Source organism: Taudactylus pleione, unplaced genomic scaffold (assembly GCF_031769625.1).
Source record: "Taudactylus pleione unplaced genomic scaffold, aTauple2 ptg000155l, whole genome shotgun sequence".
In the NCBI taxonomy this organism is placed as follows: domain Eukaryota; kingdom Metazoa; phylum Chordata; class Amphibia; order Anura; family Myobatrachidae; genus Taudactylus; species Taudactylus pleione.
Genome location: NW_028284557.1, coordinates 9,791,053 through 9,935,231, shown reverse-complemented (window position 1 = coordinate 9,935,231; position 144,179 = coordinate 9,791,053). Strand labels below are relative to the sequence as shown.

General features: G+C 40.5%; 4 protein-coding genes across 8 annotated transcripts; all 4 read left to right on the top strand.

The window, feature by feature from the left end:
* The first annotated feature begins 12,753 nt into the window (after positions 1 to 12,753).
* Positions 12,754 to 16,122, top strand: LOC148521791 (keratin, type I cytoskeletal 12-like). 4 transcript variants are annotated; one of them, XM_088474658.1, is made up of 8 exons: positions 12,754 to 13,212; positions 13,456 to 13,538; positions 13,638 to 13,794; positions 13,984 to 14,142; positions 14,230 to 14,355; positions 14,713 to 14,930; positions 15,076 to 15,097; positions 15,920 to 16,122. In XM_088474658.1, the coding sequence occupies exons 1-8, from the start codon at positions 12,754 to 12,756 to the stop codon at positions 16,013 to 16,015; spliced, it is 1,320 nt and encodes a 439-aa protein (XP_088330784.1). In that variant the 3' UTR covers positions 16,016 to 16,122. The 4 variants fall into 4 exon arrangements, with proteins under 4 accessions (XP_088330784.1, XP_088330783.1, XP_088330786.1 ...); XM_088474657.1 differs by having other exon boundaries at positions 15,076 to 15,107; positions 15,918 to 16,122; XM_088474660.1 differs by lacking the exon at positions 15,076 to 15,097 and adding an exon at positions 15,812 to 15,827 and having other exon boundaries at positions 14,713 to 14,948.
* Positions 16,123 to 22,712: 6,590 nt separating this feature from the next.
* LOC148521790 (keratin, type I cytoskeletal 17-like) lies at positions 22,713 to 39,666 on the top strand. The gene is made up of 8 exons (XM_088474661.1): positions 22,713 to 23,090; positions 23,910 to 23,992; positions 24,779 to 24,935; positions 26,570 to 26,728; positions 26,817 to 26,942; positions 27,981 to 28,195; positions 30,135 to 30,166; positions 39,438 to 39,666. The coding sequence occupies exons 1-8, from the start codon at positions 22,749 to 22,751 to the stop codon at positions 39,539 to 39,541; spliced, it is 1,218 nt and encodes a 405-aa protein (XP_088330787.1). The 5' UTR covers positions 22,713 to 22,748; the 3' UTR covers positions 39,542 to 39,666.
* Positions 39,667 to 47,720: 8,054 nt separating this feature from the next.
* On the top strand, positions 47,721 to 55,985 carry LOC148521789 (keratin, type I cytoskeletal 17-like). Its single transcript, XM_088474663.1, has 8 exons — positions 47,721 to 48,109; positions 51,265 to 51,347; positions 52,122 to 52,278; positions 52,384 to 52,542; positions 52,653 to 52,778; positions 54,007 to 54,221; positions 54,314 to 54,348; positions 55,753 to 55,985. Exons 1-8 carry the CDS (start codon positions 47,777 to 47,779, stop codon positions 55,854 to 55,856), a joined length of 1,212 nt encoding a protein of 403 aa, XP_088330789.1. The 5' UTR covers positions 47,721 to 47,776; the 3' UTR covers positions 55,857 to 55,985.
* Positions 55,986 to 77,073: 21,088 nt separating this feature from the next.
* On the top strand, positions 77,074 to 129,693 carry KRT222 (keratin 222). Of its 2 annotated transcripts, XM_088474745.1 has the most exons (10): positions 77,074 to 77,187; positions 87,652 to 87,875; positions 94,666 to 94,748; positions 100,933 to 101,089; positions 109,836 to 110,006; positions 114,179 to 114,310; positions 122,921 to 123,141; positions 124,307 to 124,377; positions 126,876 to 126,981; positions 129,181 to 129,693. In XM_088474745.1, exons 2-10 carry the CDS (start codon positions 87,663 to 87,665, stop codon positions 129,392 to 129,394), a joined length of 1,368 nt encoding a protein of 455 aa, XP_088330871.1. In that variant the 5' UTR covers positions 77,074 to 77,187; positions 87,652 to 87,662; the 3' UTR covers positions 129,395 to 129,693. The 2 variants fall into 2 exon arrangements, with proteins under 2 accessions (XP_088330871.1, XP_088330869.1); XM_088474743.1 differs by lacking the exon at positions 77,074 to 77,187 and having other exon boundaries at positions 87,645 to 87,875.
* The last annotated feature ends 14,486 nt before the right edge of the window (positions 129,694 to 144,179 follow it).

Sequence of the window (144,179 nt, the reverse complement as noted above, 5' to 3'; positions counted from 1 at the left end):
TCCACACACTTTTCTCACCCACAGAGGAACAGAGGCGTCGTCAAGAGGTGGAGGATTGTGTTGGCCAGATGCGGCAACATGTAATTGGCCTTCTTGTGGCCCTTGACCGGCTGTCTGGCATCCTTCGCCAGTAGTTTTTTTTTTTATTATTCGTTTTGTAAATAAATTTTGTAGTTCTAATATACGTTCTGGCTCATTCTTTTTTTCTAAAACACAAATAGTTTTCCCTGACATAAGTAGACTGTTCCTGCACGGATTTCCATTTTTTAAAAGTTAGATTGTATTTTGTATTTGTATGTTAAACAGCCACAAGAAACACATAACAGTAACAATGTCATTTCCCTTTTTGGGTGTAGTGTCAATTAGATATTTCGCCATTTTACAGGTTCCTAGTTGGTGTGCAAGCTGCTTAGGCCAATCTTCAAAATCCAAAGGTTTGGACAGGCTTCCTTTTGGTGTGGGTTGGGAACCTGCAAACATATTTCAGTTTACATCAACTGGTGTCAGTACTGGATTACCCCTTAGTCAATTGTAAGGTGTGTTAACCTGGTTCCACTTGCTGTTAACGTCCAAAAAAAGGAAGACCATTTCACTCTCCAAACATTTATTCACAACTTAAATGAGAAATCAAAGTGGTCAGTCCCAAAACCAAAAAACAGTGATAATCTCAAATACAACACATACAAATAAAATATTTAATTTAAAAAAACAATCAAGAACTGGTTGACGAAGGACCATGCCAACATGATTCCACAAACATGGCGTTGCGATATGGGTTCCAGAATATATGGACAAAATCACCAGATCCAGGTTTGGTAAGGGTAGCAGGAAGTAGTGAGCGTTGGAGTGGCAAAGATTATGTGAACAAACAGAAGATGGTGAAAAAATAAAAATAAATTAGATGTTCGCAAACAAACACAAACACATTAGGTATAAACACTGTAGTTTGGGTCAAACTTACCTAAAAAATCTGGCCACCACATCATCGCGTATGGCCCCCCCACATACTGACCTCCGACCAACCTCGGGGGGGCCATCCTCAGGTAAGGCATCCTCTGGCTGCATTGGGACACCACTCCTTATGGCGATGTTGTGAAATATCCCACACAGGACCACAATTTTCGACACCATATCCGGCAAATACATGAGCTCGCCACCAGAGCGGTGGAGGCATCTGAATCGGCCTTTTAAAAGGCCGATACAGCGCTCCACCACTTGCCTGGTGGCTGTAAGTGCGGAATTATACTCACTTTGTGGGCCTGGTGTGGGAGCCAAATAAGGAGTGAGCAGCCAGGACATGCAAGGGTATCCACTGTCTCCTGTGAAAAATAAGAGACAACATCAGGAACACTGTGTATCAAGCTTAACATTGTTATGTACTAAAGGTCTCCACTTACCCAGAAGCCACGCATCACCAGCTTGTAGGTTGGTTAATTTCTGCCATATCCCTGATTGCCGGATGACGAAGGAGTCATGTGCACTTCCTGGTAACTTAGCATTCAGGGACAGGATCTGGAGGGAGGCATCACATACCACCATTACATTCAGGGAGTGATAGTGTTTCCTGTTTCTAAATATTGCCTCCAGCCGTGCTGGAGGCTGAAGTGGTATGTGAGTACCATCCACAACCCCGATGATGTGTGGGAAGCCAGCTATTTGGTAAAAATTGGCCTTGGCCACACTAAGGGCACCCATATCCAAAGGAATTTGAATAAAATGATGGAGGTGCTTGAAAAGTGCCTCCATCACTGCCCTCAGGATCCGGGAAAAGGAGGATTGGGAGATGCCCGCCACTATTCCCACCGTTGTTTGAAACGATCCTGAGGCACAGAAATGTAACACCGCCATAAATTGCGTCAGTGGTGGTATTGCTGTTGGACTGTCAATTTGCCGCTCAAGATCACTTTCTATTAATGAGAGAGTGTCTATGATGATTTTGGGAGGTAGACGGTAGCGTCTTAAAACCTCATCATCGGGCATTCCAAAAAGGGTGACACGTGTTCGAAATATCTGGGGCCTTGCATGCCTACGATGCCTACGCCTGGGATGAGATTGAGGTTGGTCGGCTTCCGGGAGCATGGCCAGAACAATCCTCCCCAGATCAACCTGAAATTCCAAAATTTTAAAGTAAGGCTTTTGACCCACCCCAAAACTATATTAAAACAACTTAGCTTGATGATAGCATCCATTGCTGCTTACATGCCGGGGTATTGTCATGATACGTCCAAACTGAAAATAAACAACAAAATTACTTGACACATTTCACTCTGTGCATTTTTGTGGATACATTTTGTGCTAGACCAAAGTTCAAATATGCCAAACACCCATTTAGCAAAACCGCAAAGCGACATTTAACACAGTACATCAAAACGGGTCGAAATGTTGGCTCAAAAAGCGAAAGCTAAACCATCAAAAAGTTAGAATGATTATTAAGCTGTTTAAAATGTGCTAATTAGTTCGCTAATACAAGTCACAAGAGTAACTACTAAAAATGCGCTAATTAGTTCGCTAATACAAGTCACAAGAGTAACTACTAAAAATGCGCTAATTAGTTCGCTAATACAAGTCACAAGAGTAACTACTAAAAATGCGCTAATTAGTTCGCTAATACAAGTCACAAGAGTAACTACTAAAAATGCGCTAATTAGTTCGCTAATACAAGTCACAAGAGTAACTACTAAAAATGCGCTAATTAGTTCGCTAATACAAGTCACAAGAGTAACTACTAAAAATGCGCTAATTAGTTCGCTAATACAAGATAAAAAATGGACTTACCAAGAGCAAATATCTAAGATGCAAAATCAAAAGGTCTTTGGGGTCGAAAATAAACAAAATCTAAAATAGAATAAATTAGGTATCCAAAAATTACAAAATATACGAAACACAATGAAACAACAATTGAACAAAAGTTAGACTTCACAAAACTTACCAAATCAACAAACGAGGTCCCAAAAATATAAACCAACAAAGATAACGGGAAAAAAAATGCAAATCTAACCAACAAACGATTCTCCAACCTCCAACTCCTTTCTACACAATCAATGCACTCCAGCCAAGATAACCTCCAACAATCCAAAAACGCCACCTCGACTTGAGACACACCAAGCCATAAATAGTGTTTCGTTTCCCGCACAAATTAAGGAGGGATCATAGGGCCGCACAATCAATGATGCGGCCGCAAAATAAGGACGCATGTATAAATACGTCACGAAAACACATTCAAATTCTGGTGTATTTCTTGTTTGGACCGCAGACATGGCGACAGACCAGGGAAAAAATGCCCAAGAGTCAGGCGGTAAGTCTTTCATGCATTTTCTATCAACGATTAATTTGAACCATAAGATGAGGCAAGTTGTGATTTTGTGAATTCTGTAAATTTACACAAATAGGTGAGGAGGATGACATGGAAGAGGCTGCTGGGCCCAGTATTCCGGCCAAAGCGGCCAAAAAAAAAAGGCAGCCACATTTCACAAGAAAGGAGATGGAGGTTTTGATCCAGAAGTGTGTGGACATCCTGCCACAGGCAGACAGGAATATGAGTCTAAGCCAGAAGTGGAGAATGTGGGAAGAGGTAGCCGTTGCTGTCAATACGGTGGGTGATTATGTCCGTCTAGCCCGGGATGTCAAACGGCGGTAAGTAAACCCTTGCCCCCCCTAAAAACAAACCCCATTTTAAACCAAAGGATAATGGCTTCCATTTTTCCCCACAGATGGGGCGACTTCAAATATCGCCTAAAGCAAAAACTCGCGGACAGGGCTAGGCATGCAAGGGGGACAGGTGGGGGTCCCACCCCTGTGTCATTGGAGTTGACGGATTTAGAAGAGCTGGCACAGGGGTGTGTGCAGCCTGTGGAGGTGTTTGGCGTGTCCAACATGGATACGGACATGCCAGACTTTGCGGCTCCTCATGTTGGCCCAGGTAAGTATTGTGATGTCACCAACTCTGAAATGCTATTGTGCCAATATGTAGATTCTAATGTGACTCTTTTCTCATTTTTCCAACAGAGACACAGGCGGATGAGTCTGCTCCAGAGGGAAGCCTTGGCCGCAGAATTTCTGCTGGCTCTGCAGGGGAGGAACCAGTACATCCGGCTGAGGACCCTGCAGAAGCCAGTCCAGGGCGTGCCCCCTCGCAGGCAGTGGGCCTCCTCACAGAACTCAATTTCAAATTGGATTTCCATACGGAGATTCTGCAGAGGATGGACGCCAGTCTGCTACGGGTGGCTGAGGCCCTGGAGCAAAATGCTGCGGCCAACGTGACCATTGGTCAGGCCCTGGCGGAAAATACCAGGGCCAACATCCGCATCGCCGATGCCCTGGAGCAGCTCGTTCGCCAGCACATGGTGGAGCCGACCTCCCTTCCTGCCGGAACATCAGGATCCTCCACCTCTGGCACAACATCAGCCAATCCTCCAAATGTGCCTAGCCCTGTGCCTAGTCCAGAGGCCACAACATCTGCCTCTGGACAGGCCAGCCCGATGGCATCCCGGACCTGGTCTGGCGCCCACCCTCCCCCATCCAAACGGGCGAAAAAACGGTGACAGCAATGGCGACTTTTCCCACACTCCTTCTGTGCTTGGCTCATATTCCTTTCTGGTCAAAACTTCCCTCTCCTTTCTTGTGAAATGTTTTTAAGTTATTTTTGTACGTTTATGTTATCAGTTATTGATTTTTTTTTTTTATAAAAAGTATCTTTGGCAGAAAAACTAAAAAAAAATATTATGCCAATTGGTTTGTGTTTAAACAATAAATTTATGAAAAAAATCTGACATTGTATTGTGACATTATTGGACAAATGGGTTACATTTAATCCTGGCCCTAAAGGCAAAAAAGGACACCAAAAACCATTTCATTTGTCTAAAAAAAAGGCCTCTTGAAGGAACGTTTAAAAAAACACATAACGATGCAAATTGCACATTAAAAAAAAAAAGGGGGAGCTAATTAAAACATGATGACATTATTGTCACAATAGGCCATAAACAACAAATTGAGGCCAAAAAAAACCCAAAAAAATGTACGCCAATTGATTGTGTAATCCTGACATTAGCAGGTATGATTTCCACCTGCGTACGGTTTTGTGCTATCCCAATAAACTGCTTTCCAAACACATACCAAGCCGGTTTTCAATACAACACTAATTGCTTTTGTGACCACCCGCGATTAATCGCTGCAACATCGTTGAGTCCCGGGACGGAGGAGAAGGCCATCGCCAATGTGGTCGAGTAATCCAGACCCTAAACTGTGCGAGCATTTTGAAGGGAAAGAGGATGTTCCAGTGACGTATGTGACGGTCCGAACACATTTTACGCTCGCATCTGCTAATGTATGTACGCCCCAAAAACGCCTCGCCACGCCTGCGTTTTTCCATCTCCACCCCCGTCAACACCCAAAAACGCCCTGTTCTGTCAATCACATTTGACATGTCACTTCCTGTACGCTATTTTAGGAACGACAGATAAAAAGCTCGCAATCTGCCGTACGCACATGCGCAGTGTAACACCGACGCATGCGTGGTTAGTCAACATCGGAACGCAACGAGCGTACTGCTGTTTGCGAGTGGCTCTGAATGAGGGCCAATGTCTATGCTGTTTTTCAAAGACTCACTTAGAGATATACCGTGCACTGAAATCACTTCTCCATATACTGTACCAGTGTGAAGATCAAAATACATTTGTCAGAATTATTAATAGTTTCACCCATTGCTGCTGACCATGAGTAAATTTAAGAGAGTCATAGTACTGCTTAACCACTTAACTGACAAATTCTTTTTCCAAAAACCGCTCCAAAATTGTCGGTTTCTTTTATGATTGAATTAGGTCACAAACATAATTTTAAACTTATCCATCACTATTTTATATGAAAAAAATATTTTTTTAAAACACAGTATACCATAAAAATAGCAATTTTTATATTATACTGTAGTGATGGCCATTGACGGCTGTACCATCGATGGTTCAACCATCGTTAGAAGCCATGAATTGTTTTGCGAACGGTTGAGGAGATCTGTGTACACCACAACAGCCGATGTTTCCTAAACATCAATTGAGGGTTGCCATCGATGGTGCAACATTGATGGCCACCAGCAATGGCAAACCACTTGTTTTCAGTCAGACCATCGATGGTTTGCAAACCATCGATGGTCAGTTGCCATCCCTAATCAGAGGCTCGGCGATATCCATCGATCGATATATATATATAGAACATTATATATATATATATATATATATATATCTGCTCCTGCTTACACATTATATATATATATATATATATACACATATAGACACATATACACATATATATATATATATATATATATATATATACACACACACACACATGTATATACATATATATATATATATATACGTACATATATATATATATATATATATATTTATACATACATATCTATATATATATATATATATATATATATATATTTTATAATTGTTCAATAATATATTGCCCGATCACTGTGGCCAGCAGTAATGGGGCACATGGGGACGGGGAGGCGGAGCTGAGGCCGGAACAGTGGGCGGGGGCGCCGGGGGAACATGGCAGCAGCCGCGGCTACCAGAGGCGCTGCTGCTGCTCCTACAGTGATTTTACTGATCACTGTGTTCCGGAGCCGCAGCGGGATTGTGTCCCGCTAGCGGCCTGGAGACATAGCAGCAGCGGCGGCGGCTACCAGAGCCGCTGCTGCTGCTGCTCCTACACAGTGATCACCTAGTGATCACTGTAGTGCCGGAGCCGCAGCGGGAGGGTCTCCCGTTGATGGCCCGGATACAGAGCAGCAGCAGCGGCTACCAGAGCCGCTGCTGCTGCTGCTCCTACACAGTGATCACCTAGTGATCACTGTAGTGCCGGAGCCGCAGCGGGAGGGTCTCCCGCTGGCGGCCCAGATACAGAGCAGTAGCGGCGGCTACCAGAGCCGCTGCTGCTCCTCCACACAGTGATCACCTAGTGATCACTGTAGTGACGGAGCCGCAGCAGGAGGGTCTCCCGCTGGCGGCCCAGATACAGAGCAGTAGCGGCGGCTACCAGAGTCGCGGCTGCTGGGGTCGGCTGCCCGATCACTGCTGATCGGGACACACTGGCAAGGCAGCCATGCTTGAAGATTAGCTTCCCACAGCCGCCTAGTGGGCATTTCTGACTGGTCGTATTATATACGACCATGTCAGGGAAAGCCCAGCCTGGTGCGGTCATATCTGATATGACCATGCCAGGCAAGTGGTTAAGGTCCCCATGCACCGTGCGAGGCGATAGGGGATCAGTCGTCCGACATATCAGGCGGTCCGCACGCACGGGCCCTGATTCAGAGCCGGACGCTCTGACAGAGCGCTCGCTATTCTTTTTTTAGAATGGTCTCCTGGCCACTCGCATAGCTGCGGGTGACCACCTACAGCTATAGTGAGCGGCCAGGAAGATGGTCGTGATGGTCAAGACCACCGCGACCATCGGGCTTGCAACAAGACCCTTGTGGTAGGGTCTCATTGCCGCAAGCCCCAGAGAGATTTCGGCTCTAACAGAGCCGAAATCTCTCCCACTGACCACTAGTGATGTCAGTGGAGCCGCCCCCAAACGGAGGCGTTCACATGGGAACGCCTCCGTTTGGGCAGCCACTCCCCCGGCCCGCCCACCAAAGGGGACGAACTGTCACTCAACATCGACAGCTCGCCCCCTTTGTTGTGAGACCCGGAGTGACGGAGTGCACGTCGCTATCCGGGTCTCGCACATGCGCACGACGAAGCCGGCTCCGTTGTGTGCATGCGCACTGGCCCACCATCGACCTGGTTGCGAGTGCACAGCGCTTACGACCGGGTCTGAATCAGGCCCACGGTGCAGTCGGGTGGCCGCCCGCCCGATATGCCGGCTCCCCCCTGTCTCACCCGCATAGCAATCCATGGGATCGCACATCGCATCCCCTGATCTCATGGTCCTGCAGACAGATCAGGGGGTGCGATGTACGACCCTGCGGGAGCGCGCTCGGCCCGATATCAGGGCCATACACGGTGCGATATAGCAAGCAAATCGCACCAATCAGTCGGATCGCCTGCTATATCGCCCCATGTATGGGGGCTTTAGAGACCAATGATGTATGCTATGTGTAGTCCATATTATAAAGTAAAGGCTCATACACACTATACAATGTAGTAGTAAGCCCCCATAGTGCCCCAGTAGTAAGCCCGATGTAGAGCCCCCCAGTAATGCCCCTGTAATGCCCCCAGTAGTAAGCCTCCTGTAATGCCCCCACTAGTAAACCCCCTGTAGTGCCCCCAGTAGTAAGCCCCCTGTAAAGTCCCCAGTAGTAAGCCCCCTGTAGGGCCCCCAGTAGTAAGCCCCCATAGTGCCCCAAGTAGTAAGCCCCCTGTAGTGAGCACCACCCCAGTAATGCCCCCTTTAGTAAGCCCCTGCAGTGAGCACCCTCCCAGTAATGCCCCCTGTAGTAAGCCGCTGTAATGAGCACCCCCCAGTAATGCCCCCTGTAATAAACCCCTGTAGTGAGCACCCCCCCAGTAATGCCCCCTGTAGTAAGCCCCTGTAGTGAGCACCCCCCCAGTAATGCCCCCTGTAGTAAGCCCCTGTAGTGAGCACCCCCGCAATAATGCCCCCTGTAGTAAGTCCCTGTAGTGAGCACCCCCCCAGTAATGCCCCCTGTAGTAAGCCCCTGTAGTGAGCACTCCCCCCCAGTAATGCCCCCTGTACTAAGTCCCTGTAGTGAGCACCCCCCAGTAATGCCCCCAGTAGTAAGCCCCTGTAGTGAGCACCCCCCAGTAATGCCCACTGTAGTAAGCCCCTGAAGTGAGCACCCCCCAGTAATGCCCCCTGTAGTAAGCCCCTGTAGTGAGCACCCCCCAGTAATGCCCCCTGTAATAAGCCCCTGTAGTGAGCAACCCCCCCAGTAATGCCCCCTGTAGTAAGCCCCTGTAGTGAGCACCTCTCCCAGTAATGCCCCCTGTAGTAAGCCCCTGAAGTGAGCACCCCCCCAGTAATGCCCCCAGTAATACCTGTAGTGAGCACCCCCCCGGGCAGCCCCCAGTAGTAAACCCCCATAGTGCCCCCAGTAGTAAGCCCCCTGTAGTGAGCACCACCCCAGTAATGCCCCCTTTAGTAAGTTCCTGTAGTGAGCACCCTCCCAGTAATGCCGCCTGTAGTAAGCCCCTGTAGTGAGCACCTCCCCCAGTAATGCCCCCTGTAGTAAGCCCCTGTAGTGAGCACCCCCCCAGTAATACCCCCTGTAGTAAGCCCCTGTAGTGAGCAGTAATGCCCCCTGTAGTAAGCCCCTGTAGTGAGCACCCCCCCAGTAATGCCCCCTGTAGTAAGCCCCTGTAGTGAGCACCCCCGCAATACTGCCCCTTGTAGTAAGTCCCTGTAGTGAGCACCCCCCCAGTAATACCCCCTGTAGTAAGCCCCTGTAGTGAGCAGTAATGCCCCCTGTAGTAAGCCCCTGTAGTGAGCACCCCCCCAGTAATGCCCCCTGTAGTAAGCCCCTGTAGTGAGCACCCCCGCAATACTGCCCCTTGTAGTAAGTCCCTGTAGTGAGCACCCCCCCAGTAATGCCCCCTGTAGTAAGCCCCTGTAGTGAGAACCCCCCCAGTAATACCCCCTGTAGTAAGCCCCTGTAGTGAGCACCCCCCCAGTAATACCCCCTGTAGTAAGCCCCTGTAGTGAGCACCCCCCCAGTAATGCCCCCTGTAGTAAGCCCTTGTAGTGAGCACCCCCCCCAGTAAAGCCCCATGTAGTGAGCACCCCCTCAGTAATGCCCCCTGTAGTAAGCCCCTGTAGTGAGCACCCCCCCAGTAATGCCCCCTGTAGTAAGCCCCTGTAGTGAGCACCCCCCCAGTAATGCCCCCTGTAGTAAGCCCCTGTAGTGAGCACCCCCCCCCAGTAAAGCCCCCTGTAGTGAGCACCCCCTCAGTAATGCCCCCTGTAGTAAGCCCCTGTAGTGAGCACCCCCCAGTAATGCCCCCTGTAGTAAGCCCCTGTAGTGAGCACCCCCCCAGTAATACCCCCTGTAGTAAGCCCCTGTAGTGAGCACCCCCCCTGTAATGCCCCCTGTAGTAAGCCCCTGTAGTGAGCACCCTCCCAGTAATTCCCCCTGTAGTAAGCCCCTGTAGTGAGCACCCCCCCCAGTAATGCCCCCTGTAGTAAGCCCCTGTAGTGAGCACCCCACCAGTAATACCCCCTGTAGTAAGCCCCTGTAGTGAGCACCCCCCCAGTAATGCCCCCTGTAGTAAGCCCCTGTAGTGAGCACCCCCCCCAGTAAAGCCCCCTGTAGTGAGCACCCCCTCAGTAATGCCCCCTTTAGTAAGCCCCTGTAGTGAGCACCCCCCCAGTAATACCCCCTGTAGTAAGCCCCTGTAGTGAGCACCCCCCCAGTAATGCCCCCTGTAGTAAGCCCCTGTAGTGAGCACCCCCCCAGTAAAGCCCCCTGTAGTGAGCACCCCCTCAGTAATGCCCCCTGTAGTAAGCCCCTGTAGTGAGCACCCCACCAGTAATGCTCTAGTAAGCCCCTGTAGTTAGCACCCCCCCAGTAATGCCTCCTGTAGTAAGCCCCTGTAGTGAGCACTCCCCCCCAGTAATACCCCCTGTAGTAAGCCCCTGTAGTGAGCACCCCCCCAGTAATACCCCCTGTAGTAAGCCCCTGTAGTGAGCACCCCCCCTGTAATGCCCCCTGTAGTAAGCCCCTGTAGTGAGCACCCTCCCAGTAATTCCCCCTGTAGTAAGCCCCTGTAGTGAGCACCCCCCCAGTAATGCCCCCTGTAGTAAGCCCCTGTAGTGAGCACCCCACCAGTAATACCCCCTGTAGTAAGCCCCTGTAGTGAGCACCCCCCCAGTAATGCCCCCTGTAGTAAGCCCCTGTAGTGAGCACCCCCCCCAGTAAAGCCCCCTGTAGTGAGCACCCCCCAGTAATGCCCCCTGTAGTAAGCCCCTGTAGTGAGCAACCCCCCAGTAATGCCCCCTGTAGTAAGCCCCTGTAGTGAGCACCTCTCCCAGTAATGCCCCCTGTAGTAAGCCCCTGTAGTGAGCACCCCCTTGTAATGCCCCCTGAAGTAAGCCCCTGTAGTGAGCACCCCCCCAGTAATGCCCCCAGTAGTAAGCCCCTGTAGTGAGCACCCCTCCAGTAATGCCCCCTGTAGTAAGCCCCTGTAGTGAGCACCCCCCAGTAATGCCCCCTGTAGTAAGCCCCTGTAGTGAGCAACCCCCCCAGTAATGCCCCCTGTAGTAAGCCCCTGTAGTGAGCACCTCTCCCAGTAATGCCGCCTGTAGTAAGCCCCTGTAGTGAGCACCCCCTTGTAATGCCCCCTGTAGTAAGCCCCTGTAGTGAGCACCCCCCCCCCCGGGCAGCGTGCACACACACACAAAAAAAAATAGATAACAGTTACCTTTATCCCCGCTCCAGTGCTGCTGCCTTCCGTCCCCGGCGCCCGGTCCTCGGAACTATGGGAGTGACGTCATGATGTCATTCCCATAATGCACTGCGGGACCCAGAGCTCAGGAGTGAGCTCCGGCTGCCGCTTGCACCGGGGGAGGGGGAGAGAAGCCAGGTGCCTACTGGTAACACACTTAGCGGGTGCCCAGCAAATGGAAGGTGCAGGGGGTGCGATCGCACCCCTTCACCCCCCCATAGTTATGCCACTGGAGGTGGAGCACCGATCACCGGTGCTCCTTTGCCATGTAGCTCCTCAGCAGTGGCTGGCCCGGATGACAATGGAGCCAGGTGCCCCCTTCAGGAGTGGCGCCCAGCGGCAAATGAATCCATTGTCTCCGGGAGTTCCACCGCTGCAGTGAAGTCATCCTGCCACAATCTCTGAACAGGCAATTCTTGATGATATTGTCAGATAGGCCTGCATGTACGGACGACAAAAGACATTGTTAACGATCCACTGGAGTGTGCATTGTTGGTCGTTCATTGCATACACACTGAATGATATATCATTGAACGATATTGTTATCGTCCATATCGTTCATAAAGATCGTCTAGTGTGTATGCGGCTTTGGTTGTGATTTAGAGGTTGATGTATCAAGCAGTGAAAAAGTGTCCATAGCAACCAATCAGCTCTTACTGTACCTATAATTTTTTAGTGCCTAATAAATGCTACCTGAAAGCTGTTTTGTTTATATGGGCAACTTCTCTACTAGTCCAATTGTCCATTCTGTTCACTGCTTGATACACCAACCTCATAATGTCATTCTATTATTGAAGACTATGTTTATCTATATATATAATACCATTTTCTTAAATTATTGCAAATATCTCACAGCTCCTTCTCATTTCCAATACTTTCACAATGGTTTACATAAGCCAAAGTTATTATTCTTTTAAATAGTCTGTCATAGAGATTACTGAGCTATTGCTCAATCATAGAATACTATAAACATGTAAATTTCAGCTGTAAAAAGGAATCTGGGAGACGGGCGGGGGAAAGGTTTCAGAACATAAATTACATGTCTAGATTTATATGGTTAAAGGAAATAAAATAATACTTATCTATGCTCCACCCACATATCATTTAATTGTAACAAGCACCCGAAGGGATTTCCCAAATTAGGCCAAGTGGACATGTTGTGTACATTTTAATTAACATTTCATCAAGCCATAAAGAGCCAAAAATGGGTTTGGAAATTTGGATGAAACGGAAACACCCTACTTATTATTGTATATATAAGCTAATGTGTTTATTCGTAAAGTAAGCTTGTTATCTCATTCACAGTTACTACAGGAGGGCTTACTCAGCAACTATCAAGAATATGTCTCACCAAAAGAGCTCTGCATCTTCAAGAATGTCTGTTGGAGGTGGTGGCTATGGGACAGCCATTTGCTCATTTCTTGGAACCTCTGGAGGATCATGTGGTGCAGGAGCTTTTGGTAGTAGCCAAAATGGAGGTGCTGCCTATGGCTTTGGTGGGGCAGGGGCTTTTGGAGGTAGTCTGAATGGTGCTGGTGGTTTTGGTGGGGCAGGTTTTGGTGGTAACCTGGGTGGAGGCAACTTTGGTGGAGATGGCCTTCTCTCTGTAGGTGAAAAGGAAACCATGCAGAATCTTAATGATCGTCTTGCTTCATACCTCGGCAAAGTACGAGCATTGGAAGAAGCCAATTCTGATCTTGAATGCAAAATCAAGAATTGGTATGAAAAACACAGCAATGATAACAAGCAAGAACGCAACTACAGTAAATATTACCAAATCATTGATGACCTCAAGAAACAGGTATTGATTCTATACTTCACCTATTGTATCCATCTAATGTTTGGATAGTCTGAATATAAAGAAACTATATTCATGTGATTTATGTTTTCATAATTACTATCTGAGTTACAAAAAACATTTGTTACTATGTTATATATTACTTCTTTATTTTCTTTTTTTTATATACAATAATGTAAGAGAGAAAAGCTAAACCTATTAACACATAAAAAGCTGGTTTATTTGAAAGGCTTTTTATTCTTACAGATTCAAACCGCTACTGTGGACAATTCAAGGGTCATCCTACAAATTGACAATGCCCGTCTGGCAGCTGATGACTTCAAACTAAAGTAAGCATCTAACCACCAACCACAATTCCAAAACAAGTTCATCATCTTTGTTGTGTATAAGCCACACAGTACTTAGAAAATGATGTCACTTCCATGTAGGTACGAGAATGAGCTGTACCTTCGTCAAAATGTGGAGGCTGATATTAATGGTCTACGCAAAGTGTTAGATGACCTCAGCATGACCAAGTGTGATCTTGAGTCACAGATTGAAAGCTTGAATGAGGAACTTATCTATCTCAAGAAGAACCATGAGCAGGTAACACACAAGAACCTAAATCCTGCAACCTATCTTAACCATTTCTGTTTTATACCAACTTCTTTGTATATAATCCTTAATATTAATAACACTTGCATTCTCAGACATCAATATTTATTTTGTATTACCAACCCCCCACCCTAATTACTCTTTCATAAAGATTTAACAAGTGCCTTTCTTTGTTTACAGGAAATGAAGAGTTATCAAGGGGCAACAGGACAAGTAACTGTGGAGATGAATGCTGCTCCAGGGATTGACATTACCAAACTTCTAAATGACATGAGAGCTGACTACGAAAAATTAGCAGAGAAAAATCGGAGGGATGCTGAAGCCCAGTTTAATGAAGCGGTAAAAAGAAAAAGTATACTGTTGTTACTATTATAGAGTACATACTGTAGAGTCTATATAGTTTCATTTTTGATGGCTTTGTTTTAGAGCAAGGCCCTCAAGCAGGAAATCTCATCTGGAGCTGAGCAGGTTCAATCCAGCAAAAGTGACATCACCGATTTGAAACGTTGTCTACAATCCCTGGAGATTGAACTACAAGCTGCTTTGGCCATGGTATGAAGGCATCACCAGTATACAAAAAAACAAAATATTGGCTTCTTAGTACTTATGTATTATTACTGTTACCTACTATTCTTACTATATGCTACTAATTTTTAGTATATATAATATATTTATTATTTTATTGTTCATTTAACATTTTTCTTTTTATTTATTTTTTATTCAGTATTTATAAAATAGGTCAGTATAGTATCACTAAGTAATATATGCTATCACGATGTGTTTACAGTAACTGTACATTTTATTGTGTCTGGAAATGACAATGAACAGTAGCGTGTTATGAGTAACTGGACCTAGTGTTGGACAGACAGACATATGCTTTGAAAATTATTTCATAACTATCTTCTATAGAAAAAATCACTGGAGAGCTCATTAGCTGAGACAGAAGGCAACTACTGTGCACAACTTGGGCAAATCCAAGCAAATATCGGTTCCTTGGAGGAACAAATGTGTGAGGTTAGGAGTGACATGGAAAGGCAAAGCTTGGAGTACGATATGCTTCTAGACATCAAGACCAGACTGGAGAAGGAAATTGAGACCTATCGACGCCTGCTAGATGGTGAAAGCAGGTACAGGATGTGCATTTTGTATAAGATTTTTTCTTGACATTTGTAATGAAGATACACCTATAATTGTCACCTCACAGATATTGCACCCTAGCCAATATATAACCCTTGTTTAAAGCTAATTGTAACAAGAATGTCTTTTTTTTAGCGTAATAAAAGAGACTCCTCAAGTTACACGAGGTAAGAACATTCTATACATTATATATATTCTAGATGTGTTTTGTAAAAGACAGTTATTAGCCACTGTTGACAAAGCACTTGATCTAATGCTCATCATAGGCAAACCTCCATTTCTATGACATGTTACCCTTAAAAGATCAGAATTCCAGAATGAAAAGAGTGCAAATATACCAACAACCAAACACTGCTATTACAGATAACGAGGAGAAGTATGAAAACCTTATTATAAAGACTGAAATTTTGGAATATATTACAAAGATTTGATTCTTGATTTTGCCTAAATTCTGCGAGTGTAACTGCTTGATATCTATGGTCTCCAGGTTACCAGAAATATAAATTTTCAATCAATATATTGCTATTAAAATATTATGACGAAAGATTAGTGTTAAAGAGAATCACTTACTCTCAACCGTCAACAATATATAAGTGAGCACCTGTTATGAACAAATACATCTTAAGGGTAAATTTACTATAGTGAGAGTTTTTAGAAGTGAGTTTTAAAAGCAACCAATCAGATTCTACTTAACATGTAACTAGCACCTTCTAGAAGACAATAGCTAGAATCTGATTGGTTGCTATGGGCAACACCACTTTTAAAACTCACTTCTAAAAACTCTCACTTTAGTAAATGTACCCCTTATTGTCTGATTTGGAGAAGTGAGAAGAATGTGCTGGCAGTCTACACAGATACATATTGTCTGCAGGATCTTCAGTAAATCTGTATATTTAAATTACTTCATCTGTATAATATTTAATATATAGGAATTGTCATTATTCTCCATTATTTAAAAGGTTGCTTTCTATTTTCAGAGTCAACTAAGAGCCGAAAGATTAAAACCATTGTTGAGGAAATGGTGGATGGAAGAGTGGTATCACAACATGTCAACGAGACTGAGGAGAAGATATGATCAGAACCATTAAGCCCTCCTGTAATATACTTACAAGCTACTACTTTCAAAAAACTATTTGATGTCTCCATGACAACCATATTCTAAATTTATATTTTTCCTCTTATCTACGGTGATGGTATAAAAGTTTCCTTTATTCAATAAAACTTTGTTGTGATGCACAAATTATGTATATTTGTATAATCAGATAGTAACAAACAAATGGGAGGTTCTAACAATAAATAAATGTAAAGTCCATAATCCAAAGAGCTCACAATCCAATTAGGCAGTTGGAAAAATACTCAACATACAGCAGGTAAAAGTGCTAAATATTTGAATCAGGTGGCGGTACCATAACTTTAGGTTAGGAGGACTGGACGTCACAGCATCACTAGTAATCTAGAATGTAGGTTAATTGTCTAGTTAACTAGCTACACAAGACAGTATACAGACAGAGCTGTTTTTGGAGTCCCAGCATTTTTTGATGTAAAGTCACAGATTGCCTTCAACAGAAGATAACTAAATATTCATAGAAGCATATAGATATGCACAGACTCCGCTACAGTGTATTTAAATCTGGCAATGAATTCCGTTTAGGATAATGAAGGTTATCTGCGCTAAATCAGTGTATTAAGCAGCTCAAAATGTAGCAAATTGACTTATAGGGGAGAAATCGAGCACTAATATATATAGTGTATATAAACAATGTGCAGTATTATTGGTGACAAAAGTAGATAAAAGAATAAAAGGACAATGGTAGGAGTGAATCTAATATTAATTAATAAAAAATGAGTAACAAGAATAAAATAAATAAAATGGATATTAGGAATAAAAAATAAATACAATTAGCAATTTAGTGACATTTCTGTCACATAATTCATGTTATATAATTCATCTCAAATACAAATATTTAGCTAATAAATTAATATACTTAGAGAAAAAAATAATTAAAAAAACATGAAAAGAGTGTGGTGCTACCGCCTTCTCCTAGTCCCAGGCATCTGTGCCCTATGCATAAATATGGGCCTACACATATGGTAAAGATCAAAACTGCAAAGGCTCCTAATGTTAATGTGACACATGTGTGAAACTCAAATAAGCTCTGTTTTGGACAGACTTCCATTTAAGGCATAGATTTGGTTGGACTTCCGCAAAAAGCTTAAATTTGTGCAGACTTCCATAAAAAGCTCAGATTAGGACAGCATTCCACAAAAGCTCAGTTTTGGGCATACCTGAGATTAAGTATCTCAGGTATTATGGAGATGGCCAGGTTCTGGCATCATCATGCTCAGTTGATGACCTTGACCAAATCTTATGCTTAAGGTATTACCGGGCTAATAATGCAGTTTTCTATTAGAAATAAGTAAAAGATTTATTAAAACTTTGTTGTAAAATTTAGAAAATCCACTGACTGATTCCGAAAAGCAGTCATTAAAAAAACACTAGGTATAGGAAGAGCCTGCTTCTCTAGAGCTATCTCTTCATCATGTGTGTTCCTCAGCTGTTTAAATTTTCACTTTTAAGTTCATATAAGTTACAATTGATTATAAAGACTATTGATAATATATTTTTGAACAAAAAAGAGATGTTTATAAGACAAAAAATGTATGTTTCAAAATGAATGTCATACCTACTGAACTATTTATGTGAATAGGCAGGGCTGGATTAAAGTATGTGGGGGACTCAAGGCATCTAAGTTGTGGGGGCTCTACCAATAAAATTAGCAAAAATATATGCTGGAGCCATTATCACAAAGTATAATATGTAAATACAGTTCACACAGTGACCCCACACTGGTGATGTAGCTGTTGGGGCAGCATGTGGTGGTCACAGGCCAACCACCCCAGTTGCCCTGTTGTTAAACCAGCTCTGTGCATAGGATAGACAACATTGTTAAAATTAGAATAAAGTATATAAAATAATTTAAACCAAAACTAGTGCAGTATTTATTTGACAGAAAAATAGGTTTATGTTTCAGTGTCATAATTAGTTTACAACAATTTGAAACCTCAACCTCTACAATTTGCATCTGCATGGAAATTTCTTTATATAGTTGTGCTCATCTAAATTGTTTCACTGGTCCTGATACTGTACATATCTAGGAACAAAGATGTTATTCTGAAATGAACACAAAACATTGCATAGAAACCCCCTTCAACCTTGGTACAATCACCTGCTGATTAGACAGGTTTATCAAACTGGTGCTAACTGGCCTAAAAAAGAGAAAACATAGGAAAAAAGCCTGCATTCCGAACAGCATTTGATAGTGGTATTCAAAAATGGCAATCAAAGCATTCTTGTAGACATAGATGATATTGTCTGAGACTAGCATAAGTGATATGTCTCAACTTAGTTTAATATGAGGCACACCCATAACTCATTCCGCACAGTGTAATATCTTTAAATTAGAGGATTTTGAAAGGATTACAAAATGAGTGTCAGCCCATTTCCCATCTCATAAGGAAAGATAAATGATGACAGGGATGATCGCAATTGCCATAATTCTTAATAATTATGTTTTTGACATTCTATCTTTGGAAAACTGCTCTGCTGGGTGGAACATCTTGATGATTTTACCATCTAACAATAAAAGTCTTCTCAATATGAGTGTTGGACTAATCTGCCCTGTGAGGCCATAACACAGTACACAAGCTATGTAACAGATATCAGTTGCCACACCCTGGCATACTGTACAACTGCGGAACTGTCACCTTGGGTGGTGAGGCAAGTGCCAGTATTTTATTTTACTATATCATATATTATAACACCTGGCCCTATGTTGCTCAACTAGTCTTCTTGATGATGTTAAGCATATTTAATGACATTTTGTCATATATTTAATAACATTAATTAAAGGTACATTTAATAACATACTTAATACCATTTTCAGGCTAAAAAAGACTGACTGAACTCAAATACAAGAATTCTGCAGACACAAGTATATGTCAAATACAATCACATACAGTACATTCCTAAAAAAAATTACATATATACTATATTTGTAACATATATTTCAACACTATTATAGGTGAAACTCAATTTGCTGTGATAGCTGAAAGTGCAGGCTCTTCACTACTACCAACACTGCAGAGATTTTTCATCAATGTCCTGTAGAGAAAATCTGCAATGTTGGGTTATCGTATTAAGCGATAATATGTGAATCGACACATCGTGACCACACTTTGCCGCTAACGGAATATGGTCTGTAGAGATTAATTTTCAAAGGTCTATTAAAGCTCTTATTGGGCTCAATATAATATTGCTAACTCATAGCAATACATTTTTATAGATCAACTTGCAGCAAACAAATGTAATTAGGCTAATAAAAGCATATATCTGATTGGCTGCTATGGGTTAAATAATATTAGATTGTCTACTTGCACTGCACTACTAATAAAAAAAACAAAAAAACAAGTTGCCTTATATACAAATCTACAAAAAACTCGAGATACTTGACATTGTATTTACATATGACTGAGTTTTCTATATTCTATGTTCTTTCATTTTGTTTTAAGAAAAATGTTATGCATAAAAATATAGATGGAACTAAAGAAAATATAACAATATAACGTTAGATGCAAAATACAAGATAACAAAAAGTGGTACTGAAACAATAGCAGGAGACTCTCCGAGCAAGTCTATACAGGTAGAGGAAATTAAGAAGCTAAAAGTGGAAAAAAAATGTACTATCTTCCAGCTGTCCAAAGTCTATACATGCTATAAAAAATTGTGTAGTCTTTCACTGTCTTCTATTGATCATGTGATCATGAGAAGTGGTGAAGGGAATAAGTCAGCTTCAAGAATCGCAAGGAAGGTTGTTTTGGAAGCATTTACCTATATGATTGCAAGAAAACACTTGTAGGCATCAACTGTGGCCCAAAATATTTCCATTATTGGGCAATATCACAACAGATGGTAAGTACAGTACCATCAGTAACATACCCACTCTAACAAGCACGTGACGAAAAGAAACCATTTGTCAGTTTATAGTTGTTCTCTAATGCTACAGCTAAACTCTGTTTGTGTAAGAGTATTTTTAGATCTACAGTATCTTTCATGGTGATGTGAATAGTTGCCTTAATAGAACCTCCCTAGGAAGATCCATCACCACTTGGAGCATAGAGAAAAAGTCTTGCTAGGAAGAAAAGATCATTGGACCTGGCCCAGGAGGATTTGCTACTGAAGGAGCTTCTGCTGGAATTATCACCAGAGATGGAGAGTCTGGAGGTTGCTGGTTCATTTTGGAATGAAGCCACAGGTTTTGGAGTCTGGAGCTGTAAACTAGTGACAGCAGATTCAAGCTTGTCCAATGAGAGGTCAAAGCAAAAATCCAATAAGAGCTCACCACAGACCTTTTGAATATAGTAATCTAATAATTTGTTCTTTTGAATTTGGGAACATTTGATTCTCCAATAAATTACTATAACCATGGATGCCGCATTGTATCTTCTAGATGAAAAATGATTATCACTTTACTGAAGAATGGGCCTGATTCAGACATGTACGCAAACCTGATGGTTTTATTGCAGTATGTTTTTTCTAGATATATCAGTTTGTACTTATGATATGTCAGGTTATACTATTATTATTGCATATTCCTTGTACGATGTTGGGGACACTTTGTGAACCTTAAAAAGTCTTAATAATGTGAATACATATATAGATTCTGTAATACATATTTCAGTGTTGGAATGTTAGCACACATTTGAAATCATACAGCACATCAATACATAATTTTCTCACTTCATCTATCATGCTTCACGATTTGATGACAAGACAAAGTACAAATAAAAACATCAGACAGGTTTTGTGCAGTCAGTCTGCACTGTGATTGCCAAGCTTTGATGATAGACACCCAGAACTTTTCTAGATTCAGGAAATTCTGTCTATGTACACAGGGAGTTCACACACATATACATTACACCTCCTCTGGCTGTTCCTAATTAATAGTCTATAATAATGGTGTGGACGATTTATGTTAGAGTTCTAATGGTGATATTGTGCAACTACAACATAATTGTTACACATGATCTACATTAATATCATCAAGAAATGCGTATCACGATGCAGCAGCATATTCTAGACGCCATTCATCATCATCTTGTTGACTGTGACCTTGTGTCAAAATGTTACACAGCCCTTTCCCATTCAGCACAGGGCTGAATCTCTATGGAAAAACAGCCTCTGTTGACAACAATGGGGTTTCTTCAAACTCTTCTGCCTTCTGGCTGTTAGGACAATAATAAATAATGTTCAAGGTCATAGAGCTCCTCACTGGGCAATAGTATACAGACTATCTTTTGCTGCAATACTTTGGGGGTGTCTCTTTTGCCTGTGGTCTAATAAAGCTACCCCCATGGACCTGTGTCTTTTTAGGTCTCTATTGCCTGTGGTCAGCCAAAGATACACTCATGGACCTGGGTCCTTTCCCACTCCCCTATGAATGGTGAGTCACTAAAATCTTCAGGACAATGTTGTTGGCAGTAGTCATTGCTGCCTAACATTGTTGGTGTCAAGTGAAATACAAATGTTGCACTGCACTTTATGAAGCTTAGTAATAATAATCTGCTGTTCCTTAATCAATGCAAAAGGGCTTTGGTACTTACTATGACTTGGGGACCTCTTTTGAACATATACTATAGAGAAGTATGAAGTCTGTAGAGGGAAGAATCCAACTCACAGACCAAAATGTCAGCAGGCCATTCGACCCATGTGTAAGATCCTTTGACTTTTTTTTACATATTTAAGGCTGTAGAGCAGAGCTAGAAAATACAGACACACCAATGATGTGCAGGAAAAGTTAGAAGCTGGATAAACCTCTTTAAAATATCAATTCGCCTGTGGAGCCAACATTTTTAATAGTATTGTGACCCACACTGTCTTTCTTCCACTTACCAGAATTTTGGGAGATACTTGTTACTCTGTTGTGTTGAGGTCTTTGATTAATATCAGAGGAGGTGAGCTGCAGCTGTATGATTACGGGGGCAGAAAGCAAAGCTAACATAGCTTCTTTTCTCATGCTCAAAAGAACACAGGGAGGTGGTCTCAGTGGAGGAACCCATACAATGCAAACAAGGGTAAGTAAAAGAAATGTTGTGGGTAGTTTAGGATCCAAAGGTGGAAAAAGTTTTAAATACCAGTATAGAAAATGTATGGCCAGTATTCATGGCATAAATGACTTTCCATCCATTTTTGCTATATTTATCATTTGCAGATAATTGACCTATACAGAAATGAAGAAACAACTAGTAAAATAAACACTTTTTTGACATATAGGATGAAACTAACAACTTCAAAAAGACTCTGGTAATTCCTAAAATATTGGCTAGACAGTCCTTTAGAAAGGTTGTATATAAAACTGCACCTAACAATTATTGTCATGACTGTCTGTTTGTTATCATTGTCACAGACAAAGAAGTTGTAGAAAACATGACACACTTCAAAGTTATTAAAAACCAGCAGATTTATTTCTTAACACCAAGAATCTGAGTATTAACAATTAAAAAGGCAGACAGCCTGAGGGGTTTTCTTAAAAAAACAAGAAAGCAAAACAAAATGAGGATATTTTTCTTACATATAATTTAAATTAATCCAGCCAGGATTTATAGGCTGTTTTATAGTAAAATTTCAGAAAAGAGGATACTACACCCACTCCACTGACAGGTATAAATATTTCTATTCTATCTAAGTTGTGCTGTGTGATTTGTTAAAAGATCATTGAAGGCTGAAGAAGTTGGATCTGCCATAATACACAATGTCTTGTACCTGGAAAAGTGGATCTATCAGATCATCAGTGAGTGGCAGTGTCAGTAGCCATAGAGTTAGCAGTATGGCTGTAGATCTGGCTAAAGGATCTGAGCACTTTGCAGTCGGGAGTCTCAATCTAAATGATGGTCTTTTGCATGGTGGCGAAAAGGAGACCATGCAAAATCTAAACATCCGACTGGCTTCTTACCTGGACAAAGTGAAGGCCCTGGAAAATGCCAATGCTGACCTTGAATCAAAAATTAAGGAATGGTACATTAAGCACCAGCAGAAAACAATCCCGGGAGACTACACTAGATACTTCTGCATTATTGAAGACCTCAAGAGCAGGGTAAACGAAGGGACTAATTCTATGCATTTCTGAATGAATATATCAAAATAATTGCTTACCTGTGTTCTAAGTTCTGAACATAGAGAGATGGATAACTGATTATTGGTTAGTCTCTAAAGACAAGGTTTCAAACTTTTAGGTCATCCGCCTCATCCTTTTTTTGGCACAATTATTGTATAACATCAACTAATTTTATACTCATAAAAGTAGTTAAGTTTTTAACAGCTATAATTTAATTCAAAGAGTATAACAGAGACAGGTTAAGGTAAAAAAAAAACAATACGAATTATAAATGAAACAAGGAATGCTTAATTTTAAATATTCAAACTTAATATGAACTCCAAGTGAAAAAAAAATGTGACTCTGATTTAAGTAAAGAATTTGTACAGGAAAATACAATTGTTACAGCAGCTAGTTAGCTAATTGGTATTAATGAAAACAAATATTTTCTAGATTCAAAATGCAGTGGAAATTAACTGGACACTGAGAAGTCTAGTTTATAAGAAACAGGCGTGATCCAAGTTTCAGAAAGACGACTGTTAAAAATGACATACTGCAGTCTGACATATTGTTTGTGTGCCAATTGTAACAATAAAAATGTTTCTTCTAATAGCTATGTTTTCATTTTGTGAGCACATCAATGGTGTTTTATAGTGGCACAACAATGATGAGATGTGATACGTAAATAATAAAAAGAAAAAAAAATGAACAGTTCAGAAATGTTCTAAAAAAGTCTGCTTTATTTTTATTGTAGTCTTTCTTATAGATTTTTACTCAATTCCAGTATTCTGATTTTGTGGATTTTCTTGTCATTCCCAGATCCTATCTGAAAGTACAGACAATGCCAGACTCGTCCTGCAGATTGACAATGCCAAATTGGCGGCAGAAGACTTCAGACTTAAGTGAGTTAAGACACAATCTACTTGGAGAGTAAATATAACACATATAGAGACTGTAGTACAATATGAAGTTTAATCATTACAATTCTAAATTCAACTAAATAAAGAAACAAAGCAAATTTCTTAAGTGACATAATCAACACATTTTTATCACACAATAATAATTAGTAAATAAATATAATTTTCATCAGTTAATAAACTAATGTTCATCGTCAAACATTCACAGTTGCACTCCTATCGCAGTATCCATGTTTTACACTACATAGTACATACAGTGCTGTAGCTGTAAACCAACATGGTGGTGAAGGGGTGGTGGTGGGGGAGTGCACCCATGATAAAACATGATAAGGAGTGAGGCCGGGGGTAATGGCACTCAAGTGGCATTGAGTGACATTGCTGCCCGTCATAAAGTTTGATAGGTGCAGAAATAGCGGATAGCAGCGGGGAGAGCACCTCTCCAGCCCAGCGCCTCCCTACTTTGCTTACCCTGCTGAGCGCATTGCGCTGGTTCTGCCCATGGATACATATTCTGATAAGGCAGATCAGTTTTTACACAAGGTTTTTGAAAGAGCAACAACAGCCATGTATTTTTTTTCTATAACTGCTGATTTTGAGCATAAGTCATAAAACATCTGGTGTTATTCCAGAAATTGGTGGTACCCAGCATAAGGATTTTAATTAGGCAAAATATGTTTTATTGTTAAATGGGGTTACCTTTCATTTTTCTAAATGTGATATGAACTATCTACACATCTGCAAGAATGTGTTTCATAAGAAATTCCATTTTAGGTATGAGAATGAGGCCTGTCTTCATCAGAGCGTTGAATCAGACATCTGTGGCCTACGTAGGTTACTAGATGAACTGACCTTCACAAAGTCCAACCTTGCATCTCAGTTGGAAAGTCTAAAGGAAGAGATTGACTGCCTGAAGAGGAACCATGAAGAGGTAATTTATTACTTTACCAGTACAACATCTTACAGTAGTGTGCAATCAGCATGTTGACAAGGACTATATAGACAGTCATTATGTCGACACCAGAATGGTGAATTTTTGCATGTCCTCATGGTTAGAATTCAATATTCTACATGGCGACACCTGCAGATGTTAACATGGTATAAAAGGCGAAATATGACATGTCTATATAGTTATAATGGTGACAATACAAATCTTAGGGTTAACGTTAGTAACAATGTTGAGAATAGGTCTTGACATTGTGAACGTCAACTTTACGTCAAAATCAACATGTTGCAAGTCGATATCGTACATGTCTATGAATGTCGACATATCATACAGAACCCCTTACAGTAACATGTATATTTCAGCTTTTGACTACATTGCTACAGGATATAACTCTTCAACCAATATAATGTATACACAGCCATTTCAATAAAGGGAATCTAAAGGGCATGTGTTCTTGGCCCTTAAAGCAGGGAATGTACAATTAGATTTTCTAGTAATAAGGCCTGAATAGAAAACTCTAAAGGCATCTTAGATCCTGGTGTCCTGAAAAATAAGAAACCTGTTGTTTAAAAAGAAAAAAATGAGTCTCTTTTTCCAAGTGAGTTGTTTTACCACCAACATCCTAAAGTATGCTGGGTCTATATTAAAAAAATAATAAGTAAGCCAAAACACATAATAATCTTAATGTTAACCATTACCCAGTTTTATAATTAGCCCATGTGTCAAATTCTAAATCTGATTTTACCGCAAAATTTATACTTACAAGCTGATGTCCAAACTCTAAACCAACTCGATCTGTAAAATTAAAACGTAGGAGGTCCTATTGGAACACTCACGGCGCACATTCCAAAAAAGACAGCAGCTCTAAAACCTTATCTAGTCTTGCCCAATACAAGAAAGAATTTACATAAAATAGAATGATAATGTCATAAGAGCGCTAATCAACCACAATATACTTAAGCTGAAAGGTAGTCCTTAAATTGCTTGTCACTTTTTTTCTTTTTTTCCGGAGGATCCTCTTCAAACATTCAGTATATAAAACGAAAAAAGAGGACAAGAAAAAACATGTGTAGAATAGTTTTCTGAAAACTATTCTACACATGTTTTTTCGTTTTATATACTGAATGTTTGAAGAGGATCCTCCGGAAAAAAAGTGACAAGCAATTTAAGGACTACCTTTCAGCTTAAGTATATTATGGTTGATTGGCGCTCTTATGACTTTATCTACATTCTATTTTATGTAAAATGAAAAAGATCAGATCTTTTTCAGAACACTTGGCTTTACTTTTAATGGTATATTTTTGGAATACAGTTGCAAATAACCACTCATGTTTTAGGAAAGGCCATGGGTAATATGATATTTTCCCTGTGCCCACTGATAGAGTATCTTTTATAATATGTAAAAATTAAATATATACCTCACTTTAAAAAGATTAATACATACATTTACCCCATGTTTAAGTATATTTTAAGTTTCATTTCATTCACTGACTTTTTAAGGAGAGTACTGTAGTTTTGTTCTTAGTAAGAATGATCCAAAATTTTATATTTTTGTTTATCTAGTTGATCTTCAGCTGCCTTATAATAGTTACATGGATGGTTTCTTGTTCTTTTCTCAGGAAATGAAGGCTTTGAGAGGACAGAAAGGAGATATTAATGTGGAAATGGACGCAGCCCCAGGTATTGATCTTAGCACACTTCTCAGTGACATGCGATCACAATATGAAGAAATTGCCGAACAGAACAGACAGAGGGCTGAAGAATGGTTTAAACAAAAGGTAATACTGTGTGTTCAAAATGTTAAAGTGATTTTTCAGGGGACCTTATGCGCTGGCTTTTTTTATCATGATTTCCATATGTTTGTAGAGTACAGAACTACACCAAGAGATTTCCCACAGCAGCGAAATGGTCGAGTCTCACAAAAGTCAGCTGACAGAACTTAGGCGCACACTGCAAGAACTAGAAATTGAGCTTCAAGCCCAACTTGCCATGGTAAATTAAAGCATTTTATTCTCCCGTGGTTAATTTGAAATGGAATTATGTGGAATTGCTGCAGAAACTTACTTAAGAAGCATAACACATGTGGAGTGGACTCTATTGCACTGCTCAGCATGCAACAAATGTATTATACCCCTTTCAGACATACAACCCGGAAAATTTCCTGCACAGACCCGGGAATTTCTCTTGAGCAAATTCCCAGGTATTTGGTAGAGACCCCCCTTTCACACTACAGTGTCTACCCGGGAAATTCCCAGGTAGACCCCTTTCAGACAAGAGCAGGGTTTTTCTACTTACCTTCCTCTCCTCTTCCGTCTGCTCCCCCTAGCCTATTCCCTCTCTGGCTGATGATGATGATGTCATCATTCAGCTGCTGGAAGCCGGCCAATCATAATGCAGAATTTTTTTTTTTTAATTATTATTTTTTTTCATTTCTTTTAATTCCCTGGTGGTCCACCAGGAGTGCGGACGGCCCGCTGTGGCAGAGACCCGCCGGCGGGTGTCCCCACCGTCCGGCTGGGGTTCTCTGTGTACACAGCCGGCCGGCGCTGGGGGTGGGGAGTAGCAGCGCTGAGCATCTTATAGGACGCTCTGCGCTGCCAACTCAAAGCAGTAGCGCTGAGCGTCCTATAGGACGCTCTGCGCTGTCACCTCCATGTAAAAGCTGCTTGGTGCTGCCCGGGTAGCACCATTCAGACAGAAGCAGGGTAATTTCCTGGGACTTAAGTCCCGGGAAAAACCCTGGTCGATTGAAGGGGTGGCTACCCGGGAACGTGTTCCCGGGTAGGTATCTTTCAGACAGACGTGGCTATCCGGGAATTTGGCTGAGGCAGGCCAAATTCCCGGGAATCTCGAGAGAAGGAGCAAAGCATCATGTACAGTGCAAAACAGTCTGCACCATTTTTGTTTATATTTAGAAAAAGTGAATAATAGAAAAATAAAAGACAATTATTATTCATTATTAGTTGTGGCTGTAACCTTATCAATGAAAGCACCTATGTTAACTGGGTTTGTCTTGCTCAAAAAAAACAGAAATCCTCCCTGGAGTGCTCTCTGGCAGAGACGGAGCATTGCTACAGTACTCAGTTGGCACAACTACAGGGCTATGTAGGGAATGTGGAACAACAGTTGAGTCAGGTCCGCAGTGATCTTGAACGTCAGAATGCAGAGTACAAACTTCTTCTGGATATCAAGACCCGTCTGGAAATGGAGATCGAGACTTACTGCAGACTACTTGCCGGAGAGGCGTAAGTTTTACAATACACATGGTATAGGCAATTAAGTACTAATTTAGTGGATGGTACTTCAGATAATCATATAATCATTTAGATTCCCTACATGATTTTGAAGCAAAAATTAGATACTAGTCAGTATTGTACTACTAAAACAATAGATACAGGTATAAAACAGGAATTTAGCATTGCATACAACAGTGTATCCTAAACTCATTCCTCAGGGAGCACTAACAGTGCATGGTTTCCATTTTTAACTAGCAGGTGCACAGGTGTGTACATTACTGGTTGACACATCTTAATAGATCCACAGGTGAAGATAATTATTTCACTTGTGATTCTGTGGGGGCGATTCAAATGTTGCGTGAGCGGCGATAATTAATGAGCACCCAGTTTTGCAATTCAGTTGTTCTGGGTGTGCATTAATTATAGTACTCTTCATGCCCTATTAGACCAGGTTTAGCCGTGTAAAATGGCTAAACCCATCTAAAGTTGTGGTGAGGGCACCTTAACTATGAGTTTCTTGCACATTTTTGCTCGCACCCTCCCGAGGGTGCGAGCAGAAATGTCGGCGCCAGTGGCTATCGCGCTCCGATGGAGCAACAATTGAATTGCTCCATCGGGTGCCTTCAAAAAATAGCCGTCAGTTAAATAATTGAATCGCCCCCTGTGAGGATACCTGTAAACATGCACTGTTCATGCTTCCCAAGGAATGGGTTTTGAAAACACTGACATAGAAGAATATGGACATAATATCTATTATTTATCATTAAAAAAAACATATCTCCAAGATTGATAGTTTTAGACATGCTATAGGTCCAGATTGGAGGTGTAGCCATGACCAAATGGATGTGTGATCAGTTAGACTAGGGTGTGGCTGTGTCTTATTGGGAGCGTGACTTATTTTATGTAAATTTTTCATTTTTGGAATGTTAGAGGGTATGAAAGAAGGCTAGTAGGAGAAGTTTGCAAGTAGTCAATTAATTCCAGGTGTATTGGAGCTTTCAGCACCTCTGTCAGTCTACATACTTCAGATGCAATAAGAAATGTACTCATCAATTCCACGCTTCAGAAATAAAAAGCAAAAAAATCACCAAACTTTATTTAGTTAAAAGATTAACTCCCAAAATTACTTTTATTTTCTATTCATCAGGAGTTTCACATTTTCTTTATTAATTTTTATTATAAATGTGTCTCTTTCCTGCCAGCTAGGAAACAAATTTAAATATTTGAAAAAATATGATGACCTCTGTGTCTATAACATTTGACAGAGGAATTAGAGTGCGTTTAGAAACAGTTTTTTTCTAGTTTAAAAATATGTACCTAGATACATTTTATTTGATATATAAAGACATCAATGAGGCATTGGTGTTAGGTTAATTTTGAAAATCTGTTAGACAGCAAATTTCATTTTATGTTGCAAAATTAATGGTAAACTCAGTACACTCTCCTGCTGGCACTAGAACATAGCGCAACACATTTCCAAATCCCTATTTCTGTGTTTATTTCTATGGGTGATGGATCCATTTACCATAAGGTGACTTCCATCATAAAAATGTCCATACATTAATAATAAAATTATCCAGAGTACAAAGTGTTATGGAGAATATTTCATTTTTATTATATTAGCACTTTATAATCCATCTGGATCATTTTATTTATTTATATATGCATTTTTTATGATTGAAGCCACCTTATGGTTTTAGCTTCTTTGATCTCTACCAACTTTTTTCAATTGCTAAACATTTTGAGGCTCAAGGGTAGAACCGGTTAGCACTTGGGCAGCCAGTTATAACCAGGAGTGCCAATAACACATTTAGTCCATGTATGCACTGTAGCTGTAAATATGGCTGACTTGTGTTCAATTCTACATCATCCACTATATCTATGAAGAGAAACTATATTAAAATAAATATTATAATCAAGTTGATGCAAATTATTGTGTGCTTTCTAGATGGCAATACAAAGAACCAGTTCCAGTGAAAGGTATGTGTGCGTTCTTGAATAAATGAATCAATCTGCCCTAACAAACACTAATGTAAAAGTAAGGTGCTCTTTGCATATTTATTTATATTTAATATAAACAATAACCTTACACTTTTATGGCATTGTGTCGGCGTAGCATTAAGTAATATAACTTAGCTTTAAGAGACTTCTGTAAAATTATGAATTAAAGCTCCAACTAGTATTTACAAAGCACATTGTAAAGGTCAATATAATGAAGAATATGCTAGGACAATACAGTTTACAATGTATTACATGCTAGAATGTTGTGTCTTAGAGCAAAGGTATGGGGATGTACCTGAAGAAGAGTCATAGAGGTATATTTATTAAAATGTGCGAGTTTATAGAAGTGAAGGTGTTGACCATAGCAACCAACCAGATTCTAGCTATTATCTTCTAGAAGGTGTTAGATAAATGATAGTATTTTCAGGGTTCCTTAGTTTGTAACTAAGCAATGCATTGAAATGGCACATTGACATTTGGGTTCCAAGAACAGAATACTAGCACATGACAATTGTAGTTTCAGGACAATGGTAAATGATACAGTCTCAGAACAATAGCACACTGACATTAATGGTTCAAGAACAATGACATTTAATGCTTACAGCCCAAGAATAAAGGCACAGGGTCCCAGAACAATAACACACTGACATTTGGATTCCCAAAGCAATGACACAACCATACTTGTGTTCTCAGATCAATGCTTCTATAACACGCCGGCAATTTGACACACCAACACTTGGGCCTGATTCAGAGATGGACGCTCTGAAAGAGTGCTCGCTCTGAATCAGGGCGTTTTGGGTTTTTTTTGTTCGGCCTCCTGGCCGCTCGCATAGCTGTGGGTGACCACCCACAGCTATTGTGAGCGGCCAGGTTGATGGTCGCAATGGTCAAGACCATCGCAACCATCGGGCTTGCGACGAGACCCTTGTGGTAGGGTCTCGTTCATCGCAAGCCCCAGAGAGCTTTCAGCTCTAACAGAGCCGGAAGCTCTCCACTGACATCACTCGTGATGTCAGTGTGACCGCCCCCAAACGGAAAGCATTCGCCTCCGTTTGGGCAGCCACCATCCCGGCCCACCCACCAAACGGGGCGAGCTGTCACTCAACATCGACAGCTCTCCCCCTTTGGTGCGAGACCCAGAGCGACGGATTGCCCGTCGCTATCGGGGTTTCGTGCATGTGCACGATGGAGCCAGTTGTGAATGCTCTGCGCTTGCGACCGGGTCTGAGTCAGAACAATGACACACTGACTATTGGGGTCCTACAAAAATAGCACACTGATACTTTGATTTTCAGATTAATTCACTGACACTTGGGGTCCGAAAAAAACAGTTGCATATTAACATTTGGGTTATAAGAACAATTACAATTTGACAGTTGGGGTCCAAACTAAAGACAATTTGAGCACTCAGTCATATAGTAGAGTATAATAGAAAGTACAGTAATATAAGTAATTGTACAGCAACTATTACTCAATGTTCTATGTAACATCTGAATGATGCAGCTTACAGTATAAAAAATATGTTTTCATTATGTCCCTTTGAAGGTTCATGACAAAATTATATTGGGCCCGATTAGATATGGACACATATGTGAATAAAACAAAAAAGTGTACTTACATGCATATATTCCTTTGGAACATTTCAAGATGGGTACAGCTCAGAAACAGTAGCATTAATTCCTGGTGTTTGTCAGACATAACAAGTGTGTATACTTGTGCTCCACATCAGTAGAGAAACGTGGCTTGAAAGTGTTAATAGTAACTGCCGAAGTCTCATTAGCATTTTTATACACAACAAAATCATGTAATACATATGTTATCCTTGAAGTTGCATTTTTAATTTAAGATTTTCTTAAAGTCAAACCCAAATACAAAATACAAATTGCATAAAATGACACTACAGTATATGAAATAACTCAGTTCTTTCCCATGTAAAAATCCAACGGTAATCATTTTACTGCTGTAATCAAAATTAAATGAAACCATATACGAAAAAATACAAGCGCTAATACCTATTGTATGTCGTTATAAATTCTTCATATATAGTACCCAATGAAAAGCCAGCCCTCTACAGTGGGGAAACTGGAAAATCCCCAACAGAGAAGTAGCAATGAGAAAGAAATAGTGGGCTCTAATCAAGGTAAATATAAAAGGATATTTAATGAAAGGCAATAGGAGTAAACTCCAAGGAGTAAAATACATATAAAATTACATAGGTAATGTATTGAGAAGCGTATATGGTGAGTAAAAAACAATGAAATATATCAATAAAAAATAAATGCAATATACAATAAAGGATAAAAATAAAAAAGAAAAATATATAGATAAAATATAAATGATAATAAATACACAATGTATGCAAACACAAATATGAATCCACATGCACCACTGATCATATGGTGCTGCACATAAAACCACATAGAAATATTATATCACAGAGCAATTGCCGTATGATAGACACAAATGTATCCAAATATTAGATATATCAGGATCCTAGAACCACTTGGTAAAAAAGATTCAAAAAAATGTATATACTTTTGTATGTGGTAATGTTCCTGTTAAAAAAGTATATATATATTTTCTCAAGCCAGAAGTTTCCCTGGAACAAGGTATGAATAAATTGTAGCTCATTTGTATGTAACAGTCCCAATTAGAGCTATAAATAAATCCAAATGGAGTATTGTTGGTTGGAGGCTGTGGAGTTGTCAGACGGGAGGAAGTTAATCACATGCATGTGTATTTTTAGTGGTCAGAAGAAAAGGGGCCCACGATCCGGGAAAGTAGCAGCCCATACGCTATGAGCCTCTCCACAGCGGGCACTTGTAATGCGTTTCTCCGCCTAGAAGCCCATCAGCGGTTTCATCAGACAGTGTGACTAACAGACCTGGCAGCCGCTATAAATACCAACTTCAATTGAATGGTAACAGGTGTTTTGTCCGAACTTCATGTAGCACATGCGCACAGTGTCTCCTCAGTTAGTAATAGAGGTATTCTCCACATTTCTGTTGCACATGCATATTTAGATGTCACATCGGACCCCATTCTTGATATATAACGCAGCCAATTGTAAAGATAGCAACATTGTATTTATAAGCTGATTAGTAAAGATGTTTACAAAGTATCCAATTGTACAAATGGCAACATTGTTTTTGTATATTCACTGCGACTATCTGTCATTAGCTCTGACATAGATAGTGCTCTTAACACATATAATATAAATGTATAGCAATATTAATGAAAATAAAAATTTAATTAAAATAAAAATTATAATAGTAATCAGAATAAAAATACAAATAGAATAAAGAAAAAAAAAATATATATATACAAATATAATAATAAGAAACAGATACAGATAGCCATCTACATATCTCTCATGATGTTAAAGATACTGGAACACACAATACTGACCCCGAAAAAACTATTTTAGAAATAGATACGTATACATATAGATCCAAGAGAAAATTCGTAAACAAAAGTGTTGGAAAACTCATACCTCTTAGGTTTAACATATTTTTACTCTATTATGATGAATAAAACTCATTCTTATGGCTCATTAACGTTCCAATTGGACCCATAATACGGCCCCTATAAACCATAAACTATAAATAGTATATAAAAAATATCAGAGTATCAACGATTATAACCCAAAAAATTATAAAAAAAAAGTGTTAAGAAATAGAGAAATCAAATCAATGGAGAATCCAAATCAATAAAATATATATATAATATGCAGTATGTATCCCCAGAACCCACCCACCAATACTAAGAGGTGGATATCTATGTGACCATAGGTCAACTACTAGCCAACACAGAATAGACTAGCCTATATTATTAAGTTCCACTGTGTCATTAAGACCTTGTGGAAAGAGGGTTTTGGGTCAAAATATCCAGCAAGCCTCTCGTTTACATAAACCATTAAATCTATCGCCACCTCTCTTAGTTGGTTTGACATGATCTATCGCTTTAACCAGAATGTTCTTTAGCCCTTCACCTTGACAGATAGTAACATGTTTAGAAAGTGGATGTGTTCTAATTTTCTTAATAAAATTTCTTCTATGTTCCATGAACCTAGTATGTAGAGATCTGGTTGTGCGGCCTACATACTGTAGGCCGCAACCGCATTCCACTACATAGATTACATTGATGGACTTACAATTTAGGAAATCTTTAATACAGAATGTTTCTTTCGAAACATGTGACATGAAATGGGTGGTTTTCCTCTCCGTATGTTTGCATGTGGTACAACCGATACCACCACATCTATGGAAGCCTGGAGGTTTAGGAGGGAGCCAATTAAGAGTATTTATAGAATTATTGTCACTTCTTCTAAAATGGCTTGGAACTAATCTGTTTTTAAGATTTTCTGATTGTTTAAAAATTACTGCTTTACTAGGTATTATGCATGGACCTATATGTGCATCCAGCTGTAATAGTTGAAGATTTCTATTTATTATTTTCTTGATCTCCCTAGCATAAGAGTTACAAGTAGTAACAAATGTCAAGGTCCTTTCTTTTGACTCCTCACTCCCTTTTTTCCTCTGCATAGTATTGGCTGTATCTAGCTCACTGACATCATTAAGTGCTTTATCAAGTAAATTTGCAGGGTATCCCTGCTCAGAGAAAGATGTATAAAGAGACATAGCTTGTTTCTCAAATTCCTCCGGTTTAGAACAGTTCCTTTTGATACGAAGGAATTGCCCTTTAGGAATATTGGCTTTCCAAATGTTTAGATGGTTGCTCTTATAATTCAAGTACCTACTCTGATCAACCTCTTTTATGTAAGTTTTAGTTGCAACATCACCATCTGCCCCAATATATAGTGTGATATCTAGATAATTAATAGAAGTGGAACTAATAGTGCTCGTGAACTTCAACCCAAATGAATTGTGAATCAAATCATCCAAAAATAATTGCAGTGAAACTAAATCCCCATCCCAGACAAAAAACAAATCATCAATATATCTGCCATAGAGAACCAGGTTCGCCCCGAGCTGCCGACCCCACACATGTTGTTCTTCGAACCGACCCATGTATAGGTTGGCAAAACTCGGGGCAAACCTGGTTCCCATGGCAGTCCCCAATCGTTGTAAATAAAACCGTGAATCAAAAGTGAAGTAATTGTGTTTAAGAATATATTTAATACATAAAAGAACAAAGTTACAAAGTGATTCTGTGATATTTGGATCATTCTTGAGATAATGCTCAACTGCTTTTATTCCATCCTCATGTGAAATGTTCGAATAAAGGGATTCAACATCACAAGTGGCAAAAATATAACTACTTCTCCATTTAATATCCTTGACAAGATGTAAAAAATGTGATGTATCTTTAATAAATGACCGTAGTGATTGAACATGTGATTGTAAGAATGTGTCCACAAAATAATACAAATTATTTGTGTGTGAACCAACACCTGAAATTATAGGTCTACCAGGTGGGGAATATAGTGTCTTGTGAATCTTTGGGAGAAAGTAAAAAGTGGGTATTAAGGGATGTGTATTGAACAAAAATTTTAAAATTTCTTTATCAATCACCCCATCACCAAGTGCATTATCCAACAAATTCCTCAGCTTCTTCTGAAAAGGGATGGTGGGGTCACCATCCAACACCACATACTGTGAAACATTTAACAATTGCCTATATGCTTCCTGTATATAGTCTGTTGTGTTCATTATGACAACCCCACCGCCCTTATCAGCCGGTTTTATGGTGACGTTGGGATCCTCTCTAAGGGCCCTCATCGCTTGTCTTTCGTCCCTGGACAAATTATCCCTCAAATGTTCTTTACCCGCTTTTTCACAGAGAGTTCTAAACTCCTCCAAGGTGGATTGATAAAAACTTTCAATGTACGGACCTCTATATTGTAAAGGATAAAAATCAGACTTATGCCTAAAACTTTTGGAAAAGCCACCATTGATATCGAACACCTGTGACAATTTAGGACTCCCACCCAGGGAACTGGATTCGGTGTCAAATGATTCCAAAATGTCCAAGGCCTCCCCATCATATGTGTCCAAAACAATGGGGGAGCCTACTATATTTTGTTTTTTCATACCTTTGATGGCAAAAAATCTTTTTCTACTCAGGGTACGGACATAGCGATAAAAGGTCAACAAAAAGGTTGAACATGTTAGGTTTTGAAGCGGGGGCAAAATTCATCCCCTTACTTAAAAGTTTTAAATCTGCCTCACTAAGTGTTTTTGATGATAAATTATATACTCCTTTCTCTCCTAGTTTATACGTATATATTTTTGTTTTTGCTTAGATTTTGATCTCCCTCCTCTAGTTCCTCACCTTCCTTTTCCCTTCCTCTTTTTAAGGCCCAGTTGTGTGATGGAAACCCCCTGGGGTGGTCTCAAAATCTGTGACCGTCCCCAAAAAAAGATTGATTTTCTAGTGGGATATATTTCCACTGTTTAACCAATGGTCTCAGCTCACTTCTCCTATCTGGTGTATTGGATAGGCTAGGTGATTTATAATGACTCAGAGGTTCAAATCTATTGGTATGTGCATACCTACCTAAAGGCATATCTTGCCCTCTCCAGCTATTTCTCCTATTCGGGAAATTATTAGCAGCTTTATTCATAAACCTGCCCCTTTTATGGTTATCAAACCTGGGTTGATGTTTCTTATAGCTAAAGCCACCACCCATGCCTCTATTATGTTCCCGAGAGCTATCCCTAGGTGAGGAAATTAATTCCTCCCTCCTCACTCTGTTGAAGCTTCTAGTTTGTCCACGCTCATAGTCAGTTCTATCCCGACTCATTTTGTTTTCTTTTTGTTGGATCAGGGATTGTTCAAAGCTTTCTATATTCTTATTCACTTCAAAATCTCGCTCTGAAAAGCCCTTTTCATCTGTAAAGTTTTTTAGGAGTTCAGTAATTCTTTCAATTTCCTTTTGTGTATCATTTACTTTGATTTCTCTATGTCTTATCAAAAGTTTCATAAGATTCTTAGAACAATTGTCTATAATTGTCTTCCATTCATCTGTAAATTTTTCATCATCTTTAAAAGTAGATGTTTTTAATATTCTTAAACCTCTTGGGATGAGATCAGCATCCAGATATTTCTGCAGAGTGATCTGATCCCACCAATGTCTAGTTTCATTTAAGCAGAGATTTTCCAATTTGTTAAACAATTTTTGCATATCTGCACCTCCATCGTCTCTCTCTACCACTATCATAGGGTCCAAACCCTTCAAATAAGCTTCCCTTCTGCCCATTCTTAACACTTTTTAAATAATTTTTTGGGTTATAATCGTTGATACTCTGATATTTTTTATATACTATTTATAGTTTATGGTTTATAGGGGCCGTATTATGGGTCCAATTGGAATTTTAATGAGCCATAAGAATGAGTTTTATTCATCCTAATAGAGTAAACATATGTTAAACCTAAGAGGTATGAGTTTTCCAACACTTTTGTTTACAAATTTTCTCTTGGATCTATATGTATACGTATCTATTTCTAAAATAGTTTTTTCGGGGTCAGTATTGTGTGTTCCAGTATCTTTAACATCATGAGAGATATGTAGATGGCTATCTGTATCTGTTTCTTATTATTATATTTGTATATATATATTTTTTTCTTTATTCTATATGTATTTTTATTCTGATTACTATTATAATTTTTATTTTTATTTAATTTTTATTTTCATTAATATTGCTATACATTTATATTATATGTGTTAAGAGCACTATCTATTTCAGAGTTAATGACAGATAGTCGCAGTGAATATACAAAAACAATGTTGCCATTTGTACAATTGGATACTTTGTAAACATCTTTACAAATCAGCTTATAAATACAATGTTGCTATCTTTACAATTGGCTGCATTATATATCAAGAATGGAGTCCGATGTGACATCTAAATATGCATGTGCAACAGAAATGTGGAGAATACCTCTATTACTAACTGAGGAGACACTGTGCGCATGCGCTACATGAAGTTCGGACAAAACACCTGTTACCGTTCAATTGAAGTTGGTACTTATAGCGGCTAACGGGTCTGTGAGTCACACTGTCTGATGAAACCACTGATGGGCTTCTAGGTGGAGAAACGCATTACAAGTGCCCGCTGTGGAGAGGCTCATAGCGTATGGGCTGCTACTTCCCCGGATCGTGGGTCCCTTTTCTTCTGACCACTACACTGGTAATTACCACTGCCGGCTCGTGGGCCATGCAGCACTTGGTCTAAATAGAAGAGACACTTTCAAGGTAAAAAACTGAGCGGGACATTTTCTAAAAATACACATGCATGTGATTAACTTCCTCCTGTCTGGCAACCCACGCTGCAACTCCACAGCCTCCAACCAACAATATTCCCGTTGGATTTATTTATAGCTCTAATTGGGACTGTTACATACAAATGAGCTACAATTTATTCATACCTTTTTCCAGGGAAACTTCTGGCTTGGGAAAATATATATATACTTTTTTAACAGGAACATTACCACATACAAAAGTATATACTTTTTTTGAATCTTTTTTACCAAGTGGTTCTAGGATCCTGATCTATCTAATATTTGAATACATTTGTGTCTATCATATGGCAATTGCTCTGTGATATAATATTTCTATGTGGTTTTATGTGCAGCACCATATGATCAGTGGTGCATGCAGATTCATATTTGTGTTTGCATACATTGTGTATTTATTATCATTTATATTTTATCTATATATATTTTTATTTTATTTTATCCTTTATTGTATATTTCATTTATTTTTTATTGATATATTTCATTTTTATTTTTTATTTTCTATTTTTCAGATTAGTCATTGTTTTTTACTCACCTTATACGCTTCTCAATACATTACCTATGTAATTTTATATGTATTTTACTCCTTGGAGTTTACTCCTATTGCCTTTCATTAAATATCCTTTTATATTTACCTTGATTAGCGCCCACTATTTCTTTCACATTGAAATGAAACCAGTTTGAGGAGTTAATACACAATCAGCCAATCAGAAGCAACTACTGTAGATAGTGCTACTAATAGTCATCATTATCACCACTGTGTATTGTTGCACCATATCTTCTATTATGTAAAGAGTGCTCAGCCTACAGTATGCTTGTCCGTTTCTCTCAGTCCTCCTTTCCATGACTAAGGAGACGTGACCATAATGCATATATTATACATGTGTATGCATAGATACTTTTGGTGTGCACACGGAATAAGGGAAAAAATAGAGGTACATCCGAATAAAATAAGTAACTATCTTAACACAAATACATATGCATTTTTCAGAACCAAATAAAACCAGGAAAGTCACAACCATCGTTGAAGAAGTTGTAGATGGCAAAGTCATATCACAGAAAGTAAATGCAACAGAAGAGAAGGTGAAAATGTGATCAAGAACTTAAATTGTCCAATATCTTTATAAATGGTATGATCTGCATTTCCTTATGTAATAAAGTTAATCAATGCAACAAGCATCTGGGTGAATATATAATCTCTTAATATATAATAAACTGTATCATGCAAATCATTGTTGTCATTTAAAAAAAAAAAAAATATGGGGTTTAGTCTTACTTACGTAATGTAACCAAATACAGTACCTAAATTTTAATTGATTACCTATTCCTGTCCCATAAATACCAGACAGGTGCCACTGTACGTGCAGATTTAATAAAAAAGAAAGGTACATGAGGTGTTGAAGCCAGTATGATAGCACAGTATAATTACAGTTGAAAAATTATTCAGCACCAGACCATCTCTCTGATTATATAAAGAATATATTATATCAATGTTTTCTCCCACATAGTTCTTAGTTGCATAATCATTGTCCAGGAGCTGACACTTTTTCTGACCTCTGGGGGTTTATTTACACTTTTGTTTGTGTTCATGCCCGATATTTAAAAGGGAAGTGCTTTTATTAGCTGTTTCTTGCTAGTAAAAACACTGCTCTTTTAAATATAAGGCATGACCATGAACAAAAAAAGTGTCGGGTTTTACTCTCTCTTCAGGCTCAGCACTATCAGAGTATCTCTATTTACCCTGATTGCTTCTCATTACAAAGTAGATCTTGCTTTAGCTGTTCTACATTCTGCAACATCCAATATTCAGAGGTGGATATAGTTTTTCCCATACAGTCCTCTCATGATACATCTTAGATGTTCTTCACTTTACACTCTCTGACAAATCAGGCCAACAAAATCTGATTTTAGCGCGACTATGATCTCTTAACATTGTTATAAACAGTGTCATTGACTACTCTCTCTGTCTGTTGCATGCTGTGTCCCAGTGCCTACTGTACATCTGGTAACAGGCTTTATCTCTGGCACATGAGTTTATCCCTCAATTTGGATAAGTCCCATAGACTTCTGTCTAGGTACCCCATCTGGCTCACACTGGTCATCCTCCATCTGTGACTTTCTGCAAAAATCACATCTATTAGCTGATTTTAAGATAGAAGGCACTCCAACACCAAATAAAGACTTTAAACCCAAGGGCAAATTTTAGATTTTAAGGTGAGGCAGGAGCACAGTCAAATAAAGACAGGATGGGGCCCTAGGTTAGATCATTTGAGGCCATCCCAATCCCTTCAATATTGCAATTAAGAATGTTGTCTCTTACATTCATTCTGATTCAGAGTCACGGATCTCTTAGCGCGGGTGCAAATGGCAAGTTTTTTAATAAAGCGCAGGAGCAAATATACACATTTTTACATATCATCCTATACTGAATCAGACAGAACTTGGCTGGATCTGTCTTTCCATGAAATAGGGCGTTTTAGGGTGGGGTAATAATGCAGTCGTGTGTTATAACCCTAACTTATGAGAGTGTCGTGGGCATTTATCAAACGGTTGTGGCTGTCGGTGTAAAATCAATGGACGGCACAGGTTTCTGCTTGCACAGACGCGAACCCCTGTATTAGCTGAACGGATACCTGCATTAGCATAAGGTAGTAAATCAGGCTTTCCTGGATGCCCGCAACTATAGCCATTCGGCATGCGATTAAAAATCAACCCCAATTACTCTAAACCTACAGTATGCAAACTGGGGTCTCCAGAATCCCTTATGAAGAAGAGCAAGAAGAACACTCAAAGAGTTATGGCAGTATTGAGGGGTAAAGGGCATGTTTTCTGTTCACATCCTAATAAGTCAGGGAGTGCAAGATGACAGAGAGATTCCCTTGGCTTGTTAGTTGAGTATCTAATTACCTACACATTCTTTTTAAATTATCCTCTTCTCATGGTCATTTTGAATTCACTGCCTTGGTGTATACTGCTGCTGAAGTCAACTTCTTTGATTAAGTGTAATTTAGTGATGATACTATTGGATGCTTCAAATTTGATAGGGTGTTAGGATAATAATTCTATCCCAGGAGGGCCAAATAAGTTTAAAACATAGGATTTCTGCAGGGGGGGGTTCCAAATGCTTGATTTAGGAACAAAGTAATGAGGCACTGCTGTAATAAGCCAAAAGCAGACAAAATAAGTAATTTCACATATATATGACTATGTCCCAAAGTGTTGCCTATTCACACAGTCTTATCTAGTGAGCTAAATAGTATATTTAAAAGGGTAAAATGTTTCATTTTCATGATACAAAATAATATTTTACCTGAAGTAAGCTGTGTCCACCACACAGTGTATGTTTCAGGTATGTGCAGTATCACAGCAGTGGCAGATCCAGGAGGAAGGGGTGTCCAGGACGACTGATCGCCATAACACACAAACTCCATGTTTATATTGAATATGGTAGAAAACCGGTAACCAATGGAGGGACAGACAGAGCGGAGCAGCATACGAAGAACGTTTGGCAAGGAAGGTCATCCTCGCAGCTGCATTCATAATGGATTGTAGTGGAGAGAGGCTGTTCTTGGGAAGACCAGTAAGGAGACTATTGCAATAGCCAATGCGGGAAATAATGTGTGCATGGATTAGAGTTTTTGCAGTGTCTTGTGTAAGATATGGTTGAATTTTGGATATGTTTTTTAAATGTATGTAACATGATTTTGAGATAGATTGAATATGAGGAATAAAGGACAATTCAGAGTCACGTAGTCATGATTAACAACACTCTTAGCCATATTAAGCTCATTGGTAGCTTGTTTTGTTGAGGCCCAAGCAATTCAAGTACATCAGCCACAAAAGTGGCAGTCTCTGTCACTGAAGTTTTTGGTTTGTTAACCTGTGCATGTCCTTTTTATTATATAACATAAAAGTGGGAGGAGGGCTCAAGGACAAATCCATCATGCACCACTTTTGGTGCATGATGGAATTCAATACTACAACATCCATTTACCTGTGCTGGCCTCAGGCCTCTGATCTAGTTCTTGATGAATGAAAACATTCTATAGCATCATATAGGTTATATTAAACTGCCATCCTGTCTGCTATTGCAGTTCCACTATGTTTCCTAGATGTGCCATATTCTTTTTTAAACTGTCATGTATTTGTAAACTATAAAATGAAGGTGTTGCGCTTAAATAGATATAAATAATAAATTTAATAACTAGACATGGCAGAAACGAGGATCAAGGCACCAAATATAAATTGAGAAATAGTTCTTTATAAAATATCAATAGCAGCAATGAAATACAATACAATAATACACAAAATCAATAATAAGAACTAGTTCTTTGCAAGAAGTCTGTACAGACTAATTTAACTGATAAAAAATACCTGCTACAATAAAAATAGGTTCCCTATTTAGGATCCATTTATATAGAACACTCTGTCCAAAGAACAGAATAATCTCACCGGACAATACAAATATGAGTCTTGATTCGTCTGATCCAACCTCCGGGTCTTATGATATTAATATTTGTAATAGACTCTGAACTGTGAAATGGGGCCGTTAGATAAATTGTCCTCCAGATCTTGTGACAAACTTATACATGCGGGACTCCATAAAGAAGGCTGCTGGCACAAATGTCTCCCACTTGGAAGTATACAGCAGGTGATCTAGGAACAAGTAAGTCCAAGGCTATAATTAAGTCAGCTTGTGACTGCCCTCACCTCCTCCTGCAGCAGTCCAGGTGTAATGTATTCAAAAGGCGCATGATGATAACCGCGCTAACGGCTCTCCTGGATCAATGGAACAGACTCCAATGGTAATAAAGTCCGGTAGATATGAAGCAAATAGTAGCAGTATTTACAAATCCTCTGATCCTCTGATGCATTTTGCTTCCAATCAATGAAGCTTTATCAAAGAGTGATGGAATTCAATACTACAACATCCATTTACTTGTGCTGGCCTCAGGTCTCTGATCTAGTTCTTGATGAATGAAAACATTCTATAGCATTATATAGTTTATATTAAATTGCCATCCTGTCTGCTACTGCAGTGCCACTATGCTTCCTAGATGTGCCATATTCTTTTTTAAACTGTCATGTATTTGTGCCACTGCTATGTCGCTTAGTTTAGCCAGTCAGCACACAGCAGTGTTTAATCAATATGGGTGAAAACAATATTGTAGGCTGTGAGGTGGTCAAAATTGACTGGAGATGACTGGAAATTAATGTTATCGAGCTTATTTATACTGTAGGAACAAAATCATGCCCAAATTACATGATTTTAGCTGGTTTTATTGTTTTAGAAAGAAGTGAAGATCCAAAACCAAAACCATTGAGGGTGGTTTAGGCAAAACCAATGCAGGGGGGTCCACACATATCTCTAATACATGTACATACATGATAAGACTATATTCTAATTTATGCTAATATGCCCCTTCCCCTAGCTCTACTGTCTTGATTCAGTTCCCTCTTTATGACCTCAACCACTGGTGACAACTTCTTTTTGGTCTCCAGAATCATCTCATGCTGCACTATGACTCACCTACCACCTATGATTGTACTTATAAAATAGCAATCAAATAATACCAGTACTCAAAAATAATCACATTAAATGTACATCATGTTTTATTCAAAAACAATATAAAATATACATAAAAAATACATAAATAATAAAACCAATATGAAAAAAATTTACATAAAAAATTGCATGCTGAGCAGCATATAAATATCAAGGTGATCCACCATATAGGCTGCATATAGTCTATTAAATGGATATGTCTAGCAATTGGATAATCCACGTAGTCTCACTGCAGCGACAGTATATATATATATATATATATATATATACTCCAAGCGGTAAAGGTGGTCTCCTATAAGCCAAATACTGATGCGTTTCGCTGCGTTGAACCGCAGCTTTATCAAAGGCCTTTGATAAAGCTGCGGTTCCACGCAGCGAAACGCGTCAGGATTTGGCTTATAGGAGACCACCTTTGCCACTTGGAGTATATATATTTCCCTACACTTTGGTGAGATTATCCATTACTGGAGATTGCTACTTTGGACCAGGAACTGTGCCCAGGGGGAACATCCATTTGCGATAGCTCTGCGAGCATTGCTAAAACAAGACCCCACATGATTTAGGACACTGGAACTGGTAACTATATCTTCAATTGGGAGTGCACATCCCTTCTCACCATTAAACATTTTGGGATCTTAAGTCTCCTAAGAACATTGCGGTACAAGAAACTAATACTGTGGCTGCAGTGAGACTATGTGGATTATCCAATTGCTAGACCTATCCATTTAATAGACTATATGCAGCCTATATGGTGGATCACTTTAATATTTATATGCTGCTCAGCACGCAATTTTTTATATACATTTTTTCATATTGGTTTTATTATTTATGTATTTTTTATGTATATTTTATATTGTTTTTGAATAAATCATGATGTACATTTAATGTGATTATTTTTGAGCGCTGGTATTATTTGATTGCTATTTTCTTGGTTATGGGACTAACTATCCCTATTTTCCAGCTGCTCTCAATTAATTGGAAACCCACCCATTGCTGCGCTCCTACTTGATAACATAGTTATCATTTGTGTTTTCTAATGATTGTACTTATAAACAGTCATGAGAAGTATTATATTGGCATAATGAGTGACTTCCTCCCAGCACCTCTATGTTGTCTTCATTTGTAATATTTTAGATTATTAGCACTGAATTAAGGTAAGGTCACAAGATGAGTTTCCCAGAGCCTCTACTTTAGTGTTATAGTTTGGGTGCATTATATAAAACATGATTCTTTCTGTATAAAAGGTTCATGTAAAGGAATAATATTGCTGAATGCAGAACGCAAAAATAAAAGTATTGAGATGAATAGTACATTTATTGAAATCACATATGGTCCTAGCATATGTGTCCCTTGCAAATTCATTATTACAGTGCTGAGAATTATGATTTTCATGACAAAGAAATGGACTGAACAATATTACAGACTGTATAGAGGAGGCATACTGTAAGTGTGTGTTGTTTAGAAGGTTGTGGGAAATCTCCTGTAAGATTGTACAAAATATTAGGTAATAACACAAAAAAAAGTATTTAATTAGCTGTTAATTCACATTTCCAAAGAAAATGGATAGGATTTACGATTAGCACTCATAACAAACAGCAATAAAGCCCTGTAAGAGGTGGTTTCTAAATGCTTATTCAGCAAAGTTTTCTATTGCAGAACAGCAACATTATAGTTTACTGATGAAATGGGTGGTAATACCCCAAATAATTTTAATATGCTTGTCTTCTTCTTACCGAGTAGAATATTTCATGGATTGGGGCCCCACTGCTGGCACATCAGCTGTTAACATCAATTCCTAAAGTCTCATTACCAAGATGAATTTGAATCAATAAGAGTAGCTGAGAAGGTACTTTCATGTTATCCCACCTCTATCATGATCATATTTGAAACATATTGTGCTTTTATTGTCAACACAAACAAGTAACTATCTGTCGCCAAAATTACCATATGTGTGCTCATTTAGGGGCCTATTTAGGGGCCTACCGCGTGGCCAACGATAATTAACATTTTGATTCACAGCAAGCGCCAGAGCATTCATCATTGCTCCGGCATGTAGACAGCTGATCCGAAGATCATGGGCATGGGGCATGTAATGGACTACTTATGAGGCCTGGAGTGTGTGGTGTATATATATTGTGCATGTGTTTGTGTGTGTGTAGTGTTAATATAATGTTTGTTTGGTTGTGCATTATTAATATACTGTGGGTTCTGGTGTGTCTGTGTTAACTAATACATTCTACAGTCTGGTGTGTGTGTGTGTGTGTGTGTGTGTGTGTGTGTGTGTGTGTGTGTGTGTGTGTGTGTGTGTGTGTGTGTGTGTGTGTGTGTGTGTGTAGATAATATATTGTGAGGTCTGGTGTGTATGTGTGTGTGTGTGTGTGTGTATGTGTGTGTTGGTAATATACAATTGGGTCTGGCATGTGTGTAGCTTTAATATACTGTGGGCTCTGTTGTATGTGGGTGTAGCATGTATACTGTTGGGTCTGGTTTGTGCGTGTGATTCTTCAAGCTCAGACTTGTCTGAAGAGCCATGTGGGAGTCCAGCTGTGGAAGAGGAGAAATGCCCGGCTTGCGTAACATTTCTGGGGGGGGTTTCAGAGTGGGCATGGCTACATCACCCATGTTTGGTCACGCCCCCATACATCTTGACGGCCCTGTTGTTACACATGGAGGAATACAAATGCCACATTTGCACACTAAACTAATAAAATACCTGAAATGCATGGCACTATAATGTGAACTCTGGATGTTTCCAGTGGCTGAACTACCACCACTGCTTGAGGTGTGCCCACTACAAGGCCCAACTGTGCCATCACTGAGCATGTGGCAAACCCATGCATGCTCAGGATTAGGCCCCCACTCTGATATTCTGACAGTGTGGGAACTTGGGAAGATGGTATAGCATTGGCAGACCATCCTCCAAAACTTGCTATGTGGCCTGGTCATTAACTCTTGAAAAAACAAAATAAAAACTATTCAAGAATTATCCTCAAGAGCTAGACCCATATATTATTAAATTACTTATGTCCTTTTAAGCATTTTTGTGAGATGGCAATGCAAACTACCATTTTAATAAATATTAAATAACATATAAGAATCATATAATATGCATATGTTATTGGACAAATGGGAAATAAAGTGTTGCAAAAACAGGTACAGTATGTGTATCTTATGTACTGTTTCTCTCTGAAACAACTAAGGTACACATTAGAGTGGCCAAGCTGTGGCACTTAGTTTTGACACATTTCTGAATTTATGGGAATTGAGGCTATATTGTATCCAAATAGGAATGTCACTTTGTATTAACATGCAAAATGTAGAAATCAATATGTTATTGTAATGCACGATAAGTCCAGTGTCTTTTCAATGATGACAATAATCCTTAAAATATCAGTTACACATCTCACTAGAAAGCTGCCATATAAAAATATAATAAAGCATATAATAATTATTTACCTGAGTGACTGTTGATTGTTTTTTAACACCACAAATCTCACCTGCAACAATAAAAGTGATCGACACAGTCACAACTATGAAAAAAGGGGGTTATACATTTTTTTTGCATGTGCAATTTGTAATAATCCATCTAGGATTTACTTGTTGTTTTATAGTAAAAAATAAAACTATACTACTACACCCATCTCAGTAACTTGTGTATATATATGTGTGTGTTGTTGTTGTGCAGTTTTGAGCAAGCCACTTGTAAATTGCCACTAGAAGATCCTTGAAGGTTGAAGGGGTTGCACCTGCTGTCATTTTATACCATGTCTTGTCACTGGAAAAGTGGATCAGTCAGATCAGTAAGCGGCAGTGTCAGCAGCCACAGAATCAGCAGTCTGGCTGGAGACCTGGCAATAGGATCTGAGCACTTTTCAGCTGTGAGCTATGGTGTAAATGATGGCCTCCTGCATGGAGGAGAAAAGGAAACCATGCAAAACCTAAACATCAGACTGGCTTCCTATCTGGACAAAGTGAAGGCTCTGGAAGATGCCAATGCGGACCTTGAATCAAAGATCAAGGAGTGGTATATTAAACATCAGCCAAAAATAGAGGACTACAGCCCTTACTTCCATATCATTGAGGATCTCAAAAGCAAGGTGGGTGATAAAAGAAAAATCTCCTATGGTAATTAATATGTATAAACACTGGAACCAGCATTTCACACTAATGCCTGTCATTAGCTCTTCCACGGCTGGGAGCTGCTTACTCAAAGTGCAGTCAGTTATCATTTCAAGTAGGAGTTCAAAGGAGGAGAGAAGACACTGCTAATAGAAAATGACAAGGTCGTAGCACAAAGCATATGGAAAATTTAATCTTTATCTTCCGCATGACTGTTATCCATATTCCAGGTGACATACTAGTCCTAAAGACATTCATCACTGTGGCAGTGGGCTCAATCATTCGATCATAGTGCTTGCAGATTTACAATTATGTACTCTGTGGGAGACTTAGCCTAAAAGTTAATTAGCTCAGCTAGCTTTCCAATGTTAATATACTGTATGTTTCAGTAATTCATTAAGTGGAAGCATCAATTAGTCATTTAAATACTGTGTTTTTAATGGAGAGTAAAATACAATTGAATGAACTGGAGTCCAGTTTACCATTTTCACATATATTAGCTAAAGAGGTGGCACTAAATTTACTAAGCAGTGCTTTTCAAAGCTGCCATGTCTTCAGCTGTTTCACCCGTTTTTAAAGGGACAATTTTATTCAATTGAAAACCTGGCATGTTCTGTATTGAATGTAATTGCTCCTTTATATCTATTGACAGAAACTGCTGAAAATGTGGCTGCTTTGAAAAGCACTGCATGGTAAATTTATCCGATAGTGATATCGTGGTGGTGTCCATATAAATCAAGTCAGTGACCCAAGTAAATTTTTGACTCCTTGAGAACATATTAGGTCATTCCAAAATGTTAAGCAGTAAAGCAATACTTGCTTACCTTGGAACTATTAAGTTATGAATGAAGTTAGCTTTTTTTCATTTGACCTAAGAGATCCTAGGATCGTAAGACAGCTTGAAATACAGATATTGTCAAGAGATGATCTAAATTTGTAAATTTATTTTTAAATATACTAAAATAGGTTAATTTGTATATTTTGTGACAGTCTTCAATTTAAAGTATGGAATGTATTATACAGATTGTTTGCACATAGCTAAAAGTAAAAAAAATAAAGTAAACAAATCAATTTAAAATCTTTTTTTTCCTCAAATTATGTTTCAGTCTCTCTTTCTTAAATCCTTTAGCAGAGCTCCTTAGTGTATGTATATAAAGATACAGGGCCAAATATAATAGGTAGTCAGTTTTAGTAACAGAACAAATTTAAAAAGTGCGAGTTTGTACTGAAACTCGCAAATTCAATAGCCTGCAAACTTTTCAGCTCGAGGCTACTACATATGCGAGTTTAGGCGAGTTAGAACTATGTAAACTGACACCTTTTAATGCGAGTAGCATTAAGGTTTTAGAGAAGCCATCACAGATCAATGAGATCCGTGATGGCTTCTGTCTGTATTACAGGCCATACAAGCCCTGGGCTTTATAAAGCCTCTCCTGGTTCTAAAATTACAGGGGCCAAAATGCGTAGGGTCCCCCTGTATATTAAGAACCAGCACAGGGCTTTGCAGAGCCAGTGCTGGTTCTGGAAAATCAGGGGACAAAACGAGTAGGGGTCCCCTGAAAATTCCAAAACCAGCACTGAGCTCTTTCTAGCGGGGGGATAATGCCACAGCCAGGGAAAACCTTTCACTGGTTTCCCCGGCCAAAGCATTACCCCTGACCGCTAGGGGTGATAAAGGGGTCCCCCTCTCCAGGGCACCCCAGGCCTAGACTGATAGCCCGGGACTATCCCCGGAACCCTAGGGCGGTGGGTACCGGGTTGATAGTGTTAGTGTTTTGTATCAATTAAAGGGTTAAATATTGTCTATAGTTGTAGAACCACAAGTACCAGCAAGCCTCCCCCGCATGCTGGTATTTGGCAAAAAATACGTAATAAAAACTTGGCAACATTGTATCAATGATGTAACCACAAGATTAAACTCAATTAACCTTGTGGATACGATGTAGCAGCTCCCATCATAGACTTCAATGGTGAATTCTCACCATAGAAGTCTATGGGGAAGACAGGCAGACCGCATTCAGCCAATCAGCGAGCTGCTCCGACGGAGATGCCCGCTGATTGGCTGGCGGCCCCTTCAATGATGGGGCACACGTGTTATTTACGCGGAGCAAAGGTATGTGTACACACACATACCTTTGCTCAGTCCGGCATGGTATGGTATTTTTCCAAATTTTATTTTTAACCCTTTGGATGCCTACTTGGACAAGAGGACGCGATCTTCGCATAGGAGAGCTGAGTATGGATTTTTATTTCAGGTACCCCCATCGATTACTTTGGATACTAGGTGAGTATGTGTGAGTGTGAGTGTGCAGGTACGTTTTATTAAAATTTTACTTTCACGGTTTGTGTTTGTTTTTTTTTACGTATTTCTTTAGTTGTGGAACTACAAGTGCCAGCGGGCCCGTAACGCCCCGCATGCTGGTATTATGGTTTGCTAAATACCAGCATGCGGGGGAGGCTTGCTGGTACTTGTGGTTCTACAACTAAAAACAATATTTAACCCCTTATTTTACACAAAACACTAACACTATCAACCCAGCACCCACCACCCTAGGGTGCTGGGGATAGTCTGGGCCTGGGGTACCTTACGCATTTTGGCCCCTGTATTTTTAGAACCAGGACAGGTTTTATAAAGCCCGTGGCTGGTTATGCTTTTGGGGAGGGGGTACACATCATTTTTTTTATAATTTAAAACCTTTTACATAAGTACACACAGAAACATTCACGATACGTGCTTCTGTGTTAATCTGACCTGCTCAGAATATACTCGCTAGCCTGAAGCAGGTCTATTATTTGGGGACATTTGGTTATCTTATTTTTTGCGAGTCTAAAACAAACATCCTATTATATTGGGCGAGTTGATTGTTTTCAATGGGAAAACATCTGGATGCGAGTTTGAGAATGGGGATTTTTAGTAACTCTGAAAATGCTAGTTTTAGTGAACAGACACCCTACTACATTGGAGAGTTTTGAAAAATTGCGAGTTTAGCACAAAACTCGCAATTTACCAAAACTGACACCCTATTATATTTGTCCCACAGTGTTTGTTTGTATTAACAATGTTGCCTAACAGCAGTAATTATTACTTTGTAATTTCTGAATAATGAGTTTACACACCAATTTTCACCACCAGATTATAGTTGAAAGCTGTGAAAATGCCAAGATCGTGCTTCAGATTGATAATGCCAAGCTGGCAGCAGAGGACTTCAGAATTAAGTGAGTAGAGACACCTGCACAATCTAATTCCATGTAAACATCTGTGTCATGTTCATTTAGTATTAACTTGGCTGAGCACGCATTCATTGTACATAGAAAAATCAGCTACATTGTGTCTACACCAGCTGTGATCCTACAAAGCATATAGACATGCTGTATAGAAATGTATGGTGACTTTCGGGGTCATTTTCTACCAATTTCTTCTGATTGTCATGTTCAAAGAGGAGTGCGCTGCTGCGCAGACTCCAGTCTTCCTGTTCTCCAGGGAGGCTTCATTCCCTGTCCCAGATCGCTGCACCCCTATCCATTTGCAGCTAATGCTCACCGGCTGTTGAGCGGTGTAGAACTCTGCTTCGCTCAAGCTCCACTCCATTACCAATGTACAGTACATGTAACAGTGAGTACCGACTGTACCTGCTATCTCTCAATAAACCAACACTGCTGGGTAAATAACTGGTCTGTTCATAGTTTGGGCCATCCGTTCGTGTGTTCCTACGTAATTTTGCAATATCAATACCTGCACACACATCATTGCCAACATGCCATGCGACCCAACTCCTGAAATATCCATTTAGTATGTCAGAATTCAACACAGTTTTGGCCTTGAACAATAAAAGCATGAAAAAATATTGTTGTTTCATACATAAGCCCCACTCTGAGTATGTTATCTTGTGCAGATTTGATATATACAGTACAATATACAACCCCTACTGAATGCTAACCATGACAGAGATTGTCCTGTATGAACAACTTACGTGAATTGTCTTGTTTCAGATATGAGAATGAAGTGTGCCTGTTCCAATGTGTTGATTCAGACATTTGTGGCCTGCGTAGACTGTTGGATGAACTGACCTTTGCTAGGTCTGCCCTGGGACCACAGCTTGAGAGTCTGAAAGAAGAGATTGAATGTCTGAAGAGGAACCATGAAGCGGTACAGTGTTGTTGTCTTTTTCATTCATTAATTGTACTATGTATACTTTACCCAAAAGAGCATTTTCCAAACTTGACCTACAATATCTGTATGCATTGTTTTTAGGAAATGAATGCTCTGAAGGGAGAGAGGGCTGATGTAAATGTGGAAATGAACGCTGCTCCAGGAGTAGATCTCAGCAAACTTCTGAATGATATGCGATCTCAGTATGAAGAAATTGCAGAGCAGAACAGACAGAAAGCTGCAGACTGGTTTAATGAAAAGGTAACAACATCAATGAGACATAAGTCATGTTCTGTGCTAGAATCTTTGGTGGCCTGATATCATGGATTATAACACATCAATATTGATTTAGCTTCACTTTGTTTTTTTAGAGTACAGAACTAAACAAGGAGATTTCCCACAGCAGCGAGATGGCCGAGTGCCACAAGACTCAGCTGAATGAGCTACGACGTACCCTTCAAGAACAGGAAATTGAGTTGCAGGCCCAACTTGCCATGGTAATTTTAATTTAACTCTAAGCAAGGGGTACAAGCTTTTTACTTAATACTTAAAGGTTCTGTTATATGTTAAAGCTCATTTAATACAGAAGTGTGTTTGATAGAAGGGCTGGATTAGATGACCTTAGACCCCTGTCTAGGGTCCAATGTGCCCTCGGGATCCGACTGCTGCCAGACAGGTGGGAGGCCTAGGTCGTCTTGTATATGCTGGTCTGGCCATAAAGGTTATTGATCAACCCAGTGGAGCTCTGATATTCCCAGGACCAGCCAACAATGCACTATAATGCAATGTCCCTACTCTATCCACTGACCAAGTTCCCACCACTTCCTTTGCTTCCACCTCATCCTAACCTTCCCTTGTTCCGCTCCGCACCAGACACCAGACGAGAGAGCCATCTGCAAAGAGATGTACATCATTTAGGAGAAGTGGGGGTGTATTAATATTATCTGAGAGTGGGTGTTGTGTTAATGTTATCTGGGGGTTGGTGAAGTGTATATTAATGTTATTTGTGGATGGAAGTATATTAAAGTCATCTTGGGGTTACCAAGAGTCTTTTGCCCAGGTGAGGGAGGAGATTACCAATAAAAAAAGAATCTTACTTCACAGAAGTTGACATTGAGCACCCAAAATAGGATAAACAAATTAAACTAGTAAAGAAAAGAAGACCAATTAAACTACATGATTAACAATATTAAAATGAACGTGGAGTGCCCATGGTTAAATGACATGTGCATGAGACATTTGAAAATATTTGTGAATCCCTGTGATTCTTTTCTCATAGCTAGCCAAATTAAAATACATTGCAATTATAATCAGTGTTGTCACTTTCTTTTTGAAAATATTTTAATATTTGCATATAGTCACAATCTATTATCATTAACAGTGATTCATATAGTGGCTACTACATAATGTTTAGTGCTTTACAGGGAGTATTTAACCATTCACATCTGTGCCAGTCATTTGCACTCATCATCATGCATGAAACTGTCCATATTGCCTAAAAACATGAATGAATTATAATTAATAAATAACACAGTATAAAGAAAATAATTCAAAGGTAAATTAAAATGTTTTCACTTTAAAACAGTGATTTTTGCCAACCAAATCTTCAAAATAATAATAAACTACATTTGGTTTTATGATTTAGAATAATCTAGAGTTTTTGTCTGTTTTAACCATTTTGCATTATGAAAATAAAATACGTACAATTATTTCTCCCTATAACAGAAAAAATCCCTGGAGTGCTCTCTGGCAGAGACGGAGCATTGTTACAGTACTCAGTTGGCACAACTACAGGGCTATGTAGGGAATGTGGAAGAACAATTGAGTCAGGTCCGCAATGATCTGGAACGTCAGAATGCAGAGTACAAACTTCTTCTGGACATCAAGACCCGTCTGGAAATGGAGATCGAGACTTACCGCAGACTACTTGACGGAGAGGTGTAAGTTTGATACAAATATTTGACTTACAACATACAGTAAATATAATACATTTAATTGCAATGTAATACATTATCATCCTAATCTCTTGCAGATGGCAATATAAGGAGGTACCAGTCCCTGTGAAAGGTATGCTTTTTCTATGTGTATATTAATGTAATGCTAGAGACTGAAATGCCCTCTTCCTGTTAATCAGAATAGCAGCTATGGAAGGTTTTCCATTATTCTACAGGTGGCTGTACATGTCCTCCATATGTTATCTCTCCAATATACTGCAGATACTGAGAACTTACCATCAATTAAAATACAAAGGTCTATATGTAATACTGTAGGTTGCAATCTTCCGATGCTGCGGGGATTTATGGGACTCTCTCCGTATTTTTAAAGTGACAATCATTTTAAAGGCTAAACCAAGCTTTAAATATGATTTCAACATTAAAAATACAGGGAGACTTGCAAATCCCCACAGTGTCAGAAGTTAGGAGGCTATTCCATTTAGCCCAAAATCTGTGCATGGCCATGACAGATAAACTGTACAGGATAGGTTAGCCGGGGCCGCAACTAGGGGGGGGCTGGAGGTGCACGTGCACCGGGTGAGCCGCTGTACCTGGTGCCAGTGACCTCCAGCCCGGCGCTGCAGAGAGGCTCCAAGCCGGACGTCCGCTGGTAATATTTATAACCTGCGGGCGCCCGGCTCCTTCTCTGCAGCGACGTGGTGTAGCCGGAGCCGGAGGCTGGAGTTCTCTCCCGAACTCCAGCTTCCGGCTCTCCCCACGGGCACTATGGGGGAGACGTCATGACATCTCCCCCATAGTTCCAAGGAGCAGCCGGCGGACCGGACGTGACGCTGGATGCAGGAGCGGGGTTCAAGGTAAGTATTTTTTTTGTTAATAAGCTGCACTACAGGGGCATTATTATGGGGGCAGGGGCATTACCACAGGGGCATTACTATGGGGGCATAGGCAATAAGGGGCATTACAAATGGGGCATGAGCACTACAGGGGCATTACTATTGGGGCATGGGCACTACAGGGGCATTACCACAGGGGCATTACTGTGGGGGCATGAGCACTACAGGGGCATTACTGTAAGGGCACTACAGGGATATTACTATGGGGCATGGGCAATACAGGGGCATTACTATGAGAGCATGGGCACTACAGGGGCATTACTATGAAAGCATGGGCACTACAGGGGCATTAATATGGGAGCATGGGCACTACAGGGGCATTACTGTATGGTGGGCACTACAGGGGCATTACTATGGGGGTATTAACATATGGGCATTACTATGGGGGCATTACAATATGGGCACTACTGCAGGGGGAATTACATGGGGGGCGCCAAATTACTGTCTTGCCCCTGGTGACAAAAATCCTAGTTTCGGCCCTGGGTTAGCACAGATGTAATCTACAAACATTGTGACTGTTTGCTAACATTAGCATACATAGTTCAAAATGAGATGACAAACAAGCACAGTACCTTGTGAATGACTATGCAGTTTTTTTATAATCCCTCTGTTTTACTTTCTAGAGCCAAATAAAACCAGGAAAGTGACAACGATTGTGGAGGAAGTGGTCGATGGCAAGATTGTGTCAAAGAAAATAAATGAAACTGAAGAGAAGCTAAAAATGTAACAAACAGTTTTACCACACAGTACATGTGTATGTCATATAATGTCATGGTCTGTACTGCATGGCATGCCATCTGCTTGGGAATAGCTATAAAGTATTTACTATTTGTCTTCACTATCCAATAAACTTTTATTCTGCAATTCATATCTGCGTTCTTGCCATAAAAATGACATGTTGAAATAAAAAAACATACCATAAAAAACAATTGCAATAAAAAACAATGGTATATACAGTCAGGTCCATAAATATTGGGACATTGACCGAATTTTCAGATTTTGGCCTCTGTTCACCACCACAATGGTTTTGAAATGAAACAAACAAGATGTGCTTTAACTGCAGACTTTCAGATTTAATTTGAGGGTAATTACATCCAAATCGGGTGAACGGTGTAGGAATTACAACGGTTTCAATATGTGCATCCCACTTTTTAAGGGGTCAAAAGTAATGGGACTATCAACTCAAGAGCTATTTCATGGACAGGTGTGGGCTATTTCCTCGTTATTTCATTATCAATTAAGCAGGTAAAAGGTCTGAGGTTGATTCTAGGTGTGACATTTGCATTTGGAATCAGTTGCTGTCGACTCTCAATATGAGATCCAAAGAGCTGTCACTATCAGTGAAGCAAGCCATCATTAGGCTGAAAAATCAAAACAAACCCATCAGAGAGATAGCAAAAACTTTAGGTGTGGCCAAATCAACTGTTTGGAACATTCTTAAAAAGAAAGAATGCACCGGAGAGCTCAGCAACACCAAAAGACCCGAAAGACCACGGAAAACAACTGTGGTGGATGACAGAAGAATTATTTCCCTGGTGAAGAAAAACCCCTTCACAACAGTTGGCCAAATCAAGAACACTCTGCAGGAGGTAGATATATATGTGTCAAAGTTGACAATCAAGAGAAGACTTCACAAGAGTGAATATAGAGAGTTCACCACAAGGTGCAAACCATTGGTGAGCCACAAAAACAGGAAGACCAGATTAGAGTTTGCCAAACAAAATCTAAAAAAGCCATTACAGTTCTGGAACAACATCCTATGGACAGATGAGACAAAGATGAACTTGTACCAGAGTGATGGGAAGAGAAGAGTACGGAGAAGGAAAGAAACTGCTCATGATCCAAAACATACCACCTCATCAGTGAAGCATGGTGGTGGTAGTGTCATGGCGTGGGCATGTATGGCTGCCAATGGAACTGGTTCCTTTGTATTTATTGATGATGTGACTGCTGACAAAAGCAGCAGAATGAATTCTGAAGTGTTTCGGGCAATATTATATGCTCATATTCAGTCAATTGCTTCAGAACTCATTGGACGGCGCTTCATAGTGCAGATGGACAATGACCCGAAGCATACTGCAAAAGCAACCAAAGAGTTTTTTAAGGCTAAAAAGTGGAATGTTATGCAATGGCCAAGTCAATCCCCTGACCTGAATCCGATTGAGCATGCATTTCACTTGATGAAGACAAAACTGAAGGGAAAATGCGCCAAGAACAAGCAGGAACTGAAGACATTTGCAGTAGAGGCCTGGCAGAGCATCACCAGGGATGAAACCCAGCATCTGGTGATGTCTATGCGTTCCAGACTTCAGGCTGTAATTGCCTGCAAAGGATTTGCAACAAAGTATTAGAAAGTGAAAGTTAGATTTAGGATTGTTTAGTTTGTCCCATTACTTTTGGCCCCTTAAAAAGTGGGAGGCACATATACAAACCGTTGTAATTCCTACACCGTTCACCTGATTTGGATGTAATTACCCTCAAATTAAATCTGAAATTATGCAGTTAAAGCACATCTTGTTTGTTTCATTTCAAAACCATTGTGGTGGTGAATAGAGGCCAAAATCTGAAAATTCTGTCAATGTCCCAATATTTATGGACCTGACTGTATGTAGTCTGGCAAAGACTGCCTACTATAGGTGTGCTGACATGTAACAGCCACAAGTACCAGGTTCTCTGTCATCTGGGTGCTCATCTCTAAGGCCAAGTGACTTGGTCTGTCTGTGTAGGGGTAGGTTTATAGATAAATCCCTGAAATGAACAGGAATTAAAAGTATTCCCCCATTACACACATACTTATCTCACATGTTTCCAGTGCTAATGGGACAGTTTTAAAATCGTACTGTGTTTATGCATGCATGGGCAAGGGTGGAGTAGTGTGACTGTTGGACATAATATTACCAGTCTCTGTTTGAAGAAAAAGTAAAATCAGTGTTAGATATGAATAAATTACATATAAACACCTATGCCAGTGGTTCCCAAACTTTTTCGAATCACGGCACCCTAGAGTATCAGCATTTTTTGCATGGCACCCCTGGGCCAAAAGTTTCTTATTGAGAAATTCAGCAAAGATTAAATGAAGCAAATTGTGCTTATATGTCACCCTTAGGTTCAGTTTTGTGGTGGTTGCACTTCTTTATGTCCACATATTTTTTGATTGGCAGCCACCAGCACCGGTCTCGCCTATCACACTGACTAAAAATAATTTTATTTGGTACTGGACCACCAACCTGAGCTACCCCTGCAAGTGCCCTGGGGCACCCCAGGGTGCCACGGCACCCAGTTTGGGAACCACTGACCTATGCATTATTGAACAAAATAATATGCCTGACTTAACAATAACTGTAGTGTTTATACTTCACTATAACAATGCAGAATGCTACTCTCATCCCTTGGGAAGTTAGGCATCTTTAAAAGCACAATACTATATTTCATTAGTCTCACATTGAAGCCATGTCTCCTAGGAAATAGGAGCATGATAATATTTGTGACCAGGTATGCTGACATGGACCACCAAAAGATGCAGACATGCCCCCCAACATGATGTGGCCACGAGCCCTTCAACCACATTGTAGATGGAGCCCCAAAATGCCAAACGTGGCTTGGCCATGCCTCTTCTTTGTACCCCCAACATCTCTTATGTTGACTTTGTTTGTGACAACAAGCTTAACTGACAAAGTCCTCTTTAGTCACTGTGATAGAGCTTTGCCCAGGGGCAAAACACTTTGTCACTGTGCCCAAAATTTGCAGTGTGGGAGGATCCCTACAGTGGTCATCTAAACAAAGTCAACTCCAGCGTGTTTGCTCTGAGATGATAGCAGCTACTGGGCCCCGTACCTGCTCCATCCCTATAACAGCCATGGTTTTGCCACTGGCTGTGTCCATTTCTGAGAATATGCTGAACAAGGGAGCATCATTCTTCATGTTAATTGGGTTGCTTTCACATGCCTCTGGTCGGTGGCACCACAAAACTTCACCTGTGGCAAATGTTCCTTAAGAGGACTAAGCAGTTACAGTTGCTTAATGGGCTACCAGCCAATGGCTGAAGAGCTACAGGATGCAGACATATTTATAAAGCAAAAAATAAATCAGAGGTTGTAATATTTAAAACTAGAGATGCACTAAACAACCTTTTGTATGTTCTTCAAGTGGATTCCCTGGGGATGTTCATTTCCTCTCACAGTCCAAAAATATACTGGTAGGTTAATTGCTTGCTGATCAAATGGACCCCTAATATTATATTGTGTACAGAGGCATACAGAAAATGCTTTGGATCACCCTTTAGAGAATATTCATTCTCGAGGGACAGTTGGGTCGCTATAATTAATTATCCAAATTGCTGTGAGTTGCACAGTTGGATACTAAAATAGGAAGTAATTCAATATTGCTCCGTTGTGGGGAGGGCTGCTTTGTAAAGCAGCAGTTCTGCAATATCTACCACTGATGATCCCACCAATAATAAGTAGCCGCATATCTTTACACTGCCCGGAAGTGTTAGTGCGCATACGTGAACACACATGCGCACTGCCGGAGGGGAAGCAGGGCGGAAAGAGGACGATGGGATCCAATCAGACCCTTCTTTGCCTTCTTCTTCTTCTAGCCTTCTTCCCAAAACTTTCAGCTTTCTGAGTTTGCTGAAAACTGGGCAGCCAGGTTGGGCCCCTAATAATGAATGGGTCCATTACATAACCCGGGATGACCGGGATATATTTTATGCCTGATTTGAAATTTTAAGGATGATTTTCGAAGATTATTAATATATTTGGAATGATGAACTATTGATTGTGGTATTTTGAAAAAAAAAAAGTCAAAGAGAATAGAGGGCCTGATTCAGCATGGATCGCAAATTGCGATCGCAGCTGCGTAATCGCACACAATGCAGCTGTGAATATATGCTAATGCCTGCCACAGCTCAGCCAGCATAGAGACGCCCACTGCTGCATTCTCACTTCTGTAATACCTCACAGTCCTGCGTATACATTGGTAACATCGAAGCACATCATTTCATCATGCACTATTACAGCAGGTCTGACCAGTCGCAGAAATTGCAAGTCTCGTCGCACGCAGAAGGCTCTCAAGCTCTGTAAGCAGTGGAAGTGTCTAATTTATGCATGCTCATCAACGGACAGGCATGCCTGCGTTTCTGCAACAACTGCCCGTCACTCACTGTGTGATAGATTCCTATCTGCGCGTGGAATCGCAGTGCATGCATAATGGCTAACAATCGCTCAATCTGCGCACGTAGTTGCAATTGCGATCACTGTTGAATCAGTGTTGAATCAGTTCCAGAGAAGGAACTTTTTTTACTTCTACGTAGTCTTCAAAAGCAAATCAACAAACTGTACAACATCTGTGTAATATCTTAACCAAAAATAAACTTTTCATCTAAAATTAAACTTTTTTGTTGACATAAGTATAAAGGTGCGTATCTACTTCGCGACCCAGGGAAGACTGTACGATTACGATGTCGTTATCGTTCAGTCGCCCATTAATATCGCGTAGTGGATGTGCAGCTTAAGATCTTTCCAAAAGCAATACAAATTTGTTGCACTGACATTAAGGTTGGGTCATAATACTTTTTTTGGAGTTTGCGCCTGTCTAGTTCTCTGCGCTTATGCCACTGACTGAATGGTAATGGGAGACAGGTAGGTAGGGTTCTTAACTTCAGCTACTGAGAGATTTGCCAACGTTGCATAACTAAGTAAAAAGATACATGTAATTTAAAACGCAGCGGGTTATTATGACCAAACATCAATGACGCCGGGTTAAAACTAGAGATGTGCGCCGACCCCCGTGTTTTGGTTTTGGTTTTGGATCTGGATCTCCCCTGGTATTGGATCTGAATCTGGTTTTGGATTTTTTTCCTTGGTGTTTTGTTTTTAGGTTTTGGTTTTGGATCCGTATTTTTTTCCAAAAAATTATATAAACAGCTAAAACCACATAATTTGGGCCTGTTTTTGTTCCTACAGTATTATTATCCTTAATAACAATCATTTTCAGGCATTTTTAACCACCTCACAGCTCACAATATTGATTTCACTATTTTTCACCAATACAGGCCAAAGGCTGCAATGAGCTGGCTGGCTAAAGTAAGCAACAGAGCAGCAGCACAAACGCATGGCAGTTTAAAAAAATATAGGACATCTATGAAACATGGCCACACAGCAGTGGAAGACAGGATGGCAGTTTAATAAACTATAATAATGTCAGTTGGCAATGCCCCAAATTGTGCCAAATGTAAAGGAAAGAGGTGCAAGATGGAATTGTCCCTCCCACCCACACTTATGTGGGATATTAAAAAGGATATGCACAGTTTAACAAACCAAATGCACAGTTTAACAAACCAAGCACTTTAGCCACTAGGACTGACACTTTCGTGGCTGAACTCCTTGGTTTGTGTGGGCCCCCACAAAACATTTTTTGGAAGGATTACCTTCAGTTATTAAGGAGGAGGTTGATGATGAGGGTGTTGGTGGTGGAGATTGCATGTGCTGGTAGCTGATACTGGACTGCTTCTTATTAATTTACAAATTGTAATTTTGTTAAACAAATTGCCTGAACTCGCTGCAAATGACATAACAGGGAGGAGGTGCCTAGATGGTTAACGTCCATTCCTCTGCTAACTTTGGCTTTACGAATGGAACAGATGCCTTCACAACTGTTGTCAGAAGTTAGATTAAAATAATTCCACACCCAAGACATTGCTTTTCTGGCTTTATTTTTATCATTAGCAAGAACTGTTGCCACTGGTGGCTGATTTACGCAAACCACATCCTTATCATCAACATCCACATTAGCATCCGATAGGACACAAATTTCCCCCTCATCCTCCTTTTGCACTTCCTCCACACTATCATCCTTATTTTTTATTATTTCACCATCTAATACTAGCACAGCCTCCATGGCGTCAGTGATCCGCTGTGCAACTGGGTGACAGCTGTTATACTTACTTCCTCTATCAAAGGACTGTTTAATAGTCAATTGTTTTTTTAAAATACTTCCGATCACGAATGAGGATGTTGATGATGATGCAGGTGTTGGAGATCGAAGGCGCTTGGATCCCACAGAGAGGGAGCAAGTAGGTGACACTGGGCTTGTTACGTTTTGAGTTTTGGAACTTGGCGACATACATTTTGATATTTGATGAATCTGCTCCAAGTGACGTAACAAGGAGGAGGTTCCTAGGTGGTTTAGGTCCCTCCTCTACTCACTCTTGCTTTGCAATGGTTACATATGGCTTGACACTGTTGTTTTTTCCGAAGGGCTATCAGAATCAGAACCAGCAGTCTTCATAAAGAAAGGCCAAGGCCTTATCCTTTCCTTGCCACTTCGTGAATGGCATATTGCCAATTTTTTGTTTATCTAAAGGCAAATTTCCTTTCAATTTTTTTTTCTTAACTTCAGTAAAAGTAGCTTTACCATATCGATGGCGTGACTTAAGCCCTGAGACATGGGCCTTCATAGAAGATGAGGAAGTTGATGGCCTTATACTGCTGGCGGTAGCTACAACATGTGGTTCTTGGCCTTGCTCTCCTGTCATGTGACAGACCTCCATATTTTTTGCAGTCTTGAAGCAGTGTCACAAGCACCAATAGTGTAGCCAAGCTGCGGTTACAAAATTCACACACGTGCAGTCGTGCACAAAAAAAAGACAATTGATTTACATTTTTTTTCAGCTCCAAAACTTGAGCCCAGAGCACCGATTGATCACGATTGGAGTCGGGCAACACTAGGTTGCAACTTGCGTTGCTGGCTGGATCTTGTGCGGTTAAGCCTAACACGCATGCACACAGACAGAAAGTAAAAGATAAAAAAAAAAAAGACAATTGATTTTTATGTTTTTCAGCTCCAGAACTTGGGCCCAGAGCACCGATTGATCACGACTGTCGGGCAGCACTAGGTTGCAACTTGCATTGCTGGCTGGATCTTGTGCGGTGAAGCCTAGCACGCTCACACACACACAGAAAAATATTACACTAAAAGACACTTTTTTTTTTACAATCTATATATATATATATTTATTTTTTGGGGGGAGTCCAGAACTTGGGCCCAGATGGACGCAGCACCAGCCCAGATATATTCTGCACCAGCCTTGATGGACACAGCAGACAGCAGAGCACCAGCCCAGAATGGATCAGCACTGCAGCACCAGCCCAGGACACAGCAGACAGCAGAGCACCAGCCCAGAATGGATCAGCACTCAGCAGCACCAGCCCAGAATGGATCAGCAGTGCACCAGCCCAGGACACAGGACACAGCAGACAGCACAGCATCACTCTCCCAGCCCTACACTACCCACCCTCCCTGTTCAGTCTCCACAGTCGGAGTGAAATGGCATCCGCTGCGTGGTCCCTATACACTACATTGACCATAGAGACGTAAGCTCGCGAACCGCAAGATTTCCGACTCTAAGGTTTTGTCTCGGTTTCCAGATCCAAGTCAGGCGGGAAACTCCGAGCCTGCTTGGATCCGACTCGGATCTGCAAAATTTGGGTGGGTTCGGTTCTCTGGTAACCGAACCCGCTCATCCCTAGTTAAAACGTACAAAAATAAAAGTTTCTGCATGTGTAATGGGCCCATAAGTGAACATGAATAGAACCCATAATCTTTAATCTACATTTGGTACAATATGCAAAATGGCTGAGATACAAAATCATTTTTAGGGGCATTATGCTTCTCTATTTTTACAGGTGCACCTAGATTTTCTGTGTGTTTTGTGGATCAAAATGACGGCGCTTTCAGTAGAAGACAGCTACAGCTGACTGGAACAAAGGGAGTGACGGTGTACCTTGATATGGGTTCTATTCATGTTCATAAGTGAACATGAATAGAACCCATAATCTTTAATCTACATTTGGTACAATATGCAAAATGGCTGAGATACAAAATCATTTTTAGGGGCATTATGCTTCTCTATTTTTACAGGTGCACCTAGATTTTCTGTGTGTTTTGTGGATCAAAATGACGGCGCTTTCAGTAGAAGACAGCTACAGCTGACTGGAACAAAGGGAGTGACGGTGTACCTTGATATTATGAAGTGGATGTATCTGTGCACATATTTTTGCAGAATTACATTTCATTATGGGGAATAAGATTACTGAAATGAGATAAAGAGATGGAGTGGGGACATTTTAGGGATGTTCATTGCTCTACAGAAAAATGCCGCCATTCACACTCCACAAAAGCACTTTATGCAGCAGCTCTGAGCCAGCAGGTCTTTTCATATACTTTTAAAAAGTGTCATATCTAATAAACGCAATCCTCTTACTTCATTTAAGCCATACATTTGGCTAAGCCAGACCATATTTACTGCAACAAAGCTGTTTAAAGATAATCATAAGGTTTTCTTCTTGCAAAGCTTTCTCACTTCTAGGTTACACACAGAGAGCTGAGAGTATGTGTGCGCCTTGTAGTGCGCTAAGCGGATCATCAAGGAGAAGCAATGCAAATTGCAAAATCATGTTGTGTTGCGTTGCTGCACATTCAGTACATTACACATGATGAAATTTAACTATAACTTTCTGTTATTTCTTGATCAAAATTATGTTCTCTTGTGTATCAGGAATATTGTGCAGAGGTCAGGAAAGGACTCTGCATTGTTTATCAGTCACACACAGATTCTGAGATGTACGCTAATGCAGCTTTCAAAACTTTAACAAAATATTCATCTCATTCCACATTTTGCGGCAAAGAACATAAGACTGAAAGCTACATTTTACCTTCAAGCTTTATTGAGTATATGAAACATGTTATCTTTAGTTTTAAAATAAAACAAGCTGAATGTAAGTTGTGGTGATCCGTTCATTCTTCAGCACACCATGCAAGATCTACACAAGGACTATGGGCTTCATTCAGAGGCGGTCGTAGGATGCAAGCGGTCATTCTGAAACAGGGCGGCCGCTTGCATCCTGAACGGCCGCCTCCATGTCGGTCGTTAGGCTGTGGGTTAACACCCACAGCTCTAACGACTGCTAACGGTGATGGTCGCGATGGTCAAGACCATCGCGACCATCGGTGCTAAAGACGAGACCCTAAGGTAGGGTCTCGTCAGCCTTAAGCCACAGGGAGCTTCCTGCTCTGTTTGAGCAGGAAGCTCCCCATTGACATCACTGATGATGTCAGTGGGGCCGCCCCCAAATGGCAAGCGTTCCGTCAGGAACGCTTCCGTTTGGCCAGGCATGCCCCCGGCCCGCCCAGCAAACGGAGCGAGCTGTCACTCAACATCGACAGCTCGCCCCGTCTGCTACGAGACCCCTAACGGCGGATCACCCGTTGTTAGCCTGGTCTCACGCATGCGCACGACGGAGCCGGCTCCGTCGTGCGCATGCGCACTGGAGCAACATCGACCCAGTTGCAAGCTTGTAGAGCTAACGACCGGTCTGAATAAGCTCCTATATGCCATAATATGAAGAGGATGTTATGGGAAGAGCAAGACAATTGTTTAATATCAGCTGTTATGATGACATTCTCAGATCAGCTGCTTAACACTCCTAAGCTTCAGAATAGAACAAGGATAAGCATGTCATTCCCAGATCAGTCCCTGCCATACAGCAATAAAACACACTGTCAGTCATTTTAATAAATAATGTAACTCAACATTTGAAATAACCTGTCAACCTTAAAGTGTCATTGTAGCCAAGTTACAATGAAGGCAACTACTTTAAAGACTGAGACAATTTCAGTTGGGTACTCACCCTACCCAAAAGAAACTAAAACTTAGCTTTTAATAATATTCATTAAAACACATCCAACAATATTTTATTTTAATCTTGACTTCTTGCTACAGCAATCTACTATGAATGAGTTTTAACAGATATTATTAAAAGCTACGTTTTAGTTTTATTTGGGTAGGGTGAGTGCCCCAACTAAGAGAGTAATTTTTTATTTTCTTTCTATATACTACTTTACTCTCATGGGTGCACCTCCAATATTGAATTGTTTTACCTGCATCGGGTGCTATATTTATACATTTTGGATAAGACCTACCACCTTCTACATTAATCCTTCCTGTGCTTCGGGTAATCCCCTCCCTCCCTTTGGGACACAGGAGTTAACTGGTCAGCGTAAGCACACCAGGGGGTGTAGAACACATATAAGTTATGTAAGTGAATGGCACTGCTAAAGCAGCAGCAGGGAGTTCCCATGATTTGTGATAGTACCTGATTCTGGGAACTCCTGAATGCTGGATGAAGCCCCGCCACTGTAAAATAGCTAGTAAAGAGAACATTAGCTGAAGAAAAAAGGATGGACGACCGCACAGGCTTTTATAGTTCTGTACGTCTAAATACACATACAATAATGAAGCAGGTTTGTTTCCCTTATATTACTTGTAGTTGATATATTGACTAAAACATAACATTTGACTCAAACTTACGCTATGTAATTCCATCAGGTAGGTCAAACTGAGTCTACAAGTGGTGCACCCCAGAGTCGGAGTATACAATTCTAAGTGGTTCCAAAGGAAAAAGGGAAAGAGGGACTCTTGAAGGGGGCACACTTTATGGGAAAACTGACAGCCTCAATTTATGAAAGTATTATAATGCCTATTTATAATGCCAATTTAAATGCCCTGTAAATATTGACAATTGGGAATAATTAAAATAAAACTTAACTTTTATTCAAAACAACTAATAAAATATCCTATATGACATAAAATAATAAAAAAGTATTTTTCTCTGATGTTTATACATGATTGACCCAAACAATGCTTGTATAGTCCTCCCTGTTTGGGAGCCTTATATCAGTAACCAGATGAACACCAAATATGTCCAACAGATCAATGTAAAAAAAATGCTAGGTCAATCTTACAAACAATATCCATTTCACGGATACAAGGATGCCTCTCGGCTGGCCAGTGCTACATAAATAATGCACTCCTACAATGCTGAGACAATATTCTCACAGAAATCAGCCAGCAAATATCTTAAGGCTATAATTTGGGATGAGTGAGTTCGGATTTCCAAAATCCGAAGCCCCCCCGAGCCCCCCCGATCTGAGCTGGGAACCGAGTCAGGCTCGGGTTTTCCCTCCTGGCTCAGATCTGAAATCGAGGCAAAACATCATCATCCCGCTGTCGGACTCTCGCAGGTTTTGGATTCTATAAAAGGTCCCGTGATCGCCACCATTTTTCATTCCAGCTGTGAGTTAGGAGGGAGCTGGGAGCTCAGTGTGTTAGAAACTAAACTAATAAAGTACGGCTGGCTACTGTGATGAAGGAGGGAGGGAGGGAGCTGTTGCTGACCATACGGGCTGGCTGGCTATTGTTTTCCATATACAATACATAGGTGCTGGCTGGCTACTGTTGTCCTTGTCCATATAGGGGCTGGCTGTTGTCCTGTCCATAGGGGCTGGCTTGGTGGCTGTAGTGCTGTGTTGTAGAGGGGGCCCCCTGTATGCTGTAGGGGTACGCTCATACAAATAATTTTTTCAGGGGATGCCCTGTCTGCTTTAGGGGTACGCTCATACAAATATTTTTTACAGGGGGTGCCCTGTCTGCTGTAGGGGTACAGTCATACAAATCATTTTTACAGGGGGTGCCCTGTCTGCTGTAGGGGTACGCTCATACAAATAATTTTTACAGGGGGTGCCCTGTCTGCTGTAGCAGTACACTTTTACAAATATTTTTTACAGGGGGTGCCCTGTCTGCTGTAGGAGTACACTCATACAAATCATTTTTTCAGGGGGTGCCCTGTCTGCTGTAGGGGTACGCTCATACAAATAATTTTTACAGGGGGTGCCCTGTCTGCTGTAGGGGTACGTTCTTACAAATAATTTTTACAGGGGCTGCCCTGTCTGCTGTAGGGGTACACTCTTACAAATATTTTTTACAGGGGGTGCCCTGTCTGCTGTAGCGGTACGCTCATACAAATATTTTTTATGGGGGTGCCCTGTCAGCTGTAGCGGTACGCGCATACAAATAATTTTTACAGGGGGTGCCCTGTCTGCTGTTCTGTGTGGTGCAGGGCTACGCTGCCCAATAATACAAATAATTTTAACAGGTGCTGTCCTGTGTTGTGCAGGGCTACGCTGCCCAAAAATACAAATAATTTTTTCAGGTGCTATCCTGTGTGGTGCAGGGCTACGCTGCCCAAAAATATAAAATACAAATAATTTTTACAGGTGCTGTCCTATGTGTTGTGGTGTAGGTCGCTGCCCTTCTTCAATTTTTACAGGTGCTATCCTGTGTGGTGCAGGGCTACGCTGCCCAAAAATGCCCAAGGTGGGTGTTATAGCCAGACACTTTGAAGGCTGTAACTTTGAACTGCTTTATAGAAAACATGTGAATGAAACCTTTCCACACTGCAGAACATGATGGAGAAATCCCTTGAAGTGCAGCACCTAGAGCATCTATGTTTATGTTCTCTGAGGCCTCTCCTGACTGTGAAGAAAAATTCTGCACACTGTAGTCTTCCACTGTGACTTTTAATGGTGATATCAATGTTGTCCACTGACTGAGATCCATCTCATCTGAGGGTTGGGTTTTCCTCATGCAAATGAGACAATTCTCATCCAGAAGGTGTCTCCTATGTTTAGCCGTGGTGTCAGTCTCTCTTTTGGCAGAATTTGAACAATCTTGGGGCACCATGATGAATCAGACAGGGTAAACATGTGATCTGGTGTTGTATCTATTACTATTAAACCTTTGTGTGTGAGTTTAGTCATCTGCTGCTTGAGGTGGAGCTCTTTTTCTGCTTTCTCAATGATCTCCAGACACAACATAAAACTTAAACCTTAAACTGAAATGTTGCAATTAATACTCTGTTCCACTTGTTCACATATCTAAGTAATATGGTTAAGTGGACAGTGGGAACAACAGCAATTTCAAGGTCACTAATACCCCTTTCAGACATACTGAAATTCCCGGGATTTTGGCCTGCCTCGGCCAAAATTCCCGGGTCTCATGTCTGTGTGAAAGGCACCTACCCGGGAACACGTTCCCGGGTAGCCGCCCCTGCAATCGACCAGGGTTTTTCCCAGCACTCATGTCCCGGGAAATTACCCTGCTTCTGTCTGAATGGTGCTACCAGGGAATTTACTACTCCCGGGCAGCACCAAGCAGCTTTGACATGTAGCTGACAGCGTTGAGCGTCCTATAGGACGCTCAGCGCTGCTGCTTTGAGCTGACAGCGCAGAGCATCCTATAGGATGCTCAACGCTGCTGCTTTGAGCTGACAGCGCAGAGCGTCCTATAGGATGCTCAGCGCTGCTGCTTTGAGCTGACAGCGCAGAGCATCCTATAGGATGCTCAGCACTGCTGCTTTGAGCTGACAGCGCAGAGCGTCCTGTAGGATGCTCAGCGCTGCTTTGTTTGAGCTGACAGCGCAGAGCGTCTTATAGGACACTCAGCGCTGCTGCTCACCACCCCCAGCAACAGCCGGCTGTGCCACAGCGGGCCGCCCACACTCCCGCTGGACCACCAGGGAATTAAAATAAATGTTAAAAAAATTATAATAAAAAAAAAAAACTGCATTACGATTGGCCGGCTTTTGGCTGGGAGGAGCAGACGGCAGAGAAGAGGCAGGTAAGCAGAAAAACCCTGCTCTTGTCTGAAAGGGGTCTACCTGGGAATTTCCCGGGTAGACACTGTAGTGTGAAAGGGGGGTCTCGACCAAATACCCGGGAATTTGCACAGGAGAAATTCCCGGGTCTGAGCAGGAAATTTCCCGGGTTGTATGTCTGAAAGGGGTATTACTAACTGTTTTTTTTTAATGTCCCTGTACAGGTTGGGAAGTTCCTTTACAGAACAGAAGGTGTGCAAAGAATAAATAAAGGCAATTGTTTATTTATTTTTGGAAAGTACGCTTCCTGTTCCTGGTCCCCTTCTGGGATGAAAAAGATACCCTCCCAGCAAGCAGGCATGGCGCTCAAGAAAGAATTCTCAAGAAAGACACAACGTAAGACTTAAACCTTAAATCTGAAATGTTGCATTTAATGCTCTGTTCCACTTGTTCACATATCTGATATGGTTAAGTGGACAGTGGGAACAATGGCAGTTTGAAGGCCACTAACTAACTGTTTTTTTTAATGTGCCTGTACAGGTTGGGAAATGCCTTTACAGAAGGGGTTTGCAAAGTATTATTTAAGTCAATTGTTTTTGGAAGCACTCTTCCTGGTCTCCTTCTGGGTTGAAAATTCACTACTAGTCGCAGAAGCAGGAGCAGGGTTCTCAAGAAAGACACAACGTTAGGCCTTAAATCAGGGGCAGCCAACCTCGGTCTTCGAGAGCTCACGTTTTCCAGATGACCTAGCTGGTGCACAGGTATATTCATTACTCAGCACCACATTTGAAAAGATCCACAGGTGGAGTTAATTATTTATTACAATATTGATACTGTGATGAGACCTGGAAAACATGCACTATAGGTAGCTCTCGAGGAACAGGGTTGGCTGCCCCTGCCTTAAATCATAGATTTTACGCTTGCCCACATATCTGTGCTGGTTAAGTGGCACTTTGAGGCCACTAACTATGTTTTTTTTTTATGTCCCTGTACAGGTTGCGAAATGCCTTTGGAAGGTTTGCAAAGGATTATTTAAGTCAATTGTTTATTTGTTTTTGGAAAGCACTCTTCCTGGTCTCCTTCTGGGATGAGAAAATCAACTCCCAGCAGCAGCAGCCATGCTCAAGGATTCTTCTGTGGCAAGTCTGCTGCCCGAAAAATAAATAAATAAAAAAAACTATTTTTTTGTGTGCGTGTTAGCCACACCTCTCACTGTCATCGCCACACCTGTCATGACACCTTGCCTCTTTAGAGCCAGTTTGTGCAGGGACAGATTGTCAGCTTGTTTTGTGGGAGCCCAAATGAACCAATCATTTCAGCCACAGACGTGTGGCAGACCCTGGTGCTGAAATGATTGGTTTGTTAAACTGTGCACCTCTTTTTTTTCTTTGCATTATGTACTCTTTGGGGCCTAGTTTTTCAAACTGCCATCCTATCTGCCACTGCAGTGCCACTCCTAGATGGGCCACGTGTTTGTGCCGATCACTTGTGTTGCTTAGTATAGTCATCCAGCTACCTTGGTGCAACCTATTAGGCCAAAAAACAATATTGTGAGGTGTGAAGTGTTCAGAATAGACTGGAAATGAGTGGAAATGAATGTTATCGAGGTTAATAATAGCGTAGGAACAGGAAAAAAAAATTCTGTGATTTTAGATGAGAGAGATGAGAGGGTTCGGTTTCCAGAGAGCCGAACCCACCCGAATTTTGTAGATCCGAGTCGGATCCAAGCCAGCTCGGATGTTCTTGCCTTACTCAGATCTCTCAAATCGAGGCAAAACCATAGAGATGAAATCTCGCGGCTCGCGAGCTTTCGTCTCTATATATAAGGGATGCGGCGGGCGCCATTTCACTCTGGCTGTGGAGACTGAACAGGGAGGGTGGGTAGTGTAGGGCTAGGGAGAGGTGATGTGCTGTTCTGTCTGCTGTGTCCTGGGCTGGTGCTGATCCATCAGGGCTGGTGCTACTGCTGTCACTGTGCTGTCACTGTGCTGTCTGCTGTGTCCATCTGGGCTGTTGCTTATCCATCTGGGCTGGTGCTGTCTGCTGCGTCCATCTGGGCCCAAATTCTGGACCCCCCCAAAAACAAAAAAAAATTTGTGTAATATATATTTGTCTGTGTGCATGATAGGCTTAACCGCACAAGATCTAGCAAGACGGCAACGCAACCCAGTGCTGCCCATCTCCAGTCGTCATTAATCTGTGCTCTGGGCCCAAGTTCTGGAACTGGAAAAAAAATAAAAACATATTGTCTTATTTTTCATAAAATTGTCTGTGTGTCTCTGTGTGTTAGCCTTAGCCGCACAAGATCTAGCAAGTCGGCAACGCAACCTAGTGCTGCCCAACTCCAGTCATCATCAATCTGTGCTCTGGGCCCAAGTTCTGGAGCTGAAAATAAAATAAAAAATATTGTCTTTTTTTTCAAATAATTGTCTGTGTATCTGTGCATGTTAGGCTTGGCCGCACAAGATCTAGCAAGTCGGCAACGCAACCTAGTGCTGCCCGACTCCAGTTGTCATCAATCTGTGCTCTGGGCCCAAGTTCTGGAACTGGAAAAAAAATAAAAACATATTGTCTTATTTTTCATAAAATTGTCTGTGCGTGTTAGGCTTAACCATACAACATCTAGCAAGTCGGCAACGCAACCTAGTGCTGCCCGACTCCAGTCGTCATCAATCTGTGCTCTGGGCCCAAGTTGTGGACTGGCAAAAAAAAAAAAACATAGTGTATTTTTTTGTCATTTTTTTTTCTGTGTGCGCACGACTGCATGTGTGTGAATTTTGTAACTGCACCTTGGCTACACTATTGGTGCTTGTGACACTGCTTCAAGACTGCAGAAAATATGGAGGGATGTCACATGACAGGAGAGCAAGGCCAAGAACCACATGTCGTAGCTGCCGCCAGCAGTGCAAGGCCATCAACTTCCTTGTCCTCTATGAAGGCCTATGCCCCAGGGCTTAAGTCACGCCATTGATATGGTAAAGCTACTTTTACTATAGTTAAGAAAAAAAAATTGAAAGGAAATTTGCCTTTAGATAAACAAAAAATTGGCAATATGTCATTCACTACATGAAGTGGCAAGGAAAGGATAAGGCCTTGGCCTTTCTTTATGAAGACTGCTGGTTCTGATTCTGATAGCCCTTCGGAAAAAAACAACTGTGTGCCCTGCGAAATCTATATCACATATCCCCAAGGAGGCTGCAAGTGTGTCCGCGGTTGCCATGTGTGAGCCAGACCTAAATACTAGTGTACTGGAGGTTCCTCCAAGTTCCAACATTTGTGTGCCCTCTGTAAGTGTGGGGAAGGGCAATCAACATCTTGCAGATGTAGTCAGTGAGGATGCTTCTGTGGAATTGCACATGGAGGAGGAGGATATTTTGGTAGTTGAAGGTGCTAAGGATGATGAGGATGTTGATGATGAAGATGTTGGTGATGTGGATGTTGATGCCGAGGATGTCCTTTATGTAAATAAGGCAACGGCTGTTGCCCATGGATTGAAAAAGCCCATTGTTGTCATGCCGGGGCAAAAGACAAATTAATCCACTTCTCACGTGTGGAATTATTTCCACCCCAATCCGGACAACAGTTGTCAAGCCATATGTAACCATTGCAAAGCAAGAGTGAGTAGAGGGAGGGACCTAAACCACCTAGGAACCTCCTCCTTGTTACGTCACTTGGAGCGCATTCATCAAATATCAAAGTGTATGTCGCCAAGTTCCAAAACTCAAAACGTAACAACTCCAGTGTCACCTACCTGCTCCCTCTCTGTGGGATCCAAGTGCCTTTGATCTCCAACACCAACACCTGCATCATCATCAACATCCTCATTCGTGATCGGAAGTAATTTAAAAAAACTATTGACTATTAAACAGTCCTTTCATAGAGGAGGTAAGTATAACAGCTATCACCCAGTTTCACAGCAGATCACTGACGCCATGACAACTGTGCTAGTATTAGATGGTGAAATAATAAAAAATGAGGATGATAGTGTGGAGAAAGTGCAAAAGGAGGATGAGGGGGAAATTTGTGTCCTATCTAATGCTAATGTGGATGTTGATGATAAGGATGTGGTTTGCATAAATCAGCCACCAGTGGCAGCAGTTCTTGTTAATGATAAAAATAAAGCCAGAAAAGCAATGTCTTGGATGTGGAATTCTTTTAATCTAACTTCTGACAACAGTTGTGAAGGCATCTGTTCCATTTGTAAAGCCAAAGTTAGCAGAGGAAGGGACATTAACCATCTAGGCACCTCCTCCCTGTTACGTAATTTGCAGCGAGTTCATGCAATTTGTTTAACAAAATTACAATTTGTAAATTAATAACAAGCAGTCCAGTATCAGCTACCAGCAGTTTGGACCAGCACTTGCAATCTCCACCACCAACACCCTCATCATCAACCTCCTCCTTAATAATTGAAGGTAGTCCTTCCAAAAAATGTTTTGTGGGGGCCCAAACAAACCAAGGAGTTCAGCCACGAAAGTGTCAGTCCTAGTGGCTAAAGTGCTTGGTTTGTTAAACTGTGCATGTCCTTTTTAATATCCCACATAAGAGTGGGTGGGAGGTACAGTTCCATCTTGCACCTCTTTCCTTTACATTTGGCACAATTTGGGGCATTGCCGACTGACATTATTATAGTTTATTAAACTGCCATCCTGTCTTCCACTGCTTTGTGGCAATGTTTCATAGATGTCCTATATTTTTTTAAACTGATGTGTGTTTGTGCTGCTGCTCTGTTGCTTACTTTAGCCAGCCAGCTCGCTGCAGCCTTTGACCTGTATTGGTGAAAAATAGTGAAATCAATATTGTGAGCTGTGAGGTGGTTAAAAATGCCTAGAAATGCCTGAAAATGATTGTTATTAAGGATAATAATACTGTAGGAACAAAAACAGGCCCAAATTATGTGGTTTTAGCTGTTTATATCATTTTTTGGAAAAAATACAGATCCAAAACCAAAACCTAAAAACAAAACACCAAGGAAAAAAATCCAAAACCAGATTCAGATCTAAAACCAGGGGAGATCCAGATCCAAAACCAAAACACGGGGGTTGGCGCACATCTCTACACAAAACATAAAACACGGAAGGGAGGTTTTGGCAAAACCAATCCAGATCCAAAACACGAAGAAAGATCCAGATCCTAAACCAAAACACAAAACACGAAAAGTAGCCTGTGCACTCCCCTAGCTATAATAAACACTTTTAACCAAGTGTGAAAATATAAAGTGAACAATGAGATAATTAACAGCAACAGATGTGATTTTCTTATGTTACCTCTGACCAATTTTATGTTATGTGCAAATCTTTATAACCACATAATTGCTCATTTATGAAGGATAAATGCTTCCCACATCTTGTTCTTTGTCAAGCAAAAACAGAAAACATATTTTTATATACAATGAATAAGCTTGTCACACCCCTAATTCAGTCTTACTCAGAGTCTATCTGCAGAACTGCAAATTGAATAATCTAGATTCTGAGATTTGCATATTCATTATAATGCACTTCTGTGTGATATATAAAACCCCCTTTATGCTCCTAAATCAAAGTATTTCACACCCAATGAATTTTATTTTACACACTGTAGATGCAGTGTGGTAGTTGTGTATGTAATATAAAATAGATAAAGGTTTTACTGTACTAGAAGGACTTCCCTCTTCTACTTCCCGTCTTTACCTAATGGCATAGGGCAGGGAATGAGAGAGAGGGGGTCCCGACAGTAAATGAAAGTAGGTAAGGAAGGTATCTAGCTCCAGGGGTCCACGGCTGTCTACTCTGTTGCTGAATATAGTGCAGAGTCAGACATATCGTTTACCCCTGGGGCGATTTAACCTGAAAGGAGATAAGTGACAGGGTGTGTAAGAGTGTAACTGTCAGTGTGTCTGCTTGGTTTGCTGGTTGATCTGCTCCCAGAGACATTGACATTGATCTGTTGGACATATTTGGTGTTCATCTGGTTACTGATATAAGGCTCCAAGACGGGGAACACTATACAAGCATTGTTTAGGTTAATCATATATAAACAACAGAGAAAAATACTTTTTTATTCTTTTATGTCATATGGGATATTTTATTAGTTGTTTTGAATAAAAGTTAAGTTTTATTGTAATTATTCCCAATTGTCAATATTTACAGGGCATTTAAATTGAATAATATTCTCATATCATTAAAATACTTTCATAAATTGTGGTTGTCAGTTTTCCCATAAAGTAAAGAAAATATTACAGTGACCACCATACAATACCGTGACCATCCCAGTGCCTGTCATAAAATACAGAGAGCATCCCAGTGACCAACATACAATTCAGATAGCATCACAGTGACCACTTTAGAGTACAGTGAGCATCCAATTGACTGCTCTACAAAACATAGAGCATTACAGTAACCAGGTTAGAATACAGAGAGCAACGCAGTCACAATACAATACAGAACATCCTCTTGATGGTCATACAATATAGAGAGCATCCTGCACCATCCATTGGGTTGTGAGCTGGAGAAGGAAATGGGAGTATCACCCAAGAAGCATACATATGTTGAGGCCAACAAGCAATTGGCTAAAGCCAGCCCAGATGTGCATCTTAGGCACTGTTAAAAAAAAATGCACCAAGTGACCCCTTGAACCAGCAGCCCACAGTGAAAGCTCTGAGTGAAGCCTTGATCAATCCACCCCGGCTGTGGTATATTACAATTGCAAACATACAAGTGATAATTTGATATGATGCAAAAATACATTACGCAAAATTATCTTATCAGTTGTTGAATAACCTAAGTTTGATTAAGTAATTATTGACTTTCATTATAAATTAACAGCCTGTTAATAGCAATGTGTCCTGTTGTAGACTCTATTTACTTCCTTTAACTCTTTACCTACCATACATCAAAATGATTTAATGTTTCTCACTTTCACATGTATGTATACTTTAGTAAATATATTTTCTTCTATACCGAGCGCTCCCTTCCATTTTTCTTAGTTGTTTCTTGCTGTCGGGGATCAGCACCCCCGTTATTGTGGTGAGTAGCGGAGGTTATTAGAAATACATAAGTGCCTATAAATGTATCGATTGATTTTATATTGTTTTTGTTGGGTACAGACATTCACACAATATCTCTTTTTCTTGTGTGTTTCTGTACGCACATCCGTATCTCCATCACATTTCTTTATGTATGTATACTTTCCTCATACATTTTAACATTTAAAATATATTATAATTTTAGATTTATATTTAGCATACGTTCAATGCATAAAAATTACTGCAATATCAATACAAAAAAAAACAGTCCTTACATTAAAACTGACTGTGTTTTATAATGATATAGTTGCTGATTTTTAGCCATTAGAAAAGAGATTTAAAAACTGGTTAAAACCTGATGAGTGACATTCTTAGCAAAGGGAACATTTCTGACAAGCTGTTTTCTCGGGAAAGTACACTTTCCATAGTTTCCAGCGTGGCAGATCTCTAAAGAAGCATGTTTAAGGACATTCTTTTATTTCATGGGATAAGACTAAAGAACATTTGAAAACATTAAGCTAATACTTCTGACATTTCTTCAGACAGCTAGCGAGGGATCCGTAAGTATGAAAGATTGTTCTTGTTTATATGGATCAGTATGGAGAAAATATAAACACAATAGGGATGGGCATTAAACAAATACAGATACTTTACATCCTGGCAGATTCCAGGTAACTACTGTACTGTAAATACACAACAATAGGGAATTGTTTTTATATCATGCTCACAGAAGTGTGAATGTGTTGAAAAGTTTTTAGTATACATTACGGTGTTAAAGTGCCAGCTCTGAAAAATTCAAGATACGGTACTGTAAGCTGATGTTTTGTTATTGTTACAATTTTAGTGACATTATACAAATTGCTACTAGTCTTTTGACTGATTATAACAAATAAACTTCTCAATACTTTAAAAGTTCACACATAGGGCTGCAAGATTTGACTTTTAAATATGCACTTAGTCATGCATTGCTTGACATGTGCATAAACCACTGTACTCATTTAGATACAAATAGTCATAGAGTACAGCTACAAACTGCAAAGCATACAACATCTAGGAACACGGGCCCTGATTCAGAGCCGCTCGTAAGCGGCCGCTCGTTCGTTCTGACCAATGTTCGCACATCTGCGCATGCGTACGGATTTTAATACGCATGCGCGAACCAGTCAGTGCGGCCGAAAATCGTTTGTTCGCTATATAGCGAATGCCTGCTATTTTGAGTGACAGAAGGAGGCGTATGTGGGTGGTAACAGGGAAAGGTGCTTGAAAACGGGGGTGTGGAATTTCGAACGCAGGCGTGCTTAAAGGTCAAAACAGGCGTTTTAAGGGAGTGCATAATTAATACAGCAGCATCATTGACCACGTCACTTGTTTTTTTTTTACTCAGAACTGCTCTCAAAATAGCGGTTGAAAAAACCAGCCACAAGAATAGCGAGCAGTTCATACGCTGTTCGATGTACTCGATTAATCTAATAAATAGCGGACATGACGTATGGTGCGAGCGGCAAGGGGGCGTATTTTTCAAAATTACAACCGCAAGTTTTGCTCGCTCGTTCAGACTTAGAGGCGTGAACAGACCGCAATTAGCGAACGGTTCATTTGAATAGCCACCCCTTGTTTTAGAACGAACGACCGCAAATAGCGAGCGGCTCTGAATGAGGGCCATAATCTCTCACTTTGTATACATCTTGAGTAAATGTAACAATATTTATTTTACCATTCCATTTCAGTGTTATACTAAGTAATATTGTGCTTTATGTGAACTGCAGCACACTCGGAAATTATAGTTATTTAGCAAATCTTTTTAACTGGCACGTGTTAAAGCATAATATTAATGAAGGTAATAATAGGCACATGGGTAGATATTGTAGTATATGAAATTATTTTCTTGATCACTTTAAAATGTTATGAAAATTTGCTTAATATAATTTGTATGCCTTTATAATAAACCTGCATTATACCATGCAATTTGTTTTAAAGGTGTTGTTAAATATATAAATTATATAAAGGAGTGATGTTATTATACATTTTACGGGTCAGTGCAGAGATGAACACAGGTAGGCCTTAATTGTTGCTGCATTGCTTGCACAGAACTAGACGCATAATATATCGCACATATGCAGACTTGTCTGCCTCTCTGTGGCTGGATTGCTCGTTGGCACGCTTGCTTTGATACCCGTTATCATCATCATTAGTGAGCACTTTGCATCAACCTTATATGTTGCGCAAAAGATACATCTGTAAACAGCTGCATTAATGTTTCCAGACAATTCTTTATAATCCACAATTCCATTGATACCCTTACTGAACATTGCTTATGCGTGAATGGCATGTTACAGCAGAATTAGGCCCATTCAGTTGCAAGAGAGGCATCTGAAATGCGTACAGCTCTGCATTACCTATAGTTGTGCATGTCTGGGTCTGCAGCATGCACAAGGCTCTGCAAGTAGGCATGCATTCAATGAGTAGCGTCACTGGGGTTGGTGACACTCAGTGCACCAAACAGTTCCCCTGTGTGCACATGCCCACAATGGAGCCATGACCTTGTGGGGCAGGGGCATGACCTTGAAGCTCTCCCTTGTAGTTCTCCCTGCAGCTGCCTCCGCTGGGTTCTCAGACAAACACAGGGGTCACACTCACACAGACACTCAAACTAGTCACTCACACTTACACACAGTCACACACACTTACACACAGTTACACATACTACACAACATACTTGCACACACCGCTGCTGCAGGAGGCCAGATCCCGACGTTGGAGGGAGAAGACAGCACTTCGGAAGGTGAGTATTTACTGACTAACTAAGCTAATTGGAAACTTCTTATTGCTTAATTAGACATTAGGAGGACGGTGCCACTGGGGTCCCAGAGCATTTCCCAACCTAAAAATATGGATTGTAGGAAAAATTGGTCGTGCTCTGGAGGTGCGCAAAAAAAACCTCCCAACGCTGAAAAAAATCAAAAACCCCGCTCCTAATTGAGTATGCCCCATCCTGCTTTTTATTTTTTTAGAAAAGTGGATTATTTGCGAAAGAAAAAACACAAAATATATATTTGTGGTGTTTATCAGACCAAAAAAAATCATGGTTGCTTTTGGTTACTTTTTTGGTCATTTGGTTTAAAGACTAATATTATTTTCTAAAAATATAAAGTATTCTGATAAAAACAAGGTATCATTTGTGTAGGTATCGCATAATAGTGATATTGGAATGTGACGAGTGCTAGCGTCAGAAAGTGGCCTCAGCACAAGGGTGAAAGAACCCTCATCAGTGAAGCGGTTAAAGACCTCCTCTTTACTGCTCAAGCTACTCCCAGTCTCCCCCAGTATGTGGGACGTCACGTCCTGCCTTACATCCATTTGGTTGAGCAGAGCGCTGAGATGGGGAGCTGCTCGGAGCAGGCCTTCCAACGGCTCAGCTGCTAAATGCTGACCTGAAGGGGGATCTAGACTTTTAATTAGATGGGGTGTTTTAACAATTAACATAGACTGCTGCCCTTTCTATTCTCTTCCTACTTCTTAGTCTATACTCTTACAAATATAATTAAAACAGAGAATAGGGTAGCTGCTCATTCCATCCTCTACAGCAGGGGTGGGGAATCTTTTTTCTGCCAAGGGCCATTTTGATATATATAACATTATTCGCGGGCCCGGTGCAGGCCATGCCTTCCATGTGACATCACACAGGGGCGGGGCACAATCTGCGGTGATTACAGCAATGCCCGGAGCATCCTGAGGATGCTCTGGGGAGCTGTAAGGGCAGCGGTGTGACTGTCTGAGGGGTCCTAAGGATTCTCCAGGTGGCGCTGCTGCATAGATTCTGGCTGCAGGGTGCCATTCTAGGCACCCTGCTAGCCAGATGAGGCTAGCAGAAATAAGCTCCAAGGGCCAGATTAAACCACAGGCATTATACAGCCCCCGGGCCTGAGGTTCCCCATCCCTGCTCTACAGCAATCCGATTACAATAAATGTTGTGGCACTAATACCTTATTATTAACCCTTATTTAAATTGTGCAATATATTAGTCAGTGATGGGTAATGTCTCACTGGTTACAATAGATTGCTACACATTGTATTATTTGTACCATTTCATTTAATAAGCTTTACAGTCAACAAATGTGCATTCAAGGGAGATCAGGTACAGACAAAATTAAAAGAAAAAATGTACAGATATAATGCCTGGCAATTGCCAATGTCAATAAAAACATAACAGGTATTTGTAAGATTAAAAATGGATACTGGTTCCTCCCAAGATAAATAAAACGTATGAAGGAATCAAAGTTCATGTGTTCATTTACGAAGTAGTAATGAATTAAAGTTTAATGCTAGCATGGACAGCTCCTTGTAACAGTAGTGCATGATCTTACTCAGGCGGAACACATCACACAACAGCCACTTCCAAGGTATTTTCACACATTTTATTTCATCCTTTGTTTTAGGTATACCATTTTCTCTTCTCTGGCACAGAGCTTGATATAGAGATCATTCAGCTGTCAATGACAAACAACACTATAATACCAATATTATGCATGACAATGTTATTAGCACATAACAGTAACACTTTCTTGCCCTGTGCAGAAATTGTAATTAGCTGGTCGTATCTTCTGTATTATTTAAATTTCTTAAATTCATTAGATTTAAAATATAATCATGTCCTGTGGTCAGTTAATGTTAAATAGCTTTTGTTTTTTATTTTGCATAGTGGTTAATAGATTTGCCTTAATGTGATCAGGTCATATATGAATTTAACAGACAGTAGGTCTGTATTTTGATATTTTTTTTATTACTATTGACATACAAAAAAACAAAATAGGATACACAAACTAACAAAAATATAATAATATTTATCACATACAATATCACCATGGGATGTAGTTATGCGGCCGCCGGTCTCAATACCGACATCCGAATCCCGACAAGGGTCTTAAGATAGGCATTGAAATACCGACCCCCTATATTAATTCCGACACCGGAATGCCGAAGGACGCCAGCATGAACGAGGTAAGTCCGGGGCGCCCGTGGCGTTAGTCGTGGGGGGGAGAGGGTTAGGTTTAGAGAGCGTAGTGGGGTTAGGTCTTGGGGGGGAGGTTAGGGTTAGGCACCCCTAGGGGTGAGGGTTAGGATTAGGCACTCCTGGGGGAGGTTAGGGTTACACAGCTATGAGGAAGTACACAAAGAACTATTACTAGTCATTTTATTAAAAAAGTAAATATCAGAATTAAAGCAGAGAAAATATGATGGGCGGCCTAGGGCAGAGTCATAAGCGGAATTGCATAGTAAGAAACCAGTCACTTTTGCCACATATTTTGGAATTTTAGCACATAATTTCTGTCAGTATAAATTTGTATATGAGCAGGAAGACATTCATCTGTATGCAGAGGTGACACAACAGGTGGTTACATCCAATGTGGTACCTCCATACCCGCGCACAAAAGGGGGCATAGCCTTGTGCATGCAACAGTACGCCCCCTGATTTGTGCTGTTTCGGGGGTGTTATCGCATGTCATGTTACCATCCTCATCACCCTGGAGGCTTGCCCAGCGCTCTGGAAGCTGCTGAGAAGCCCCCAGCCTCTCCCATCGCAGTGGATGATGTGGCACTGCTGTTCATCGCTCAGTGAAACCATCCAAGGGGGTGACACCAAAATAGCAACACATCTCTGCTCTTTTGGTGTCACCCCCTCGGAAGGTGTCACCTGGTGCAGCCCGTACCCCCTAGTGACGCCACAGGCGGGAAGGCATGAGACTTATTGTAGTTGTTTTTTAAACAGGAGTAACAAGGAAATAAAGTGATTAGTGAGCCCCCACCACCACATAATATCTGCATATATCACAATTTTATCCTCATTGTGCATAGCCATAAAAGTGCATATATTAATAGTAACACACATAACAAATGAAACGGGCTCCATAGCTAACATAAACAAAGCAGGAGATAGCCCCTAATTATCTCAAAGAACTCTGGGCCTGATTCAGAGCCGGTTGCTATTTGCGGACGCTCGTTCAGAAAAAGGGGCTGGCTATTTTAAATGGAGCGCTCGCTCTTTGCGGTTTGTTGACGCCTCTATGTCTGAGCGAGCGAACGAAACATGCGCTCGCTATTTTGTAAAGACACCCCTTGGCCGCTCGCATCATACATCATCTCCGCTATTTATTTGCTTAATCGAGTACATCGAAAGGCATATGAACTGCTCGCTATTCTTGTGGTAGCATTTTCCTACCGCAATCATGCGAGCAGTTCAGGATAAAAGACAACCAAGTGACGTGGTCGATGACGCTGCTTTGTTAATTATGCACACCTTTAAAACGCCCGTTTTGACCGTTTGGCATGCCTGCGTTCGGATCTACACTCCCCGTTTTCAAGCAGCTTCCTCTGCTACCACCCACAAACGCCTCATTCTGTCACTCAAATTAGCAGGCATTCGTTATTTTGCGAGCACACAATTTCTGACCGCACTGACTGGTTGGCGCATGCGCATTACAACCCGTACACATGCGCAGATGTGCGAACATTGCTCGGAGCGAACGAGCGGCCGCTTACAAGCGGCTCTGAATCAGGCCCTCTGATATGTATCCATTAACACAAACCCTCAACGCAGAACTGTAATAAAAGTAGTTTTATCCAGTGGATGTAGAATGGGCCAATCCCAAACCATTTGAACACTTCACATAAATAAATCCACTCTAATTCCTCATTTTCGTCCACTGATAATAGTTTCCTCCCCTGCAGTTGATCATGGCAGCTGCAAGTGAGTAAACAGACAATCCACTGTTTAGTAAATATACCACTAAAGCCGGGTACGCACTAGACGATATGTTGTGTGATCTGGTGTATCGGATGACATATTGTCCACATCGGGCAGTGTGTACCCAGTATGTCACTGACAATGCGTACTACCCAGCATGAGTCAGGATATTGAGGATTTTTCCTTGGTTTATGGAGCACAACTAACAAAGCCTAAAACATAGAACATGGATATCTGACCTATAAAAATAATTAGAGGTCTCCAGTAAATTGGGGGCACAAAATTCAATTTATTTCTTATATATTTCAATTAGGAGTCCATCTTCCTCAAGGCCACCTTCCCCTTTCCATTTGGGAAGGAAGCAATAGTATATTCCACATCCTCCAATATAAGGAGGAGTCAAAATATACTCATTTCCAAGAGTGTGCAGGCAAACAAACCCTGCTAGATAGACAAGCAGGTCAGCAACAACAAACTGTATTGTACCTGTGAGTGTACAGCATTTCATAGTATTGATAAAAAACACTTGGTATTTCATTGAAAAGCACTTGATTCCCACAATATCTATAATTGCCAGGAACATCATGCTAGCGTTCTCTGCTCATGTCAAATAGCCCAATAGTCTGTCACTACAATTTGCTCGCTCATAGTCTGAAATGTCTGACTGTAAATCACAGCTGCTTTGCTCAAGCTCACATTTAGAACAATATTGGTGCTGACCATTCATTTGAGGCAAAAATCTTGTCCTGTAGAAACAAACTTTTGTGCTTACATATCTATAGGGCGCTAATATGACAAAGCTACAGAATCCTCAATAGCTGAGCTAAACCCTTTATAAATTGTTACCAGGTTTTGCAACAAACAAACAAATATTAATATATAACTAAGTAGCAAAATGTTGGAACACCACTATACAGAGCGGCTCTCTCAAATAGCAGACAGCAGTGTTATTTTCTCTCTGATTTCATTGTGTAACATCCTATATATTTCTTTTATAAAGCAGTTCATCCAATAATGCACATAAATATCAGGTCATATATAACACAAATATATGCTGGCTACAGTTTGTAGAAAGTTCAGTATGTAGAAAAAGAGGGTATGATAAAAGGCTGAAAAGCAAGAAAACTGAGTTAACAAACTATTCTCAGGTCCCAACAAAGTGTCCCAAAGTAGAATGCCTTTGGGAGCCAACAGCCCCATTCCCTCCACCTGTCAATATCAGCATTCAAAACATTATTGAAGTCTGCCATGCACACAACAAGCATGTCAGGCAATAGATTATACATACATTCACTGCACCTCTGAGTACATTGTATGGAGGAGGAACACAATCTACCAATAAATAATAATGGTGTAGCTTTAAGAAAGACATACTGTACAGTATCTATGCTCTGGTTGTCACAGAAAATGATGTATACAGATCAAGACAGGCACCCATGGTTTCTTAAGTGAAATACATTTTCCTTCCACCAAGTGTGTCTCCATAAAACAAAATACATCAAGGTTATATTTTATTTTGATGTGTTTTAGTACCATTAGGGGTGGGGAACGTACGGCCCTCCAGCTGCTGTGGAACTACACATCCCAGCAAAACCTGTGGCAGGGCATGCTGGGATGTGTAGTTCCACAGAAGCTGGAGGGTGACAGGTTTCACACCAAAACCCTGTACATTCCATAATAGCAGCAAAATGTTTTTTTTTTACAATATTACCTTAAGACATAAGATTTAATATTCACAGAACAGCAAGGAAGGAAGAAAAATGTTACCTAACCCATCATCCCACAAGCCTATCTCTTCCAAGCAAACATGAGAGATATGTGTCACTATAAAATAGCACCACCAGAAAGTCAAATACACTTCTGTAATGTGTGATATGTAAAATAAACATACAAAAATATAATAGAATACAAGTAACTCCAAAACACATACACTACCAAAAACATATGTCTGTATTCAAAATAATAGAATTGTGTTATGATCATGTCCACTTGGTAGGTATAGTGTCCTAGGCCTGCATAGAGTAACTGAATTGTATTATGACCGTGCCTAGTGTTCAGGTTATACTGTTTGAATGTAATATCCTGTCTGTACAGTACAAAAGAATTCTATCATGATAGGTAAGCATAAAGTCTTATGTGTGCTTACAGTGAGTGTGTTAATATTTTATTAAGTTGTGAATTATGTTGGGTTGAAATGTCCAATGTTTGAATACAGTATAAATTAATTATGTAATGATGATCAGGGGTGCCAAGAGGGGATGTTGGTACTGATTACTTGGGCCCTGGCTTGTCTATGGGTCCCAGCTGTTGCACAGGCCAATGCCTCCCCCCTTGAACCTAGGCCCACAATAGTGATCAGCTCATGTTGAGTAAGCGTGGTGTCCTATCCTAAGCCTGTATAGAATGTGAAAGAATTATATTATACAGTGCTCAGGGCATGTTGGGTTGGTGTGGTGCCTTTATTTTGGTAAAGTGTGTAGCAGAATAGCAATAATAATTAAGTCTAGAGTATAAGTGTGGTGTTGTGGTGTTTGCATATCACATATTGTTATCCCCTCATGTCTGGAGAGGAAGAATGTGTGCTGCAAGCAAGTGTAAAATGGGTACTGTTAGGGCATGTTAACATAAGCACTACATAATTAGACAAGGACATATTCCCAGATACACCTCCTAGGAAGCGTAGGCTGGAGGAAAAATGTATGATGATAATGAAAATATTAACACTATCAGCTTCTCATGGGTACCTTGTATATTGACCCCTACAGTTTTTAATATATAATTAATTTGTTTTGTAGATGTATTATATCATCACGACCGTATATTTGCATTACTTATTTCTCATTTAGACTACTGCAGGAAAGAAGAGTACCATCGGTTTGTTGGAAAAGATGTTTATATTTAATTATCTTTTTATGGATGTTACTATTGCATTTCTTAATTTCTATTAATGCAGTATTCTCTCTTGTGCATATAACAAATTACTATATTATTACAGACAAAAATCGTAGTAGAGACAAATTGGTTAAATACAATTTAAACAATCTGTTTGATTTAACCAATTTGTCCGAATTACCGTTTCTGTCCGTTTTCTGATGTTTTGGAGCAAATATTCGATTGTCATTTGTTCCCATACATCACCAGATTTAAGTTCCAACCAGCCAGATTGGACAGAAAATGTTATAGTGTGTTCCTGTCTTAAGTATACTCACTGGTATGCCTGTTGTACACTTAGCACAAATACTACTTGTTTATAGTTGTATGAGAAACATTCTGAGCAAGAAAAATTAACAAATTTATTTGATATATTATATTGTATTTCAAATTCTTTATGTTCTTGTCCAATGTAAGGTTCTATGATAGAGAACTCTTAAGGCGCAAATGATAAAAAAAAGTATAATAATGAAACAAATTTATTAGTGCTATGTGCAAGATCCTAATAGACATATAAAAGGAGAACATGTAAATCTCAAGTACATGTCCTGAGGTGTGCTTATTGCTCTTTTAAGTTCAACCTAATAACAATACTATCCAAAAACTACTTATGAAGATTTAATTTGTTCTTATTTATTTAATCATCAAAGGATCAAAGAGTGAATAAGTTATGCTAATGTCTGATCTGTACTTGTACAGCTAATGTAAGCTACAGTGTAAAAGAAACATATACACAGACTGTGCAGAGTAGAACTAGTACAATATGACAATATAATAATAATTTCCAGTTACTTTTCTCTTGTGTATCAATCACTTTGCAACTGCTACATGGTTTCCGACAATTCCAATAACCAAAGAGGACAATTACATTACTTATTACTACTTTTACTATGTATATGTATTTATTTATATATAAAGTTATGGCTGAAGTACTGACAGGACTAGAACTGTTGAAATTTGAATCTTATTTATAAAGTTCAGCGACGTTCCAGTGGGATGCAGTCCACCATCATTAAGTCCCACCAATTAGCCAGTCCAGCGTATTAAAATAATTCTAATTACAATTACTCACTTCCTGTGAACATTTCCATTATTCCTTTTAATACTTAATTCATGGTATATTCTCCTGTGCTGTATTGATGGCATTTGTGAAAGGACTTCATGTTAGGTAACAATTACATGTAACATTGTCTAACCTCAAAAATTGCACCAAAGTGCATCAAAATTAAAGGGTTCCAGAATACTCTATATAGTCTATAAGGCTCTACTCTAAATGGTGCACATGAGGTAAATTAATACAATGCCAATGAATGCATGGTATTAACAATATTCTGATTTTTTTGCATGGAAGAGTCTATCATCATGTCAGCAGAGACTGGCTGCCTGGTAGTTGATCCCAAGGGGACAATGAGACAGCTTAACGAAAGATTGGCTGAATTTGTGAAGCATTGCCGTCTCCTGGAGCAGTCAAACATTGGATTGCAAAAGAAAATTGAAGAACATGTAAAAAATAGTAAGCTGCAATTGCCTGCTTGGAAAGAGATGGAAGAAGAAAGCAAACACCTCCTCCAGTATGTAGGTATTATAAGTGTTTAAAAAAAAAACATGTACTACTGTATGTATAGGTGTTGATATCACTTCTGTCACATCTATATGCCAATATCAAATATGTCACCCATATGAACATGTCCATTAATTTATGCCACCCATGTGCAGGAATCCATATTACCTAGACCACCCACGTACAGTTATCCATATTATCTATGTCACTAATGTACATATGTTACTATCAACTTTAAAAAAAAGTAGTCTGCCTGGCACCTTTAGGGTAAATATGTAGGGTAGGGTGAGTTGGTGTTCTGCTGCCTGGAGAGTAAGTAACTTCCCATGGTGAAATAGTGGATATATTTTTGTGTTATTCTCTGACACAGGAGAGGGTACCCCTAGATGAGGTTTAGTGTTTGCCTAAACCTCCTCTAGGTGTACAATCTCCAGTACTGAAGAATAACACCAAAAATATAATTTTAGTCATCCATGTACATGTATCTATATCACCTATGGCACCCATGTATCTGTATCTATGTCACCTATATACAAGTGTCAATATCACTTATGTCACCAATGCATCGGTGGCAATATCACTTATGTCACCCATCTTCTGGTGTCCATATACCATCAACATACTGGTATCACTAAACAAAAAAACGGAAAGGGGGATGTCCCCCAGTCATCCATATCACTTATATATAGGGGTCCACATTTCTTATATGGGATGCAGGGTTGCAAAAAATCTGCCTCATTTGATTTAAATAATTTTTTTGATTTAAATAGGATATTTTTATTAACATTTTTTTTTAAAGTAAACTGTTTAATTTTAGATGTTTACACCTTGTTTTAGCAATACATGAACAATTTTTGAAGTGAGAAGAGTAACAAAATGAACACAGTAATAGAATAAATACACACTAAACAGTTGCATCGAGAAGTAAAATTAGGCTCTGAATTTCACTCAACTCAGTTGTTTGAGTCTGAGTGAAATATGTACATGTCTTTGTCCATGTCCTCACATTTGTCCTCAAAAAGCTCTGTAGCATGCAACCAGCTTAGCTGCTTTTTCATTTCCTAATCTGATGCATGTTTTGGATTGTACAAAACCGTACGTTGAAAAAATCCTTTCAATTCCTGCACTTGATGAAACTGCGGTGAACATCTGCTTTAGAAGATTTACTACAGAAGTGTCTAACTGAAGTTGAGCTGCGTTGGACATCCACCAGGCTAGAGGAGATACTTGGCGTAAAGTGTCCACTTCAAACATGTATGGTGCAAATGGTTTTATGGGTGCATGAAAGTTGATGATGACCAGCATAATTAGATGATTATTGGCATGAGCAAACTCTATAGTAGTCTCAATTTCAGCAGGACTAAGCTTTTTTTCCCTGTACCTAGGATCAAGTAGATTAGCCAGCAAGTGGGCATCTGTGAGTGCAATTTTAGCTCTTGCCTGTGCCATCTTTACTACATTGCTGTGGTGTCCAATCTCTCCAAGATCATCTAACAGCTTATTCCACACTTGTACGACCTCATGATTGTGCAGTTGCATCTTTGTGCACGATCCAGGGCTACAATTACATCATTTGATTTAAATCATTTGATTTAAATTGTGCAACCCAGATGATTTAAATCATGATTTAATCATTTGATTGAAATCGCTTGATTTAAATCGTGCAACCCTGATGGAATGGGTATGAGACGCCGGCGTCTGGGATCCCGGCATTCAAAATTCTGATGCCGGCATCCCAACAGGGTTAGGATTCCAACACCTGTCGATCAGTATCCTAACCCTCCCCCTCTTCCTACCCAAACCATTCCTTCTCGGTGCCTTCTAACCTCACCACTAGTGCCTAAACCTAACCTACCGCTCCCCATACCCTAAACCTAACCCTCCCCCCTTAGCGCCTAACCCTTCCAATAGTGCTTAACTCTAATGCTAACCCTCCCCCTAACCTCGCTACTTACTTTCGGGTTTCCGGTGGTCAGGTTGCAGACGCAGATATTCTGACCGCTAAATCCCATCTGCAGGGATAGTAAACGTATCCTCTCTTATATATCTGCTGTTGGCACCAGTTTTAGACTGAACTATGGTTCTGATTCAGCAAGGATTGCAACTGCGATTACGCATGCTATCGGCCGATTGTTGCGTTATGCATATGCATCACAGTGTGCGAACCTGCCACTGTGATCAGGACTGCGATCCCAGATACTATATAGAACCATCGCAGAGTGATTGACAGGAAGTGCAGTTTGTAGGAGGTGATGGGGGGTAGTCAGCAAATGCAGACGTGCCAGGGCATTCGAACGGCGCTGCAGAGGTGTGCATAAATTATCGACTGTGATGCCCTACGCAGCTTGAGCTCTCGCTGCGTACAGGCAGTTTAGCAATTCCTAAGTAAGGTCTGGACTTGTGCAAGTGTGCATGAGGCTCCGATGTTACTCGATGTTACCGATGGTTTCACAGTCTTGCTAAGTATTGCGGATGTGTGTAAGGTAAAGTGGGCGTCCTCATGTAGTGCTGTGATGGCAGATCGATCGCAATGGATTCGCATGTCATGGCACTGAGTCTGCGTGCGTAATCGCAGCCGTGATCGCAGTTGCGATCTGTAGTGAATTAGACCCTATGTTCCTTAGCAAATGTAATCACAACGGCCGTATGGAGAGTAAAAAAATTATGTCAGTTTACGAGAAGCCACTTAACTATGTGTTTGTGTTTAAACTGTAGAAGGAATCTTTCACAAACATGGGAAGGACATACAAACTACACAGACTATCAGGCAGCACAAGCTAACCACTATGCCACTATACTGGCCGAGGTAAATTGGGTTACACTAGAAATAATAATTAAGGGAAACAAGTAGACATTACTCATAGCAATCAGTTGGATTTGAACTGTTATTTTTTAAGCGCAGTGGTGGCCTATGACCTTGATGATGCAATTTGTGTCATGGTGACTCCGCAAACCACTGCACAATGGCACAAATTGCAGCATTGTGATGTGGGGAGCTGTGATGATGCAAATCACAACAACATGCTGTGTGGATATCCCACTTGGTCCTCCCCTCAGGTATCTCCTGGTGGGGAGGCAGAAGAGAGTGGCAAGTATGAATGTAGGAAATTAAATCTGATTGCTATCTTTGGAAAACAGTATTTTGTTCTTTGCACCAGTTTTCTTGAATGAGCCTCAATTTGGTTTTTTTAACTAGCACACATACTTATACTATAATTGTGTAATAATATAATACATTTTAAATGTGTGGTCTGTGGTATTTTTGGAAAAGCAGAATGCACAAAAGTCACTTGTAATTATATTTTCATGTATCAAACATGTTATAAGATCATCAAAGATTTGGGGTCCGCCATAGCTTTCCCTAGAAATTCTAATGGTCAGAACTAGGCACTGAAGCATTTGGAATACTTTGTAGACCAGTGGTTCTCAAACTCGGTCCTCAGGACCCCACACAGGTCACGTTTTGCAGGTCACCCAGCAGGGGCACAGGTGTAGTCATTACTCACTGACACATTTTAAGATCCACAGGTGGAGATAATTATGTCACTTGTGATTTTGTGAGGAGACCTTAAAAACATGCACTGTTTGGGGTCCTTAGGATCAAGTTTGAGAACCTGTGTTCTAGACTACAGATCAGAGGTTCTCAAAATACACTATTATAGTCCATGTTTTGAGGATATCAATGCTTTAGCACAGGTGACTTAATTAGTACCTCAGTCAATTTGATTTAACCATCTGTACTCAAGCATGGATATCTTTAAAATGTAGACTGTAATGGCAGGGTTTTGGAACCTCTGCCATAGACGCTAAGTTCTATGTAACCAAACTAGGTATAGATTTACATCTGTTACATGTGACAGGGCCATGGAACGACACTGTTCCCAATAATTTGTAAACAAGAACATTACAAGACAAGTAAAAATATACCATTACATAATACAACACAAAATACAGCACAAAGAAATTATGACTGGTCACTGTTCTCATTCACATGTAGCTCATTGACTAGCTGAATTTGCTCCATTTAGTTTTATCATACTCAAATTTTCCCCCTTAATGGTATTAGCTGTGACAGTTGCACTGTGTTACACATCAGACAGTTAATTTGTCTATGACATGTACTGTATGTCTATAACTTAGCTTGTATTCTCAGTAATGACACAAAGATGTATATACATACGGAGCAAGATGTTAAATGAAGGCTGATTATACATGCAACACTAAAATGTCACACCTTCAAGACAAAATCACTAAACACAGATGCTTGCCAATTGACTTCATAATTAGTAAGCACTTATTTAATTTTTTATTCTATTGTAATCTGCATGTCAGACAAAGCAATTGAAATAACGCCCCTTGTGTCATAGTCATATGGAAAGAAGCTGTGGACTATTACAAAACATTGGCATTGCTCATACATAAATTATAATCGAAGAGGTACCTTAATCCATAATTACATCACTAAATGGCTATGACACATTTTATAATGAAAGCCTGAAATGTAATTATATTGCATGGCTATTTGTATATTATGAACTTTGGTTAATAATAATATTATTAATAATAATAATAATAATAATAATAATAATAATAATATTTTAGATTGACATACAAGTTCTAAGAAATGATCAATGGACAATGCATGATAAAAGTTAGTAATACCGCTTTTCTACCTAAGTTCCGGGCCTGACCCGTAGGTTGGAACAGGGTTCCAAACCGAATCAAACCCGAAATTTATCCGGCGCTGACTCAGGATATTCCCGAGTCGGCGCCGTTCACACCGGAGCCGGGTCTGCAGTGATAAAAGTTAGTAATACCGCTTTTCTACCTACTGCAGGGTTTCATGGGTTATTCCCGTGTTAAACCCTGCAAGTTACCTGGGTTGGATTGCTGGGTCACTCAAACCGGGAATCCAATCCTGTCCCTTTTTACACCAAGGAGCTACCCGGGTTAACCCTGCAATAACCCGGGTTTTAGCTCTGGAATAAAAGGAGTATAACATATCTGGAGTTTCCTGTAGGGAATAAGCAATGGAAACACTGGTCCTCTGGTCTACTATTGAAAATCCCAACATACTTGTTGTATACGGTTGTATACTCTTATGGCTAAGGGCATATGGCAGAAGGGGTGATTTGAATGTTGTTCAAAGATGGACATCTGCACTAAAACCATATAAACAATATACCACTTCCTTTCATTGACTATGTTAGCTGATTGCATAAGTAGGGTTGGTATATGACACCAGTGTCTTTGGAATAGGGGTGATTGTTGGTGGAGTATTCAGTAACCAATAATAATTTTTACTGATTTTTGATAAATAATATATGCTCACATATTTGTTCCTCACTGATATGCCCACTAAATCCTTTTTTAAGGACTTTCACATATAAAACATATCTCTACAGTCCCATTTTTTATAGGACAGTCCTAGTTTTACCAGAAACAATGTGGTAGAGCCAAGTAGATTGGCAGCAATGTGTCCCTGTTGTACCAGGGGAGTTACCGAATATATACTGAATTTTATATTGGGAATGTTGAAAGTTATAATTGAGCATGATGTTACAGTACAATGCAATGTTCAGTTGTTAAGTCTTCAGGCTCTGCCTACGTGCACTAGGAAACAATGACAATTCAGGGATTACACTTGGGATGAAAGAAGGAGCCTTTTTACTGTTCTGCCCCTTCCCCCTAACCACAGACGGCTATGCCTAGTCACTCATACACAAGGAAAACAAATTATTATATCACGTCCAAACTTATAGTATATATACCTACTGTAAATAATTGTTAATCCCTATTAATTAAGGTTGTTATTAAATGTGAAGAATGTGATAAGGCAATAAATAGCTATTAAAAGTTAATACTATAATAGGTACTGCTTTATGACAGGTGTTGTGAACTGAGGACTCATTTAAAACCATGCTTAGTCTTTTTTTTATACCTATGCAATCAGAGGAGTGGTTTAAGCAATTTTTTTATGTGTACATACCAAAACCTTCCTGTTCCCTTATTCGCACCATTCACTTCTGTATTAATGAGTGTGGAACGCCCTTGTACTCTAGCAGCTCCAAGCTCCATACATGGGCCAAATTAGAGAGTTTTTATAACATTTTGGGCCTGATTGAGAGATGGACAAAATGTCAATGTTAAACGCGGTGGAGTGATTTTTTGCCACTGCACATGAGTCAAAGCCACACTGCGTACGCACGGTGATGGTTTAGTGAAACTTGTCACAGAGAGGATTTCTCCACAAAATGAGTGACAGGTAGTCAGGGTTAAATTGAAGTAATGAGGGCGGGTAGAAAAATGCAGGTATGCGGGACCACTATAAGGGCATGCCCTAGTGAGCCTCTGCAAATTCATTCGCAGCTGTAGAGACCCCGGCATTTTAGGAGAGACACTCTATCTCAGACAGCATTTGCTTACTCAGAAGTTCATGTTCGACCAATGTTTCCGATGTTCCCGCTCTTGTATGTAAGCTGCGAATGTGAGACGCTGGAGGTGGGCGTCTCAGTGCACAAGACATCAGCTGTCATTAAATAGCAGTTGCAACAGCATTTGTTTCCATTTCTTAATCAGGCCCTTTGATTTAATTTACTGCCAAGTTTACTTAAGTATTGAACATCAGCTTTGTTAAGCAGTAAATTGTTTTGCAGTAACTAATCTCCCTTTAATAAATAAAAAAAGCAAATGATACATCTTGTCATGAATGACATAGAAGCTTCACATCAATGGAAAGCATAATATTCTGTCTACATTATTCTATTTAATCATTGTTTATAATTTATTGTTGATTGTTTGCAGATCTATACAATGGTGATAGAAAATGCAAAAACTTCCTTGAAAATTGACAATTACAACATGGATCTCGCACTTCTCGAACAAAGGTTTGAATTTTTTTTTTAAATAACAAATATAGGAGCTCATTCAGACCCGTTCGCTAGATGCGTACGCTCGTGCCCAGTGTATGCAAATTTGGCTAAGTGACGGCAAGGCAGGCGATCGCACGGCAAGGCACAAGCATGCCCACTATGTCTTGGCGTGCGATGGTGGTGTGTATGCAGATGCCTACCAGCTGGTCTTTAGATGCCCAGTAGCGCACGTCATCTCCAGGAAGTGTATGCAACCATCGGTACATCGGGTTCCATCAGCAGTGAACACAGTGCTTGAGGTTGACTATACCCTACCCCAAGCACTGCGAGCACTTCAGTGTATAATTCAACCAGGTGACGTGTACTATGACGCTGGTTGTTAATTATGCATGCCTCTGAATCAGCGTTAAGATGCTCAGGCACGCCTGTGTTCACACCCCCACTCCCGCGTTTCCAGTGGCCTGCCCCTGTTACCACCCACAAACGGCTTGACCTGTCACTCATTCAGCTGGGCTGTCTCTGCCGGGCGAGCGAATGCTTCACGATCACTCGGCCTAGTTTGCGCACGCGCACTGTGATGTATACACATGCGCACATTGCAAACCGTCGCTCGCTATCGAACGGGTCTGAATCAGGCCCATAGTGCAATTGGTTACACCAGGTAAAAAAATACTACATTGTGCAGAATCTGATGGCTGTGTTTATTCTACCAACATTTTGTCCAGTTTATTATATAAGGTCCAAACTTTAATTAGCAGAAAGCACTTCCAATGGGAAGCCACTCCCCTGCCTGTCCACCAGCCATAATGGGCTTGTAGAGGCTCAGTGGCGGGCTGGGCCGGGGGGCAGGGTGCCATGTGCCCCCCGGGCCGCAGCGTCATGCGGGCCGCCTGTGTCACCATGGCCGCCATCAGGGGGGTCTGCGAGGATAGAAGTCCCGGGCCCGGATACTCGACAGAAAGGAGGGGGCCCGCCTGCTCCTTCCGCCCACTCCTACCTTCTTTGAATAAAAAGTGAAAGGAGGGCCGCTCCAAATGGCACGCTGCGTGCAACTACCTCCGTGGTCCGAACAATAAAAGTGAATGGCAGGGGACACTATGGCTCGCTCCTACCGCCCGCCCGCCCGGCTGTTCAATAAAGTTTTTTTTTTTTTGACCCGGAGTGCGTGACGTCGTGCGTGGCACTGACTGGAAGAGAGAGACAGAGGAGCTGCGGCGCTGAGGACTCGGAGCAGTACCAGCAAGAACAAGAGAAGGACTGGTAAGTCACGTTTTGCAGGCTTGCAGCAGCATGTGATATGGATGTGAGGAGTGGGAATTCCGGGCTAGGGCTGGAGACGGAGAGTGGAGAGGCAGAGGGAGAGAGAGAAGAGAGTTAAGCTGGCTCTATTACTTATATAAGCAGGTGCACAGTGAGAGAAAGCTGGGTACAATAGAGAAAGGAGAACAAAAAGAAGATAGCTGTGCATATTATAGGGACAGGGACAGGGACAGAAAAGGTACAAAGAGAGGAGCCATGTGCAGAGAGGATAATGGGAGAGAGCCATGTATACTAGACAGGGGCAGAATTATAGAGAGCTGTGCATACTGCAGAAAGAGTGACAGAGAGATACCATCATGACAGTGACTTAAGTCTGGTGATCTATAGCTTTCATTTGGATATTGGTACTAATGCTTGTCATTCTACAGATGTGGTAGGATTGTTGATCTGTCTGTTTTTTATATGCCATGAATATAGACTTTATTATTTGCCTAGAGCCTACCTTGTGGTGGCAGACTTGATAAAAAAAATTTGACAAGGGGGAAGCCCTATTTTGTCAGTCCCAGGGCCCACAATTTCTGATGGCAGCCCTGTGTGTCACTGTGACACAGACTGCACCGCGTTTGTAGCGCTGACCGGACGGAATTCGGTCAGCGCTACACAAGTGACAAACACACAGCCGCCGGCACCGGCAGCTGTGTGTTTGTTTTGATCAGCAGCCAATGAGAGTCTGTCAGACTCTCATTAGCTGCTGCTGCACCCACTGCAGGAGCCGCTCCATTTTCCAGCCCCCGCAGTGGGCAATGGGAGAGGCGTCATGATGTCATATGACGTCTCTCCCATAATGCAGAGCGGCCCAGCCCGGGAGGACAGACGGAGGAGCGGATGGTGGTGGCGGGAGCGGGGATTCAGGTAAGTGTTTTGTTTTTTTTATATTATGTGTGTCTACTGTGGGGGGTCTGGCACTACAAGAAGGAGACCACTACTGGGGGCACTACAAAGGGGGGACTACTACTACTGGGGGCACTACAAGGGGGGGTCTACTACTACTGGGGACTACTACTGGGGGCACTACAAGGGGGGGACTACTACTACTGAGGATACTACAAGGTGGAGGACTACTACTACTGGGGGCACTACAAGGGGGGGCGACTACTACTACTGGGGACTACTACTACTGGGGGCACTACAAGGGGGGGACTACTACTACTAGGGGCACTACAAGGGGGGGACTACTACTACTGGGGGCACTACAAGGAGGGGGGCTACTACTACTGGGGGCACTACAAGGGGGGGACTACTACTACTGGGGACACTACAAGGGTTGGACTACTACTACTGGGGGCACTACAAGGGTTGGACTACTACTACTGGGGGTATTACAAGGGGGGGACTACTACTACTGGGGGCACTACAAGGGGGGGACTATTACTGGGGGCACTACAAGGGGGGTACTACTACTGGGGGGGACTACTACTAGGGGCACTACAAGGGGAGGGGACTACTACTAGGGGCATTGCATAGGGGGGAGGGGACTACTACTAGGGGCGCTACATTGGGGGGAGGGGACTACCACTGGGGGCACTGCATTGAGGGACCACTGCTGGGGGCTCTATATAAAGGGCAATAGTGGGGGTACTGCATGGGGGAAGACTACAACTGGGGCCACTATTTAAGGGGCACTGCATAAGGGGTATCCACTACTGGGGGCACTATATAAGGGGCTTACTACTGGGGGCACAAGGGGCACTGCATAGGGGGATCACTACTGGAGGCCTGCATAAGGGTGTCCTCTCCTGTGGCACAGGGTGGCACTGCATATGGGCACTACGACAGGGAGCTGCTCCTAATCTTTATTTTTACCTTACATTAATCCCATATGGACCCGCCTCCTCCCTAGAACACTTGAGGGGGGGGTGCCGTAGCACACACATTCTTTCAGGTACCCTGGCTACACGCTACTCCTCGTCTGCATGCATTTGCCCCCCAGGCTAAAAGTTGCCAGCCAGCCCCTGTAGAGGCTGCAGCCAATGCAGTCCCTAGAAATGAGGGGGCTTTGTGCACATAGTGTATGCAAATTTTGTCTGCATGCACAAAGTTCTATTTTTTGCAACAGGTCACAGTGCTGCTGAGCCGGTCAGCCCCCTCAACTTTAGTGGTAGGAGTCACCACTGGAGAAGATGGAGGGGAGAGAAGTGTCGGAGAGGCCTGCCCATGATTACACAATTGTGATATAATCGGAGGTAGATGCAGCCAGAAATACACCTGTCAGAAGTATTAACTTTTGTGGGTACTCAGCCTCATGTGCAAAGATCTGTGCTGACAATTCTTAACATCAGCTCACACTTTTTGTAGTGCTTAAAGTGTACATAAATAAACATTGGGCACAGAGTCTAAGGGGTCAATCCATTTAGGTGAAAATTGCGAGGTGCTATTTTCTCTTTGAATTCGCACAGCTAATTAATTTTGCAATTTAATTAGCAACTCGCCCTGAATCAGTCAGACTGAATTCGCATTTTTCCAGTCGCACCTCCCTGAGGGTGAGAGATGGAAAGGAAAATCTTTATTTTAAGGTTAAAATTGCGGGACACTGTGCTGAACCCATTGGACACCCCCCCCCTAATGACAAATTAGGCAATTGAAAGTTTCCAATTAGCTTAATTAGTCCAATAATTACATGTCATTTTTTGGGGTTAAAAAAATGTCCACAAATTACCCCAAAATAAACTTTTTTGTTCGTTTAGGCACCCCAAAATTAATTACAATAATTCTTTATTGAAAAATTATTGTTTATTATAATTTCTTTACAATTTTTCAAGGTGCCCTCAAAGTACCCCATAATCACCTTTTTTTCCTACTTTTTTTTTTATTTTTTGTTTAATGCGTTTGAGATATTAAACAAAAAAAGTTTGCTTCTTATCATTTATTTGCATTTTTTTAAAAACACAAATCAGCCATTGACACCATTTAAAACATGCAGTATCTTCCTAATGCCTACAAACAGCTTTCTATACGGTCCTGCCAATGAAATTATCAATTGTGGGGGGTCCAGATGTCTCCCCACTTTTTTATGCACTTCTCTCACATCTCATTTGACAGTCAATTCGCACCCATCCACTGTGAGTAGCGCGAACAAGCATTTTTAATTGGATTGGAGAGTTTTCTTGGCAACGCGCATTCGTGCAAAGTCTGTGAGGTTTAAGAAATAAACTCGCTACTCGCAATTCACACCTAATTGGACTGAACCCTAAGCTGGCTGTTGCCAAAATCGGAAAAACTGAATTCCCTCTACCAAAAATAGGCTCTGCCATCCTGGTCTGAAGGTATTATAGCGGGAAAACACCAGCCTGGGATGCTCCTGCAAAGTGCCAGCCCTAAGTGCTCTCATAGTTCTTGCAGCAAGTCTGTCTAACTAGTTATTAAAGAAGTGGTCAGGCCATTCTGCAGGGTCGGCTCCAGGGGAAGCCGCACCCTGTGCAGGACGGGACTCATGTGCCCGCTACCCGCGCACAGCTTTGCCGCGTGTGACCAAAAATGGGTGTGTGGCCTAATTACCATAAGCCACATCCCCATAATGGTGTTATTTGGGGCGTGTTGGTATGGCACACCTCCAGTTAACGTCAGGCTGGGGGCGAGCCCAGCACTACGTCAGTAGCTGGGCTACCCCCAGCTCTTTTCCTGCACTGAATTACGCGTGGCATCCATTCCTCTTCTTCGGGGCTGGCACCACCGCACAGCTGCAGCGGTGGAGGTGCCCAACCTCCAGACAGCCCACGGGACACTTCATCCCACGGGTGTAACAGCAGTGTCTGAAAAACGGGACTGTCCCACTAAAATTGGGAATGGCTGAAAGGGGTTTGTCCTCTATGGGGTGACCCCCCCTGTTTGACCGCACTGGTCGAACATACCTTGAGCTGGCCCTGCCCTTCTGTTTGGAGACAGCCATTTGCATATTTAGTGGTATTGATAGATGCTCATTACAGGACTAGTTACAAAGTCTTCTTATTAATTTTCGCATTAATCCTGATATGTCGATTTGTAGTGGATTGCCCAACATATTATAGCCCACATGGCCATTTAAGCAAATAAATTATATCCTTCGTATTGAATGTGATGCTGTCTCTGATTTTGAACTAACAGTATACCAATTTGTAGATGATGTAATTTCTGTGATTGGTTGGCATTATTTAGTTTTGGTTTTCTTGCATGCCATTTAGCAGGTACTATGATGAAAACTGGTGGTTGGTGTTTTGAGCAAACTTGTTGGTTCCTTCTCTGTTTATGATTTTAGGTAACTTGAATTCAGTTTTTTTTACATTGTTTTCTCATCTGTACATGATCTCCAGAAACTTTGGAAGTATTTTACCCAATTCTTCATCCTTTAATAAGATGGGCCAAAGTCCTATCATAATCTTCTCAACCTCTTTCACTTGGCTGCTCTATCTGGTAATGAATAAAAAGGTGTTCATAGTTTTTCCGTTTCTTTGTACTCTATTTTTTCTGATACCTCCCTCTATTTGGTTTTTACATGTATGTGAATTTATGCAAAATGCTTAACTTATGCAAATTGTATTTGCAGAGTATTTTCCTCTGTAGACTAAGCAACTTGCATATTTTTGTTCACACCTACATTTATGGAGTAAATAATGTCAGGTCCACTATCACGTATCATAACATATGTGCAACTGAAAATAAACATGTAATTGATATTTTTCTTGTAACACAATTCAAATGAGCCCAACTCAACTTCATGCCTTACAATAGAAGATACAAAGGCCTTCCACTAGCTGCAGGATAGAGATGAATACACTATGCTTCTATAGATGCCACCAGCAGAGATATTGGGACCAAACTCTAGATCACTTTATTTTCTGTGTTACATACCTGCTTAAATATCTGAAAAGGTTTTACATATGTTTAAAAGTAAGTCTTTCAACAGATCTAGCAGAGTGATTTGTGAAGAGAAACAGATTACAAAGCAAAACAAACTTCTGAAGATAATGGAAAATGAATTCACACAGAACACCTTGGATTTGAAACTAGCTATTACAGAAAAAGAAGAAGAAATTAAAGACTTAACATCAGTTCATCAAGAGGTATGAGAAGGTGCTCCCCCTAGTGTTCTGGTAGCTTTATGACGACATAATCATTAGATTTGTTCCGCTAATCTGACTATTGTGGACATCCTAATATGTCACAAAACCAACACTGTGCTAATTAGTTCATTTATTAATATGCAGACAGGGTATGTCTTCTCACATTCAGGTTTTTGAATGAGAGTACATAGAAGCACTTAGTTCTACGTATATGTACATTCAATGCAGACTATGGCCCGTATTCAATTATCGTCGAAAAGTCAGATCCGTGAAAAAGTATCGCGGATTATGTAATTTCTCCAGGCAGAAAAGTAACGCTATATTCAATTGCAAACAGTTTTCGCGTACGTGAAAACGCAATGCAATGTAATAGGCAAAAAAGATTTGCCTATGAATAGGTGTCGGAAAAAAGTGCAGAATTGCTATTTTGGGGTGCAGGTGGGGAAACCACTCTGCAACCTTGGGACAGCCCCCCAAAGGATAACTGCGTCAAAAAAGTCCTTAAAAAATGAATTAAAAAAAAGGGGGCAAAAAAGTTCAAAGTGGGGGGACAAACTTAAAAAGTAGCAAAACACAATTTTGGGAGGTCTGCAAGTAGGGGTGAGGTGTTATTTTGATTGCAGGTGGTTGCAGAAGTGCCGTTTTTTTACGTATTTTTAAACAACAAATTAGCGACTTTTAACTATGCTTACCCCCATTTTCAAGTACCTCAAATTTGACAGGACTACTTATTTTTATGCTAAAAATAAGCAAAAAGCTATTCTTCACCACTTCATCAAAGACGCTAACTCAAATCAATTGCCAGCACTTAAGTACCCCAAACAGTGACTACGCAGACCCATCGCAGAGTGATTGACAGGAAGTACCGTTTGGGGTGGTGACGGGGGGTGGTCGGAGAAACGCAGGCGTGCCAGAGCGCTTGAACGCCATTACAGGGGTGTGCATAAATTAGCCACTGTGATGCCATATGCAGCTTGGGCTTTTACTGTGTGCGATGAGGTTAGCAATTCCTGAGTAAGGTCAGACCATGTGCAAGTGTGCATGAGGCTGCAATTGTATTCGATGTTACCAATGGTTTCACAGTCTTGCTAAGTATTACGCATGTGTGTAAGGTGAAGGGGGCATCCTTATGTTAGGCTGCGACAGCATTGCAATTGCAATCATTAGCATATGTTCGCAGTGAGACTGCGTCCGTAATCACTATTGCGATTGCAATTAAACAACACTTTCCTAGAATACAAACAAATTAGACATCACAGACTATAACTTGTAACACATTGAAAGATTGTGTTAACCTGATGTAACTGTATACTGTAAATATAACACTTCAAGATCAGACCTGAATTACTACATTCATTACAGGTTACACAGTACAAACAATAATGGTAACCAGACCATGTAGGAGACTACAAAATTATTTGATTAAAATACAATATCCCCATCTTGCTCTCTGTGGCACTGAAAAGTGATGCCATTTTTGCTTGTTTTTGGTTGTGTCACCTACTTTTTACTATGTATAGTTTTTTGTGATCACCGTTTCCAAAATCCTATACTTAAAAAATACTGTATCCCTTGAAAATGAAAACCTTTAAATTCACAATGATAGAACTGGTCCTTCTGCAGAATTCTTAGGGGGAGATTTAATAAAGCATGGAGATAAAATTGTGTGAGATAAAGCACCAACCAATCAGCTCCTAACTGTCACTTTACAGGCTGTGTTTGAAAAATTACAGTAAGGAGCTGGTTGGTTGGTGCTTTATATCACACGATTGTATTTATCTCCAAGCTTTATTAAATGCCCCCCTTAGTGATTCATCCTTTTACATTCAACTTTTTCTAAGTTAAGACCATTATTAAGCATTTATTATGCAGTCTGTTTGACTAATTGAATCGATAAAAGATACAAGAATGGGGGAGATATATCAAGCCTTGGAGAGAGATAAAGTACAATCAATCAGCTCCTGTCACTTTAAACGCTGCAAATGGAAAAATGACAGGTGCTGATTGGTTGGTACGTTATCTCTCTGCAAGGCTTGATACATCTCCCCCAATAACTATATTAATATTGATATTATTTTTAATAATAAGTTACAATATTCTCTTATTGTATTTGTATAATTGCAAAAAAAATTCTATAATACTATATCATAGCGTAACAAAAATATTTTTATATAATTTCTCGGTATAATATACATATTGTTTATCATCTCAATTTCATTTACAACTTATTTGCACACTGCTCTAGGACACTCTTCCTTATCACTATGTGTATACAAATGTGGATTTATGAGGGTTTTTTGTTAAATATTTTCTACATGTTCCCACAGTTAAAAGATTAAAAAAACAATTGGCACTCCTAATTATATGTTCAAGGAATACAGAATAGCATTTGCCTTAGGGAAAGACTCTTATAGGCGAGTTTTAGCAAGTACATAAAAATTTACTATCAGCTCTCAAATAATAACATAAGCCCATGGTTATGTGATAAGATAGCGAATGAATAACACCAGTGAATTTGTACTGAACCAAAACAAATTGACCAGTCATTCAGGACATTCTCTATTATAATTAAAAATTAGATGTTATGAAAGTATATATCTTGTATGTCTCTCTTACTGAGTTGCATGTAGATACTTGGTAATGCTAGGAAAGCAATTTTAGGTATACTTCATTGGGTTGTGAGAGCCCATATTTGTTAACAGTGATGTTATGTTATGTCTAGAATTCCCTTGGATAGTCCCACGAGATCTGTTTAATATGCTGAGCTTTGTTCAGCTTGTGTTTTTTAAAATTGATTTTTTATTCCACTACCACCTGCAACCTACTAGAATGATATTCACTGTTGGTTGAAGGAGGTTGTGATATTATAGCTGGGTACTGTGCATATCTTTATCTGTAACATCACATGACAGAATATGATGCTGTGTCTGCTACCTTCTTATTGTCCAGTGTCAGTGACTAATTAGAAGCCAGCACATGGTCATATGGTACATGTGAAACAGTGAGTTTTGCTGGATCAGCACTAAATCAGGTAACTGGTAAAGCAGAAGTAAGTGGAGGTTATTTAGCCATTCCCATCAGTCAGGGTTAATTTTTTTTTGTCAGGAGCCAAATAACTTACCAAAATAGTTTTGGAGTGTAGGAGGAAACCAGAGTACCTGGAGCAAATCCACACAAGCACAGGGAGAATATACAAAATTGGGGTTGGGTATGAAATACTTGCGGCGACAGCGGCATCCCGCATCCCAATGGATAAAGATCCCGACAGGGGCAGTAAGTACCCTAACCCTCCCCCTGTCTTTCCTTACCCTCCCTTGGTGCCTTACCCATACCTCCCCCCCCACAGTGGTGCCTTACCCTAACCTCCCCCTTGTGGTGCCTAAACCTAACCGCCCCCCCTTCCCGCACCCTAAATCTAACCCTCCCGGGGGGGTGCCTAGCCCTAACCTCCCCCCCGGTGGTGCCTAACCCTAACCCCCCCTTCCCGTAGCCTAACCCTAATATCTCCCCAGGGGTCCCTAAATCTAACCCCCCATCCCTCCGCGGCTACCTTAATTTGAGATGGCGGTTGTCAGGCTAAAGATGGGCATCGGGATTCCGACACCTATCTTTAATCCGAGTCGGGATTTTGGCGGTCGGCATCCCAGCCGCCGGAAAATTAACTGCATCCCACAAAATCAAACCCAAGAACTCAGTGCTGTGAGGCAGTAATGCTAGCCATTACACCATCCGTGCTGCCTTACTATTCTTGATAAGGATCCCCATACTGACAATTTGATAATAGGCTGTGCTCCAACACTGGTATTTCTCTATATTTAAGTGTTGTATGATAATTAATGATTTTGTATAGTGCAATTATATGAGTGATGATGTCACTTCTGGTGGCATCCCACATGAATTTCTGTGATTGACATCATTTTACTTACATTCCTTCGGGGACGCACCCCAGACATCAAACAGTATTATTGCGTGTGGGCAAACCGTGTTTGAAACATTTTACGGGCGGGATGTAAAAGAGATTGAGTCTGCCGGAGGTGCGGGATGCAGACTGATCTTGATCGTTATTTTAAAGTTGCAGTCATTTACAAGGCAAAGCCGAACTGGCTTTGCCTTGTAAATGACTGCAACTTTAAAAAAACGATCGAGATCAGTCTGCATTTTTTTGGAGGTAGCTGATCCCACTAGAATGTTGGTAATTTAGGTGAGAGAAAACCCCTCTCACCACAATATATATATAAATATATATTTATATATATATATATATATATATATGGGACCAAAAATATATAGGAAATATTGAGTAATTGACAAATTAAATGAAAAACATTTAAATAATTATTGAGGTGTCATGCTAAAATGGGAGTGAATATATTTGAATAGATTTCATGAAATTACAAATGGGATTTAAAGTCTTTGGTAACTGTATAATTATTAAAAAATTTCTAAAACACACTGAAGCTTAATGATATTATAAAATTGGTTAATGGCATCAATTAGTCTAAAAAAGCATTGCCTAATGCAGTATTTTAAAAAGCATAAAACCAGAAGTGTGCTGAGACAGACTAAACATAATGTCAAACAATTAAATTTATATAAATTATATTATTAAACCATATAATATGACTGGTAGTTACCTTAGTCTATGTGCGATAAATTTCTTTGATGATCACTATTTATTTCACATATCCTAAAGAGAGACCTGGGAATAAATTTACTAAAGGTTGATTGTAATTAAAAAAAATTATATAAATCGATCAACATCAGTGCAGTGTTTTAGGGGCTAAATCACACATTTACTAAAGCTTAAAAAATTGTCTGTTAATAAATGTGTAATTTAGCCCCTGAAATACAACATGCATGTTGATTTAGATCAATTCTAAATTGCTTCAAATTGATTAAAAATCAGTCTTTAGTAAATTTACCTCCTTATCTATTCTCTTCCTGCCCCTCCCCCTTTTTTTAGATTATTGCTTTCTTATTATTTTTGTAGTTATAACAGATATAAATGAATCTCCTATATTTATTTTCTATTCCATTAGCAGACACAAATATTAATTGGTACAGTAGTATTTTAATACATTCCATATATATATTTCTCATATATAAATTGCATATTGTAAACCCTTTACTAAGATAGATAGAGTTAATTTAAAATGTTTATTCTATATCTCTTTGTATCTTGATGTATACTCAATATTTTTTTTAAATATACTTTTTAAATACCATTTGATATTGTCCATGGAAAGACACTTTATAATTTTTAGTACATTTCCAAACTGATGATATGGGTCAATATGCATCATTTACTTGATTTTATGGAAACTATTGAATGCTTTTTATAAACTGCTACCTGTTCCAACGCTGTATAAATTAATGAACATTTACTTATTGGCCAAATGGATGGAGCTTATTGACTGGTATCAGACATTTCCCTTTCTGGTAAACCTGCACACATGTGAAACTACTACCTTTGCAATTTGTTTAAAATCATATAAGAATTTTAACTAAAAACACCTCATATATCGTGTTTTCAGTTTATACCCATCTATAAATGTTTGAAGAGCTCATAGAAGTATTTGAGACCTTTGTGTCAGAAAAGTGTTTAATTATAATTATAAACAACTTGCTACAGCAAAGTAATTACAGGCAGCAATCCTCCTTTTTGTGTCCGTCTCTCTATCTTTCCATATTTAGCTCAGTGAAGAGCTACATACAGTAGTTATTTATTAAGAATACATACTGTGTTTATTCACAAACTAGACAATGGTGTATAGTACATAAAGTGTATATAAAAGCAATGCGGTGCACTGCAATACAACAAACAATCTATGCCAAGAGAACACTTTCTTATGTCATATCCTTGTACACAATAAATCTGTGTAGGTGATTCTGATGGTATGTCCTTTTTGTGAGCATTATAAAAGGATGGTACAATAGCTCAAATATCTGCTATGAAGTATGTCTGACTCTATAACACGTTGGTGGTATGTATTCCATGTGTCTTCAATCATGAGCTATGATGGCCATTGCAAAGTTAAACACTGATCTTGTGAAGAGGTGTAGTCTTTAAGTAAGTTCCAGCTGTGCAGTAAGTAAAGCATAAGAACTTCGGGTGTATTTACTAAGCCTTGGATGTAGATAAAGTGAACGGAGATAACGTATCAACCAACCAGCTCCTAACTGCCATTTTCCAAACACAGCCTGTGACATGGCAGTTAGGAGCTGATTGGCTGGTACTTTATCTATGTTCATTTTATCTCCATCCAAGGCTTAGTAAATAGATCCCCTTGTGTGTTATAACCCAGTTCTGCAGGTTTCCCCAGCTACTTGCTTCAGCTTGTTGAGTCATGAATGTTCCGTTAAAAGCAGCCTCCACTACCTCTCTTTACTCTTGAAAGTTGGGCACTGTCAGTAGAGTGGACGCGGAGGTCGGTGTGGCTGCTGTACTGTGCTGGATCCTGCTGCTCTCTGGTCCAGATTAGAGTAGCGTGTTTCATCCAATGCGTTTCACACAATGGTGGGATTCCTCAGGGTCATGGGATCTAGTGTGAATCTCCTACTTCCTATATAGCCCGTATTCTGTTGCATTGGGAACTGGCTACCCATAAATAGTTCTATTGTCATTACTATGCATGCTTCACAGTCTGCATGGACACAAATGTTATGATAAAATCTTTCTTTCTACTTATATTGTTACTTTTGTTGCCTATGGCAGCAGGCTGCCCCTGGTTTCATCATCATAGTAATATTTTATTTTTGGCAGCAAAAATAAATAAAATGTATTAAACGTGAACAGTCACTAGCAGAATACATAAATGTTTTATTTAAATGGTATGTGGTTTAGTTGGGGGCCATAGAAATTTGTGGTGCTGCACGGCAGGGGGGAGCAGGGATTAGCAGCAAATGTGTCCTGGGCCAGAACCACAATTGCCTTTATGCCCTCCACCCTAAGTTGTTCTCCCTTCTGAAGGCTCTCCCCTTCACCTAAGCATCTACCTACATCATCAGCTCTGCTATTACAGAATGGCAGTGGTTTACAGCAGAAGAGACCACTTAGCTTGCTCATTGCTCTCAGTCATGGCTGCCGTGTCATCATTGGCTTGTAATCGCACGTTCAAGCCTATGAAGTCAGCGTAATCCTGTTGCATCTAGTTTCAGTGCAGCCTCTGCAGGACCAACTAGGGGCCTGATTTAGAGTTGCAGTTTTCGTGGATCAAACACAATAACTTCCAAAAATTATGACCTTACATGCAAATTTTGAATTGCATGTATCTTCGCATATATGAAACTCAGAGTAAGATATACAGTAAATATGCAGAAGCATCAAGATACGTTCAGAATATATCTTGATTTCCCCGATGTAAAGCTACAACAGTCATCAACTATTGATGCTTACTGTATGTTGTATATTTAGAAGTGTATTAAAATTGATAATTATATATGTTAAAAAATACATGCCCTTGACCCCTAAAATAATTACTTAGCACCTGTCCTATAGACCATGTTGGTTAATATTCACAAAAGTGGCAACCAGCATAAGGCTATTCCAGGTCATCACATAAGAGGGTGTCCCGCAGTGTAAGGACACCCAGTTATAATGCTAATCCAGCCCCAGAACAGGGTATAATTTCTACGGGAATTAGGCCCACAAATTCCATGCAAGCCATTCCCCAGGGCAAAGGCAAAGCATTCCAGTGCTGAGTAGCACAGAGACCCTTTCTGGCATCCTCTGTGTGGAGGTTAACAGTGTTACATCAAAAAAAGATTAAGTACTATTCCTAAGCTAAAGGTCTCAGCAAGCTCTGGCAGTTGTTGATTGGTGGAAAGACAGTTTGGACAAGGCTGATTCTGAGTTGGACGCTTCTGCATCTGTGTGTAATTTTTGCCGGTCTAGTGTCTATGACTTTATTGTAATGCTGCTGCAAGCCTTTCCCTGATGTACTGCCATTTATCTGCATGTGCAAGCACTAAGGCGCCCATTTTCAGAGTTTTTAGACACTGAAATACCACTCTGTGCATCTTTGAAAGTAACCATTGTTGCACCACCTATTTACCGATGGTCAATTTTAATTGATTTTGATTGATTTAAAATCGATCAACATCAATGTTGTGTTTCTGGCGCTAAATCACTCATTTACTAACAGACAATTTTTGATTAGATTTTTTAAGTACAGGTATTAGTAAATGTGTGATTTAGCCCCAGAAACACAACATCAATGTTGAACGATTTTTATTGATTTGAAATCGATCAAAATTTACCTTTAGTAAATATACACCTAAGTGACTGAGTTCACTCCCATATTATAAGATGGTATATCCCTGTGCGTCTGAATAGCCATTTCCCAGTAACAGCCCAGGAACATCCAGCACAACTTAGATATATGCGCAGTTGAAGAACATCGACCATTTGCATGAATATCGGCACTGCGTACGACTCAAAATCAGTCCCTTAATGTCATTGTCATACATGCACTAGACAGAGCTAATCAGATGCTGTGCTACTGTGAAAATTTTGCATTTAAACATAGTAATGTTAGTAAATGAGCCCTAATATAGTTGGAAGTTCTCAATGAAGCAGTGACAATAAAAACGTCCTATTATGCCTGTTAAACAGGCCTACTGTAAAATATTTATTAATTGTAGCGATGGTAGATGGAACTGCATTGATCATAGTGTTGCCTTTGTCCCTCTCGTCCACTATCCATTTCATCTGCTGTTTATTTCTCTCCTCTCTCACTCTCTGCAGAAAGTACAGGCTATGCAGCAGTTAAAACATCCTATTGATGATATTCAGTTTGCCAAGGTGGAGGATGGGAGCAGGATGGAACTGTCCCAGCTCCTCAATGAGATCAGAACATACTATGAGGCGCTCATCAGCAGGAGTCAGATCCCCAACGACCTTTCAGCCAGGAACCAGGTAACTGTTTCACACAGAAAGGCACCTTCCAGGAAAGGGATTGCAGAGTCACTGCTTGTCTGACTCAGCTTCTCTCTTTCTCTGTCTTGGTCCTGTGATTGCTTGTGCAGGAGATGCCGGGGAGGGAGTGCCTTTTCCAATGCAGATAAATTGTAGCTGTAATATATATATACACACATATATATAATATATATATATATATATACACACACACACACACACATTTGTGTGATTACTCAGCAAGATTCTCCCAGCATGCTTTGCAATAATTTATGATGAATAAAACTATCAACCATGTTAGTAAAAGGCCTTGATAAAATAATTTTCAAATGTAGATAGGGGAGAGAAGAGGCCTACATAGACAAATGCTCTTTTAAACCACAGGATTTATTCAATATCATCTGATGTACAGAGCTGGTTCATGCTTAGCTTGTCCTTAGTCAGCTTAAATAGATACATCTATCCCAAAAACTGTACTTCCTAGTGGTTTCTTGTTTCTTCTTGTCTCTGCTACACTTACTGGCAACAATGATCTGATAACCCTACAGCATGATGTGCTGTTCATAGAATTGTCTAGTACTAAACATGTATTTTCCTTTCCCCAGTTCTTCATTAACCTTTTAAGTGACTTGTGTGATTGGTTGCAAAATAGTCTCACATTCTCTCCTCTACAACATGCACTCTGATTTGCTTCTTCTCTTTAACCCTTCAGCTGCTGAACAAACTGGAAAAAGCAATAACCTGCAAAAGTTGGTTTAGTATCAGTAACCAGAGCTGAGCTCTGTAATACAAGCGCTGACATTTAAGAGATAAAAACACAGAATTTATCTTTATGACTTTGTGATTTCAGTGTGACCAGTTCTGGACTATTTAAATACCACAAGAACAGATCTAATAGCAATTAATATGAAATAATATGATGAATGTTCTACTTTAATGATGTATGTTACATTTTAATCCTACTATGTGCTTGAGGGATGGTTGTCAAGTTAATATGACACAAGTTCCCCGGCAATTATTTGTAATCAGCATGTCCTTGTTCAGTGTGGAGACATCTGGGTGTCCTGTGTTCAGGTTGGATTGTGTACCTGCACTGGTGAAATAAGTGCAGTGACGATTGAAAGATGGTGGCATTTCAAACATACACACACACGCTCATGATGCAATCAGTCAGCTATTATAGTACACGCAAAGGATACAGGCAGGTGAACTAACTGTAGCTGCTTTCATATTGGAAATAAAGAAAATTACATTGTGTAATTACATTACGTGTTAAGGGTAAGCTCCAATATTTCTCAGTAAGCCACTTTCTGGTACTGGACTCTGAAACCTCACTTTACAGAATCCAGCCCATGGACCCTAGAGTAAAAGGGAAAATAAAACAATCACTGCTTCACTGCAACTACCACCCAAATAAAAGCAAGCCTGGTAACAAAAGACTGAGCAATATTAATCTCATGTTGATGTTAACAGTTACAGGTGGGAATAAGCCCAACTAAAATTAAGTTATTTTAAAGTGGCTGCTGGCATCCTTTCATAGTTATCTACTTTTGGAAAAGCATTTCAGGGAGATTGTGAAAACAACACTTATTAGCGCGGTGGTAAAGTGGGCGTGTACTACTACACATGAGAGACGTGTCATAAAACTGACTTACATTCAAATGTAAACAAGCCCCAAAGCAGTTAGTAAGATCTACTTGTTGATGAAAACACACTGATACTTTTCAGAAAAGCCATAGGGATCATTGTGCCTTATAACCAATGCAGGGAATGATACCAATGATCCCATCTGAATGTATATCTCAATGTGTTTTTTATATAACAGCTCCATAATGGGGGCAAGGTGCAATCAGGAAGATTGCTAGACTCTTCAGGGAGTCAGGGAGACTCCCTGAAATAGTAACAATCAGGGAGATTTGGCAAGTATGCATCCTTTATAATTTCAGCAAATTGGTTAAATGTAAATGTGTAGTATACACAATATAGAACAGAGAACACCCAATTCCTGCAAATAAAATACACCTACAAAAATAGAGGCCATGGTATAAAACTTTAAATCGTGGATAAGTTCTATCTACCAATCAGCTTCTAATTATCATTTTATAGAATGCACTTGATAAATGGTAGCTAGAAGCTGACACCTTGCAGAATCAATACTGCACTATTCAACAGATCACTCTAGACGGTCGATTTACTAAGCTTCTAAAACACACAAGTGATGGTGTTTCAAATAGCAGCCAATCTGACGTAGCTATCATTTCTCTATTGCATCCTAGAAAATGACAGACAGAATCTGATTGGCTGCTATGGGATACAGCGCCATTTGTCTGTTTTAGAAGCTTTAGTAAATCTACCCCTAAGTGATTGGATGGAATCCCAAGAGAATGGACAGCTGGCATGCACCTTTTTGGGCACACAGTTTTGACCAAAAAGGGTTGAAAACAAAAACATTTTGTGCTGTGTATCACATCATAAATGAGATTCAATGTTATTTTGCAATCATCTGATATATCCCAATCTATTCAGTGAAAGTAATGAGAGATCTGTCAGAGGAGAGGATACCTTTTTTGTTATTCCTTAGCCATGCTACACCACTAACTGCATAAAACACTGCTTTACATGAACTGAGATGAGCAACTGCAGAAAAATGTTTGGACATTACGTAGAGTTGCAAAATCTTGAGTTTTGTTTTTGCTTCACCATTTTGTGCAATGCTATTCCACAATCTATTTGTAAAAATCACAAATTTACCTAATTTTCAAATTATGAATAAACTGGGGAAACAATTGTCAATTCAGTTTGGTGCATAGTGGTGCATACACACGGTCAGATTTTTGTTCAGATCTGAATGATAACGATTTAAAAAATCGTTCAATCGTTCATATCTGAAGGAAAATCTGACATATCTGACATGTCTCAACGATGAATGATGAACGATGAACGATGCGTGTTCTCGATGGTCAGATAACGATATCTGACATCTTATGTGTTTGCAGTCAGTTTTGGATGATTTCAGACATTTTAATGCAGTCAAAAATCGCTCATAGCTCAAATCTTTCAGATCGTTCAATCGTTCATCTGACAAATCTGACTGTGCGTATGCACCTGGAAAAAATTGGCAATGTAGAAAATTTAACAGCCACATGGAGAATTGGATGAATAATCATAGTATAATTTTGTTGATTTTGCATTAAGGAGCAGATTCAGACCCGCTCACTAGGATGCGTTCGCTCGTAGCTGGCCAATTGTTGCTTTCTGCACATGTGTACGCATCGCAGTGCGCTTGTGTGAACCAGTGGGAGAGATCGGGAAGCGATCGCTCGTCGTGCACATACTTCCCAGCAGAGTGAGTGACAGGAAAAGACGTTTGTGGGTGGTCACAGGGGCTTGCTGGTAGAAACAGGGGAGTGGAGAGGCGAACGCAGGCGTGCCTGTGTGTCTCAACGGCATTTATGAGGCGTGCATAATTGAGAGGCAGCGTCATTGTACACGTCACCTGGCAGAATTTTACACTGAAGTGATTGAAGTGCTTGCGGCAGGGTATAGTCAACCTCAAGCGCTGTGATCGCATCCGATGGTACTTGAAGTACCTATGGTTGCATACACTTCCTGGAGGTGACGTGCGCAAGTGGGCATCTTAAGACAGGTTGGTGGGCATCTGCATACACAAAGATATCGTACGCCAAGACTTAGTGGGCAAGCTTATGCCTTGCCGTGTGATCCCCTGCCGGGCTGTCACTTAGCTGAATTTGTATACGCTGGGTGTGAGCGTACGTATCTAGTGAGCGAGTCTGAATGAGCTCCTAAGATCGATTGAAAAACTCAGGGATAATAAATAAATAAATACATAGCATGATAAAAATGGGTCCAGAATTCTTAATAGAGGACTGGGTTAAGTAAAATACAGTAAAATACACCTGGGTTTACAGATTAGCTGAAAACTGGCGGCATCTTCTTACCATATTAAAAGATTATTTTGCTTAAAATGTAAAAATAGGGGGAAGAATGGCTTTTACGTAATTCTATGAACTATGAAGTTATGTCCTGAGCTTAAGAGGAAACGTGTTAGTTGTGTCTTTCCAAATACCCCTGTTAATAATCTACAGTATTATAAACATGTACCTATTGTGCTCACAAATCATATCTCATATGAAATTGTCATTTCCATCCAGCTGGAAGAGGAAGAAGCCAGACAGAAGATGCAGAAAGATGAAGAGGAACTGAGGGCTGCCAGAGCCAATCTTTATGAGGCTAGGAAACAATGGAAAACCCTGCAGGTTGAAATTCAGTCTCTTCAGGCCATGGTAAATATTACACAAAATGTTACCATTAAAAGAGCTTGGGCAAAATTTACTAAGCGACGGTTTGACGGCGGTTTCTATTCTATTCGAAAACCCCGGCAGTTTGGTGGCGGGTTCTATTCTGTTCTAAACCCCGGGGGTTTGGTGGCAGTTTTGCAGCGGTTTCTAAATGGCGGTTTTGGCCTTAGTAAATCTGCAGATAGTAAAACCGCCGCCAAACCACAGTCAAAATACATTTTAGAATAGAACAGGGCTGTCATTTAGAAACCACTGCAAAACCACCACCAAACCCCCGGGGTTTAGAATAGAATAGAAACCGCCGTCAAACCGCCGCTTAGTAAATTTTGCCCCTTTTGCTGCAATCTTCTAAAACTGGTCAGTGAGGCATAAGATGATTTGCATCAAAGAAATAAATCATGTATTTGAATCTATTAATTTGAGTATAGTTTGTCATGTTAATTGCTTTGCTAAGATAAAATACATTTGTGTTCCCAAATAACAGTGCTTTCTCTAAATTAGACTGAATTGGCCTCTCTGGCCGCTCTGCTCATTGCTCTGCTCGTGTCTCCCGCCCAGTCCCCACTCTCCAAGATAGCGCCAGGCTGGCTCCTCATCGATGTCCGGGCGGGCCTTAAATACAGATGGTGACGTCAAAACGTTAGAAAACGTGACGTCATGACATCACAACACAGCCACGTCATTCCATGATACCTCACCCAGCCACCGAGAGTGCGAATGGCAGGGCAGGGACTCAGCCAGGGCGTGGTGAGTGCAGTGGCTGTCAGTCAGAGATAGTGACAGTAAGGATCGGAGCACACCTTACTGTCACTATCTCACAACAGCATTGGCTCGCCCGCCCCTAGAAATGGCCCCGGAAAGGTTAACAATATTTTACTCACCTTCGAGGTGACAGCAATATGATTGTTTATCGATCACCTCACAACCATCATTATTACAGATATTGCTTCACACTTCATAGAAATGCAAAGCAGAATCTGCAATGTTGGTTACTGTAATTAAGCAGTGATGTATGCGACAGCACATTACTGCTAATTAAATTGCCTAAGTAAATCCAGTAAAATCCAGGTTATTGTGTACTTCGTACCTTGTATGCTAGACTACATATGTTGCAACACTGTTGAGAATTAGTTTTCTTACCCTTGGGGAATAGGGTGTGTTATCTTAAAATGTGGTGTTCCATTTAGTTAACTTAAAGCAACACATGTCATTCGAAACTACTGTATTAATAAAGATAACCTGATTAAACTCCAGAAATGGTCACACTACAGTCTTTCAGGACATAAGTATTTCTCAGTAGAACATCATGATATACAAGGCGCAGAGGTGTATCTATAATGGGTGCACCCTACATCCATATTTTTAATACTTACTTCTCCGGAGTCCCACGTCGGCGATAACAGCGCTGCACAAATCGCCTGGAAAATGGCAGCAGCGCCCATTTCCCTATGCTTTGTGCATGAGCAGTAGGGAAATTGCCGGAAAAATTTCTGCCATGCCATTTTCCCACTGCGCATACACAATAAACTCTGGGCACAGACTAGTGCCCAGAGTCTACTGCTGCGGCGCTGTCTCAGTTAGCTGCCGGCTGCCGGGGAGAGAGGAGGAGGCCACGGACGGAGACTGCACACTGGCCCCCTCCTCTCTTAAATACACCCCTGACAAGGCGCTACATATTGATGTCCTCCACAGTTGCAATCTACTTTATTTCTACTGATGACAGTACAGTGAGGATAAGATTGATGACAGTACAGTGAGGATAATGCTTGCTTGCTATTCACATGCGATCACCTCAGAATGACGTATTAACAATATATTTTATTCTAATACATGGCACCAAAACTGACAATGATGTATTGAGAAAGTAGAAACCTTGTTAACATATATAATGTTGTCAAAGTGCTGTCAAAGTGCGCTTGCTCACACATAGAACACCAGCTATGACATTTCAGCAGAAAGATTATATGGAAGCACTTCAGTTGTAAAAGGAAGTACTGCCCAAGATAGTGCTGAGAATGGCACATGTATTTAACCCGTTAAAAAATCTGCAGTCAATTATTCTACTAATAGATGGAGATTGATTGTGACAGCCTTACTCATTACACAGGTGCCCTAGCTTTCCCGTCATGAGGAACTAAAAAAAATTATGAACAATTTGAAAGCCTAAAGATGTGCACTGGCACATCATCTGAAACTTTATCGGATATTACCGGGCATTTGGAGGTTTTAAAGTGTGCCAAGCTAAATATTGTCTGTAGAAATGCCATTTAAAAATAGAAATGTTTCACTTTAACAGCTGCCAAAAAGTAAATCAAAAGCAAAAACAAAATGAGATGCATAAAAGGAAATTAAAAGTATATTAGCATAAATAACATTTTCATTTTTTTTTAGTATTTAGAAATATGAGGAGGTCTGTGTGCAGGACTAAAGCAATGATTTGAAGATGCAAGTAGATGTTCCTCTAATAAACATACACACGGATGGACAATCCTCCCAGATGGACACATTGGGGTTTATATCCGTGGTTTATGCCTGATGAATTAATAGGGCAGTGCTATTACTAGCAAGATGCAGCTAGTAAAAGCACTGCCCTTTTAATTATCTGGCATAAACGAGAACAGAAGTGGTGGGTTTTATAACACGACACTTCGTAAATAAACCCCATCATCTGTAATTAAAGCTGTTTATGCTACATTTCTTATACTTACTATAAACATCCTCGTCAGGGGCGTTTCTATAGATGAGGGTCCCGTGTGCCGTCTCCGTCACGGGTCCCTTCCTCTCAGTCCGGCGGCTGCGCGGCCAGCGCCACACTTATAGACTCTGGGCACTAGAGTGTGCCCAGAGTCTATAGCGCATGCAAAGGTCACCCGGGAAAATGGCCGTGGCAGACATGTTTTCTGTACTGCGCATGTGCAACCAACTGGAAAATGGCCGTGGTGGCCATTTTCCAACCGTTTTTACAGCGCAGACACCGGCGCTGACGTGGGATTCCAGAGAGGTGCCCGTGTGCACCGCACACCCTGAACCCATTATAAATACTCCCCTGATCCTTGTAACCAAAAAAACATAATATACTTTATGACTATATATGTTTTTGTTTGCCCAATTGTTTAACATGTTAGATTGCTAAACATTAATTATATTTTTCGTAAGTCATGAAATATGTGTAACTGACTTACTTCCTTCTGCTTTTCTTGGTCAATGTTTGTCACCATCATCCTTATTCTCTTGTAATCTACCTTATCTACTTAGAACAACAGAAATACAGCACTAGAACAACAATCTAATACCATAAAATTAATATTTAATATATAAAATTAAAAGACATGTGCAATGAATTCATTCATTAAAAACAACATCCAATCTACCCCAAATTCCTAGTCCATATGTCCTGGGAGGCGTTTTTATCCAATACAGGTAGTGCTCAAATACTGTGTAATCCAAGTCAGATAATTACCAAGTCCAATGTCCAAATATTATGGGGTCCCAATTAGCAGTGCTGGCAAGCTTCCGCATATATCTGATCCCCTGGTCATAGGTATGGCGATATGCTGGTACAACTGAAGAGGCACGTGAAGATTTACAGCTCGCACTCCTTTTTGGAAATGGGGTGGTGGAGGCTATCACAACCACAGTCTGACGCGATTCGCTGTGCCAAAACCACAGCTTTATCAAATGTTTATCCATTTTGAGGCTTGACTAACCTCTATTAACAGCTGCTTTACTCCATTACTGCCCGTAAGCGCTCCACCAGTTTTTCTGTGGTTGTATTTGGTACCTTATCTACTTAATCTGCACTTCCCTCACTATCTTAAATACTTGGTCCTCTCTGATCACTCTTACCCTACATCATTTTCCTCACTAACTTGTATAACTATTCTATCCTTACCTTACTGCTTTGTTATGTCTACCTCCAACAGTGGTGATGTAACTATGCACACTAAGACAATAACACAATAAACCAACAATACAGCTTTGCAGATTTGTTTTCTAGATTGGTACACCAAGTCTACAGCCACTGGCAGCCATGGGCATACTTCTTACTCCACAATTGCTGGGATATTTCCCACTGTAATGCTCTAGTACTGTGGGTCCACATGGGTTTTAGCCTTGTGCTGATGGCTGGGACTAGTTCCCTCAATGACAAGGAGACCTCAATATTAATATTGCAAAACCACACTCATACTTAAACAGTTCTGCATCAACCTTTGGTCCTCAACTTTATGTTTAATCTAAATAAAGGGAAAGGTATAAGTTGTAAATCCATCAATACCACTCCTGGAGCTCATAGATAATTTAATATATTTATTTATAAATAAAACAAAAATTGGGGAATGAAGTATCCACAACAGATGACTAAAGTGTTGCTATCACTTTAAACTAGAATAATCATACCACCAAATATATAATATATATAATCTCACACGGCTGATGTATTTGAAACATATTATATAAATGTTGAAATATTCAAATAATAATAATGTGCCCCCGATAAATGTAATGAGGCTCAAATGTAAAAGACACAATTTAATAATAACAGATAAAAAACAATTATTACTGCATTCATCAATGTATTAAGATAAATAGAACTTTCTTTTTCCTAGAGACATTATATCCACATAAGTAAACACATTAATTACATTTATATTGCATTTGGATGAAATCTAGGTACCTAGCTGGTTAAAATAAGCAGTAAGAGTACACTATTTCTTAGTACTAATTGTTCAAAAGAATGTGAACAACTAATGAACAATAAGCAGGATAAAATCATAGTTGGGCTGATGCTGGCGTCCCAGCAACAATGTTAATGCCCGTACTGCAGTCGTCTGTCAATATGAAAATCCGGTGTATAAACAAGCAGCTAGTTTGCACAATATAAACATAATCGATCTCCGAAGTAAGGCTCCTAGTTGTGTATATACTGTACTGGTTGGGAAGGTAAGTTCCACTCCACACAGTGAGCCGCTTTATACCCCTTTTACACCAGAGCAAAAACCTGGGTTTTTGCTGGGTCTACCCGTGTTGCAGCTCAGAGTAAAAGGGTCCCTGAAAAATAACCCGGGTCAAGTGACCCGGCAATCCAACCCAGGTAGCTACCAGGGTCAGACCCAGGATGGACCTGGGTAATGGTGCAGTGTAAATGGTGCAACCCGGGTTATCCAACCTGGGTCATGCCTAAAAGCTGATTGATGGTTGTGGAGCAGTCACCTCCCACTCTTTATGACCTCACAAGTTTAGCAGGGCAGACCCAGATTCAGTGTGAATGGGGCTGACCTGAGAATAACACAGATCGATGGTGCTGTGTAAACATTGTCTGACCTGTGTTTGACCTGGGTTGGAACCATGTCTGAAAACCCAGGCCGGACCCGGGTTTTTGGTGGAAAAGAGGTATTACTCAGAGAAATCCCGGTATGGAAGGTAACAACAAAATGTTACCCACGTTTCACTAAGTTGTCAGCGGTGCAGCGCTACACGCTGTGTCCGTAAGCCGCCGCAGGTTGCCAGTTATTCTATGAAAACAGCGGCTACGATGTATGTGAGACTTCTGCTCTCCTCACTATAATTAATCAGGCGCCTGCTGATGAATTGCTGAATATGGAGCTGGGTTATGGAATGCTGTCAGTAAATTGCCATTCTACGTTAAATGCTGTACACTGCTTGACTAATTTCATAGTATATTATGGGATGGAAGATGAGTCAACGCGTTTCGTTCCATATGTGATGGGAACTTTTTCAAGACTGATAGCAGGTTATCAGAGTACTGATTTTATACCTTGCCAGAGTGTTTCAATTGTGTAATTAATCACACATGATTATATAAGTTACTATACAACTCTTATAATGTTCAAATAAATTATTCAAACAAAATATTTAAATAAATCAATAACATCATCATCCGTAAATATCTTTACTAATCCACATTCCTAAAGAGTATATCATAAATATATATAGAAAAGGGGAGAAGGGAAAGAAACTAAGTGTACCCTCAAGGATTTGCTACTTAGGGAGAAAATCAAACAGAAATATTAAATAATTGGAGCAGAGAGAAAATTACTTAATCATAGCGAATGATAGAAGGGAAAAGAGAGATGAAAAATTAAAGAGTATTACGTAAAATTAGAAGACAGTAGGGCACGTAAAAAGTTACTAGTAGCTACCATCGACAGGGTAACACATTAATCCATTCAAGAGTAGTCAAGAGCTTCATTAAGGCCTTTGGGGCTCAGGGTATCAAGTTTAAAGATCAATGCAGATTCACTAAGACATTATTGTTTAAATCTACTCCCCCCTCTTTTAGTGTTCTGACCTTGTTTGACTCCTATAATAGACAGCCCTTCAGGATCACTGCTATATCTATAGAAAAAATGTCTTGACACACTATGTGTCAGAACCTTTTTTATGATGTTTCGTCTATGTTCTCTTAATCTAGACTTGAGTGGTCTTGTAGTTCTCCCTACATATTGTAGGGAGCATGAACATTGCAAACTGTAAATACAATATACTGATTCACAATTGATAAATTGATTTATAGGAAAAATATTTTCATTTGAGTGAGATAAAATATTAGTTGTTTTGTTTTTCGTATAGTTACAAATTAGACATACTATATAGATCTATTACACCTATAGTTTCCTAATGGTTTTAGAGCTATCCACGTGTTACCATGTGTTTTAGATGTTTTACATTCAGTTTTTAAGATCACTGGGGGTCAATATATTCTTTAGATTTATATTCTTCCTGAAAACTATTGTTGGTTTATCACCTATACATCTTTGTAAAACAGGATATTGTTTTAAGATTACAAAATTATTTAGCATAAACCTCTTAATTTTCTTTGATTTAGCATTGTATTTGAAAATAAAGATGACTGGATTTTTTGGAAGTTGTTATTTTCAGTCTTTGTTGTTATGATTTCTTGAAAGGAGATCTAATCTAGAAATAGAGTTTACATAATGAGATGCATCAGTCAGGAGGTGGTCTGGATAGCCTCTCCTCTCAAGGCGAGTATGCACTACCTGATTAAACAGAGAGATTGAATGATAGCAACATCGTTATCATTCAATCGCTTGTTAATCAGGCACAAATCCAGCAGTTTAATGATGAAAATAACCAGCAATGCACGCTCCCATTGGTCGTTTTTTGACATCTATCATCTCCAGAACATGCTGGTCAACCTGCTCAGGGATGAGGGAGGGTGCCTCAATCAGGAGGATGCATCAGTCAGGAGGTGGTCTGGATAGCCTCTCCTCTCAAGGCGAGTATCCACTACCTGATTAAACAGAGAGATTGAATGATAGCGACATCGTTATCGTTCAATCGCTTGTTAATCGGGACAAATCCGGCAGTTTAATTATGAAAATAACCAGCAATGCACGCTCCCGCTGGTCGTTTTTTGACATCTATCATCTCCAGAACATGCTGGTCAACCTGCTCAGGGATGAGGGAGGGTGCCTACACTGAATGACTGATCGTTCAGTGTAGGCACAGCACAGACTGTGAAATGACTGCATGATTACAATGTCGTAATTGTTCAATCATTTCACAGTCTGCTAGTGGATACGTACCTTTTAAATGGCCTAACATTAATTCCAGTTGGTTGCAAAGATCCTCATCCCTTGTACAATTAAGTTGTAGATGAAGAATATGATTTTTGTATATATTGATAACCCAAGGTCTATAATGACCACTTGAAAAATTTCAATAATTATTTGTCCCTACTGGTTTGATAAAATTAGATGAGATAACATTTATGGTATATAATAAGTATGTCAAGTCCAGAATATGAATAGAATTATGATCAAAAGTGTGAGTGAATTTTAGATTAAAAGAATGTGTTAAGAAAATCAACAAATTCTTGTACAAGTAAGGGTCCCCCTTCCCAAATAATAAACAAATGTAACGGCCATAGAGTACCAGCTTCTCTCTATATGGACCATTCCAGATGTCTTCGAAGCGGCCCATATAGAGGTTCACGAAACTAATCGCAAACCTGGTCCCCATGGCCATCCCAAGCGTCTGTAAATAAAAAAAGTGTTGCCAAATAAAAAATTGTTATGTGCATAAATAAAATTGTGTCATGTCAACTCTCAGATAGATTACCATCTAAACTCAGATAATATTTAGTTGCATCAATCCATGACTGATGTGGGATATTTGTATATAGCACCTGAACATCAAGTGTCAGGAACCCCCAACCTTCTTTCTACTGTATACCTACAGTATTTGCATTATATGTGTAAATTTTTTAATAAAAGACGACGTGACTCTGTAAATGGATGACAACAAAGTGGGATAAATTAGGAGTGAACCCACTCCCAAAATAATTGGTCTCATCTAAATGAAGCTGTACAGGAACAGCCATATTGTGGCTCAACCAATAGTCCCCCAAAAAAACGGCTTATCAGTTGAGTAGGATCAGTGATGTTGATGGTACACAAGTCCTTTTGTAGGTCCCAGATGAACACACTTCATGTTTCACTGATGTCACTGGATTCAAGTGGCGAAAGGTACACTTTAATATCAGGTGTACATTGTGATATTAAAATCCTGGATAAAAAATGCTAAACTAAATATATTATTATTGTTTCAAAGGAAAGAAGTCTAAAATACACCCTACATGCTACAGAACAGCAGCACCAGAAGCAGCTTGAGAACCTGTCTGCTGTCATTGCAGACTTAGAGCAAGAGCTACAGGAAGTGAGAGATGGAGTCAGAACACAACTACAGAAGCACCAGATGCTTCTCAACACCAACATGAAGCTTGAGCAAGAAATATCAGCCTATCGCAGCTTGCTGGAGAATGAAGAGAACAGGTACGTCTTCCAACCAGGACTCATCATTTACCTAACACTGCACACAGCAAATGATTATATTTAATAGAGCAGGCACAGAAAAGCATACATCCTTCCTGTCCCTCTCCCTATTTGCAGTCTTCAAACATCACCGGAAGGGTGTCATGTTGCATAGAAGTACTTGAACAGTGGCACTGACCTCTTTCTACTTGGCAACAGTGGACTCCACCAGAGTCTTCCGTATCTTGTGAGCGGGCATAGATGATACGTTTTTCCACTTAGTGACTCGGGAGACCCTTTTAAGCAATACCAATCTACTTAAGGATTGTATACTTCACAGCTGTTTTGCTATGAAAACCACCTTGGCATATTTAATATAGGGGAAAGGAAAGGGAAGCTGGTGGCACGGGCTGTGGTTGTCATTAAACTAATAGCAGTTAGGAAATTTCCTCTCTCTCTCTCTCTCGGAATCAAAACCATGTGAACGTGAACAACTCCAGCTCACTTCTGCCTATTATAGTAGTCTGTAGATTTATTTTGTTTTCTTTCTGTGATTTGTAAATCAAATTTTATTTTCTGTGCTGAAATTGAACAGTGAAATTTTCCTGCCAGCTTCCATATCCCTTTTCCTTGTATTATTCCACTGCACCCACCGGTAAACCCTGCACTTATTCTGTTTAGCAGTGCTCCTAACCGTGACTGTAGAATAAAATACTGTGGCCATGTCTGTCTGTATGACACCAGCACAGAAAAAGAGGTAATTACTTAAGTTTTCTTTTTGGAGCTTTCAGGATAACAGGTTTACGTATAAGTGATTCAATCTGTAACTGATTATTATTATTATTATTACATTTTATATATAGGGTGGTCCGCAGCACCGTACATACAGTACAGTGTGCACAGAACATTACATTACAATACAGTAACCAAAATATAAATAGAGCCCAAGTAACATATAGCAACACAATTCTCCATACACAATACAGCTGGGAAGGTGAAGGCTGTCATTAAAGTGCTTGAGAAGAGGGCTGTGAGACAGTAGGGAGGAGGACCCTGCTCCTAAAAGCTTACAATCTAGGGTAACTGATGTAGAATTAAAAAAAAAAAAAATTCATAAAATGTACTTACTTTGTTTCTTGATAGCACAAATGAGATAATAAAGATTTTTTTCTTTTTCAATTCATAGGTTATATGGTACTAAACAAATTCAGGAACCAAAATCATCTACCAGCAAAACAGGCTTTATACTAAATTCAGGTGAGTGTCAACTTGGGACAGAAGCTGTATAAAATAATAAAATTAAGGAATAAACAAAAAAAGTAACATTAAATATTTCATCATTTTAATAGCTATCTGTAACTTAGCACAGTTGCATCTCTATACTGTCTACTTACTACACAGGCCAAAACTGTCACTTATATAGAACTGTCTGTGTCAAAAAGTAATTAATACAAATTGTTGATTTTTCACAGCACTGTTTCTTTTCTACTGAGCCTAGCTTTGAACCTCAGAGCACGTGGTGCGAAAATTCTGGTCAGCACAGCCTAGCTGATATCTAGCAGCTCTCTAAACACTACAGCCAAGCTAGCCATCCCACCAGTGCTCAATTGCAGCAAGATTGTTTACCCACTGATGGAGGTGAAGGGGCACCTGATTATTCATTTAGTATTCACTGTGGCTTGACCTGCAGTGTAGCCACAGTGAATACTACTCTGGAGCCCATTTCCATACTTACTGGCAGTGGCTGCTCTGCAAGGGAGCCTGCTTCATTTAACTTTTCAGCCCCACGTCTGCACACCTTGCACCCATACAGTGCATCCGGAAAGTATTCACAGCTCGTCACTTTTTCCACATTTTGTTATGTTACAGCCTTATTTCAAAATGGAATAAATTAATTTTTGTCCTCAAAATTCTACACACAATACCCCATAATGACAACGTGTAAAAAGTTTTTTTGAGATTTTTGCGAATTTTATTTAAAAAAAGCACTAAGAAATCACATGTACATAAGTATTCACAGCCTTTGCCATGAAGCTCAAAATTGAGCTCAGGTGCATCCTGTTTCCACTGATCATCCTTGAGATGTTCCTACAGCTTAATTGGAGTCCACATGTTGTAAATTCAGTTGATTGGACATGATTTTGAAAGGCATGCACCTGTCTATATAAGGTCCCACACTTGACAGTGCATGTCAGAGCACAAACCAAGCATGACGTCCAAGGAATTGTCTGTAGACCTCCGAGACAGGATTGTCTCGAGGCATAAATCTGGGGAAGGGTACAGAAAAATATCTGCTGCTTTGAAGGTCCCAATGAGCACAGTGGCCTCCATCATCTGTAAATGGAAGAAGTTCGGAACCACCAGGACTCTTTCAGAAGGACAACCATCTCTCCAGCAATCCACCAATCAGGCCTGTATGGTAGAGTGGCCAGAAGGAAGCCACTCCTTAGTAAAAAGCACATGGCAGGCCATCTGGAGTTTGCCAAAATGCACCTGAAGGACTCTCAGACCATGAGAGACAATGATTGAACTCTTTGGCATGAATGCCAGGCATTCTGTTTGGAGGAAACTAGGCACCGCTCATCACCAGGCCAATACCATCCCTACAGTGAAGCGTGGTGGTGGCAGCATCATGCTTTGGGGATGTTTCTCAGCGGCAGGAACTGGGAGACTAGTCAGAATAGAGGGAAAGATGAATGCAGCAATGTACAAAGACATCCTGGATGAAAACCTGCTCTAGAGTGCTCTTGACCTCAGACTGGGGCAACGGTTAATCTTTCAGCAGGACAACGACCCTAAGTACACAGCCAAAATATCAAAGGAGTGACTTGAGGACAACTCTGTGAATGTCCTTGAGTGGCCAGCCAGAGCCCAGACTTGAATCCGATTGAACAACTCTGGAGAGATCTGAAAATGGCTGTGCATCGACGCATCCCATCCAACCTGATGGAGCTTGAGAGGTGCTGCAAAGAGGAATGGGCAAAACGGCCCAAAGATAGGTGTACCAAGCTTGTGGAATCATATTCAAAAAGACTTGAGGCTGTAATTGCTGCCAAAAGTGCATCAACAAAGTATTGAGAAAAGGCTGTGAATACTTATGTACATGTGATTTCTTAGGTTTTTTTTTTACTACATTTGCAAAAATCTCAAAAAAACTTTTTACAAGTTGTCATTATGGGGTATTGTGTGTAGAATTTTGAGGAGAAAAATGAATTTATTCCATTTTGGAATAAGGCTGTAACATAACAAAAAGTGACACGCTGTGAAAACTTTCCGGATGCACTGTATTATCTAAAACGTACCTCTCCAAGGTCCCACGTCGGGTGTCACAGCGTTGCTCAAAATGCGGGAAAATGGCGCCATTTTTCCAGCATTTTGCGCATGCGCAGTGTGGAAATCGCCGGGAAAATGGCAGCGGAACCAAATCCCCAGCGATCTGTGCATGCGCAGTAGACTTAGGAAACACACTAGTGCCCAGAGTCTACTAATGCTGCAGTGGCCGGCCAGCTGTGTCAGTCGGCTGCCGGCTGCCAGGAAGAGAGGAGAGGGCCTCGGACGGGGAATGCATACAGGCCCCCTCCTCTCCTAAGACGTCCCTGGCTGCTAAGAGAGGATGTTTATCTTCTGAATTGTTTTTTTTTTTTTCTGAAGCAGGAAATAGTAAAATACAAACCAAACCTTAAATAATATAAAAAAATTAAAACAGATTGCTTAATATGTAATATGTAATATGTTACATATGTTAATTTCTGCAGGCTCCATTGAAAATCATAATGAGATTTGTGGAAAAGCAACAAAACAGCAAGCAATATTCAATGGAAATATTGCAGAAGAAGGCGCAGAGGCCAGTGGTACAGTACAGTAAGTATTGCTTATCAGTAGAACACCTGTTACTATATGAAATGCTGTGTCAGCGCGATCAGTTCTATTATTCAGAATATTCATTTAAAAATTACTAGTTATTCTAATACATGTAGCCATGTTGTAACATTAAAGAAATTATCCACCCAGAACACAAATTGGAGTGTTTATAGAAGTATCATCAAGATTCAGCACCTATTTATTTAACAGAATTTCACTTGCATTTGGGAGGTGTTAAAAAGTGACTCTTAACTATCAATTATAAAGGGTTCTGCATCCCAGTGGTCAGGATACCGAAGCTTATATTACCGGTTCCAGAGTACCGACGCCGGTCAGAGTCCCAACCGCCGGGATGCCGAAGGTACAGTGCATCCGGAAAGTATTCCCAACGCTTCACTTTTTCCACATTTTGTTATGTTACAGCCTTATTCCAAAATGGAATAAATTCATTTTTGTATTCTACACACAATACCCCATAATGACAACGTGTAAAAAGTTTTTTTGAGATTTTTGCAAATTTAATTTAAAAAAGAACTAAGAAATCGCATGTACATAAATATTTACACCTTTTGCTCAATACTTTGTTGATGCACCTTTGGCACCAATTACAGCCTCAAGTCTTTTTGAATATGAAGCCACAAGCTTGGCAAACCAATCTTTGGGCAGTTTCGCCTATTCCTCTTTGCAGCAGCTCTCAAGCTCCATCAGGTTGGATGGGAAGCGTCGGTGCACAGCCATTTTCAGATCTCTCCAGAGATGTTCAAACAGATTCAAGTCTGGGCTCTGGCTGGGCCACTCAAGGACATTCACAGAGTTGTCCTCAAGCCACTCCTTTGATATCTTGGCTGTGTGCTTAGGGTCGTTGTCCTGCTGAAAGATGAACCGTCGCCCCAGTCTGAGGTCAAGAGCGTTCTGGAGCAGGTTTTCATTCAGGATGTCTCTGTACATTGCTGCATTCATCTTTCCCTCTATCCTGACTAGTCTCCCAGTTCCTGCCGCTGAAAAACATCCCCACAGCATGATGCTGCCACCACCATGCTTCATTATAGGGATGGTATTGGCCTGGTGATGAGCAGTGCCTGGTTTCCTCCAAACATAACGCCTGGCATTCACGCCAAAGAGTTCAATCTTTGTCTCATCAGACCAGATAATTTTATTTCTCATGGTTTGAGAGTCATTCAGGTACATTTTGGCAAGCTCCAGGCAGGCTGCCATGTGCTTTTTACTAAAGAGTGGCTTCCATCTGGCCAGTCTACCATACTGGCCTGATTGGTGGATTTCTGCAGAGATTGTTGTCCTTCTGGAAGGTTCTCCTCTCTCCACAGAGGAATGCTGTAGCTCTGACAGAGTTACCATCGGGTTCTTGGTCACCTCCCTGACTAGGGCCCTTCTCCCACGATCGCTCAGTTTAGGAGGCCGGCCAACTCTAGGAAGAGTCCTGGTGGTTCCAAACTTCTTAAATTTACGGATGATGGAGGCCACTGTGCTCATTGGGACCTTCAAAGCAGCAGATATTTTTCTGTACCCTTCCCCAGATTTGTGCCTCGAGACAATCCTCTCTCTCGGAAGGTCTACAGACAATTCCTTGGACTTCATGCTTGGTTTGTGCTCTGACATGCACTGTCAAGTGTGGGACCTTATATAGACAGGTGTATGCCTTTCAAAATCATGTCCAAACAACTGAATTTATCACAGGTAAACTCCAATTAAGCTGTAGGAACATCTCAAGGATGATCAGTGGAAACAGGATGCGCCTGAACTCAATTTTGAGCTTCATGGCAAAGGCTGTAAATACTTATGTACATGTGATTTCTTAGTTTTTTTTTATTAAATTAGAAAAAATCTCAAAAAAAAGTTTTACACGTTGTCATTATGGGGTATTGTGTGTAGAATTTTGAGGACAAAAATGAATTTTTATTCCATTTTGCAATAAGGCTGTAACATAGCAAAATGTGGAAAAAGTGAAGCGCTGTGAATACTTTCCGGATGCACTGTAAGTAACGGGGTTGGTGGGAGGGTTTGGGGTTAGGCACTATTGGGAGGGTTAGGGTTAGGCACTTGGTTAGGCAGCAAGTGTCGGTTTGTTAACCCTGTCGAGATCCCAGCGTCGGGATTCTGACCGCCAGGATCCTGACCGCCAGGATCCCGACTGTCGGTATTTCATACTGATTCCGCTTGTAACAGAAATCTATTTTGCAGAACAGAGAAAGTGGATGAAATGATCAAACAGTGGGAAGGATCTTTCTTTAAGGACAATCCCCGATTAAGAAAAAAATCTGTGTCCTTAAGATTTGACCTCCACCTGGCAGCTGCGGATGAAACATGTTCCAATACCAAAAAGGACAATCTACCTGACATAGAGGTTCGGTTAATTATGAGACGTTCATGTAGCATTCCCACCATGAGTCCATGACCTGGCAACCATAAATTCAAAGATAAAAAGGGACAGCTCAAATGTTATAGAAATTATAATAACACCACTAATAATATTAAAATTGCAGATCATGCTGGATCTACTTATAGGTTAGGTGGGAAAAAAACAATTAGACCATATCCATCTCTCTAGTTTTGCTTTCTAATATAATTTGTATGTATATTTATTTTGCCAAAATGGACCGGAAAGGAACTTACCTGGCTTTTCATCCATTATCTCCCTTTCAGTGTCCTAACAACTTCTCATTTTATCACAGTAAACATTAAGTCACTTTTAAAATATTTAATTTATATACCCAAGGATATTAGGCTGCACACTCTCAGTAGTTATACAAATCTTGTATGATATAAAAACACAATGTATTGATACAACCAATCACAGATAGTTAAAAAGCATTGCATCTAACTAGCAGACATAGCAAATATTGTAGATGAAGGGTACTGCAGAAGAAAAGACTTTCTTGCTAGGATCAGCCTATTCTGCTGCAAGAGGCAGCTAATGCAGTCGCTGACGAGCTCATCTGGGGATTCACACGCTTTGTAGTACCCTGGATTTTTAGGAGTGACTAAGTGCCATGGACCGTTCATATGTATGGGGAACTCTTTTCACAGGACGCATATCTTTTTTGTCTTATGCCCGGTTTTAGACCCATACCTCTGCAGTATCTGTCATCTGAGAGCCACGGCTCTAATTTACCATCAGATTTAATCATCTATCCCCAGCTACAGCTAGTGTTTTTATCACAGAGCCCCTCTGAATAATTACAATATATTATTATAAACTTGGAACATTCAACATCACTATATGAGATTTTGCTATTATACTAGGGGACCAGTGCAGAAAATGACATTCAATACACCTCCCTAGGTATTGTCTGTTCTTAGAATGAACAAAATCCATTTATCTATGAAGAGATTTCTATTACAGCTTCTAAGTATAAGCATACACTTAATGCTTAGAATTATTACATTTGTACACAATATTTGTTATGTCTGCTAGTCAGGGCAGTTTCTATACAATATGGCTCCCAGTGCGAACAGTCAAAATGCACCCTCTCCCCAGATATTTTCCCAATATATTATTGTTTTTTATCTCCTACCATATGGCAAAAGGGACTGTGGGAACACGACCGAAAAGGTGCCCTGATATCACCTATTTTATTAATTTATAAAGTATTCTATATGCAGATTATTGTGCCACAATCCCAAAGAGATGTAACTCAATTGGTTTCACAGAACTAATAAAGAGTTTAAATTTTATCGAATTTATTTTTCACACTGAAAAAACATACCTATCAAAACATAAACTTAACAAACATACACACAATGTACTCTCCTTAAAAGTACAGGCAAAGGTGCACAGCAGGTAAATTAGCAATGAGCCCAGAGTTCATGGTCTCTCACCCTCTGATGTTGCTGAGGTTGGTAAAGCACCTTGGCACCACTGCACTGAGCTTTTCAAGATGATTTAAGTCAGGGCATCAAATGCAGTATCACTAATGTAATCATGCCGGCCAAACAACGCGTTTCGGAGCAGTGCTCCTTCCTCAGGCTTGGTATCTCGGTGAAGTGCCGAGGTGCTTTACCCGGGACCTAACATTTTTTTGCATAAGCCCACCACAGCAACATCAATGTGTACCTGCTCTGCACCTTTGCCTGTACTTTTAAGAAGAGTACATTGTGTGTATGTTTTGTTAATTATGTTTTGATAGGTATGTTTTTTCAGTGTGTAAAATAAATTTGATAACATTGACACTGTTTTATTAGTTCTGTGGAACCAATGGAGTTACATCTTTTTGGGATTGTGGCGCCATACTCTGCATATAGACTCTTGTTGAAATCTATTACCATAAAGTACGTGGTGTTCTCTTATAATAAAGTAGACCTATCCTGCACTGTACTTGTGCAGAGTTATTCTGGCTTATGGTAGAGGACTACCGGTGTCTGTAGCAGGAAGACAGTATCCCCACAGACACCATGCTTGTACAAGTGTGAGAGCCATAGGAGATTAAGATGCTCTATGACCTACTGTGGAATGCAAAGTATTGCACCCATACACACTACAGACAGACCATGCCAGATGACTCTTAAGAGAGCTCCAATTGTTCTTTGTTTGCACCAAAACACGGTATCATGTGGACTGTGGAGTCTTCACAGTGGAGGTACTGTGTGCTGCCCCTTAAACTGGGCCAAAACAAGAAACATCTAAAGAGAGGCTCTGACTTACATGCTGCAGTCTGCATCTAATGGACTCCTACTCGCTGATCCAGAGAGGAGAGAAAATATTGGGTGTGGGCGGCCAGAAGCTTTATGGTTATGCTGGCTGTTGTGGTACACCAGGTTCATACACTGTACTGTCACTATAGTCAGAGGTGGCAGTGGAATCAACTAATATATGCTGCAGTGGTGGCATAGTGGACTATGGACCTCATTCAGACCTGCTCGCTAGTGCTGTGCGCTCGCAAGTGGCCCGATGGTTTGCGAACGCGCATGCTTCGTTCTGCGCGTGTGCAAACTACTCTGTGCGATCACAGCCCGCTTACTTGCCCAGCAAAGACAGCCCAGTGAAATGAGTGACAGGAGAGGCCGTTTGTGGGTAGTAACAGGGGCAGGACACTAATAATGGGGGAGTGGAGGTGCAAACGCAGGCGTGCCTCGGTGTTTCAACACAATTTTTAAGGCATGCATAATTAACAGGCAGTGTCATAGTACATGTCACATGCCTGTTTTTACACTGGAGTCCTTGCAGTGCTTGCGGCAGGGTAAGGCAACCACAAGCGCTGCGTTAGCTTCTGATGGTGCTCCATGTACCAATGTTTTAATACACTTCCTGGAGATGACGTGCGCTAGTGAGCGTCTCAACATACGCTAATGGGTGTCTGCAAACACAGAGCGATCGCTCGCACAGCCAAAGTGGGTGTGCTTATGCCTTGGCGAGCAATCGCTTCCCATGTCGTCACTTTGACAAATTTGCATACGCTGGATGCAAGCGATCGCATCTAGCGAGCGGATCTGAATCTGGTCCCATGGGTCTCCATGTGGCCTCCCGTTATATGGTGAAACTCAGGGTCATGTCCATTAGCTTATATGGACGGAGAGGAAAGACAGCGCAGGACGCAGCGCACAAGGCGCATTTCAGACATTATGCCCAGCGGCTACTGCCAACAATACAGAGCGCGCCTCTAACAGCACCATCCAGAGAGAGAAAGCTCAGATGGATGGGTGTTTATCCTAGCCTTATCAGGCTGAGGGCACTGCTGCTAGTTAGATGCAATGCTTTTCAACTATGTGTGATTGGTTGTATCAATAAATTGTGATTTTATCTCATACGACACTTTATAATTGCTGAGAAGACGCAGTGTAATATCCTTGGATATATAAATTAAATATTTTGAAGGTCTTGTACAACCTTTTAAAGGCAGCTGCATCTTGACTATATCCACTGGTTCAAATGCCAGAGCCGTCATCACACTTGTCTAAATGAAGCCACTTTTGTGTCACTGACATTTTTCTCTGCATGATCAAGGCTTAATTAACAAAATTTAAAATACATATTTATTAAGAAAGCTGCTCTGTCATTAGCTTTCATTTGTCTTTTTGCATTAGATTGATCTAATATGCTACTAAATTGGTTGCTATGAAATACAGGGCCTAATTCAGACCCGCTCGCGAGCGCTGAGCGTTCGCAAGCGGGTCGATGCGCACGATGGAGGCGGCTCCGTCGTGCGCATGCGTGAGACCCGGATAGCGACGGGCAAGCCGTCACTGTGGGTCTCGCTACAAAGGGGGCGTGCTGTCGATGGTGAGTGACAGCACGCCCCCTTTGGTGGCTGTGCCGGGAGCGTGGCTGGGAAGACGGAGGCGTTCCCATGGGATAGAGCCTGATAGAGCCAAAAGCACTTCAGGGCTTGCGACAACAAGACCCTACCATCGCGACCATCTTCCTGGCCGCTCACTATAGCTGTGGGTGGTCACCCACAGCTATGCGAGCGAGCAGGAGGCCGCTCTAAAAAAAGAGAAGGACAGCCCTGATTCAGAGCGAGCACTCTGTCAGAGCATCCGGCTCTGAATCAGGGCCTCAGTACATATTTGCTGGGTGCTCCAGGTTATTAAATTTAAAGTGCACCACAGCAGAGGCAGACACCTGTGGGCTCATCGATATTCATGAGAATGCATCATTTCACAAAGAACCAATGAATCACCGGGCGTGAGGCACTGTTCTGTTTTGCCATTAGCCTCACATAAAAAGTAAGATTATATTATCATGAATTCCAGCTCCACTCACTCTGTGTACTGTAGGTACTTTGTAATGGTTATGGAAAAGTTTTTTTTTTTAATGTATAATGATCCATGATTAGATATTGATATAGAAATATTTAAGATCATGTTAGACGTCATAAGAGAGTCACGGAAAAATATGCAAAACTGTTACAATAGTTCACAGACAGCTTTATCAAACTGCAATGTATATATGCTATGCAATATCACATCAAAGGAATTGTACGTTGTTTGTATTTTTACATAAGCCATAGAACAGTTCAGTGTTAATTTCAAGCTTTATCACTTTTCAGAAGGAACATTTCTTTTACTTTAGCTATGCAACCCTGTAGATATTGACAAATGAAAATAGCAAATTAATGTAAAAATGAAAAAAAAATAATAATGACAATATGGAATTTCTCATTTAAGCTTTAAATCATAAAGGACATTCGTCATGAGATATTTACACTGATTTGCAGGTTAATCAAATCATCTGTGTTATGAAAACAGTAAAGTGAACTATCTGTAATTGATACTTACCGACTTTTAACAAATCCTCTCCGGGAGCAGCACGGAGAGAAGATGCTGCTCTCAGCTTCGGGGGCGGGGCTAGACTGTAGCCAACATTATGCCCCTCCCCCTTTACAGGAAAGCCTACGATCGTGGGGCCACGATAAGGGGGGTGCCTAAATGGCACAATTTGCGTCATTTAGCCACACCACCTTATTGCAGACACACAAACGTCTCTTAAAATCTCCTCATCCTGCCCAATTCACTAGGAAGTGGGCAGGATGCGGGAGATCTGCCTACTCTTTCCGAAAATGAGGAGCCTCCCGCAACTTTCAGGAGAGTAGGCAAGTATTCTGTAATTTGTGTATTGAATCATATGGTAATGTCCAATATTCAGGGCTTTTGTGAAGCAACAAAATTAAAAAGTGATCTGAGCAAACTCTGAGAGGTGTACTGCTTTTGCTATATACACGGGGGCGCCGAGAGGGGGGAGGAGGAGGTACTAATTACCCGGTCCCAGGCTTGTTGGAGGCGCCCGGCGGGGGCCCAGGTCCGATGCAGCCCTCCCTCCCTCTTGCCTGTTGGCAGCCCAGCATACCACTTTAAAGTACAACCACTCTAAGTACTCATTTTTTTTTTTTAGATTTCCACATCGGACTCCACCCAAAACTATATTTTTTATTTTATGTGAAGTTATCATTTCAGTCAATTTATGATGGACTGCACAGTGGCCCTGATTCAGAGCCGGACGCTCTGACAGAGCGCTTGCTCTGAATCAGGGCGTCTTTTTTTTTTTTTATGGAGTGGCCTCCTGGCCGCTCGCATTGCTGTGGGTTGCCACCCACAGCTAATGCGAGCAGCCAGGATGATGGTCGCAATTGTCAAGACCATCGCGACCATCGGGCTTGCGACGAGACCCTTGTGGTAGGGTCTCGTGGCCGCAAGCCCCAGAGAGCTTTCGGCTCAAACAGAGCCGATAGCTCTCCCACTGACATCACTTGTGATGTCAGTGGGGCTGCCCCCAAACGGTAGGCGTTCTCATGGCAACCCCTCCATCTGGGTAGCCACCCCCCTGGCCTGCCCACCAAAGGGGGCGTGCTGTCACTCAACATCGACAGCACGCCACCTTTGGTACGAGACCCGGAGCGACAGAGTGCCCGTCGCTATCTGGGTCTCGTGCATGTGCACGACGGAGCCGGCTCTGTCGTGCGCATGCGCTCTGGGCCACCATCGACCCGGTTGCGAGCGTTCAGCGCTTGCGACCGGGTCCGAATCAGGCCCAGTGTACATATATACGCTTCCCTTTGTCTACAGGTCCAGGAACAGATTTGGAACTTAAGTATCCCTGCAAAAAAAAGTCTATAAGTGGCATTATTTGTGCAGGAGCAAATTAATTGTAGGAGAGCCAGTCCAAGTACAGTAGCTAGGATTAGCACAACTTTATCCCTTGCCACTTCAGGGAACACCTTTCTGTTTCTAAAATGCTTATGGCACATCCCAATCAATGACAGCAAGTTGCCATGTAGCAACAAAACACACACCACTTGCCCCTGTACAAGAAGCATCCATTTAAAGGGGGTGGAATGGAATACTCATTGCTTGCGCCACAAATACCTTCAGAACACTTTACCTGTTGCGGTTAGTCCTGGAATGCAGTTCTGGGTAACACAGCATATATGTTCTTTTTCACGGTATACCCTGCTGCCTGCACAATTTACTGATGATCAACTGGAACAAAGCCAGGCCTTATCACACATGTGCCTAGTTAGCTACTGATTAAAGCACCACCTTCCTGGTCTAACATTTACAACATCAAAAAGAACAAAACTAGTCCTAACAGCTACTAACTATATAACCGATTACAGTATAACTACAGTGGGTGTCATGCACTACCCTTGCAAGCTTCTAAACAAAGACACAAATTACAATACAGGTGACAAATGAACAAACATGTTCTTCCATTCAGACATGCTGGCAGCATAGTAGTTCCTACTTAACCTCTGTGGGGGCCAGCTTCCTCATGAGACTTATGAATTTGGTCAATGGACCTTCTGCCAAAGCTGATGCACAGGAGAGGCATAGAACCTAGGCCCTGATTCAGACCCGCTCGCTGCCGCAGGCAGTGGGCAGGGTCTGTGGGCGTTTTTTTTATATTTGTCTCCGGGCCACTCGCAAAGCTGTGAGTGTCCACCCACAGCTTGTGCGAGCGGGCTGGAGACCGTTGCGATTATCACAACCATCGGGCTGCCGCAAGCCTGATTGGACTCTCTGCTCTAATAGAGCAAGAAGTCCACTACTGACATCACTAGTGATATCGAAATCGTTCATCGGGCATGCATGCAGGCCAATCTGGACGATATTGTGCATTTTCTATAGGGGTATATGATCGTTGGTCGTTCATCGTTGGTGATATCTTTGGTGTGTGGATGAACAATATCGTTCATCCAGCACATCAGGAATTTCAAGGGAAATCGTTGAGCGATATCGTTTGCTGAACAGATCGTCCCGTGTGCACCCAAGTAAATCTGAAAGACATACTTATAAAAAAACACCTTAAAATTAAACATTATAGTTCTGCTATTTTACTGGTAATGATTAATTGTTTCCAAATTAATCAACTGTTCATAAAAATAAACATAATTAACTGTTACTGTGAATTACAGTTTATTAGTAATTGATATTATGACTAAAAATTAAAAATATTTTCAGTAACAACTTAAGGTGAACAGATTTTCCTACAGCAACTTCTGGTGGGGATTGCTCAGTATTTATGAAAATTTTATTTTTTTCCAGCATTACATATTACAAAAATATACCAAAGTGTAACAGACTTTTGCCAAAAATGTATTTAGTTTCTCTTTCAATATATTTCTACACAGAGGGGAACATTTTGAAAATATATTTATGTACTTTTTTTCTTTTGGATACATATGTAAATGTTACAAATGGTGTAAAACCCAAACAGTGCAGGTTATGGTTTCTTCCTTGATACATTTACATCAATTTATAGCTCTTATTGATACATTTACTGTACATACACTGTATATGCTTGATAGATAAATGGGGGAATGACTTATAATATAAAAAGATATTATACTAGCTGCACATGAAATTTAGGTATGTATTACCTTCAATCATCTGTCCAAAATTCCATCTTTAACACATTATGAATGCTAGTGTTAGGGGCAGACAGACAGAAAGGGCAAGTACAGTGTGGGTACTGCAAAACACACCCACAAAATTGATTTTAAATAAAAACTAAACCAATGTTTATATAAACACAGATTTAAAAAGTATGATAAAGAAAAAATCATTATATATTCAGGGTTGGCTGGTTTAAACTAGGGATGTGCGGGTTCGGATTTACTCGGTTCTTATCGCTACTTTACCGCAAGTTCGGATTAGTTCGGATTTATTTTATTGGCTATCCAAAACACGTGATAGCCGATAGCCAATAAAATGCCGATTTGAGATCCGAGTAAAACCGAACCCGCTCATCTCTAGTTTAAACCAAATGTTTTTTGTTTTTTAAACAGTGGGCTGGACCAATACAGTAAATTCACATACAACAGAATACGGGAGGATGAGTGGGTAAACTAGATCAGAGAGGTATTAAATATGACTAGCATCAGCTAATACTCCACAAACTTCTCCTATAACAATCCTATAGGATAGGAGAAAACCACAACTAACATTCTCAATCTTAAAGGGTAAACAACTCCAAAACATTAAAAAGGCGATACACAGAGAAACACCTCATGGTTTAATTTCTTTCATGTTTATTTAATTTCAAATCCTTCAGTCCTACTGAGTTAAATTGAAGGATTAAAGACTAATGCTGGGTACAAACCTGCAAAATATCGTCCCGCTTTGGCCAAATTGGAACGTCAAATCAGGCATATCATGCAGTGTGTATGCCCGATTAGCACGCTCCTGCGGTCGCATGCAATATCGTCTGATTGGCCGTGCTGCACAGTCAATCACACAATATCGCATGCGGGGCTGTGTACTTTAATGAAAAATTGATCGTTCCGTCGTTCATTAAATCTTTCTTGAGTGTACAGGCAATCATGCGACGTCCAGGGTGAAGCCAAATGTCCCTGCACACGATTGCCCGGTCGTATAAGTGTGTAGTCGGCTTTAGTCTGACTCTCTTTTAATGAGACGAAAAATCCTAATAACTTGGGATGTTTAATGTTAGAAAGCATGAAAACATTTACCTGGTTTAAATTTTTTTTTAATTAAGACATTAATACAAAAAAAAATGTTTGTTTTTTGTTTCTTAAATAAACCTGGGTTTTTTCCAACCCGGGAAATTATTATCCTCGCAGAAATTGATCCTTTTCCTCTTCGCTGTTGAGACATTTTTTTCACCCCTGTGCTAAGCCAAGTTTGACACTTTTTGAACATTCCAACATTATAGTTATTGTATCTATTCTTAACCTACACAAATCATACCTTGTTTTTCAGAACTGTTTTTTCTAACAATACAGCTGTTTTTTTTGTACGGTAACACCAAACTATACTTGCCTGCTTTTAACACCATCCCTCTGGGAGACTTGCTATTTGCACCATTACAACCAGCCCCTGGCGGCGCAACACCACAGTTACTTCCATCATGCAGCAGAGGGTAGTGCCCTGGTGATGTGAGTTGCTGTAAGATCCAGTAGAGTGGTCCACTCTCCTGGGAGTTTGGGAGTATTCCTCAAAATCTGGAAGTCTCCTGGACATTCCACGAGAGTAATATCCCCTAGTCATTTCCAAAATTAACATACCTTGCTAAATAGCTCAGAAGACTGGTACCACAAGTGATCGCCAGATTACATCTACCAAGTAGATGGGACTCTCCAATTTCAAACAAGGGAGGTCCTGAGCGATTAGCAATTATGATGGGGGAGATCAAAGATTTTTTAGAGCATCACCACCTCTGTAAACTTTGTTATTATTTGATGTTTTGTATATTATTATTTGTATTTCTATATAAAATAAATAAACTTTATTGGAATTACTTAAAATTATAGATTCAAGTTTGGACAAGCCCATACTGGATCCTCCATTTTGGCAGCCAAAGGGCTCACTCAAAAGCACAAAAAAGAGATGCCATGCGAAAGCACCCTTACATTACAGCAACAGGGGATGGAGTATACATTTTTCAAAATACATTTTTGAAAGTGAAAGAGTCCATTAAGTAAAATTATATATAATTCCATAGAGAGAGAATAATGCACTCAAATAATAGTAGGTCATCAAGGAGTTCTGTGACACCTCAAATTTTATGCTGGTTACTACAAAAGTCCATAGTATTTTACAATGGGGGTAATTATTACTTGTAATACACAAGTCAACCTAGTGAACACTGAAGTGATGACATCAGAACTCAGCATTTATAAGTGCATTGTTTATACTGATATAATTTACAAGAGTTTATACAAAAATAAGCATCACTTGTGTATTATATGTATATTATTTTTTGGCATCTGCAGTTAGTCTATTCATTATGTATTATCTAACCACTGTCTAGAACTGTAATAATGAACTCATTGCTGGAGATGCTTCTCAGTGTCCTCATCTACTCAAGGGCTGCTTGGCTTTGCCTACTAGCAATATTCAGCTTATGAATGTAAATGTCCTGATTGATTATGTCCATTATACTATGTTGATGCTTGAAAGATGTACTTGCTAAAATATAAAACTAGTTCTCATTTCACTACTTGTACTTCTAGAAATGTGTGTTATGTACTGTACATATGAAAGTTACAACAGAAACATCACATCCAAAATATCCTTCATCGACTATATATAAAAAGGAGCTATTTTTATTAAAAATACAGTGTTCATCTAGATATTACTATATGGCTGTTATGTGGTTACAGAACAGTTTCAAATAAGTAAACTTGCAGGTTTTCCATAAAATAGAACCTAAGCTTCCATAATTCAATGTGGTTGGTATTGAGAATTATTAAGAGAATACTTTGTTTTAACATAATTCTATTTATCATAAATAAACTATTGATTTCATACTATAACAGTGAATCTCTGGATCTTTGTCAGCCTCTTTTGTTCTTATTTATTTAACACTGGTTGTTTGGTAGCAGTTCATGAATCATTTTCTTTAGTCCATTGTGCTATGGTAACCTCTACCAGAGCTCTGCCCTGGTTTAACCATGAAGCAAAGTAAGCAGGTTGTTAGGGAAGAAAGGGTAGGCGGCCCCACAGATTGTTTTTTTTTTACCCTGGGTGTATAAAAAAAAGCAGACAAGATTTTCTTTTCTGATGCTTGGCATATACTGCCAGCCTAACACCCTGCAGATATCACGGGCATACAATGTGAGATGGAAACAACTGTTAGGGGTCAGTGCTCATTGAATAAGGTCAAATTAAATACCACTAGCTGCTTCCTCAGGGTGTGTTCCAACTCCCTTAATGCACATCTAAAGAGACAGAATAGAGGGGAGAACTCTGTGGCATTGGAAGTGTAATTATAACCGGTTTAGGTTTATGTGTACTAAATTGATTACTTGAGAACAGATTCAGGGTATCGCTAGCACTATGTAGATTAATAGTGAAACCCTCCAAATGTGTTCTGTACTGCTACTAGATAATCACATTGGCAATTTAGGTGGGCAGTTATTCTACGATGATGGTTGTTAAATCAGTCCGAAAATTCTGGTGGGCAATAACTTTAGGCTGAAACTTGATATAGAATATAGTCCAATATAAATGTAATTAGGTGAGCAATAACTGTGGGTTGAAGCTTGATCAAATGGCTATACAAAGTTCAGTCCAATGGGTCGTAGGCAGGTGGGCAAAAACTGTAGGCAGGGTATTGTATCTGTACCATTGAAATAACTTGTGATGCTCAAGGTGCCGCTCCTCAGTCCCCGCCCGTTGGTACCTCGGGAATATTTAAGCGCAGTATCAGCGTGATGAAGACACTCAGTGGCAGTGTAAGGTAGTGTCATTTGGCCCCGCCCCCTCAGCACGGACAGCCGATTCCCAGGAATATTCTCCCCATTTTTCCCACTTCACTAGGAAGTGGGCAGAATGCGGGAGAAGTGCCTACACTTCCGGAGGTGCGGGGTAGGGTGGTCAAAAAAATAAAACATTCACATTTTCTTTCTCCACAAGGTTATTTTTATTCCTTTGTAAATCAATGGGTAGTACACCAAAACATTTTCCAAACAAACAATAATTAGGAGTCGCCCTATATTGAACTTTTCTAGACTTAGATCTGCGTCCTCAGATAGCTGAATACGATGCAGAAAATCGTGTAGCTGTGGATGTTTCAGATTTCTTACCATTTTTTCTTTGGTTTTCGTAGACACTCGATTGTCAAAAAATGCTAAAGCTATCAAGTGTTCAGAAAAAAACAGAGGTGTCTGGTAAAAGCAATGTAAGCTTTCTTACCAATTGTTACATCAGGTTAGATTTTTAGGAGACTTAAGAGCTCGATGTTATTATATGGTGCTCTAATTCCCAATGGAGCTTCATTCCAATACTTTACATAAACCAGACTTACAAACAAAGCCAAATTCACCATGTTGTTTGCCTCTCTAGGTGTTAGCTGGAACTGAGGGGTCGATTCAGACCCGGACGCTAAGCTGCGCTCTCTTGCATCCAAAAGGGACCGGGTATGCAAATTCCGCGATCGCACTGTCTGGTGTAAGGATGCCCTCTATGTTTTAGAGAGCGACGGCAGAGTGAGCGCACGCCGGGATAAAGATGCACACTTTTCTTTCTTATCATACGTTATCTCCAGGAAGTGTATGATTAATCAGAACCATCGAGAGCCATCAGAGCAGCACGCAGCGCTTGAGGTAGTCCCTAGCCCGCCGCAAGCACTGCGATCACTGCAGGCTGAAATACAACCAAGTGACGTGTACAATGATGCTTCCATGCTATTTATGCACACCCATAAAACTCAGTTTTGACGCCCAGACACGCCTGTGTTCGCAGCACCACTCCCCCGTTCACAAGCACCTTCCCCTGTTACCACCCACAAACGGCACATTCTGTCACTCAAAGAAGCGTCCAGTCTGTGTACTACGCACGCACAATTCCCGGACGTAGTGTCTGGTACACGCATGCGTATTTTGCCACATACGCAGGCACAGACGGGTGACAATCGCCCATAGCGTACGTCCGCAGCTTAGCGTCCGGGTCTGAATCGGGCCCTGATTTAGAAAGAACATACTTTCAGAGTGAGATCACTCACAATTTTGCCTAAGAACACAGCCACAAATAAAGAATAGTACCAAAATATCCTCCAAGAGCAACTTCTCCCAACCATCCAAGAACAGTTTGGTGACGAACAATGCCTTTTCCAGCATGATGGAGCACCTTGCCATAAGGCAAAAGTGATAACTACGTGGCTCGGGGAACAAAACATCAAAATTTTTAGTCCATGGCCAGGAAACTCCCCAGACCTTAATCCCATTGTGAACTTGTGGTCAATCCTCAAGAGGTGGCAGGACAAACAAAAACACACAAATTCTGACAAACTCCATGCATTGATTCGGCAAGAATGGGCAGCCATCAGTCAGTATGTGGCCCAGAAGTTGATTGACAGCATGCCAGGGCGAATTGCAGAGGTCTTGAAAAAGAAGGCTCAACACTGCAGATATTGACTCTTTGCATAAACTTAATGTAATTGTCAATAAAAGCCTTTGACACTTATGAAATGCTTGTAAGTTTACTTCAGTATACCATAGTAACATCTGACAAAAAGGTCTAAAAACACTGAAGCAGCAAACTTTGTGAAAACCAATACTTGTGTCATTCTCAAAATGTTTGGCCATGGCTGTACCTGTACTTCTTTTTCTTTGAAAAATGTTTCCCTCCTGTACTTTGTTAAAATCCTTGATATATTTGAAAGTTTCTGTAATGTCCTCCCTTTCCCTTCTTTGCTCCAGACTATACATATTAAGATCTTATAGTCTTTCCTGGTATGTTTTGTGATGCAGTTCATGCACCATTTTAGTTGCCCTTCTTTGTACAGTCTCTAATGTATTTATATCCTTCTGGAGATATGGCAACAAAATTAAATACATTTCACACAAAAAAAAGAAAATATGAAAACAATAAAATATAAAGATTTGATTACAATATTATGCAGTATGAACATTTTCCACACATAATGTATTGGGTTCTACATCTCTCAAAATATAAACATTTTGTGCTTTTATAACTCTCAGACTAAAGATATAGGGGTATATGTAATAGCCTGCGGACTGCAGGCATGGGGGAATTCCGTACGAGACTGCCCGATGTTTTAAAATAGCAGTCATTTAAAAGGCAAAACCAGATTGATTTAGCCTTTTAAACTATTGCTATTTTAAAACAACGGGCAGTCTCGCACGGAACTCACCCATGCCTGCAGTCCGCAGGCTATTACATTTACCCCATAGAATATTACTTTCATATGAACCCTATCTCTAGTGATGATGTTGTTGCTGCTATTGCATTGCCCGCCACCAGGGATATTTATGAATCAGCTAGCCTTAGAATTGGTCCTAACAGTATGGGTGGTGATAAGTCTAATGACAGTGATGATGTATTTTATTAACACTACGGACATTAAGGATGAGATCAGCAAAAAAAAAAAATATATAAGAATGCAAGAAATACTCTGCATATTTTGTTTTTCTCTTAAAAAAGAGAAAAAAGAAGAATGCTTTACAATGTAAGGCAAAAATTTCACACACAATAGCAAAGTCATAAGTTCAAGGACACCTTATGCAGGGGCGCCGAGAGGGGGGGGGGAGCGGGTACAAATTACCCGGGATCGGGCTTGCTGGAGGGGCCCGGGTCCGGTACCGTTCCTCCCCCCCCTCTTTCATCACAGCAGCCCAGCACACGCTGCTTCATAGCATGCAGCTGCTATGAAGCAGCCACAGCAGTCTCCTATGCCTATGGGGGGAGCGAACAAGCTGATCGCGCCCCCCACTGGTTATGTGCCGGGCTGAAGGGGCTCAGGGCGGCCCCCTCGCCAGCGC

Coding starts and splice junctions, on each gene's coding strand:
- LOC148521791 (XM_088474657.1), top strand. CDS start 12,754: ATGTCTCACCAAAAGAGCTCTGCATCTTCAAGAATGTCTGTTGGAGGT. Junction 13,213..13,455: donor TTGATGACCTCAAGAAACAG/GTATTGATTCTA, acceptor TTATTCTTACAG/ATTCAAACCGCTACTGTGGA. Junction 13,539..13,637: donor GCTGATGACTTCAAACTAAA/GTAAGCATCTAA, acceptor ACTTCCATGTAG/GTACGAGAATGAGCTGTACC.
- LOC148521790 (XM_088474661.1), top strand. CDS start 22,749: ATGTCTTGTACCTGGAAAAGTGGATCTATCAGATCATCAGTGAGTGGC. Junction 24,936..26,569: donor TGAAGAGGAACCATGAAGAG/GTAATTTATTAC, acceptor TTCTTTTCTCAG/GAAATGAAGGCTTTGAGAGG. Junction 30,167..39,437: donor AGAACCAGTTCCAGTGAAAG/GTATGTGTGCGT, acceptor TGCATTTTTCAG/AACCAAATAAAACCAGGAAA.
- LOC148521789 (XM_088474663.1), top strand. CDS start 47,777: ATGTCTTGTCACTGGAAAAGTGGATCAGTCAGATCAGTAAGCGGCAGT. Junction 52,279..52,383: donor TGAAGAGGAACCATGAAGCG/GTACAGTGTTGT, acceptor CATTGTTTTTAG/GAAATGAATGCTCTGAAGGG. Junction 54,222..54,313: donor AGACTACTTGACGGAGAGGT/GTAAGTTTGATA, acceptor AATCTCTTGCAG/ATGGCAATATAAGGAGGTAC.
- KRT222 (XM_088474743.1), top strand. CDS start 87,645: ATGGAAGAGTCTATCATCATGTCAGCAGAGACTGGCTGCCTGGTAGTT. Junction 110,007..114,178: donor ACCTTTCAGCCAGGAACCAG/GTAACTGTTTCA, acceptor ATTTCCATCCAG/CTGGAAGAGGAAGAAGCCAG. Junction 126,982..129,180: donor GAGGCCAGTGGTACAGTACA/GTAAGTATTGCT, acceptor TCTATTTTGCAG/AACAGAGAAAGTGGATGAAA.